Source organism: Myotis myotis, unplaced genomic scaffold (genome assembly GCF_014108235.1).
Source record: "Myotis myotis isolate mMyoMyo1 unplaced genomic scaffold, mMyoMyo1.p scaffold_m19_p_9, whole genome shotgun sequence".
NCBI classification, from domain to species: Eukaryota; Metazoa; Chordata; class Mammalia; order Chiroptera; family Vespertilionidae; genus Myotis; species Myotis myotis.
Window position 1 is genome coordinate 24,695,338 of NW_023416401.1, and position 141,902 is coordinate 24,837,239.

At 49.0% G+C, this 141,902-nt stretch overlaps 3 protein-coding genes, 2 long non-coding RNA genes, 1 other non-coding gene and 2 pseudogenes across 11 annotated transcripts in view; 4 read left to right on the forward strand and 4 right to left on the reverse strand.

The window, feature by feature from the left end:
- Positions 1-1,892: 1,892 nt before the first annotated feature.
- Positions 1,893-66,426, forward strand: PKIG (cAMP-dependent protein kinase inhibitor gamma). 2 transcript variants are annotated; one of them, XM_036322616.1, is made up of 4 exons: positions 1,893-2,004; positions 49,192-49,261; positions 62,752-62,925; positions 65,702-66,426. In XM_036322616.1, the coding sequence occupies exons 3-4, from the start codon at positions 62,775-62,777 to the stop codon at positions 65,779-65,781; spliced, it is 231 nt and encodes a 76-aa protein (XP_036178509.1). In that variant the 5' UTR covers positions 1,893-2,004; positions 49,192-49,261; positions 62,752-62,774; the 3' UTR covers positions 65,782-66,426. The 2 variants fall into 2 exon arrangements, with proteins under 2 accessions (XP_036178509.1, XP_036178508.1); XM_036322615.1 differs by lacking the exon at positions 1,893-2,004 and adding an exon at positions 37,437-37,606.
- LOC118663921 lies at positions 15,434-15,561 on the reverse strand. Its single transcript, XR_004970214.1, has one exon. It is a non-coding gene; the product is annotated as a small nucleolar RNA SNORA11 (small nucleolar RNA).
- Positions 53,098-55,455, reverse strand: LOC118663185. 2 transcript variants are annotated; one of them, XR_004970000.1, is made up of 4 exons: positions 55,133-55,455; positions 54,915-55,007; positions 54,071-54,186; positions 53,098-53,517 (listed from the first exon to the last, which is right to left on the reverse strand). It is a non-coding gene; the product is annotated as an uncharacterized LOC118663185 (long non-coding RNA). The 2 variants fall into 2 exon arrangements; XR_004970001.1 differs by lacking the exon at positions 54,915-55,007.
- A 151-nt stretch (positions 66,427-66,577) lies between the features above and the next one.
- ADA (adenosine deaminase) lies at positions 66,578-92,988 on the reverse strand. Of its 3 annotated transcripts, none has more exons than XM_036322614.1 (12): positions 92,825-92,988; positions 81,726-81,787; positions 76,515-76,637; positions 73,103-73,246; positions 72,231-72,346; positions 70,895-71,022; positions 70,355-70,426; positions 70,177-70,278; positions 69,857-69,921; positions 68,387-68,516; positions 67,462-67,564; positions 66,578-67,121 (listed from the first exon to the last, which is right to left on the reverse strand). In XM_036322614.1, exons 1-12 carry the CDS (start codon positions 92,855-92,857, stop codon positions 67,108-67,110), a joined length of 1,092 nt encoding a protein of 363 aa, XP_036178507.1. In that variant the 5' UTR covers positions 92,858-92,988; the 3' UTR covers positions 66,578-67,107. The 3 variants fall into 3 exon arrangements, with proteins under 3 accessions (XP_036178507.1, XP_036178506.1, XP_036178505.1); XM_036322613.1 differs by having other exon boundaries at positions 66,578-67,124; XM_036322612.1 differs by having other exon boundaries at positions 66,578-67,564.
- On the forward strand, positions 82,346-86,256 carry LOC118663184. The gene is made up of 3 exons (XR_004969999.1): positions 82,346-82,579; positions 84,240-84,319; positions 85,991-86,256. It is a non-coding gene; the product is annotated as an uncharacterized LOC118663184 (long non-coding RNA).
- Positions 88,827-90,212, forward strand: LOC118663182 (annotated as a pseudogene).
- Positions 92,989-97,185: 4,197 nt separating the features above from the next.
- LOC118663231 lies at positions 97,186-115,236 on the reverse strand (annotated as a pseudogene).
- Positions 115,237-141,775: 26,539 nt separating this feature from the next.
- The window catches only part of CCN5 (cellular communication network factor 5), a 12,514-nt gene continuing 12,387 nt past the window's right edge, over positions 141,776-141,902 (forward strand). The window contains exon 1 of one of the 2 annotated variants that reach the window (XM_036323637.1): positions 141,776-141,902. This exon is cut by the window's right edge and continues 212 nt beyond it. The gene's annotated coding sequence lies outside the window, so the exon portion shown is untranslated. The other variant, XM_036323636.1, reaches the window with a different exon arrangement.

Sequence of the window (141,902 nt, forward strand, 5' to 3'; positions counted from 1 at the left end):
TTCTCAATTGCCTTCAGCTCAAAATAATCCTTAGAAAGTGGCATATTTTGGGGGTGGCACATTCGGATCTCCTACATTCCTATATATTGTTTGAAAAGGTAATACATGTGCTTGGTTTTTGAAAATACTACATTAAAGCTCTAGCTGGCTTGGCTCAGTGGATACCCTCACTCTGTCCCACTGACCGACGGCGACCCCAATCAACCGCAGGAGACGCCACTTGATGCAAACGGCATGAGGCTTTATTCCAGCGCGCTGGGGCTCAACCCATACTCACTCACGCAGGAGTAGAGGAGTTGGGCCCCCAGCAAGCAGGAGTAGAGGAGTTGGGCCCCCAGCAAGCGGTCTTTCAGCTATTTATATGCAAAGATCACACATCAGGGAGGGGAGTGGCATGCAGGAGGGGGAGAGGAGAACAAAGAGATTCCAAAGGGGTCTGGTTCGTGTCTTGATAGGGCATTCCTGCCTCGTGTTTTCACAACCTGTTTATCTCAAGGTTGATTGAAGCCCGGTTTACTCAGCCTGCCCTTTGTTGGGGCTATCTCCTGAAACAGCCTTAGGGAGGGCGTCATTCTCTCTGTTCCTATCTCTAGTGGGGGAAGCCTAGGGAGTTGAGATAAAACGGGCAGCTAGGCCTGGCAGCTGGGCCTGTGCAGTTTGTAACATTCTTTTATTCTTTCAGCATCAGTCTGCGGACTGAAGGGGTCCCAAGTTCCATCCCAGTCAAGGGCACATGCCTGGCTCCATCCCCAGTAGGGAGCCTGCAGGAGGCAGCCAATCAATGATTCTCTCTCATCATTGATATTTCTCTCTTCCCCTCTCCCTTCCTCTTTAAAATCAATAAAATATATATTTTTAAAAGAACATACAGTGAAAATGCATTATTTTAAACCACCCCCCCATCTCCCAGATCTCTTTCCACAGTTCATATGTGCATATGCCAGCATTATATATATATATATATGTGTGATCCATCACCCCCTTTCACAAGTCTACATCTAAATTGTATCTACATCTTTATCTTCCTGGGTCTCTCTCTTGCTATAGTAAGCTTTTTTATGGATGCACCATAATTTATTTACTCAATCCCCTACTCATGGGCCTTAAGACTGGTCTTGATACTTTTTTTAAAATATATATATATTTTATTGATTTTTTACAGAGAGGGAGAGGGATAGGGAGTTAGAAACATCGATCAGCTGCCTACTGCATACCCCCCACTGGGGATGTGCCCGCAACCAAGGTACATGCCCTTGACTGGAATTGAACCTGGGACCCTTCAGTCCGCAGGCCGACGCTCTATCCACTGAACCAAACCGGTCAGGGCTGGTCTAGATACTGTTACAAACAATGGAGCAATGATTATCCTTTGGATTCGTGTTCCAGTGTATCTGCATGCTAATTCCAATAAGTACAATCGCTGGTCACAGATTAAATTATTTCCAGTATTGAAATTAAATGTGGTAACCTAATTCTCACCTTGAGCCCAAAGAAACAGGCTTATTATTCGCCACAGCACCGCTTCGGAGATTTAAAAAAAAAAAAAAAAAGGCACCTGCCACCCCGCCCAAGTCAGGTTTCCTGTCTTTATTCCCAGTGCGAGAAGCTTCCACCTGCGGCCGGCCCTCTTCCCTGATGGCCTGCACCACAGGTTACAGGGAGAGAAACTGAGGCACAGGCAGGTCGGAGGCTCCAGTCCTCCCCCGGCCTCGCTGCCCCCTCCCCCAGCATTCCCTTCCTCTCTCTTCCCTGGGGGCCAAATCCCAGCAAGCCGGACCCCACGCCGGATCCTCGCGCTCTGGGGCCCGACGCCCACCCGCTGTCCCCCTCCCCGCCGCGGAAGGACCGGCGAAGCCCCCTGGTCCCCTCCGAGCCGCCGTAGCGCGAGCCGCGGGGATAAGTAGCTCCGGTCGCCAAGGCAACGGGCTCCGCTGCGGGCGCCCAGCAGCCCGGGGGAGGCGCTGCGAGCTGACGGCGCGGCTCGGCGAGGCGGCGGGACGGCAGGTGAGCTGGGGCCGAATGGCAGTGGCGGCCGAACACGCCGCCCCGGTGTCGACTCCGCCGTGGGCGGGGGACCCCCGGGAAGGAGGCTGGGACCGGACCTTTATCTGTTCAGCGGCCGGAGCGGCGTCCCCTCGTGCCCTTTAACCCCGCCGGGCGCGGGTGTGGAGCGCGCTTTGGATGGTTCCTTATATTTTTGGAGCCATTGGTTGGCCTGATCCGAAAGTTTCTTTGAAAACAGAAAGCCCTTTTTATGTGCGGGCCGGGCGTAACTCAGAACTGCAGAGAATGCCTGTCTGTGGGACTCTTCTGGAGCCAGAGGGGACGACTTCTTTGTGTGTCAGTTTTCCCATCTGCGAAATGGGGGCTAATGATAGCACCTGTCTGTACGATTACAAAGTAGATTTATACTGAAAACCCTTGCGGGGAAGTCCTCAGTACTCGGGGGTTTTGTTATCACGACCACAGGCAAACCCCGTTTAATTGAGCTTGGCTTCCTTGCGCTCCACAGGTGTTGCGCTTTTATACAAATTAAAAAGCAAGGCCCCCAGCAGCAAAAAGATTAGGACTGGCTCTGTTGCAGTACTTGCGCTGTTGCTGGGGTCTCGAACCCGAGCCGCAGTGTCTCCGAGGTGTTCCTGCACTGAAACACTGAGCATGTTTCTGTGCGCCGGGGCTGATGGCACGGGGAGAGGAGTGAGTGAGGCATCTCGCCTTCAGGGAACGCCACAGTTTTATGGCGCAAATAAGCATTTGTTGTGATTCCCCTTGTGATTGTGGACACACAGGGGACTATGAATGCGCAGAGAAGGCAGTTAACCCAGATTTCCAGAGATGAGGTTGGGGTGGGTGGTCAAAGGGAGACTCCAAAAGGGCATGACTCCCAAAAGGAGACACGAATATGCCTTTTATTGGTCAGAAGATGAGGCTGTGAGTGCACCATGTTCTAGGCCAGTGATGGCGAACCTTTTGAGCTTGGCGTGTCAGCATTTTGAAAAACCCTAACTTAACTCTGGTGCCGTGTCACATATAGAAATTTTTTGATATTTGCAACCATAGTAAAACAAAGACTTATATATTTTTGATATTTATTTTATATATTTAAATGCCATTTAACAAAGAAAAATCAACCAAAAAAGTGAGTTCGCGTGTCATAGGTTTGCCATCACTGTTCTAGGCAGAGAAAGCAGTGTGTGCAAAGCCCTGGGGAGAGAGTGCAGGCTTGTTGGGAATTTGCAGGGGTTTCAGAGTCAGATTCTGAGAAGTGGAAATGGCCTGGCTAACTAATGTTTGAGAAATAAGAGGTGCTCCTTCTGAAAGACTTTCCTTGTATCTTCTTGCAAGTTTTGAGGAGTTTGGACTTTATCTTGGGGAGCTATCAAAGGATTTTGAGCAGTCGGTTGTGTGTGTCATGAGTGTGTGATGTGTGCATTTGATTGAGATATGGTTTCAGAAAGATCAGGGGTTTTGTTGTTCTCTGTTGGCGTCAGCACTTCTCCAGTCTTTCACACGGCAGCCATTCCTTTGTTTCAAAAATATTTATTGAGCATCTACTACATGCTAGGCATTGTGTAGGTGGCAAGGAATTACGTCCCGGCCCTTGTGGCTTGTATCCCAAACACATTCAAAGGTATATTCGTGGAGAGGAATGCAGTCTAGTACAACTGGAACTTAGTATTGGAAAAGACCCATCAGAGAGAGTAAGTATGAGGCCCAGATCATGTAGGGCCGCTGCATTGCACACTCTTGGAAGAACCATTCACTTAGACAACACCAAGAAGAAATGGCCAGATAAGTAGGAGGAAACCTAGGATTGTGTAGCACTGAAAGCCGAACTTTCATTCTCAGCTTTGCGGGGATTTCAAATTAAGTAAGTTAGACATTGAAGTGTCCTTTGGATAAATAAATATAGAGGTCATTGGGGACTTAATTGAGCAGGTTTGGTGAAATGGTGGGGGCAGAATCTATAAGAGTGGCAACTTCCAAAGGTTCAGTGTAATTTATCAGTGGGATGAAGAGAGTGGGATATGAGAAAGTCAAGACAAAAGTGTAGGCAGCTGAAAGGAGTTTGTGAGGGGGGAGAGAGAGAAGGCTGGAGCGATTGGGGAAACAGGTGAAATCTTTTTAAACACCAGCGACCTGAGCAGATTTAAATGCTGATGGCAAGGAGAAGTGAGGGAGAGGCCGAGGAAATACAGAAGATGAAGGGGAAAATCAGTCTCGCAACTTCCCTGAGGTGAGAGTGGATGAGATCCACAGCACAGATCCTTTAAAAAGAGTCTAATGGCTTCTGCTATTTTTGGAGAAGTGGGAAGCAAGGTGGATGCTGAAAAGAGTGCCACCAGTATCATGCAACAAGAAAAAAATAAAAGGTGTAAATGTGGAAAGTTATATTTTCATTATTGGCAGATAGCAGACATTTATTGAACTAATATTGTGTTAAGTATTTTTCATGCACTAGTCTCAATTAATATGACCTTTACAACAATGCTGCTAGAACACCTCCTTATATTCCCAGCTTATGAATGAAGAAACCAAGGAAAACTGCTTACACAAGGTCACATAGAATTTGAATCCAGGTCTGCCTGAGCCCGGAGCTTTTAGTCTTTATTTATTTATTTATTTATTTATTTAATTGATTTTTTACAGAGAGGAAGGGAGAGGGATAGAGAGTTAGAAACATCGATGAGAGAGAAACATCGATCGGCTGCCTCCTGCACACCCCCTACTGGGGCTGTGCCCACAACCAAGGTACATGCCCTTGATCAGAATCAAACCTGGGACCCTTTGGTTCGCAGGCCAACACTCTATCCACTGAGAAAAACTGGTTGGGGCTGGAGCTTTTAGTCTTAATGACTATCTAGATGACAGGATTGTCTGTCTATGATATGATTATCTGATGAGAAAATTCAACAGAATTAAGTTAAAATAATTAGATAGAGGATTAAGTAAACAAGCAGCTACAAGATAGACAATTGTATTACGCAAACAATAATAGTCCGAAAATGTAATTGTAGGAGAAATACAGTGGCAATATGGAAAATAATACCAGGGATAAACATTAGAATAAATATGCCCAGGCTAGCCAAATAGAACAAGAATTGGCTGGTGGAAGGAGGCAGGGTGAAGGACAGATGTCTGGGTGAAGAGGAGATACTTTTTTCCCTTGGGAAAATCAGGATATTGATATCCAAAAGGGATGTAAAAAACCAGATGTTTGTCATAAGACAGAATGAGAAAATATGCAAAGATGCTGTCTGATGTTTTAATGATATTAAAAAACTGCAAACAGACTGGTTAAATTATGGTGCAGTCATGTAATGGGTACTACTAGCCATTAAAAAAGAATGAAGTGGGAACTGTTACAGGATTCCAGGGCCGGAGGAATAGGGAAACTGAGACGGGAAAGTTAAAACAAGGCCAAACAATGTGGGCAGTTTGCAGTCAGCTTGTAACTAACAAGCCATTATCTTCCCCAGCCAAGGACACAGAGCAAATGGTTAATGAAACCTCCCTAATGAGAGAATGCAGAAAGGGGAAAGGAAAAATAGGGCCATTTTACTCCCTAAGCAGAGAAGCCAGCAGGCTCAAGGCTTAGCAAGATAAAGTTGCCAGGTGCTTTTCATGAATTCTGGGAAGGCCACAACAAAGTAAAAAAAGGGACCTTGAGAATTAATCTGTGCCAAAATAGTCAGCAGAGGAATTCTGAAGCCCACAGGCAGGAGGCTAGATAACCCTTCAAACCCCCACCCAACTTGCTCTTCAGATTAGCTGAGAGCTGGTCTGCGCTTCATTAGCCAGGTGTATAGGTTTGTTTGCTTTGCTTTTTTCAATAAAGATTTATGCTTTAATAAATTGGTTTTTCACAATGCAGTCAAAGTCTAATATAAATTTATTTATAGAGAAAACAAGGATCGAGGTTGGGGGCAGCCCTTTCCCACTGGCTCAGGGGGCTGTCCTGTCAGGTAACACCTCTCTGGTGTCGGTGAGAGGTACCTATAACAGAATTATCTATCATAATAAAAGCATAATATACTAATTAGACCAGACAGCCTAATGACCTTCCGAACGGCCTTCCGGACAAAGCCATGGCTGCGAGGGCCGAGCCCCTTGCATGAATTTCGTGCATTGGGCCTCTAGTGTATATATAAGAGAAAGATGTTTAACATCATATGGCTAGGTATGAAAAGCAGATTACAGTATGTTCCTATTTTTTACTCTTTAGATGTATGCATACATACTTATAGAAAAACAAGTTTGGAAAGATGAGTTCTTCAAAAAAATTTTTATTAAAAAAAAAGAAAAAAATTATTTTATTTTTAATTATAAAAATACCCATAACATAAAATTTATCATCTTACCCATTTTTAAGTGTACAACTGAATAATGTTAAAGATATATTGTTGTGCAATTATATTCATATTGTTGTATAATCTATCTCCTGAACTTTTTCATCTTGCGAAACTGAAACTTTATACCCATTAAACAACAACTTCCTATTCCTGCTCCCTCCCCGCTGCCACCACCCAGTCCCTGGCAACCACCATTCTGTTTTCTGTTTGTATGAACTTGACTACTCTAGATACTTCATATAAGTGGAATCATATGATATTTGTCTTTTTGTGATTGGCTTATTTCATTTAGCATAATGTTTTCACAGTTCATCTATGTTGTAGCATGTGTCAGAATTTCCTTCCTTTTTAAGAATGAATAATATTTCCCTGTCATCCCAATATACCAAGGTTGTGGGTTCAATTCCCAGTCAGGGCACATACAGGAATCAACCAATGAAAAGTAAGTGGAACAAAATTGATGTTTCTCTTTCCCTAAAATCAATAAATAAAAATATTAAAAAAGAATGAATAATATTCCAAAGCATTTTGTATATAGAGTGTATGTATATATACATTTTGTTTATTCATTCCATAGTTGGACATTTGGGTTGCTTCCTGATTTGGGCTTTTGTGATAATGCTGCCATGAACACGAATGTACTAGAAAGATAAATTCTTTATGTCTGTGTCACGAGATCATGGGGAGACTTTTATTCTTACTGCATTACTTTTCTTTTTTTTATTAGCATGAATTGCTTTCATAATCAGAAAAAGCAGTATGGATATATTTACCCTGTTTGAGGAGATGGAGGACTATAGGTTATAAAGAAAAAAATAAATAAATAAAGCCTGCCCTAGATCAGTGGTAGCAGGAATGGGATGGAGGGGCAGATTTGAGAGATATTTCAGGAGAAGCAACAGGATTTGACAACTAAGAGGTAGAGGAGACGGGTGGAGGAACCCTTCCCTCCTATGGTGAGAAGGGGCCATCAGTCCTGGAGTGGGTGGAAAGCCCGAGAGCCACCTGAGCCTTTGTTCAGGAGCTTGGACTTTTTCCTGAAAGCTGAGGGAAGCCATTGAATGGAAGGGAAATGACTTAATCAGAAATGTATTGTAGAGAGTCACTCTGACTCTCCCTCCAACCCATTTTGCAAACTAAAGCCACATTTTGCCAAATTTCCCTTTGTGTCCCTTAGGCTTGAAACCTCCGTTAACTTCCTTTTATTTTGAGATGAAGCATTAGTGCTGAAAGATACATATCTATTCTTCTAAATGCACCTGGAATATTTTAAAGTCCAATTTAGATTACATTGATTTCTAATTATGTTCAGTTTTATCTCAACAGCACAGTCTCCTGTAAGTTTACTTTCTATGTTTAATAGGGGAAATATGAAAGTAAACAAGAAATATAAGTAACTCAAGTTAGAGAACTTCAATTTATTGCAAATATCTTTGACACTTTCCTTTTGAGAGAAAAGGGCCAATACAAAGTAAGCAGTGTCATATTAAGTAGGTATTACAAAACAAAAATTCTTAAGAATCCAAATGAATTCAGCTCATTACCATTTCTCTGCCCACAAACCTACAACCTCTCTCTGCTTCCTGAGTGCCTCAGAGAGAGAGAGAACTGTTTTGCTAACATTTGTAAGAGTTATGCAGTTTTTAAGAGTTGAATTTCCAAATGTCAATCCATGATCTCATTTATTCCTCAAAACAATTCTGTGAGGTAGGGATTATCATTCCCATTTTCAGATGAAAAAATTGAAGATCAGAGGATTCCAGAGATTTCCTAGGTCCTACATTTAATAAACCTTGGACTTTGAATCCAGGTTTTCTTTTTATACCAGAGGTCCAGTGCACAAAATTTGTGCACTGGGGGGGGGTGTCCCTCAGCCCAGCCTGCACCCTCTCCAATCTGGGACCCCTCGGGGGATGTTCCAGGAATTGGGCCTAAACCAGCAGTCGGACATCCCTCTCACAATCCGGGACTGCTGGCTCCCAACTGCTTGCCTGCCTGATTGTCCCCTAACCACTCCCCTGCCAACCTAATCGACACCTAACTGCTCCCATGCCAGCCTGGTCGCCCCCAATTGCCCTCCCTTGCTGGCCATCTTGTGGCAGCCATCTTGTGACCACATGGGGGTGGCCATCTTGTGTGAGGGTGTGATGGTCAATTTGCATATTACCGCTTTATTATATAGGATAGCTTCTTATTATGGAAAATATTAAACACTAGAGGCCCGATGCACAAAATTCATGCACAGTGGACAGGAGGGGGCATCCCTCAGCCTGGCCTGCAACCTCTCCAATCTGGGACCCCTCGGGGAATGTCCGACTGCCTCTCGCAATCCGGAACTGCTGGCTTCTAACAGCTCGCCTGCCTGCCTGCCTGATCGCCCCTAACTGCTCCCCTACCAGCCTGATCGCCCCTAACCTCTTCTGCCTCGCCCCGCACCTGGGACCCAGGATTCCCTCCTCTGGCTGGTTGCAGGTACCTGGGACCTGGGCTTCCCTCCTCTGGCCGGTTGCAGGCACCCAGGACCTGGGTTGGCTTCTCCCGGGCCGGCCGCAGCTGCAGGGGACTGTGGGAGGGCGACTTCACCCAGGCCGCAGCCGCAGACACCTGGGACCACGGGGCAGGCAGCTTGTCCCTCTCCTAGGTCACAGCCGCAAGTGCTGGTGCCTGGGACCGCGAGGTGAGCAGCTTGTCCCTCTCCCAGGCCGCAGGTGCAGCCACTGGTGCCCGGGACCGCGGGGTGGGTGACTTGTCCCTTTCCCAGGCCACAGCCTGGCTGGTCCCCATTCCTCTCTCATGAGCTCATTTGTGCCTGGCTGGTCCCCATTCCTTTCTCCCCAGTGTTGAGTGTCTGAGCTATTACAGTGTGATGGCATGAGGGTGTGATGACCATTTGCATATTAGCTCTTTGTTATATAGGATGTACAAGGCTACAAAGGATATTATAATAAATACCTATACCCAATTCCAGCTTCAACAGTTATCAACATATGGCCAATTTTATTTCATATATACCCCCATACACACCCTCCCTGCCTTAGATTATTTTAACGCAAATCTTAGACATCATATTTCATTCATAAATTCTTCAATATGCATACCTAAGAGATAAGGACTTTTTCTCTATAATCACAATATCATTATCACACCTAAGAAAGATAGACAGTAGTAATTCCAAGATGTTACTTGATATCCCTTTGATATTCAGTTTCTTCAACTATTTCATAAATGTGTGGTTTTTTCCCCTTTGTTTGAATTGGAATCCAAACAAGGTCCACCTGTAACAGCTAATTGATTGTCTTAGTCACTGACTTATAGCAATTTCTCTCTCTCTCTTTTTTTTTTTTCCTATCCTCCTTGCCTTTTATTTGTTGAAAAAATAAATACACTGACCAGCATGGCGCGGTTGAGTGTTGACCTATGAACCAGGAGGTCACATTCAATTCCTGGTCAGGGCACATCAATAGGCAGTAAAATTCTAGTTCTCTTGGTGTTGTGTGATATTAAGATTAATCATTGGATTCAGGTATTGTTTGTATGCTTTATCCAATATAAGTTTCTCACCAGTCTTTTATGGAATGGTTTTAGCAGTTATTCATGACCATTGCCTAAATCTATTACTTCATTAGGAGTTGCAAAATGAATCCAGGCTCTCTGATTTCTTTTGCTGTGCAGATGATTTTTATTTTGATGTAATCCCGTTTGTTTATTTTCTTCTTAGTTTCCTTTGCCCTAGGACAGCAGTTCTCAACCTGTGGGTCGCGACCCCTTTGGCGGTTGAACGACCCTTTCACAGGGGTTGCCTAAGACCATCCTGCATATCAGATATTTACATTACGATTCATAACAGTAGCAACATTACAGTTATGAAGTAGCAATGAAAATAATTTTATGGTTGGGTCACAACATGAGGAACTGTATTTAAAGGGCCAGAAGGTTGAGAACCACTGCCCTAGGAGATGTATCCATAAACATTGCTCCGAGAGATGTCTGAGATTTTGCTGCCCGTAGTTTCTTCTAGAATTTTTATGGTTTCCCGACTTCATTTAAGTCTTTTATCCATTTTGAGTTTATTCTTGTGTATGGTGTAAGTTGGTGGTCTAGTTTCATTTTTTTGCACATACCTGTCCAGTTTTCCCAGCACCATTTATTGAAGTGACTGTCTTGATTCCATTATATGCTCTTGCCTCCTTTGTCAAATATTAATTGAGCATAATGGCTTGTGTCAATTTCTGGGAGTCTCTGTTCTGTTTCATTGGTCTGTATGCCTGTTCTTGTGCCAGTACCAGGCTGTTTTGATTACAGTGGCTTTGTAGTACATTTTGAATGATTCCTCTCTTTAACCAGCTGTTGTTTTTAATGAATTCTGCCATTATTAGTCCTGGTCACATCAGGGAGAGGACGTTTACTTTATTTTTTTTAAAAATTGTTATGTATGGATTACTGTGCATCAATTGACATGAATAATATCACCAAACCCTGTTGTTGAACATATACATGGTTTTTCAGCTTTTTGTGTTGTAAGTGGTGTTATAGTGATTTTCTTTGCAGCTAAATTTTCTCTAATAAGTATGTTTTGATCCTGACTTTTGAGGAATTCTGCCCCTTTTCACCCAGAGGCCAGGATTTCTGTCTGGAGACGATTATAGTACCATATTAGAGGGCATGTGGGCATTCCAGCCCTAATTTTGGTTTTGGGTTTAGCTCCATTTCTTCTTGTGGGCCACTCAACTGAGTTTAGATAATGTTTAGTGCTTATTACACCAAAAAAGTTTGGATTGTCCCAGAGAATCACGTGTAATGGAATTTGTCCTGACGTGATTTCTTTTTCCAATTCACATAGCACTTTGAACTTTTCTTTTTATAGCATTTCTCATAAATAATCCTCCTCTATAATTACTTTTGCACTTGTTTTGGTCTGCTACTAAACCTCTAGCTAGTTGAGGACAGAAACATACATTAGACCAGTGGTTCTCAACCTTCCTGATGCCGCGACCCTTTAATACAGTTCCTCATGTTGTGACCCCCAACCATAAAATTATTTCCGTTGCTACTTCATAACTGTAATTTTGCTACTGTTATGAATCATATGTAAATATCTGATATGCAGGATGTATTTTCATTGTTACAAATTGAACATAATTAAAGCATAGTGATTAATCACAAAAACAATATGTAATTATATATGTGTTTTCCGATGGTCTTAGGCGACCCCTGTGAAAGGGTCGTTCGACCCCCAAAGGGTCGCGACTCACAGGTTGAGAACCACTGCATTAGACCTTTATCCTAACATAATGGGCACTCATTTTATGTTTGTGCAATAATATGACTTTCTTCTCTTATTACATAGCTATCTTCCATAACACTTGCCTTTTTTTCTAAATATTTTTTTAAAAATATATTTTATTGATTTTTTACAGAGAGGAAGGGAGAGAGATAGAGAGTTAGAAACATCGATGAGAGAGAAACATCGATAAGCTGCCTCTTGCACATCTCCTACTGGGGACGTGCCCGCAAGCCAAGTACATGCCCTTGACCCGAATCGAACCTGGGACCTTTCAGTCCGCAGGCCGACGCTCTATCCACTGAGCCAAACCGGTTTCGGCTCTAAATATTTTTTAGAAAAAATAAGTATAAGTATATTTAAAATAAGTATATTTAAAAATAAGTATAAGTATATTTATACTTATATATATTTAAATTTATATATAAGGGAGAGGGAGAGAGAGATAGAAACAGCAATGATGAGAGAGAATCATTGATTGGCTGTCTCCTGCATGCCCCCCCCCCTCCCCCCACCACCACTGGGGAGCGAGCCTGCAACCCGAGCATGTGCATAATTGAACTGTGACCTCCTGGTTCATAGGTTGACGCTCAATCGCTGAGCCACGCCAGCTGGGCCATAACTTCCTTTAAATTCATTGTTAGTGGAGGGTAGTCTTCTAGGCTCTTCAATAGATTAGATGCCACATTAGAGTAAAAAATCTTAAAGTTTTAAAAGGTAATTTTTAAACATAAAATTAGACTAGTATAAAGAAATCCCCATTACCCATCATCCAACTTCAATAATTATCAATACATTAGAGCCAATTTTGATTTGGGATGAGGGTAGAGAAAACGTAAGGACTTTGGGGTGCTCATTTTAATTTGTGGGGAAAGAAGCAGGGATGTATGGTGGCAAGATTGGTCGCCCAAAGACGAACCTGCCTATGTACCTCATGGGGTTGTCGTGAAGGCTACATGAGTTGACATGAATGGGGCAAAGAATAATGCTCAGCACATAGTAAGTGTGACTTAAGTGCCTCACTGCTTCCACCATTACTGTCATTGCCATTACTGCCGCTACTGCATAGCCTGAGGGAGCTAGCTGAGTTTGGTAGCCATGGCACTTACTAACTAACTTGGTGACTTTGGACACCAACATTTCTGAGCTGCAGTTTCTTTATCTGAAGAAATGGGAGTGATAATAGCATCTCATATACCACACTAGGCAATGAAATTATTCATGCACATGTGTTCTGGGGTAATTAGCAGTAAACACAATTTCCCAGAGTGGTGTTCTGGACTGAGGGACGGTGCTTCTGGAGTTTCGGGGAAGCCAGACTTATTCCTTTTATGGACTCTCCTTCTGATGCTTCATATTAGTGGGCCCCAGAGTTCTTTTTCAGCCTAGCAAATAGACATTGTAGTGCAGCAAGCTTCGTTTCCTTTTCAAAATGTTTGTTTCTAAAGCATGGAAATAATTTTGCTTTATATAGCTTGTCCATGTATGTACAAGAAATGAAATACTTATCAACCAAGTTGATAAAGGAACTAAAAATAGTTTTTCTAAGGAACTGTTTGAGGGGATTAGTATTGGAAAAATTTTTGCAGCAGAATCTGTTTCACCATCTTTGAAATATAAACACTGTCTTCACTTGTCTGTATTTTTCTTTACAACACTTTGCTCAACTCCTAATTCAAATAGCTTTCCCAAAGCCAGAATTCCTCTTAAAAAAAGTTTTTAAATGAAGACTAAATTTTAAACACTTTCTTTTCTCCTCAGTACTGTAAAAGAATTCTATTTATGCAGAACATTCATCCAAACCGCACGCATACAAGTCTGTCTGAGATAAGAATTAGTAGATACTGTGGGAAGAAGTGGGCTATCCCTGATGGTTATAATAAATGTCTGCAGTGTTTGTTTGGAAGGACGGTCAGCTGTCACATCTCCTGGGCATGAGAGTTGTATAAATCCAGGCCAGAAAGTCAGTGCCCTAAACTTAAATTCCCAGGAAGATTTTCTCTTTTCAAATGACCACTTGCTATCAGGTTTGACTTTTTAAGTTTGATTCTTGTTGTTTCAGTAGTAAAAATTTGGCCTTTTCATTTGTGATTTATAGCATCTGGTACTTTTATAAACTTCTTCAGTCAAACAAATTAAAGACCCATTCTCATCCTCAAATAACAAAAACAAATAAATACCAAGTGCAGTTTTACCTCAAAAAGAACAATCCTAATGCCATTCGTTGGCCCGAATGACATATGAACTCTTAACTTTCCATAGACTATCCTGTTTAAATGTTTTATTACATAGTCTCTTTTCTTGACTCCCCTTCCCTCCCCCCCGGATTTCAGTATACAGACAGTCCTCGGGTTACGTCGGGCTTGACGTACGTCGTTTTGTGGTTACATCGCCATCTCCCATTTATTTATTAAAAAAATAAAGTTCTGTCATTTCTACGTATGTACGTACATATGTACTTTATGTTTGTTTGTTTTTATTTACCACAAGTAAAGGTCAGGAATTGTTATCTTTCTTTTAAATTTTTTTTACTGTTTCACTTCATTACTGCTGTGTATGTGCTCCATGTGAGTGATGTAGGTGGGTTCCGACTTAGGGCGAAAATTGCGTTACCTCATACTGTAGGAATGGATCTCCGACGTAACCCGAGGGCCTACTGTATTTTGTTAATATTTATTTTCAAAGGATCTAGCACAAAACATATCTTAGTAGTCATCTAGCCGATGTTGTATTAAAAGATATGCTACTTTAGCCCTAGCTGGTTGCTCAGTGGTTAGAGCATTGGCCCATGGACCAAAGAGTTCTTGGGTTCGATTCCCAGCACATACCTCCGTTGCAAGTTCCTCAGCCCTGGTAGGAGCACCTGTGGGAGGCAACTAATCAATGTGTGTCTCTCAGATCAGTGTTTCTCTCTCTCCCCCTCTTCCCTCCCATCCACTCTCTCTCTAGAAATCAATGGAAAAAATATCCTCAGGTGAGGATTTAAAAAGAAGAAGAAAAAGATACACTACTTTTAATTTAAATTGCTATTTAAATATAATTTAAACTTCTAAATTGAGAGAGTTGACAGGAAAAACTTTGGATTTTATTTAATTATGGGAATTTTTTACTTTGATGTGTATTTATGTCTGAGTGAAAAGAAAGAGGTCTAAATGTACTCCTTGATCTTCCTTGTTAATCATTGGAAAGTGAAATTTGGAACTAGTTCTAAGTTTTGAAGGAATTGGGGGATTTTACCCAGTATCTGTACCTTATTTTTTTATGTGCTGGAACTTCAGAATCAATTTTTTTTCTTTAATTTCAGCATGATTGAGTATTTACATATGTGCTTTGCATTTTGTTGGGTATTCTGCATATTTGGTTCATTTAATTCTCACAGAAGCACTGTTAGGTAGATGTGATTTAAATACCTAGTTGCTTAAACTGAAAACCTTCTTCCTTGCTCTCTCTCACTGTCTTATTCACACACAGTTCAGTTTGGTTACATTGCTATAGCAACAAAACACCCCCTTCTCCACGATTCAGCCTGTGAGCCATCAGACAGTAACAGCAGCCTCCTCACAGGTCTCCCTGATTCCTTTCTTGTCCCACAATAAGATTTATGCTTGTATATCTAAAACTAATGCAGTGTTATATGTCAAATATGTCTCAGTAAAACTGAGGTAAGGGGAATGAATACTAAGAGAAACAAAGGTCAGGGTTAAAGGACAAATGATCAAAGGCCTTAGATAGAACTGTATAGTTGTGCTGTCCAATATGTTAGGTAGCCGTTAGCTACCTGTGACTTATTTTTTTTTTAATGTATAGGGCGTAATGTCACAGGAAGGCCATAGTGTTCTGCCACCCGTGAGGAGTAAACCCAAGGTGCTGTTGGATGTGTTGTCCCAGAGAAGCCATTCCTCAGGCGCTCTGCTCTCTCCACACCCCACCTGTGACTTCTGAGCCCTGAAATGTGGCTCTTCTGAATTGAGATGTGTTGTACCACATTAGATTTCAAAGACTTTGTGCAGAGAGAAAGAATATGTCATTAATCATTTTATATTGATTACCTGTTGAAATGATAATGTCTTAGAAATACTGGGTTAAATAAAACACTTAAACTATATAAGCTATATATTAAAGTTTACAAAGGTTTTATGTATGTATACCTATTATGTATGTATGCATGTATGTATGTATATAAATGTTCACACAGCAGCCAGGGTGATTTGAGGGGGGGCTTTTTGAGATAATTGCAGATTCATATGCAGTTGTAGAAAGTAATACAGAGCGATCCATGTTCCCTTCACCCAGTTTCCCTTAATAATAGATCTTATCTCAAATGTCACCGCCTCGGGGCAGCCTTCCCTGACCACTGTAAGGTAGCCTGCTCTCCCCACTTCACTCTCCTGTCCCTTTACTGTTTTCATTTTCTTAATTGAATTTGATACTGTCTGAAATTATCTTACTTAATTTCCCTTTGTCCAGTAGAAGGTGAGCTAACGAGAGTGGGAATCACCTTACTGATTATCTTTGTTACCTACAGAACATGTGACATTTTCTTTTTCTAAGAGTAGGGTATTAAAAACTGTTTCAGCCTGGGTGGTGTTGCTCAGCCGTTGAATGTTGACCTATGCACCAGGAGGTCACAGTTCGATTCCCAGTCAAGACACAGGCTGGGTTTCAGGCTGGATCCCCAGTGGGGGATATGCAGGAGGCAGCCAATGAATGATTCTCATCATTGATGTTTCTGTCTCTCTCCCCCTCTCCCTTCCTCTCTGAAATCTATAAAGATACAAATCTTAAACATTGTTTCCATTTTGGGTTTTAGGAATCTAGTGAAGCTTATATAGTTTAAGTGTTCTATTTCAACATCTGTATTTTTGACATGGTGCCAGAAATTATTTAACCTTTCACTGTGCTCTTTTTATTATTGTTGATATTATTAAATAAGAAAAGATATTATGGATAGAATTATTCTCAGTGTCTATAATTGGAAATGTTTTTGTTTTTATTAAAAACAAATAAGCAAACATAAAAATGTATTGAGAAATCATTTTCCACCTCCCTTTTTTTCCTTTGAAGAAACTAAGGAATAGCCCTGGCCGGGTAGCTCAGTTGGTCAGACATTGTCCTGATACGCTGAATTGTGGGTTTGATCCCCGGTCAAGGCACATACAAGGCAAATTCCCTGTGAGTGCATAAATAAGTGAACAACAAATCCCTGTTTCTTTCTCTTCCTCTCTCTCTCAATCCAAAAGAAATTACAAAATAATTCTATATATAAATTATTAAATCTATTAAAGTTTTTACACGGTTGCTGGATATTAAATCAATATACAATCAAATCAAAATACAAATCAATTATGTTTCTATATACCAGCTGCAAATAGAAAATTAAATTTTAAAAAATACTCTTGACAACAGAATCAAAAATAGAAGGTCCTTATAGAGAAAATCATAAGACTTCATTGAAAGACATTAAAGAACACCCAAATAAAGGGAGAGGTGGATCATGTTGCAGATATTAGAAAACTCACTACTGTAAAGATATCGGTTCTTTACAAAACATGGGGGTGCTGTGCTAGATTAGAGGAGAGTTAAGAAATAAACAGTCAAGTTCAAGGTAGTTTGTTATTGGATCCTATACCCATAAAAAAAAAAAAGAAAAATCTTCCTTTCATTCTTACCCTTCAGCTACCCTTGAGAGACCTACCATTATTTCCAATTTCTCATGCACCCTTCTAGAGATACTCTGTATGTATAAAAGTAAATATGCACAGTGTTTCCTGTTACAAATGTAGTAGTATTAGTATACTGTTCCTGTTGTTCCACATCAGGCTTTTAAAAATAAGTATTTTGGATATTTTTATATCACTAAATAATTATCATTGTCTGTCTAAATTATTGTGCCTACACATACTTCTATGGTTTGGAAGGGTCTTGGTTTATTTAACCTCTCTCTTATTGATAGATATTTATATTATTTCTAACCTTTTGCTGTAATACACTCAGTGAATACACATTTCACACTTGTGAGTATATGCTTTTATGATAAAATCCTAAAAGTGATTTTTCCAAGGCAAGTGATGTGTGAATTTATTTGGTTGCCAAATGATATTATACCAATGTCTGACTACATCACAAATGGATGAAAATTCCTGTTTTCTAACACCAAACAGTGTATTGTCAGACTTTTGATATTATCCAGTGGTAGAGGAAAAATAGAATATCAACTAAAGTTGACTACTTTCCATATATTCAGAATTGTATGTACTTTCTTTTCTGTAAATTCCCTGCTCATATTCTGACCTTATTGTCCCCTTGGGTTATTGGACTTTGTTTTATCAATTTCTAGAAGCTCTTTATAGATTAAGGAATAGGTTATTCATCATATGAAATACATTTTTTCCCAAATTTGACATTTCATTTTTACTTTGCTGATCATTATTTTTGCCATGCAAAATAATTTTATTTACGTATTGTCAAGGTAATCAGTATTTTCTTTAATGACTTCTGTATTTTATATCATATTTGTAAAGGCCTCCCCCATTATGAAGTTATAAAATGTTGTACTCTGAATTTTTCTAGTACTTCTATGGCTTGATTTTTTTTGCATTTAAATTTATAGATCCACCAGGGGTTATTTTCAATGTGAGATTTGACTCTACTTACTAAGCTTACCTTCTCAGCTAGATGGAGAGATTAATTTTGACTGTGGGAAAGAAAAATCTGGCAGAGTCTTGATCATCTTTTAGGGGATAGAATCTCTTAAATCAAAGTAACTGGAATAAGAACCTGACGTCAAAGCTCCCTCTTCCCCACACACAGCAGGTGGGGAAAATGTCAGTTTTAAACTGAGTTCTTTTTCAATATTCCTTTTCATTTCCCCAAACCTACTATTACTACAGTAACATAGGCCTCATGATGTGTTAGGATTTTGATCTTATTTTTGTCCCATTTTGAAGTTGCTAGTTTCTCATGTCATGAAAGGGCACACCTTCATTTCGTTTATAAGCTCTATCTAAATTGTGATGTAGCACGAGTTATAATGAATTTTATGATCATCAGTTTCAGAAGGCTCACCTTTTTGGTTTTGTTTGCCTGATCCCAAGGCCACCTCATCAAATAATCTTACTTATTTATTTTTGTTTTTTGATTAATCCTCACCCAATGGTATTTTTTCCATTGACATTTTTAGAGAGAGTGGAAGGAATGGGGAGAGACAGAGAGAGAGGAACATCGATGTGAGAGAGACACATCAATTGGTTGCCTCCCACACATGCCCTGGCCTGGAGCCAGAGATTGAGCCTGCAACCAAGGTACATGCCCTTGACTGAAATTGAACTTGGGACCCTTCAGTCCAAAGGCAGAAACTCTGTCCACTGAGCCAAACAGGGCCAGTGATCTTTTTCTTTTTTTTTTTAACTTTCTGTGACTCCCCATCTATTTATCTATATATATATATAAAAGCCTAAGCAACTGTTCCACCAGTAGCTATGACACACACTGACCACCAGGGGGCAGACATTCAACACACAGGCATGGAAACATGGAACAGACTGATGAATCTCAGAGGGAAGGGTCGGGGGGGGGGGGGGGGAGGGAAGAGATTAACCAAAGATCTTATATGCAAGCTAGAGGCCAAAACCGGCAGTCCAACATCACCGAGGGGTCCCAGCGGCTGCAGGAGCGGGGCTGCCGGCAAACAAGGGACCGGGGGCCATGGTGGGAGGAGCCAGGCAGGGGTGTGGAGGATGGTCTGAGACCCAACCCTCTGCCCACCGCAGCCTCACAGCCCACAGTTTCTTTCAAGGTGCACAAATTCATGCACTGGGCCCCTAGTTGTATTATAAGGTAGGTTGTGAGCACAGGAGGAAACACACCTTCCTTATCATGACTTCACATTCCTATCATTGTTCTGGACATAAACATACAAAACTTAAAAGCTTTGAAACTGTTCAATCTTATCAATGGAAACAGAATCAGCAAGCATTTTTCTTTATTAGAACTTGTGGTCCCTACTATGCTAATTGGTCTTGGGTGAATGATATTAACTTTGACCTAGAAACTCAAGAAAATATATTAAAACATCATTGTAAAACTACTTATCATTTTAACTAAAGCAAGAGTTTTCATGTGTTTGTGTTTTTTTCTATTCTGTATATTCGTCTTATTTTTGGGTGCGTCCTATTTGCTAGGCATTGTGCTAGGTGCTGGGCTACAGAGTTGAATAAAGAATATACATTCTCCATATGGACAGAAATATAACAAGTATTCATAATGTGCTGTGCTGAGAACTATAATTGAGGTGCTTACTAGGTATTGGTCAGAGTTCTTAGTAGCAAATGACAAAATCCATTCTAGCTGTATAAGCAGAAAAGGTAGCTTATAGAGTCTCCAGGAAGTTGATGGATCTGGGCTTGAATGTTACACAAATTGAAAAAAAAGCAATCAGGGACCATGTTCCATGAGAAGTGCCCAGCCACACTAGGGGGACTGTTTTAGAGAAAACACCACTGCAGCCTTGACTCACTTCTTCAGCACAAATGACATTTGATATTTGACATCAGAAATTAATGCCCTAACACAGCCTTATAGCATGAGCTTGTAATTTTCTTTACTGTCTCTAGGGCGGTTAGGGGCAGTTAACCCAATTCATGATCTTTACGTTCCTTGTGTCCCTCATTGGTCTGCACAGCAACCGCTGAGTTTGCAATAGCTTTGCCTTCAGTATGGACTTTGCTTCAGATGACCATAGATGATTATTTTTAAAACTCTTAACGCTGCATGCCTTTGACTGCTAGCATTCCATCCTCTAATGCAGGGGATTGCGAAACCATGACCTGCAGGCCAAATATGGCCTGCCACTTGTTTTTGTAAATTTATTGTAACACAGCCATGTTAATTTATTTGCACTATTTCTATGGCTGCTCTTGCACTATAGCTATAGGGTTGAACAGTTGTAAGAGGAGCTACCTGCTGTATTAGTTCTTTAAGATAATCATTGCCCTGGCTGGTATGGCTCCGTGGTTAGAGTGTATGGAGGCAGCCAGTCGCTGTGTCTCTCTCACCTCTCTCTCTCTCTCTCTCTCTCTCTCTCTCTCTCTCTCTCTCTCTCTCTCTCTCTCTTCTCCCTTCCTCCCTCACACTCTCTCTGAAAATCAATGAAAAAAATATCCTCTGGTGAGGAGCAAAAGAGAAAAGAAGAATCAGTTACTTGTTCAGTGAGCTACTCTATGTGTAAGTGGGTCCTAAGAGACTAGGACAGGCAGTCAGTGTCCGTATGTTCATTCTGGATGTCTTGCAACTCCCTGAATAATATCATGTCCTCATCAAAGTTCCTTTGGAACATTCCAGTCAAAAACGTCAATTGGTGTGCCAGCGCTTATAACTACATTCAGTGCTCTGAGCCTGTCTTGATTGTTAGAGTCCGAAGAGCCTATTGGCTCTGTTTCTGTAATTAAATATTTCTTTTTTTTTGCTTTTTGCTCTCTTAAAAATGTCCCTTCTAGTCCTCAGCTTCAGATGATGTCTCCATGTCATAGAAGATTCTGTTATTAGAAGTCTAGTAAGCTCTCTGCCATAATGTATGGATAATCTTGAGAAATGGCCAGAAACTAATGGCTGTTGAGGAGTACTTAGAAGATGAGCCTGTCCTGTAAGGTGATTAAATCAGAATCATCCTTGCTGATATTTGCAAATAATGAAGTCACTGGTTGGGTGCGTAAGCATTATAGGGACCATAGTTCAAGTATAACTTTGTTCTTCTCTTGTTTGAACCTGTATAATATACTCAGTCCAGACTGAAGTCATCTGGTCTTATTCCCCATCATACAAGGCAGTAGCCTGGTTCTCCTACCACGGGATCTGAGGGATAGAGAAGTCACAGTGTCATTGTTCCTCAGGATTTTCTTTTTTCACATTCACGCTGAGCTTGTTGGTCAGCTTCCTCTAGTTCCTGCTTTTGTTCTCTTTCTAATTTGTTTACATTTATCTTCAAGTATGTCATCTTTTTTTTTGTTCTCCTACTTGGTACTTTTAAAGACTTATAGAAACATTAAGTACCTACAGTTTTCTTATCTCACTGCCAACAGCCTTTGTCCACCAGTGGTGGGGGAAGGGTCCCCTTTAATCTTTTTCAAGTCAGCTCTCTTAAAGACTGGTCTGCCTCAGGCCTGGAATTTGTTCCTGGCTAAGAATTTTTCTCTGTGGACACAATAGCCTCTTTGCAGCTTTAATAACAGTCTGTTTATTATAAATCATGGCATGGTTGCGTGGTTGCACTTTAGTTTGAAGTTACCTTTGGACTATGGGCTCATAGCCTTAATCTTGATTTAATCTTTCACTATACTAAAATCCACTGGATGTATAATTATCATCAAGTTGCCAGGAGCAATGTGATCAGTCATGGGAAATGAGAAGAAAGCTCTGGGGTCCTTTTTCTGTCATCGTCTCCTCAAAGCTTTTAAAAGAGGGCTCTGGCTAAGCTTGGAGGCTGTTCAGCACACTTCCCTTTGACCGGAGGGTCCTGCTTCATCCTCCCCGGATTCTATCTGGCCTTTCTAAAAATCTTCCTTTTTCTTCCATTTTATTTCCTTTTCTTTTCCTGGGATCTGCTTCTCTCCTTTCTTTCATTATTCTTGCCAGGGCTGACCAGCAGCCCCTGAACAATGCATGAGCAGATTACTCTGACACAGTTTCACTGTGAAAGAGAACTGCCTGTGTGGTTAGCCTTTTATTGTAGCAGCAGTTTGAGATAAAGTTTATCTTTTAGATACAATCAGTAGGGTGAGTCATCTTGGGAGGACACATGTGTTTACATTGTCCTCTAGGCAAGGGCATCCAGGGATTAAGCATGAGGATTCCAGTAAACATCTGGGGGTCTGCACATGCACAGGCTTGTTTGGAATGGTCAAGGAATAATTAGGGGCGCCGCCTTCGACACTCCCCTAAGTGTCCCCTAAGTCGGAATTCTGATAAACAGGGCAGGCGGCCTTCCACACACTTCCCTTTTCTCAGAATGTCCTCCTTATAAGCTTTCCAACCAAGTCTTACGCTTCCCCACATCCTATATAATAAAAGAGAAACATGCAAATTAACCATCCCCCACTACGCTCAAGCCACGCCCACCAGTCAATCAGGAGCGAGTATGCAAATTAACCCAACTAAGATGGCCGAGGCCGGGGAGCTGGAGTGAGCAGGAGGCTTGGGTTGCCCTGGGTGATAGAGGAAGCCAAGTTTCCCACCTGCCCTTGCTGGCCCTCGGCTCTGCTCAAGGCTGCAAAGTTTCAATTATAGAAGATAAATAAATCCCAGGAAAAAAAGTAGAGGCTGGGAGCTTGGGTTGGCGGGGGGTGTGGCCAGCCTGAAAACAACCATCAGCCGCTCACCCAGGCTGGCCATACCCCCATGGGGTGAGGGTCCGGGCTGGGGTGTTTGGCCAGCCTAAAAACAGCCATCAGCCACTTACCCAGGCTGGCCAGGAACCCCAGCGGGACTCCCACCTTGATCCGGGACACCCTTCAGGGCAAACCAGCCGGCCCCACCCATGCACCAGGCCTCTATCCTCTATAATATCCTATATAATAAAAGGGTAATATGCAAATTGACCCTAACAGCAGAATGACTAGTCACTATGACACACACTGACCACCAGGGGGCAGACGCTCAATTCAGGAGCTGCCCCTGGTGGTCAGTGTGCTCCCACGGGGGAGCTCTGCTCAGCCACAAGCCAGGCTGACGGCTGCCAGTACAGCGGTGGTGGTGGGAGCCTCTCCCGCCTCCTCAGCACCACTAAGGATGTCCGACTGCAGCTTAGGCCTGCTCCCCACTGGCAAGTGGACATCCCCCAAGGGCTCCCAGGATGCCAGAGGGATGTCTGACTGCCAGCTTAGGTCCGATCCCCCGGGGAGTGGGCCTAAGCCAGCAGGTGGACATCCCCTGAGGGTGCACAGGCTGGGCTGAGGGACACCCCCCGAGTGCACAAATTTTTGTGCACCAGGCCTCTAGTATTATGCTTTTCCTGATCATTGCTGTCATCAGGTAGCTTGAATATGGTTGTGGTGCCTGAACAGAGCTTAGGGACTTCATTTCCTCCCACTTTCAGGTGTGCCTTCTACAGTGGGAAAGGTCCCAGTGCCCACCCCCTGTGTCAGGCACAAGCTGGCAACACACCTCCTGGGCCAGACCTTGGGAGTAGAGGGCAGGTGCAGGGCCCTGGAGACTATGCTTACAGGGCAGAGTGTGGGTCATGTCTCTCTCCACTGTTTTCAATGGCCAGACAATGTGTTTGATATTTTGAATGTTTCCATTTTTTCACTGTTATAAATCACTGCTATAAATATCTCTCTCACTTATAAGTCAGTGTGTATACATATTTGTGGCACTTGGTATATATCATCCAAAGGAACTTAAAAATAGCTTTTGGTCTTTTTCTTTTTATGGAAGTAATACTATGTTTTTATTATAAAAATAATGCTTTTTAGAAAAATTTAAAATACCAGTAGACTGAAAGAAAATAAAATTATCTTCAGTGTTCCTAATAGTTTGTCATCTTTTTATGCAAAATGCTGTTTTTCCTTTTTCAAATATGAAACCCTACTGTATACATCTTAACATGAAAATGAGACTTTTTTTCATGTCATTAGTAAAAGGTTAAAGTCAGGACTGCGCAGGTAGGCTAAACAGCCATCTCAGAGGGTGAATAAAGAAAACTTGAATTTATTTAAGGAAAAGGGCATGGGGGATGGGGATATCCAAAGGGAAGGGCTACACAGCACTGAGCCAAAGGGTACTGGGTCCATGATGGCAGCAAAAATATACTCAGGACAGTGAAACAAGGGCATAGGACAGTGATGGCGAACGTTTTGAGCTCAGCGTGTCAGCATTTTGAAAAACCCTAACTTAACTCTAGTGCCGTGTCACATATAGAAATTTTTTGATATTTGCAACCACAGTAAAACAAAGACTTATATTTTTGATATTTATTTTATATATTTAAATGCCATTTAACAAAGAAAAATCAACCAAAATAATGAGTTCGCGTGTCACCTCTGACACGCGTGTCATAGGTTCGCCATCACTGGCATAGGAGAAGCAGCAGGAAAGTCTAGGCGGGGCTGCTTTGGCTCACTGAGAAGTCAGAGAAAAGGGGGCCTTGGAGACAGGTTCAGGGAGTGAGCCTGGGAGGAGCTGCCACTGCCCATTGCTCCCCTGGTTGCAAGTCTCATGGGGACTTAGAAGTTAGGGGATACGTGCCTGGGGGAGGGAGAGGGGAGCAATGGCAGGGGCGTGTCCCTGGAGGGAGATGGTCACTGGCTCCTTTGTCCTGAGCATATTTATTTCTCTTTCAGGGTCGTGGTCTCCACTGACTGGTTGGTGCCAGGGCGTGTGGGGTCATTAGTCAGTGTAGCTGTTCCTGAGGTAGCCACTGTGTCACTTGTCTGATTTTGCTGCTTTTCTGAACCTGACATATACCCGAGGCCCAGTTGTTGTCTTTAGGGAGGAAAAGGTCAGGGGGTCTAAACTGTATGACTAGCTAGGGCAGTGGTTCTCAACCTTGGCTGCACATTAGAATCACCTGGGAATCTTTTTAAAAGCCTGATTTCTGGGCCTCATCCTCTGGACATTCTGTTTCTTGGTTATGGGGTGGGGCCACAACATTAGTAACAAAGAAACAGAATTTTCGGAGGATGAGGCCCAGAAATCAGGATTTTTAAAAGATTCCCAGGTGATTCTCATGTGCAGCCGAGGCTGAGAACCACTGGGCTAGGGGAGGAACCTGGGGACACTGCTCTTGTTTTCCCGGTTTGCCCCTTATTAGGCATCGGGCTTTCTGCCCTGGTGAGTGTCTGCATCTGACCTTTGTCCTTGCTCCGCACATGTCTAACAATTAGATATTCTTCTGTAGCATCACTTATCGTGACTATATAATATTCAATTCTGTAGATATATCAGAGTTTCTTAGCCACTTCCTAACTGTGGACTTGTAAGATTGTTTTCAGTTTTTCACTATTCTTAGCAGTGCTGAGGTGAACAACCTTGAGTCAAGTCTTTGCATCCATCTGTAATGATTTCTCTAAGATAACTTCTTAGAGGTGAAAGGACTGGATCGAAGGGTGTGTACACTTGTTTAAATTAGTAAACTACTTTTTAGAACAGTTTTAAGTTCAAGCAAAATGGAGCAGAGAGTTTTCATGTACACATTGTGTGTATGTTTTTTAAAAAGATTTCAATATTGCCCTAGTTGATTTGGCTCAGTGGATAGAGCATTGGCCAGAGGGCCTGAGGGTTCTGGGTTCGATTTCAGTCAAGGACATTTAAACTCAGTTGCAGGCTCAATCCCGAGCCCTGGTAGGGGGAGGGCATGTGGGAAGCAACCAATCGATGTATCTCTTTCATAGCAATGTTTCTCTCTCTTTCTCTGCCACTCCCTACCACTCTCTAAAAATCAATGAAAAAATAGGTGAGGATTAACAAAAGTAAATAAAAAGATTTCCATATGAAATATCAAATTGCCTTATAGGAATGTTAAGGCATTTTCCATTTAAACACGTACATTTTTCCATATCTCGGTAACACTGGGTATTAGCATTACAAAGAAATCTCTGATAAGGCACATTTAAAGCAGAATTACTATTCTCATCATCATAAGACTGGATTTCCTTTCTTCTGAAATTTGTATTTATGTTATTCGTCTCATTACTATTTCTTATCATTTGAGGGATTTGAGGAGAAGGATTTTGGGAAATTTAGTCCATCTATTGGCTGAAATGGGAATGAAATGGCCCCATATGAAATGTCAGTCTTAATCCACTTACTTTGTAATTCTGTAAAAGATGAAGAAATTAGCACACCTCCACTTCTCCTTCTACCTCCCTGCATTTAAATGCAATGGACGCTATTATTTTCTTTAGTTTACAAATGAAATACCAGAATTCAGAGAGGGTAAGTGATTTGCCTAAGATCACACAGCTAGTAAGTGGGAGATGGAGCCAGGATTTGTCCTGAAGTACATCTGCATTCACACCATGCTTTAACAGAGCCATATTAACATGGTCTCTCCACTTTCTATCTCCTAGCCTTCCTGTTTCTCTCATTACTGACGTTTTCCCTGTGAATTTAGGAAAAGATAGGTCTGTCTTTATTCTGATTTTTGGCTGCAGGACTTACAGGCTATAAATGACCCTAGGCAAGTCACTTTGCCCTTCTTACCTTCCACTTATTTTTTTATGAAATGGTAATGTAAGCACTTACAAAGAGAAAATGTATAGCAGAAGAAATGAGACAATCTATGGGAAAGAGCCCCATGCAATGCAAGTAGCAGACATGGTTATCATTTCATAGCTCAATAAATATTTGCTGATCTAACAATGCAGACCAGCAATGTGGATTGCAGGTTCCTGTAAGCATTAGAAGTTTTTTTAAAGACCATCCTTTTAGTTTTTTAATTCTTTTTTCTTAAAGTAGCATAAAAGAAAATCCATGGTTACGGTTTATTAAAGAAAAGAGCTCTGGTTTTTGTTTTGATTTGTTTGAGATATTTTTATGCAGACTAGAGGACCAGGCTGGAGGCCCCGGGTGGGGTGGGGGGCTGGAGGGGTCAATGGGGGGGGGGGGGGGGACATATGTGATACTTTCAACAATAAAGAATTATTTTTTAAAAAATTATGATTAAGCCCTGGCTGGTTTGGCTCAGTGGATGGAGCGTCGGCCTGCAAACTGAGGTGTCCCAGGTTTGATTCCTGTCAAGGGCACGTGCTGCCCAGGTTGAGGGCTCAATCCCCAGTGGGGGGCTTGCAGGAGGCAGCCGATCAATGATTCTCTCTCATCATTGATGTTTCTATCTCTCTCTCCCTCTTCCTTTCTCTCTGAAATCAATAAAAATATATTTAAACACACACACACACTTAAAAAAAATATATATATATATGATTAATTGTCTGGCTTGTGTGCTCAATGGTTGAGTGTCAACCTATGAACCAGGAGGTCAGGGTTCAGTCCCCTTTCAGGGCACATGCCCAGTTTGCGGGCTCCGTCCCCAGTAAGGCGGTTGGGGGGGGGGGGGCGGTGCAGGAGGCAGCCGATCAATGATTCTCTCTCATCATTGATGTTTCTATCTCTTCCTCTCCCTTCCTATCTCTGAAATCAATTTAAAAAAATGTAAAAACCAAAACTATGGTTAATATAGCATTGACAAGTTGACCTGCAAAATTTTTCTAAAATAATTTACATTTCCACTGTGTATAGACATGTTTCCTTTCTTTACGCTCACTAGCACGTTCCTCCTGAAAGTGCCCTTACTGAAAGCTTATCTTAGAGACCTTTTTGTTTGTCTTCTGATAGGCTCCCTTAGCAGAGGGGAAAGAAACAAGTTAGTCCCTTCTGCTCCCTCTTCCTAAATTAACCGTCCAGCATCACCCTTCACACTGTAAACCTTTCTTCTCACTTACTGCCCTTTTTCTCTGTGCTGGTACCTGTCTGCGTTGTGTGACAGGACTGAAAGCCACCAACAATTTAGCCAATATAGTACGTGATGATTAACAGTCAGTTTTCCCCTTTGGAATTAATGCCTGGCTCGGGAGATGGCTGATCAGCATTGCTTTTGCTGTAAAAACAAGGCAGCTTTTAGAGATAGGCTGTTTTTTCCAAACACATTTGTTGGCAAAGGTATATGTAACACCTTCTTCGAGTTACAACTGTGCAGAAGGCTCTGCACATCTTTTCCTTACAGGCAAACCTCTCCTGTTGGGAATGCAGGGGGGGGGGGGGGGGGGGGGGATTGCTGATCATGGAACACTACAACTGCTTCTGCCCCAGAATTGGTCGGTAATAAGACATCTTTTATTTGTTTGGAATGTGTATGCGATTATATATTGTTTGTGGATCTGCTCTTAAACCTTTTTATCCTCCTATGTAAACCGTGTCATAAGAAACATTCTCTTTGTAAGTCTTGAGCAGGGCTCAGTGTCATACCAACAGTGTACTACATGTTAAAATAGAGACCTCATTCAGGTGCTTTTTGCATTTCAGTTGTATTTTTTTTTTATAGAATACACATATATTAGAATTTAATATCTGATTCACGCCTTAAAAAAAATGATACTATGTAGTTTAAACTTATAGACAAATGAATTAAAGTCAGTTGTTCTTGCCCTGGCCAGATAGCTTGGTTGGAAAGGTTGTGGGTTCGATTCCTGGTCAGGGCACATACCTAGGTGTTTCAGGTTTGACCCCCCACTCAGGGTGGATACGGGAGGCAACCAATTGATGTTTCTCTCACATTGGTGTTTCCCACTCTCTCTCCCTTCCTCTCTCTCTAAAATTAATAAAAACATATCCTTGAGTGAGGATTTAAAAACAAAAGTTAGTTCCTCTTAAAATGTCGTTTCTTTTTATAATCTTTTAAAATTCATCAACTTAAATTAAACACCCTGAGGGCAACAAGTGTTAGGGAGTGGGTCTGGGGGTGGTGTGGGGAGGCGATGTGTTCGGTGAGTGTCCAGGAGCAAAGCACTGCTCACTTGAAGCTCAGAGATTTGTCATCCAAATATGTGCCGATTGCTGGTGCTGGAAATAGTTTGAACTTAAGTAAACAGCTTCTTCCCCCAGTTGCTGCTTGGCCATTGTTCTGCTGCCAGAAGAGCCCGGGAGCAGCATCTCACACCAGGCTCGTGGCACTTGTGCCCAGCTCTGGGGCTGCTTCTCTGCCAAGCAGAGCCGTTAGCTTACCTGTCAGCTTGAGAGGACCCAGGCGCTTCAGTTCCCCACTTTTGGCTTCACGCCTACAGTCTGTTCTACAGCTTTACAAACTTGCCTCTGCTCTAGAGGCACACTGATCTAAGATTCCTGTCAACGATAAAAAGCCTTGGGCCACATGGCCTTGACTGAAGTAGATTTAGGAGATAGACATTCTCTTTTCAGGGCAGAAGCACCCACGGCTCATCCCTTTCTTTTGGAGCCAAGAAGAGTGGCCCTGGCTCTGGGAACTGCTGCAGGCTGCCGTGCTAGCAGCTGATCTGTGTTATGCCAGGCAGGCAGCTGACATTTGAGCAACTGAGGACATTCCATGGGTTATTACTCTCTTCCTTTGGAGAAAATACAAAACTCTTGCTTTGGCAGCATTCATTTAGTGACTCTTACGTCAAATGTCCATGAGGAGGATGAATAACTTGACATTTTATTCTCAAGGGGATAGATGATAAGGGATGAAGAAAGTACTACTGGATTCTTAGGCACATTATCTAACTTTTCTTAGCTTTAGTTTTTTCATATGTTAAGTGAGGATAATCTTGTCTCTCCTGTTTCGTGGAGTTGATGAGGAAGTTGATGTAAAAGTATGCATCTGGACTGTACCCAACCAGTGGGATGTAAGGAGAGGTAAGGTGGTGGAAAGAGTCTCCCAAGCCTGGCCTACTTGGTGACCTTAAGCAAATGGCTAATGTCTCTCAGCCTCAATCTTTTCATCTGTAAAATGGGAATAGCAATACCTGTCTTGCAGGAGTGTTACAAAGATTAGAAATAACAAACATAAAAGCAATGACAAATGGTAGACATAGTCAAGTGGCAATAATAGTTATTATTACATTTAATGTGGAGCTATTCACACTGGGTAGTTTAGGATTCTTCACCTGGAGAAACCGGTTCAGTTTGTAGGGGTCAGGATTAGCAAAAGACCCTGCTAAAAACTGACAGGCATAACTGATGATAATAGGTAATATTTTTAAAAAGTAAAAGTAATGCATGCACATCATTTAAAGTCCAGATATGCATCATTATTCTGCTTAACCCTTACCCTGAGGGAGCCATTTTAATTTTTTTGTTTGTTAATCCTCACCTGAGGATATTTTTCCATTGATTTTTAGGGAGAGTTATAAGGGTGGGGGAGAGACAGAGAGAAAATATTAATGTGAGAGAGACACATCGATTGGTTGCCTCCTGCACTCGCCCTGACCAGGGCTGGAGATCAAACCTGCAACCTAGGTACTTGCCCTTGACCGGAATTAACCCAAGACCCTTTAGTCCGCAGGTCGACACTCTATTCACTGGGCCAAACCGGCTAGGGCTAATTTTTTTTTGCTTTTAATTCTTTTGGTGGTTACCTCCATTTAAATCACCTCCATTTCTTTTTAAAAATTAATTCTCTTTGTTGTCCAAATGGTACATGCACATAGTTTTGCTTCATTCTTTTAAAAATCAAATATCATTAAAAACTTACACTAAAAATCAGCTATTCCCTACCCTCACCCCTCCAGTCCCCTCTCTCCTGTTCTGTTCCCAAGAGCATATACTTTTGATTCTATTAGCTGTTTGTGCTAGTATTTTTAACATATCCTAAATATATGCTTATATAGCTGTATCTTTTTTAAACATTTTTTATTGAGGAAATTTTCAAACACATAAAAAATTAAAGAGAATAATATAATGAACCTTCATGAACCACTCATTACCCAGCTCCAAGAATCAAGACCAGTTTTATTTCATTTATGACTACAGCTATTCTCCCCCTATTACTAGATATCATGTCATTTTATCAATAACTACTTTAGCAGGTATCTCAGAGAATAAGAGTGCGCGCGCACACACACACACACACACGCTGCCATAATCACCTATCACATAATTAATAATCGCTTATTATTAGCAAAGATCTCTAATTAACTCTTAAGTATTTTTTTGTTGTTGTTCAAATCAGATCCAAACCAGGACCACACACCACCATACTGCTCTTCTTTATTCACCAGATTTAGGTGTTACCTGTTGACCAGCACGCGAGGCTTTAGCTTTTCTATAACCACCACAGGCTCATACATACTTCTCATGCTGCTTCTCCTTACCCTCTTCTCCCAGGATCACACTGGGAATGAAAATCTGTGTTATGGGGCGGCAAACATTATTTACTGCTGAGCCAGTCACATTCTAATTATTTTTCCTTTCTGTTTGACTACGTGTCCTGGACTTCATAATAAGGATTTTTTTGTTCCTTATTGCCAAGGCTTTCCATACTTTCCTGTAGACTTTCAATACAGTTTTCAGCAAACCTATCAAGCAGCCCATCAGTTCTGTTTCCCTGGAACCTCCCACCTTCCTCCTGTGGTCAGACTGGCACTCTCTAGGCCTGTGAGTCAGCCAAGGTCCAGAGCTGCCCTCATCATCATCCTTGACATTCCTGTCACCTCATTTGTTAGATCCCTGTTTTTCAAATCTCCTTAGTTTAAACCCTCATTTAGGCAAAGTATGTTCTCCAGGAGTTTTCTGAGAAAAGAGTGAATGAGAAAAAATTTTCTAAGTCCTTGCATGTCTGAAAATGCTTTTATTGCTTAGCTGAGTATAAATTCTAGGTTCCAAATGGTTTTCCTTTAGACCAGCGGTTCTCAACCTGTGGGTCGCGGCCCCTTTGGGGGTCGAACGACCCTTTCACAGGGGTCACCTAAGACCATCGGAAAACACATATATAATTACATATTGTTTTTGTGATTAATCACTGCTTTAATTATGTTCAATTTGTAACAATGAAAATATATCCTGCATATCGGATATTTACATTAAGATTCATAACAGTAACAAAATTACAGTTATGAAGTAGCAACGAAAATAATTTTATGGTTGGGGTCACCACAACATGAGGAACTGTATTAAAGGGTCGCGGCATCAGGAAGGTTGAGAACCACTGCTTTAGACCCTTTCCCCAGAAAGCATTGCTCCTTGAGCTCAGGCACCCAGTGTTGCTGGTAAGCAGTTTGAGAGCATCTGATTCTTTGCTTTTGAAACAGTCTGTTTGCCTCTCTAGAAACTTTTAGGATTTTTTCCATTTTGAATTCTAGACGATTAGGAGACTGTGTCTAGCTACGGTCTCTGTTCATCTTTCTCAGCACTCTTTAAACTGTTCAGTGGGAAGATGCAGTCTTCCTTCAGCTTTGAGAATTTTTCCTCATGACTTCTTAGATAATTTCCTATTGTACTTTTCCCCCTTTCTATTCTTTTTCTGGAATTCCTGTTTAGTCTGATGGTGAACTTCCTGGATTATTGTTCTATAGAGAGATCCTTTTTTATTCTGTGAATATTTTCTCTATCTTTTGAAAGATTTCCTTCCTTTTCTTATTTTCCAGTCCTTATACTGAATTGTTCATTTCAGTATTCATATTATTAATTTCCAAGAGCCCAGTATTATCAGTTTATTTCATTTTTTATGGACACAGTATCTTCAGAATCTCTCTGAAGACATAAGAATTTTTTTTAAGCTTCTCATTTGTCCGAATTTCCTTTTTCATTATAGGGACCATTTTCTCTTTATTGTTTTCCTCGGTTGCCTCCTATACATGCCCCTACTGGTAGTCGAACCCATAACCTTTTAGTGCACAGGACGACGGACCAATCAACCGAGCCACCTGGCCAGGGCACATGATACTTTTTTAATTCATGTTATTGCTCCCTTTACCTCAAGCCTGGACTACCCAAGATTGGGTGTGGATGTGTGTGTGTGTGTGTGTGTGTGTGTGCGCACGCACACGCGCGCACTTAGAAAATATTTACTGAGTTTCCTTTTCTGTACCAGTGGACAAGGGAGACATGTTGTTGCTCTCACGGAGTTTACAGCTTAGCAGGTAAAACAGATAACATATACTTACAATCACGTGTTAAGGGTTATGAGAGGAGAAAGAGAGAGTGCCGTAGGACCGATACAGAAGCGGGAGCTAACTTGGCTCAGAAGGAAGTGACATTTAATCTGACATCTGATGGCTGAGTAGGATTTCTACGCACAGTGGCAAGGGAGCGCCTGGGATCAATAGAAGGACTTCCTACTGTTAGAGCACCAGGCTCTGCAGAGTCAGGAAGCCTGCCTTCTCTGCACTTGGCATCCCGCGTCATGAACAGGAGGTGATCACATGCCCTTCTCAGTTTTAAACATAACAAGGCTAAGATTGTTTAAAATTTACTCAAGAGTGAAGATCCATCTGTCCCAGAACTGCCCCAATCAAAACCTGTCTTTAGCTGGTGGGAAGCGGATCATAAGAAAGCTGAAAAGGGCAGGGAGTGGCAGTGTGGTATCCCGAAAACCCCTCCCGGTTGTCGAGATGCATGCTCAGGCTTCCCTTCTCCTGCCAGCTGTTCATCGGACTTCAGAGGTAACCTGAGGGGGACAAGGAAGTGGAGCCTCAGAACATGGAACCCTGCAGAAAGCAGCCAGGGCACTCCCAAACCAACCAACAAAATGGAACATTTCTTCGTCACCTTTTGTGGGGCTGACGACTCCCTCTCCTCCCCACCCCCGCCCCCCACCCCCGCGCCCCAAATGACTTAAGTGCCTGATTTCAAAACATTGTTTTGAGTCTAGGTGTGATTCTTTCTGTGCCTGTACCCCAGGAGAATAACTGGTTATTTCTGAGTGGTAGGATGATGGGTGATTTTCCTCCCTTTTTTCTGTTCTTCTATATTTTGCTATTTTTTATAATCAATTATGATTATATTAGAGTATTATCTGGCATATGGTAAACATTTGATAAAAGTGTTTATGGATTTTTTATTTTAATAAGTGACTCATAGTATGTACAAAATGCTCATAAATTAGGCACGGATCTTTTCCTTAAGAAGCTCAAATTATAGCAGAGGAATAAGATCTGCCCAGAAATAAATATGCCTCAAAAGAGAAGAGGAGAAGTTTCTTAAGAAACAGATAAAGTACTAAGGAAATTCAGAGGAGGGAGAAACTCCTTCCAGACAAGGGGCGAGGGGGTGAGAATTAAGGGCAGTTCTGTGCTATGAGGCAGCCAAAGTTTCCTTTGTCCTCCAGTGGAGCCGATCGTGCTGGCTGTGAGTCAGGGACTTAAAAATACAGCATGGGCTCTGTCACTTACCCAGTGAACCTTTGTAGGCTGGTCAGTCTCTGCACACGTCAGTTTCCACATTTGTAAGATGAGAATATTAATAATACCTCCTGCACCTGATTGTGGGGAGGATGACATAAAGTGGTATTTATAGAGAGCTCAGCACCAGGCATGGCCCCGAAGTACATCTGCCGTTGTCAGAAGACAAAATGAGTGAGCTGCTGGTTCACGGTCCTCTGCATGGGTTCTGTCACAGGTGTACAGCGCCTCTGTAAGGACAGTGTTACCAAATACATGTTATAGAAAGAAACTATCTTTGTTTTTATGAATGGGCTCCTTACTATTATATTCATTCAAGTAACAAAACCTGCTTCAAAGCACTGAGGGTGATGTCAGTAAGCTGACCTGTCAAGAGCCCATCCTCGTTTCCTGACACCACTCGGGCTTCTGGACTAAAGGCACAGCCAGACACTGGCCCTGCCTCCAGGCCCTCCCGGCTGAGTGCTGCTGCTGAGAGCATTCCAGGTGCTCTCGGCAGACTTTTCGTTCTGTGCGCATCCCGATGTTCTAAGAAACACTGGGCCCTTTTTCTGGCTTCCCAGCATTCTTGACCTGATTCATTTATTGTCACATCATCCTCAGGGCAGAGGACGGTGAAACTGAGTCAGAATTAGAAAATAATGTCTTTACAATTAAGATGCTACAGCTTCTTTTTGCAAGTATTTTTTAACTTGTAGTGTGTGTCAGGCACGTATCCACTTAAGAATTTTGCAGGGTAAGTGTGATTTTAATTCTTGTTTTACAGTGGGAAACCAAGGCACATACACAGCTAGGTCAAGGTCATACACAGCGAGGAACAGGAAACCCAGGTCTCTGAGCCATTACCGGCTGCTTCCCTGGGGTACCAGGCTGGTCCTCTTCTTATCCCACTGCAGTCTCATACCAGCTGTGGGAAAGCCTTCAGGTTGGCAAACTCCAAGGTGGGGCAAAGTAGGTTTACAGTTGTGAATACATGAAACAGTTTACTCCTGTATTATTTATTAATTACTGTATTATTTTCCATTCAAATGACTGTAAACTTACTTTTGCCCCACCCTATATGTAGCCTGCTGGCTTGGCCTTTTTTTGATGAGCATCAGAATTTTCTGAGAACTAATTAAAATTCTGGTTAAGTTACAAACGACCACAGCCTTACCCACACCTATAAATAGCTTCTTCTTTACCAATAGAGCTCCAACCCCAACTTCCCATCCAAGTAGCTTTAAGACAAATCAGATCTGCCTCTTTGGGGGAGAGGCGATTGAAGCCCAGTCTTGCTTCCAGGCCACACAGTATTTTGGTAGTAAAACAAGTAAGCACCACCTCTTACTTAGTGGCCCCAAATGTTTTCTTTAAGCAAAAGATTGCCCAGCTGACCCCGGGAAAACTCTCCCTCCCACACCTTGCCCATTTGTTTTAATAAGCTTCGCTCATTTTTCTAAGAAGAGATGATCCCAGTTAGAAATAAGGGCCAGACTCGGTGAAATAACCATTTTGAGAAGTAGCATTGGCATGTGTGCTGGCCTCATTAAGACTCATTTTCCAAGTCTGGCCCTTTCATCTTGAGCTGTGTGACCCCAGGCATGTCACTTCTCTGTGTTTCATTTTCCTGTTCAGGAAAAGGGGTGAATAGTGTAGCCCCTGGGTACCTCATTCTCATAAAATGAGAATCAAATGAGGCTATGTACTACAGCAATGAGCGCTGCCATCTGTCAACACTTAGTATGTGTCAAAAACTTACAGTTCCATTACATGTTATTTAATTCTCACAGTCCTAAAATGGAGGCCCTAGCATTCCATTTTATAGTAAACAAACAAACAAACAAACAAAAACCACCCTCAAGTCGCACAGGACTCAGATCCATGTCTCTGGCTCCTAAATTGATGCTGACAATCACTATACATGTCATTGCTTTCCGCTGCACGCTGAAGCAGAGAGGCTTAAATGTCTTCCCCACCAAGCACTGTACAAATGCACGCAGTTATTATCTCTTGTAGCCGCTGCTGTTCCATGCCAGTCCCTAAGGATAGTTAAATTCTCTTCTTTATCTTATCTTCCAGTTTATGCTGCCTCTTTCAGTGTCCCCCAGGATTTGTTTAGTGAATTCTTTCGGGTTTTCTCCCAGAGAAACAGTTCTGCTAAATAAAGGGGGTAGGAGCCAGGCTGAGCCTGACCTCTTGAACCCTGACTATCCTGGGTTCTTCCCTCCCTCAAGCGTGGAGTTAGTCAGCTTGTGGTAAAATCCCTTTGTACTTGTTAAGCTCCTCAGTCACTGAATTGCAGAAGGGGAAGACATCAAAGCCGTTTTATTGATGGGGAAACTGAGTTCCAGAGAGAGGGGTGACTGACTTAAGGTTCTTCATTCAGTTGGGTGGGTGACTAAGATCAGAATCCAGTTCCTCAAGTTAAGACCAGCGCTCTCAAGCCTTGCATGTGGGCGCGTGTCATTCCCCGAAGTGAAGGAAAGCTCACGCACGCATGCACGGTGCCCAGCGTGCACCTAGAAAACTTCGGGGATATTAAGCAACTTGAAAAACTGAGCAGGAAAAAAGAGATGGGGGTGGGCTGAGAAGCAGATCTCCACCCTAACCTGGTGTATTATATACCAAAGACATTAGTTAAAATACTGCAGAGCAAACTAGGCGGCCCACAGTGACCGAGAGGCAGAGGGATTTGCCGGGAGCCCTGCAGTGAGTGGATAGGAAGCCTTTTGTCAGTAAGGCTCCAGTGTTGAAAATTGAAGGAAGGATGTTAGGCAAATGTGACGAAGGCTCGGGATGTAGTTACAGCCCCCTGGCTCCTTGTCCAAAGGAAATGGATCTCTCTGTGGACGGAGAGGTGGAAACTGAGCTGGGGAGCTGAGTGGTTGACATCATCAGGCTGAGCGTTGAATTACAACAAATGGGGACTTACTTGGCCGGAGACGTGGGAAACACCCACTGAACCCTCGAAGTGCCTTTTATTTAGCAGACACAGGGAAGAGGGAAAGGGTAAGAGAGAATCCTGCCTGGTCTGCTCAAAAGGGAGGTTTATCCTCAACAGGGAGGCGTTTTGAATCCTGGTTTCTTAAATTCTACCTGCACCTCTGACTGAGGACCCCTGGACTTTGAAGAAACTCTTTGCTCTCGTGAGTAGAACTTCATTCTCCACCGCCGGGAGAAGCAGAGCTTGCAGGCAGAGCTCTCTGGAGAGCTTGCTTTTGTTGGTCACAAAGTGTCTATTTTTATATTATGATATATTATTGCTCTGAAAATTACGGCTTTGTCTGAAACTGCTTAGGACTAGAGTCTGAGCCTCAGGTCTCACAGATGGGCTCCATTCAAATGCTGTTTTACTTTTTACCCCAGAACGTTGGCAGAGTATCTAGAGCTTTAAAAGCAGCTCCTTGCGTCAAATAAAGGTGAAGAAATCCTCCCTAAGAAATTGGGGTTTGTAAAACTTTTATATTTTTTTTCTGATTGCAAAGATAGTACAGAAATTTTTAAACAATGCAGTGAGAAATGTCTCTCAAAGTGAAAATTTTCTACAGTATTTTCCTCATATAGTGGAGACTTACCCTTAGACATAAGATGGATATTTTAAACTTAAGATACAGGTCTGATTAGATTTTGTGAAGTTATCTCATCACATATACCCCAGTGCTGCCGTGGCCGTGTGGGCAACACCAAGATGGGAATAAGCTTTGGAAATCTTTAACTTCGGCTTTGTGATCTCTCTATTGCTTCCTTTTAGAAATTTGCTATTTATGCCTAGAAAAGAATCAGAACTTGTAAGCCCAGGGGCATTTTATTTGTCTGGTCTGTTTTCAGGATTTTTAATCCTGAACCCGGAGGGTGCCTGAGTAGAGGGTTCTCACATGGCTTGTAGCTGCTGTGTGTCACCACCTCCCCCCCTTGCAAGTAAAAGTAGTTGAAGAATCGCAGTTAAGGAGAAAACAAAGAACCACCCTCTATTAGAAGGGCCACCGAGAGGACTGTGTGTCCCTGGGCAAGTGTGTCCCGGCTTCAGTTTCCTCGTTTGTATGTAAATGAGGGGGCAAATCTAGATGATCGCTGTAGTCCCAAGTTCAGCTTGTAATGAGCCATCAATGTTCCTTTCCCCTTTGAGGAGAGCCCTTAGCGCTTGAGAAGCAAAGTGCCCTTGGTTGTCCGGGCCCCAGAGTGCCCGCAGACTGGTGCCTCTAAGAGAGTTAAAAAGAGGACACAAAACAGGCAACATTAAGTTATTTCCGAGTTTTTGTAGTTTTGTCAGGTTTGGTGTTCCTGAAGAAAGAGAAAGTTTCAGTGTGCGGATGTGTGTGCATGCTCACACACGGGGGGAGGAGAGGGACTTAGCATGACGGAGCAACCCCTAAGTGCCACGCTCCATGTTCTGCTCATCCCTCCATCACATGAGGTGGTCAGATCATTCCCTGGCTCTACTGACTGCGGTGTCTCCACTGTATGTTCCCATGTTATCCTGAACTCTTTCCACGGGTTGTGCTTACAGAATCACTGGCATGACTTCAGGTCACTGTGTTTCTGCTAGACCGTCTGCACCCTCTCTCTAGGTTACAGAAGAGACTATGTCTCTGCACCCCACTTCCTGGTGGAGAGCCTGGCACATGGCACAGAGGAGACAGCGACCGAATTTTAACTAAAAGCCCACACTAGGTCCCAGCTTGGCAAGAGAGAAGGAGGGAACAGGGGAAATCCTTTACTTGCTCCCTTCCCTTCATTTCACCTCGGCACAGCCTCCACTGCCACCGGGACTGGACAGAGGGAGCAAAGCACAAAGACAAGCAAAGGCAGGTGTCACGTCTTGGATTGTGAATCTCCTAGGCTCCAGGTCTTGGTGATTCAGGGATTTTTATGTTTAAGGCCATCATAGACCCTAGCCCTCAGGAAGGCGTGGCATTTAAAAACTGTTTGCATTAATTAAGATCTGGGTTTCCAGTAGGATTCTCAAAGCCCCTCAGCCCTTGAAATTGGACTGTTGCTGCCATGGAACTCCCCGGAGCATGGGCAGCCCCCCAGGATCTCGAGCCTTTGGATAATTTGTAAAGTAACCTCTCCTCCTAAGGAGGTGATGAGGAGATAGTACTCTGGAAGTAAGTGCCCACGTGGTCCTTGTGGTTCCTGCCTGGGGTGGGGGAGTGGACGTGTGGCGGGATGCCTCAAAGCCCGCGCTCCAGGCCTTCCGGACGAGGTGGCTTTAGTTTCTTGTTCTGTGCTGTCAGCACTGTCTTCAGTGTGCTCATCCTCAGATAGTCCACCTGCCCCACAGTACGTTTAGGGCATCTCAGGAGAGGAGGTACATTGTGGAAGAGACTATTATGTCCCAAGTTCTTGCTTGGCTTTTATATCTCCCTGAAATACATGTCACACACAGGGCTGGGCATCTTGCAAACAGGGTGAAGCAAAAGTAGATTTACAGTTATTCATGTGGAAAATAATACAATCTTTTTTATTAGAAAGAGAAAGGGTGGGAGAGAGGGAGAGAAACATCTATTTGTTGTTCCACATATTCACACGCATTCAGTGGTTGATTATTGTATGTGCCCTGATCTAGGATTGAACCCGAAACCTTGGGGTATCGGGAGGATGCTCTCACCAACTGAGCTGCCTGGCCAGGGCTACAATAATTAATAAATAATAACACAAGAATAAGCTCTGTGTTTCACATATTAACAACTGTAAACCTACTTGGCCGCACCCTGTGTTTCGATTCCTTTCAGTCTTCACAGCAATGATGTGAAGCAGAGGTTATTTTCATTTTACGCATAGAAGAGTCACAGAGGTGAAGTCACTTGCCCTGGGTCTCTCAGCTAACAGCGAACAGGTAATAAATAGCTGCATTTCCCAGGAGAGCTGGCCCTCCTGAGGCCTGGATTCCCACTGCACTGCGCTGGCTTTCCTGTATCACCTGAATCTCAGCTTCTCCATCATGAAATGAAGCGTGAAGCAGAGTCAGAAGTCAGAGTGGTTTGGGTTTTTATTTTTATTTGAATTTGAATGTCTTAGGTGGGTGTGTTCTCTCATTTATTACCACCTGTGCCGTTCCCTGCCCCGTCTATTGCACTCTCTGGTCTCCAGCCTGTCCCTTGGCACCCATGGGCATTCGCCTTTTCCACTCCTGGACTGGTTGGTGTCCACCGTTCCTGTCACGTTAGACAACTTATGGTTCAAGGAGAAACTGGCGAGGGTGGCAGTAAGAGCTCTACCCTCACCCCCTCCTCACTGAGACCTCCTCTCACAGAGCCTGCTTCTCTTCTGTAAAGTCGGGGTCACCATATACCTGTCTCAAAGGGTACCCTGAGGATGAAATAGGACAGAGCTAGTATGAACTTAATTGGTACACAGATACACGCTCGGGATTAGCTGCTGTATGGTTTCCAGAGATCATGTTAGCCAGTGTATACAGGCACCTGTCCCCTCTGTCAGCGGGTGGCATTTGTCTGAGGAATTTGAAGTCATCTTCGACCTCAGCGTTGTTGAAACCCCCTGTGATGAGCCCTGGAGCTGCCACTTTGGCCTTTCAAACCCAGCCTCCGCACTACTTCCTGTCACCCAGTCAGGTGCTGAGCCAAGCGCAGAAGTGGGCGCTGTCCTAGGACCAGGCGACCTGGCCCAGCCTCTTAAGGAAGAAGCTGGTGGCAGGTGCTACTTTCGGAGTGTGACAGAAGCCAAGCTGCCCAATTAACTCTGCTGTTTTGACGAGGAGCCAGAGGTGATTCCTAAGTGGAGACAGACATGGAAAATCCAAAGTTCTTGGAAACAAATCACCCACCATGACTCAAAGCTGAGCTCACTGCCTCCTGGAAGTCGCACACGTCTTAGGAAGACTTGGAGTGTCTGCTCCTTCGGGGAGAGGCTTCTTTGGAAGCTGCGGTCAGCTGGGATGCGGAATGATTCCCAGTTGCACACTTAAGTGCATCCGCTCTTACTGGAGGAAGCCAGCATTCCTGACTTTATTTGAAAGGAGTCCCTTTAATCTTCCAAGATCGGAAGTAACAAAGCTCTCAGAGAGGGGGCCCCAGAAGGGTGGCCGCAGAAGCTCACTCGTCTAGGGATTTAAATTTCCTGCCCTTGCCTTCTGTTGGCTCTTTCAAAAAACACACCAGCCAATCTCCTTTTGCTCTCCTCTCCCGCTTGTAGTTACCACCCTTGGGTTCAGGGGGAAGGGCAGCTCTGCAGGTTGACTGGTACATTCTGCCTGTGTCGCTCACATCCTCACCATCTGGTTTATTTCCTCCTCATCCACCATCTTCCTTCCCCGCCAGGGCTATTACCCTAAACTGCCTGATCCCATCTAACACCTCACCATTGTGTTTAGAACTTCATAGATGTGGTCTCTGACATTCAATAAACTATACTGAGGGCCAGCTAGTACTAAGCACGAGGCCAGGGCAACAGGCTGATTAGGAGACAGCCTCTGTTCTCGTGGAGCTCTTAGTGCATCAGGGAATACGGGCAGGTGAATGAATCATTGCAGGATGGAGGTCCTGGCCTCCAGCTGGGTTGGTTACTCCCAAGCTTTCCCTCCATTTCCTGACTCTCGGAGCTTTGCCAGCATTGCATTACGGAGAAGAGAGAGCTGCCCCTGTTGCAGCTTTTACTCCAGGCACCTTCCTGTCCCACAAGGCTTCAGACAAAGAAAGGCAGTATTCACAAAATGCTGTCCCCGCCCCCCGTCCCCCACCCCTCAAACACACACTGAGAACCCTAAATCTGCAGTCCCAAGTTTAGCGAGGAAACGGGTGGTGATTTTGTAGTCTAAAATCACCACTGGATTTTCTGTTGGTTCCTTTTTATAGCATTTATTGTGTGTGTTTGCTTTTTCAGATTACAAAATTAGAACATGTTCATGGAAGGAAAGCTAGACAGTTCAGAAAAACACCTAAATCATCACCCACTGATTTCACCTCTCTGATATTTTGTTTTGTTAATCCTCACCTGAGGATATTTCTTCCATTGCTTTTCAGAGAATGTGGAAGGGAGTGGGGGGGGGGGGGGTGGGAAAGAGAGAGTGAGAGGAGAGAGAGACATTGATGTGAGAGAGACACATTGACTGGTTGCCTCCCAACAACTCTGCCAGTTATGTCGTGCCCTTGACTGGGAACTGAACCCTTCAGGGCGTGGGCTGATGCTCTCATCTCTGGTTTTTTAATAAGGTGTGGCGAGGTCAGAGGGCATGAACTTTTTAAATTTTTTTTATTTTTAAATATATTTTATTGATTTTTTTTTACAGAGAGGAAGGGAGAGGGATAGAGAGCCAGAAACATCAATGAGAGAGAAACATCAATCAGCTGCCTCCTGCACACCTCCTACCGGGATGTGCCTACAACCAAGGTACATGCCCTTGACCAGAATCGAACCTGGGACCCTTGAGTCCGCAAGCTGACGCTCTATCCACTGAACTAAACCGGTCAAGGCAGGACATGAACTTGTTTAGATCTGATACAAATTTCCAGTTGGCACCAGAAAGCTTCTACCTATATACGCTCCCATTAGCATGCTGTTCCCTCCCCTCCTCTCACCCTCACACTACCACTGTACCTCAAGTTTAGTTCTGATTTTAATTTCTCCCTGGGCAGAGTCGGTTTGCCTGTCTCTAAGGTGCTCACGTTTTTAGGTGCTCAGACCCTTGGGTAGGAGGAACCAGTGTCTATGGTTAGTTAGGGGTTGCAGCCTTCATGTGTACTTTCCTGAATAGGCATGGACTCATTCACCTTTGTGTTAGGCATTATGCAAGGTGCTCTGGGGAATACCTATGTAAGTAAGACTTATAAGTAGCTCAGAGGCCAATAGGTAAAGAAGTCTCGGATAACTCTAACACATGTGATTACTAGAGGCCTGCAGGATTGAGCTGAAACTGGCCCTCCGACATCCCCCGAAGGGTCCTGTGCCAGAAGCCGGTCCATCCTTGCTGCTTGACACAGTCGCTGCAGGGAAGAAACATCTGCACAGCATATGTTTCAAGGGACCTGGCATATATGGCATACTGTTTTTAATATGTTTGTTCACCTTCTTGGCGCTATGTGTTTTAACCAAGGTCACCTCTCCGAGAAAGGTTGTTTCCCCAGGTAGGGATTTTCCCCTGAAGTTAGGGAGGGAATAAAACCCCTTAACTAAATGCCAGCCGGGTAGTTAATCACTTTAACTACGAACAATCACCCTTAAGCTACATAATCTTTACTCCCTGGAATGGAGATAAGAAACGCCCTAACCTTTGTAATAGAAAGTGACAGGATTAAAATCAACTGGTATAAATACAGATGTAACAAGACAATAAAACACAGAACTTGGCTGGAGATCCTGGCTAGAGATCCTGGCTAGGCTGCTGATCAACTGAACGCTATCTCCATGTCATTCCTTCTTCACCGACTCCGTCCACACCTTTGGGGACCCCTGGACCTGCTGGGGTTGGACCCCAACAGTCCTGGATTGTGAGAGGATGCAGGCCAGGCTGAGGGACCCCACCAGTGCATGATCAGGGGATGGTGAGGGGTGTGGGAGGTTGGCCAGCTGGGGAGGGACCACAGGAGGGCCCCAGGGCGTGTCTGGCCCATCTCGCTCAGTCCCCATCAGCTGGACCCCAGCAGCAAGCTAACCTACCAGTCAAAGTATCTGCCCCCTGGTGGTCAGTGCATGTCATAGCAACTGGTCAACCGGTCGACTGCCCCCTGGTGGTCAGTGCACATCAAAGCAAGCGGTTGAGCAGACTTAGCATATTACGCTTTGGTTGGATGGAAACTTAGCATATTAGGCTTTTATTATATAGGATGTCCCTCCCCCAAGAGAGGGACAGTGCTGTGCCTGAGAAGGTAGAGGGACGATAGCATTTGAGATGAACCTTCAACTCTCTTCAATAAATTTTCATATGTTTATCCAGTATCTGTTGAGCATCTAATATCTGCCAGGCACTGGGCAAGTTGATAGGTGAACAGTGTTACATAAAACAGGCCTGGTCCTTCCTCACATGAAGCTCACAAGGACAGGCAGTGGTGTTATGAAATGAACAGTGTGAGTGATGGATGAGGAGGAGAGTATAGTCGGGGCAGGCTGGCTTGAAGAGGTGGTGTTTAAACCAAAATGAGGAGTCAGTTATGCCAAGAGCTAAGGCGGGCGGTGGGGGAAGAGGGGAGCTATAGAATGGGAAAGAATAATCCAGGCAGAGAGGTCCACATGCGAAAGGGTCCAAAGCAGGAAAGCATGTGGGATGTTGGGGAAACTGAAAGGAGGCTAATGCATAGAGGGAAAGAGAAGGTAGCAGTGGGTGAAGGGGAGGTTAGGAGAGGGTTAAGAGATTTGGGAAGGGGTCCTCGTGATGCCGGGGCTTTTCCTTCCCTTATTCAGCAGCTGTATTCCAGTGTATAAGCAAAGGTTCCCTCTAACATGGCATGGAGTATTACTCCTACTTTAGAATTTTTTCATAAGGGGCAGGAAGAATCTGTCCCTCCCAAGATCCTGTTTTTATTCATTGGCTTGCCTGTGGTTCCTCCTTCTGTCTGACACATCAAACTTGAGTTCCTGCTGGACTTGGGGTTTGGAGACCTGAATTTGTATTGCAGCTTTGTTACAACTGCTGTATGCTCAAAAGATCCATAACTTGTCTGGGCCTCATTTTTGCCTGTATATGGGAATGAAACTGATCTGATCCCAGGGTCGTTGTAAAGATCAAGTAGGATATCTTAAAGTGCTTTGTAAGTCATGAAGTGCTTTAGAAATGTGAGGTATCTTTATTTGTTCAAGGAAATATTTATTACCAATGACATCAAATAACAAGTTAAAAGCAGAGCATTCTACCAGGGAAGGCAAAGTGTACCTTCCAGATAACTGAAACGGCAGATAGAAGATGCTATTCTTCTTTTTTCTTGTACTGGGCTAACCCATTTCCTCTCCTTCCTCCTTCCATCAAAAATGGTTTGCAAAACAATCCATTTCACTTCTCTAAATTCCAGGACCCATCTGATATGGAGCCTTGTGAGCAGAGTTGCTGCAGTTTTCAGGGCTTGGTTCCCAGCAGACCGTACACTCCCAGGAGTGTATTTAATTGGGTTTGGGGGAGGAAGGCAATCAAGGACACTGAGCCACTGAAAACAGTCACCAGCACAGAACCAGCCCACACACTGCCTACACAGGGCAGTTTCAAGGCTAAAGTTTTAGGCTTTCCTTTGGATTAAAAAGAAGTGGGTTTTATACAAGCACAGATTTTTTTATGTATTTATTGATTTGAGAGAGAGAGAAAAGTCAGGTTTTTATTCCACTTATTTATGCATTCAGTGGTTGATTCTTGTATGTGCCCTGACTGGGGATCGAACCTGCAACCTTGGAGTAGTGGGATGACACGCTAACCAACTGCGCTACTGGCCAGGGCAATAAGAGGCATAAATGCTTAGGAAATAAAGTACACATTCCACCCCCCCCCCGCCCCCAGGGAGTTTTTTTTTAATTGTTCTATTTTGACCAAAAAAAAAAAAAAAGTGATAATAAGTACAGTTAACTATTCCATGTATAGATAAATGGGGAGAAGATTAAAAATGGCGGCAGAGTAAGTGGATGCTGCACGGACATGCTCCTAGGAACGAACTGGTATTACAACTACTAGTAAAATACAGAAAAACTTCCTGAATAATCAACGGGAAACTTGCAGGAGAGAACCCTGACAGCTGAGGACTGAAAGTGGAGACCGCATAGAGACTGGTTTATTGCATGTAACATTATTATATTTAAAATTGTTTTTCTTGAAAATAAAAAAAATCAGAAGAAAAAAAAGATAAATGGATAGTGTATAACATAGTTTACTAGTGTTCTTTCTCTGCTCTCATATGTTTCTTTTTTATTATTTTTATTTTCTTCATTATTTTCCCCTAAAGTAATGAATGTGCTCATTGTAACTAATCAAGCAACTGGAAGATGTATAAAGAAAGAGTTATTCTCTCTCCTCCCTCTAGTCCCCATTTCCATCGTTTGAAATAACCAGTGTCATCAATCTGGTGTTTTTCAGTCCTTACCTTCTTCAAGCTCCTATATAAGTGGATATAGGGTGTGTCTGTGTGTATTTGTCAGAATGGGATCATACTTTTATTATTTTACAATTTATTTGTCTAATACATTACAGGTAGGTATAACTCCAAGTCACTCTTGTAATTATTCAGGGCTATAGATCTGGAGGTATTACAATATATTCAGCCATTCATCTTTGACAGATATTCAAGTTCTTGCCCATTATTTTTTTTCCTACTAGAATATTGTTTCATTAAATGTCTTCACATACAAATCCTCTACTGGTGCTTTTACTTTTACAGGTTACATTTTCAAAAATAATATTTCTGAATCAAAGGGTATATGTTTTAATATTTTAATAGATAATACTATCCTACTTTACAAAGAGGTCTTAATTTACATTCTCCCCAGAAATATATGAGTAGTACTTCCATTTCCCTAAATCTCTTTTTTAAATATATTATTATTGATTTCAGAGAGGAAGGTAGAGGGAGAGATAGAAATATCAATGATGAGAGAGAATCATTGATCAGCTGCCTCTTGTACGTCCCCTACTGGGGACCAAGCCCATAACCCAGGCATGTGCCCTGACCAGAATTAAACATTGACCTCCTGGTTCATAGGTCGAACCTCAATCACTGAGCAACACCGGCCAGGCCGTTTCCTAAATCTTTACCAATATTAGATATTCGTTCCCTTCTTCTCTCCCACCCTCCTCTTCCTTCCCTCCCTCCATCTCTATTGTTTTATTTTGTGACCAAGCTGATGGGGGTGGCAGGGGATGGTGTCTTATAGATTTTTACTTTGTATATTCCTTACTACTAGTGAGATTAAACCTTGCTTCATGTTAATTGGCCATTTCACTTTCTTCTGAGTTTCCTTCACCCCATTTTTCCTGGGAATTGTTAGCTGTTTTCTCAAGTTATAGGAGTTGTTTATATATTTATATATCAAGGATTCTATGTGTGTTGCAAATATTTTTTCCTAATCTATTATGTTGATTAATTTTTTTCACTAAATTTATAGAAAATTTTAACTTTTTTATTGTAAAATATCTATTTTTGATTTTTCTCTTCATAGTGTCTAGATTTTTCACCTTGTTTAAGAGTAGTTTCTACACCTTAAAGTTATATAAATAATTTCTTAAATGTCCTTCTAATACTTATATGGTTTTAATTTAATTCTGAACCTTTAATACCTTTAAAATTTATGTTTATACATAGTGTGAAGTAGCAGTTAAGCTTTGTCTTGGATATGCCAATATCATTTACTAAATAAACCATCTTTTCTCTTTTGCATTGAAATCCCATCCTTTATTGTGTCTATTTCTGGAATTGCTAGTTTGGTTCACAGATGTTTTTACCTGTTCTTATGTTAATACCATGTCTTTTTATTATAATGTTTTTATAGTAAATTTTTATTTTCTCATAAAATCCCCTAAATATTTATTTTTTATAATTTTATTTCCTACTTCTTGGCTAATTTTTCTTGGATATTTATTATTCCCATATGAACTTCAAAGTAATTTTATCCATTCCCTCCCCGTTAATTCCAAAACCCCCCATTAATATTGTTATTGAAATTTTAATTAACATTATGCCGTAATTTTGGAAGGATTGGCATTTCTTAATAATTAGTCTTTTCTACCCAGAAGCATGCTAGCTGGTTTGGAATATATTCATCCTATTTGTATATTTTGTTATTTTACCTTTAAAATCTCAGTAGGCATCATGAATATTTTGTTTAAAGTAAAACAGTATTTCTGTGTTTGTCCTGTATAATCAAGAACCTTATAAAGTTTTAATTCTTCTCTTCATCTTCAATGTTATTCCTATAAAATATGTACTACTGTCAAATATTGTCAAATTTGTTTTTATCTCCTCATTAGCTGCATTTTACTTAATCAGTACTTCCTTCAATTTACCAATACAATTACTAATTTCTTTGCTCACTATTGATTCTAAAATCTCACTTATTTTGTGTTCAGTTTCTTTCTGTTGGAGAATGTTCTTGAGTCTCTGAATGGTAAACTTGCTCAGTCTTTGTCTAGAAATGTCTTTTGCCTTCACTCTTGCTATTTTTAAATTGTGGATAGTCTGCATGTATAATGATCATGAAAGTTGTGCATGCCTCTTTTAAAGTTTTCAGTCAAAACAGAAATTGTTAATGTAAAAAGTGAAAGTCTTTCATCCCCCCCCCCGCCTCCCCCCCAGTTTTTGAGTCTCAGAGAGAACTACCGTTTATAGTTTGCTCTTCGCTTTTTTCTGTGTAGATACAAAAAAAAAGTGTATGTACACAAATGCTGTACTTTTTTAAGGCACAGTCATGTTCATACTTTCATTAAAAAGCAATAATATATACCATCTTATACTACTTTTTAACAATACAGCATGTACTTCTTTCCATGTCAGTACAACAAAATCTCCCTCACTCTTTGGAATGACTTTATAGTTTCTCATTGTATGGGTATGCCATTATTTAACTTTTCTTATTAACAATTACGTTGTTTCCTCTTTTTTTGCTTTTCCATATTATGTTTTACTGCATGTATTTTCATTCATGTGACCCTCTCTATAGTATAAATTCCCAGGTGTTTGACCCAAAGGGTGTGCATATTTAACATGTTGTTAGATATTGTTCGCTTATCTTCCCAAAAGATTCTTTCCGTTTATAACCCTGGAGTATGATGGGCTCTAATTATTATTTTTTTCTTCTGGTTCCTTAGAATTTCCACACTGATTTGTCAACATTGGAAAATCTGAAGAGATGCAAGCAGGAAGCAGAAACTAAACCAGGTGGGTAGTCATATTGTTCACACCACTCTACTGTGGCACCACGAGTGTTTGCCTGAAAACCTTTATTTCTGTTTGAAGAAAGAGAAGATGGACGCTCCAAATGAAATTAGACAGGAATTTTGGCCCCATGAAGAAAAGGCAGGATGGCCCTTGTCAGAAGTTATATGACATCACACTGCAGTTTCACAGTGACGATTCCATTTACAGACAGTTTCTGTATAGCATCGGGAAGAGCAATTGCTTCTGGTGGCTTAAAAGAAAATGGTTTCTTCAGCTGTCTGCTTAAGCGGATGGAATCATACACAGGAGTTTTTACAAATGTGGGTATGATGTCAACTTTCCTGTCTACCAGCTGTTTGCTGTGAAGCTATTTTCACAAAGACAAGGGCACACTATTGTGATTTTAATGCTGTGATAGAGGAGCAAAAGCAAGCAAAACCCAGGCCAAAGAAACAAGCACTGTCCGCTGGACTGTTGAAGAGAGATGGCTCAGGTGCCCTCCAGTTGGAAGCAAAATGCAATTCATAGAACAGAGTGGCCTGAAGTATGGCCACCTTGGGTCAGTGTTTATATTGCTATGGCATCTAAACATTTCTGGCGTAGGTTAATAGTTTTTTACCAGCTTGTGACCCATGCTTCATCCACTTCCCCTACACCCCTACCTGCACATCCCCTTTTAGCGCCATCTCCTTGCAGTTAGAGGAGAATCTCCAGCCTTTGTTTCTCTGTTCAAGTCCTAGTAGTCCCGGGAGTGTGGGGGATTTCCAGCTCCTTTGAATTCCCCTTCATGGCCTAGCCATCCTCCCTCACCTCTCCCAAGAGTCCCCTTCTCCGGCTGGCAGCTGCCCTGGAGCTGGAACTCCCCAGCTACTTATCAGCAAGGCTTCTGGGCCTGGCCATACAGTAGCTTCCCAAACCACCAGGCTTGCGTCCTGTTCTGACTCAGTGCCCCTGGGAATCCCCTGGATGCAGATGTTTGTGGTAATTAGGATGTGGCAGTCTGTCCCAGGACTGTTTATCTGGCCAGGGCCGGTTTAGGAGGGCAAGCCTGCAAAGGGCCTGCTGTTTCAGCTGCTGTGGGAACGTCGGAGGCTAGAGCCACCTAACCTTGAGAGTGCTTGGGTTGTATGAAGTCTAGAGCTGGGCTTTTTAACCAGGGCTTTCTGGTTGGCTTCTGGGATTTTGGAGCCCCTTGTAACCTTGGGTACAACTTTGTATGTACCCATGCCTGCACACGTGCACACACACACACACACACACACACACACACACCCTTTTCTGAGCAGAATGTCCATTGCTTTCCTCAGATTCTCAGGTGTGTCTGTGACCTCTGAATTGTAAGGACCATTGGTCTAGAGAGAGTGTAAAGTGTTGTGGGCCACTGTGTATCCTTGGGCACCAGCCTGTCAGATACCAGGGTCATGTGAGACCTAACCAGGCCTTTAGGCTTTTCTCTTTAGGGTGAACTGGTATTACTAAAACTCAGAGCCACCCCATGGATGTTCCAAAGTCCAGTCATGAAATTGTACCCCCAGCCCCTGTTTTATTTCACCAAACACACTGAGTATACTGAACATGCTGTGTGGATTTTCAGGCTTAGGGTCCATAGCTCACAAGGCAGCTAACTGACAACATCAAGAAAAGTATTAGTAGCTAAAATTCAATCTGGGTTACCATTTCCAAGGACAGAATTAAATGCTTTATGCACATTATCTTATGTAATCCTCACAGCCCTCCATTGAGATTGGTTCTGTTATTTTGCATATGGAGAAACTGAGGCATAGAGAGATCTAGTAATTTTGCAGAGATCACACAGCCAATAAGTGATCACACGGACTTCAGTAAGTGATACATGACCAGAGCACATGAATTTAACCACCAAGCTTAAACTAAAATTAAAAGGCCTTGTTAGAAGAAAATAAATAAGCAGACAAAACATGGGGCTGTTTAGTGTAGGTCAAACAGCCCTGTATGTTATAATACTGAAAGCATTGCTGTGTTATACCAGATTTTAAAAACTATGCTCTCAGCAGTGATCTTAAATCATTAAGGAAAGGTTAGGGGGAGCCCTAACCGGTTTGGCTCAGTGGATAGAGCGTCGGCCTGTGGACTGAAGGGTCCCAGGTTTGATTTCGGTCAAGGGCATGTACCTTAGTTGTGGGCACATCCCCAGTAGGAGGTGTGCAGGAGGCAGCTTATCGATGTTTCTCTCTCATCGATGTTTCTAACCCTTTATCCCTCTCTGTAAAAAATCAATAAAATATATTAAAAAGAAAAAGAAAAAGAAAAGGTTAGGGGGTGGTAGAAGAGGGCCAAAGGGAGGATAAATGGTGATAGAAAGAGACTTGACATTGGGTGGTGAACACACGATGCAATATACAGATGATGTATTATAGAACTGTACACTTGAAACCTGTATAATTTCATTAACCAATGTCACCCCAATTAATACAATAGGAAAAAGAAAATGTTAGCAAGTAGTACCTTAATGCATTAGTGCAGCCGTGGGCAAACTAAGGCCCGCGGGCCAGATCCGGCCCGTTTGAAATGAATAAAACTGAAAAAAAAAAAGACCGTACCCTTTTATGTAATGATGTTTACTTTGAATTTATATTAGTTCACACAAACACTCCATCCATGCTTTTGTTCCGGCCCTCCGGTCCAGTTTAAGAACCCATTGTGGCCCTCGAGTCAAAAAGTTTGCCCACCCCTGCATTAGTGCAATACATGAGAAGAATTTCTATCCATTATAATTCAAATGAGTTTTTATAGCTTTATTATGATATAATTCACATACCATACAATTCATCCATTTAAAGTGTACTATTCAGTGGCCTTTAGTATATTCACAGAGTTCTGTATCCATTACCATAATCAATGTAAGAACACTTTCATTACCCCAAAGAGAAACCCCACACCCTTTACTTATCACCCTCCCAGCCCCCCAATTCTTCCCAGTCCTACTCAACCACTAATCTACTTTCTCCATATAACATTTGATTCTTAAAAGAGTAACAGTGTGGGAATCTTGGTGATCTGGAGTGAGTCATTCCCTGAAGATTAATTACACAAATGAAATTTGACTCAATGTCTTACAAATGGTTTTATTAGCTAAGAAGCTACAAGCTCAAATTTGAGTTGATGTAGGCAAGAGACAAGTTTTTTTTCTGAGTAATTCCACTTACCAGCCTCACCTGTCAAATAGGCTTTTCTCAGTTCCTGTCTGTAAAAGGGTGATGGCTTTGTGGGCACACATTTGTCCATTGGCCTCTGAACCAGTGGTGGTTCAGCACGGGATCTTTTTTGTTATCTGAATCGCAGGCTTGGTTTCTCTCTGCCTTGCTGTAGTTGTTGATGAGAAGGGCACTCATATAGAAGCATGTCACTGAAATTCAGGAGGCAGCACGCACAGAATCCTGTCAGCACACTCTCTCGAGCTGTTTCATGTTGGCAGATTCTGTGTATATCTCTCTTGACTCATTCATTCGATCATTCTTTTGAGAAGCATTTATTAGGTCTGTGCAGCAAGCACTGTGGTAGGTGCTGAGTAAATCACTCTGAAAGTCCGTCTTCCCCATTATTATACTACTAGAGACCTGGTGCACAAAATTCGTGCACAGGTGTGGTCCCTAGGCCTGGCCGGCGATAGAAGCGCGAGCATCTAACGTGGAAAGGCAGGTCCTGGCTAACCCCTGGGCCCTGGGCAGCACCTGGGGCCGTGGGCCCCCACACGCCCTCCTCCGCCTGAGTCATGGCACCCAAGTCATGGCGGAGATGCGGTGAGTGCAGCTGGACACTGCAGGCCAGGGTGCAGCACTGGCCTCTGGGCTGCCCAGTGGCGTAGCAAGGAAGCTGGGCGGGCAGCGGGCTCTCTCCCGGCCAGCTTTGCAGACCAGCTCCTGCACAAACCCACAAGGAGCCCAACTGGCCCCTGCAGTCCTGGCGGCTGCAGCCCAGCTCACCTGGAAGACACCGTGCCAGTGTGGGATGGGCTCCTCGCAGGCATCCGGCACCTGAGTGCGGGGGCTTCCCCGGCACTCAAGCCCTGGCATCCCCGGAGAGGGTAGCAGGGGGAGTGAGTGAGCTCGGGCGGACACCCAGCATTTTCACTGCACCTCCATCCCCGCCCCCCCTGCCCCCCATCCCCAGGTAGCCAGCGAGAGGTCGCAGCATGTCACCGATGCCTGCCATGTTCCACGCCACCTCCTGGTGGTCAGCGCACGTCATGGGAAGTGGTCGAACTCCCGGTCAAATGACTGCCCAAGGGGGAAATTTGCATATTAGGCTTTTATTATATAGGATGTGACCTTCTTTGAACCAGGTGGGGATTGCCATTTGAGATGAGAAAAGCCAGAGGCAGGGAGTTTGATAACAGAACAGTTCTCTGATGGGGATGAGACAGCTGCTGTATCATCCACATCAGGGCAGAGCCATCACCGGAATGTGCCATCCTAAAGACTGTGCACTGAATCAGGAAGGAGGAAATGCAGATTCAAGTCCTGATTCAGTCACTAGGAGAACCTTGGGTGACTCATGCCACTTCTCTGAGCCATGGGCTCTCTGTTGGGAGGGTTCAATAATGCAGTGCCTCTAAAAACACCGTCAGTGTCATTGCTGGGAAGAGTCGTACTTGTAAGGACTGAATGAATGACTGAAGTAATGAAGGAACATGCTGGGAGTCTCAGTGCTAGAGTAAATGCTAGCAGCTCAGATGACTAGGAGGAGACAGATGTGAATGAGAACAAAGGAGAAACCTCCCTGCTTCTCCCAGTCAGTCCCCTCCTGCCACTTTAGCCCCTTTATGCTCACCTTTTTCTAGGGGTTCCACATCCTCTGCTTCCCTGAGCCAAAGAGAGGTGCCACCTTTGAGGCCTTGAATCTAGGAGCCAGCCAGTCTTGGATGTGAATCCAGGGTCCAGTATGTCCTAGTTACGTGTAAAAGGGATTTAATGACACTGGGCTACTTGAAGCATAACTAAGATGATATATGGAAAACACTTGTTACCATGTCTGATGCACAGTCTATACAACCCCTAAATGGCAGCCATTTTTATTTTGTTAATTATCATTGTTATTTTTTTTGTCAGGAGCCAGGACTCAGATAGTTATTTTAATCACTGGCTTGAGAGGGTGGATGTTCTTAAGTTCTTATTTTGTCTGTTTATTTGTTCATTAATTCATTCATATGAATTTATTTATTCTGCATCTTCTGTGTCAGGAACTGTGCTGGGGATACAGGGACAAATAAGGAGAGCCAGGGTACCTGCTCTTCTTGGGACCAGCCGGGCCCGGCCGATGTGAACAAATGCCTCAGTACCTGGGTCATGCCTGGCTCATGGGACACTTCAGTATGCATTTGCTGACTATTGAGTGAGTTACAATGCAGTGATGATTAGGAAGGAGAAGTCAAAGTGCTGCAAGTGGCAGAACAAGGCGGTCTTATCTCTTCTGGGTCAGAGAAGAAGGGGTTCAGGCTGAGGGACCTCTGCCCTTGGCCATAGGAGTTACACAGGATACTTGGGCTGGGGCTGGCAGCCCCAGGAGGACTCATTGCCGGAGGTGACGGGTGGAGGACTGGAATACCGAACCCAGGGGCTGGGAATCTTGTATACAGTGTGTTAGTGTGGGCTCCCTAACTACACCAGGAACTTACCCTCAAGGGCACATTGGTGCTTTGCCATTTTCGTATCCACGGCATCTAGTCCCAAGCCCAGTACACACTGAGTGATCAGTTAAATTGTGTTGCCTGAATGAATGGAGGAATTCATTAGCCTTATGGAGATATAAGATCTTTCATCCTCCACAGTAGGTGTGGGGCATGCTTTCTATGGCGCTCTGGAGAAACGAGAGGCCACCCAGCCCTGGACGTACCGTTAGAGCTCACTCTGTTCTCCATTCCCACGGAGCACGTCACTTCCAGTGCCTGGTGGTCTAAAACAACAGCAGTCATTTATCGTCTCTCATGGTTTCTGTGGGCAGGAATTTGGCAACAGCTTGGCTGGACAATCCTGGCTTGGCTCTCATGCAGTCGCAGTTAGACGGTGGCTGGTGCTGGAGCAGCCAGGGGCCAGCCCAGCTGGGGGCTGCTAGCCTCGGCTCTCTCTGTGCTCTCAGGACTCTCCATGTGTTCCCCTTGTGGGGTTGGTTTGGGCTTCCTCACAGCATGGCAGCCTCAGATTTCCTAGATGCAGCTCAGAGCTCCAACGAGAAGTGTCCCAAGAGAGAGCCAGATGGAAGCTGTGTCACCATTTCTAACCTCATCTTGGAAGTCACATGACGTCACTTCTGTTGCATTCTCTTAGAAGCAGTCACCATGGCCAGCTCATTCAGAGTCACCTCTTGATAGGAGGAATGTCAGAGAATTTGAGACATGCTTCAGAGCAACCATAGAGATGCCCGTTTCCCCCTGCATTCCACACTCAAACCCCCGAGGCCTGAGGGAAGAACCTCGCCAGAGGGGCCAGCCTGGCATGAGCAGAGCTGGGGTCAGTCCAGTCCCGGACTCTGGCTGGCCTGCTTGGAAATGACCTCACTTTCCCGTCCTGCCCTCCCTCCACACTGGGATGGGAACTGCCAGTGATTGGGAACCAAGTTTGATATGTAAACAGCGGGAGACCAGGGAGACCCAGCATGGTCTCCAAGCAGTAATTCAGCTGGACCCTTCTGCCTCTTTCCAGAGAAGCACAGACTTTCAGGGATTGAAGAGTTAGTATCACTGTTCCAACCCCCAGGCCTGCCCAGGGTGAAATGTAGCTGCCAGGATGGTAAGAGTTGTACAGTTTGTACCTGAAAATAACTTTACCATTGCTGTGAAGTCAGATAACAGAAATTAGAATGGTGGCAGAATTCAAAGAGTCATCAACCCAACGTCACTAAAAAGGTTCTAAAGGTTTTTGCCTCTGGCTGAACATTCTGAACAGAATTTTGCTTAAGCCAGGGTAAAATACACGTGGGTGTATGTTTCCATCAGCATTATTGAATGTTTTCCTGGGATTTTCATTGCTTTCTTGCTCTTCCTTCAGAAATGCCTTATTATGAGGTTGGGGATAGAGGAGATCGAAGGGGAGAAAAGAGAGTAGACACTTTTAAAAGACCCTTACTGTGTAGCAAGTATGATTAACTCATCTCCATGCCTCCAAGCCTATAGTACAGGCTCCACCCTGTCCACACTCCGTGGATGTGTGACCTTGGGCAAGCTACTTAACATCAGCTTCCTCTTCTGTAGAACATGAATAATGCTTCCTCTTCTTAGAGTCGCTGCAAAATTAAATGGGATAATGCCTCCAAGATGCTTAGCACAGTCTGGCATGCAGTAAGGGCTCCATACACGCTGGCTCTGGCCAATGCCAACCACCTTTCAGGGCAGTTGTAACACCCCCATGTTATAGAAGAGGAACATGCAGTCGGGTGTCACTCAGCTGTGGGGTCAGAAGCTGAGGTGACCCCACAGTCCTTGCTGTGTCCACTGCACCACGCAGGAGGCCAGCCAGGCCTCGACATGCACTAGTGGTGGGCAGAGGAACTCAGGAGCCTTCACTCCCTGCAGGGCCCCGTGTCTGGGTCCTAGAGCAGGAAAGTTTGTAACGTCGGGGCCCGGAATCCACTTAGGAGGCTCTGAAAAGAGCAGAGTGACAGAGAATGTTCCAGGCAGAGAGAACAGTCTCATGGAGAACCTGAGGTCAAAAAGAGTCAGCTGGTTTGAGGAATTAAGACGGAGGCCAGTGTGGTCAGAGCAAAATGGGCCAGAAGAGAGTGGAGATGAGACAAAAGGTCACAGAGGAAGGCAGGGCCAGATCCATGCAGTTTCAGGGGCTGGTGTAGAGGTTGGCTTTTGCCAGATGTGGCATGAAAGAGCATCAAAGGTTGAATGAAGCAGGGGAATTGCAGGACCTGGTGCCTGACCTGAGGACAGCACCCTGGCTGCTTGTGGAGAGAGTAGACCTTGGGTGAAGACCAAGTGGGAAACAGGGACTCGACGAGGGTGCTGGTGGGAGACGGTGGAGACCAGGAGGTGCACGCGGAGTGGAGAGGTGGGCAGACTCAGGCTCTGTGTGGGGTGGAAGAGACAGGACCCGGTGACAGGCTGTACACAGTGGAGGAGGAGGAGGAATCCAGGATGGCTCCAGATTTCCAGCATGAGCAGTGTGGACAGATGTGCCCTCACAGAGCTGGGGAAGCTGGGCGGAGCAGGCTGTGACTTGCCATGTGAAGTTTGAGATGCTGGTGAGATAGTGGAGGACACGGAGAACATGCTAACTAGGCAGTTAAATTCAGGAATCTTGAGCTCTTAAAACAGGCTGGGGGCTATTTGGGGATGTCAACACATGCTATTTAGGGAAAAGTTAAGAACCCCAGGGAGTAAATAAACGGAGCAGAGGACCCAGGCCTGGTCCCAGGGCCTCTAACACAAAGGTCCCTAATGGAGGAGGCACTTGTGTGGAGGCCCAGAGGATGTGGTGTCCCGAAGCCCCTGGAGGACAGAGTGGGGGACCTTCCAGCACCCTGCCCTCCTCTCACGGAGTGGGCTCCCACCGCCTGTCTCTCCACTGCCTGCCCTGGGGCTGTTGGGCTGGCCCTCCGGAGGTCAAGGCCCTGCCTGCCTGCCTCCAAAGGAAACCTCACCAAGGGGCTGCGCTTGGAAGGGGCAGTAGGCACTGCCCTGGCAGGACGGCTCCTCTGGTGATTTCACACTGGATGTGCCCCTAAGGCATTAGCTGCATGCCCTGCCCTTTGCCAGGTTCTCGGAATGTGCTTCGTTTGGGGCCCTTTTCTGTTCGCCTCAGTGCCCCTCTGGTTCTGGCTGCCCTTCACAGAGAGAGGCCGCTTCCCTTTGAGTCTGAGGAATGCCAGCTCCGTGGGCCCTGGTGTTTCCGTCAGCTTTGCACAGCCCTTCCCTCGGAGAACTTTGGAGAGCATTTGCCCCACCCTCAGGAGGCCTCTCCCACGGGACCAAGTCCCACTCTGCGCTCTGCGTCCTCCACAAAACGTCCGCTTTCTTTTTGTATGGTCTCTGCAAATATTTAATTTTTAAAAAGAAAAAACAGGAAATGACCTTTGTGGTATATTTGGAAAACAATTTGGAGCTGTAATGGAATCTGCTGTGCACTGAGGACTCAGAGCTGCAGACTTGGAACAGACTGGGTAGCTTTTGGCAGAGTCCGGAGCCTCTTCAGTTTACAAAGCTGGGGGAGAACGAAAAACTAAGGGAGAAGGTGGCTTCCTTTGGGGAAACCTCCACCAGAGCAAGCACCTTTCGGAGCCACAGCCTCTAACCCTGGGCCACGCGGGAGAGTCCGAGAACCTGAGTAGAAGGCTCCTCTCTTTTGAAGGGGCAGTCAGGGTCAGTCAAATGCCTCACAAGCATCCAGACCCCAGGAAGGCACCAACACCCGAGGGCGAGGAGGAGGGAAGGGGGATCACTCTTACCACCCATTAGGGCTCGAGCTAAGATAGATCTTGGATCACCGCAGGCCAGATTGTCGTTAGCTCTGCCTGGATCACCCTCCATCCAACTTTATTATAGATTTCAGCCCAGGGTCACCCCCCCAAGGAGGCCTCCCCTGACCATATGATCTTTAACTGAACCTTCCACACACAGAGAACACTGTTCTCTTCTTCCCGGCACTTACCACAATCTGTGACGGTAGATTCATTTCCCTGGTCAGTGCCTTTTTCTCTTTTCATTATAAATGTCTTTTTAGGCTTCAATGTATACTCCATACCTGGCACAGTGCCTGCAGGGCATGTAGAAGGTGCTCAGAAAACAGTGAATGAATGGATGAATGAATGAATGAATGAATGAATGAATGAATGAATGAATGGCATGTCAGGACTAAAGAGACTTAGAGATTATATCTCAACCTGGAAGCTGGGAGAGAGGAAGGGACTCCACAAGAGTCACCCTCCTGCATGGAGAATGAGCCAGATCTTGGCCACCATTATGATGCAGGGCTGCACACCCTGTGGCCCTTTCTACCCTCGAATCTAGAATATCACTCATTCATCAAATATTCATTGAGCTTCACCTACGTGGTAGGCCTCTCAGATATAGTGGCACACATGCCAGCCAAGTCACCACTTTGTAGAACTTACATTTCACTCAGCACCATAAAGCACAAAAGAAGGAAGTATATAGGTTTTGGCCTTATATGTACCATTAAACAGTAAAAACAAAGGAGTTTTACTGATATCACCCAACAAAAATGGACCATTCTCTTGCTTTATTGATTGATATGATCAGTGCCCGGTGGCTTCAAGGTGATCTGGAATTGTTTTCAGGATGTATTTGTAAATTAAAAAACAATGGAAAACAATTTTCTGTTTTAAATAAGGAAAAAAGAAGGAAAGAAGGGAGGGGTGGAATGAGGGAACGTGTGTATTGCAGAGTATCTCTAGGAGGACACAAGACAATGCTTGCCTGGGGAGGGTGCCTGTGAGAAGCCACCATAAATTATTATAAGCTGACTTAGTAAACACACTGACTTCGTGGCTCAAGGATCTGGGAAAAAGTCGAGATTTCTTGATGCCTTTTGTCAAGTCCCTCCCCGAGAAGTCCTGACAGTTTACACTCCTATGAACAGCCTGAGAATGACCAACTCAGAGGACTCTTTACTTCCACATTTGCTGCTGACTTTGAAGAACAGAGTGAGGGAAGAATACAAATGTTGAAGAGAAACAAACAGTGTGCTTGCACTGCGAGCCAGAGAGCCCCCAGACACAAAGCCCAGACCCATCCTGGGAACCGCTGTTCCCAGGGGATGCAGTCGGGCAGCCAGAGCTTGTCGGCTTGGGTGGTGTTTCCAGGACTGGGCTTTGACCTTGGCACACTTCCCTCTCCAGCCAGGAGGGTCAGCCAGGCAGAGGCGGCAGCTAGAGCCCAGGGGGTCTGTTCCTTTTAGCTGGAGCCTGTACCTCCGTCCCAGAGTCGGTTCCTAGCGGTACCAGGCAAGAACGTCAGCACAGCCGCCTACAGTGGACAGAGCCTTTGGCCATAGTCCGGAGGCGTCGCCTTATCGTCCCGTCCCCACAGATAGGAAAAGAGGGGTAGTGGGAAGGCAGACAGACCGGTTCACATTTAATTTGAGGAGTATTATTGAATGTCAGTTTTGTGCTGGTCGAGAATCCGAGGATGGAGCAGCCAGAGCCTGTGGCTTAGCTGCCAGGATGAGGCTTTTCAGTCTGGTGTGGCGAAAATCCAAATCCAAATCCTTACTATCCGGGAGCCAGCCCTCCAGTTGGAGGGACGAGCTCAGACTGCAGGGCATGGGGAGATGGTGTGGCTGCACAGTTCTGTTCCTTCCTGTGGGCAACAGGCATGTCGGGAGGAAGAGGCTGGGCCTATGAGCTAGAGGGGCCCAACTGGGATCTTTCTGAGTCGTGGTTACACATTTACCTCACTGACCTCAGGGAGCTGTTGGGACAGTTAAGTGAGGTATGGGAAACAGGAGGACTTGGTAAATATTACCTTTACTTATTGTTAGAATTATCATCTTCATTCTGTTATTACTGCTGTGCAACAGGCCATTCCCCTGTTGTGAAGCTTTGGGCAGTTTACCCAGAGGGCGAGTGCAGGGCTGAAACTGGTGACCTGCAGAAGGAACCACCCCTGGGACTTCGGAGAGGTTTTCCTTGTTTGTTTCTTGCTGAGGAGGAGCCAAAGCACTACTAGGGCAATCTCTCTCTCAAGGCAGCCAAGGCCAGGCTGGGCGCGCCCTCTGCTGGAGCTTGGGGGGATTACCTTAGACAGAATGCAGCCCCACCTTTAACAGATGGGGTAACAGGCAGAACCAGGTTCACCGCACAGGGTCGCTCTCTTTCTCCTACTACTGGACACCTCCTGTCTCCCATGCCTAATCTTCGAGTGCCCCAGTTTATGCAGGTGTCTCTTCTGAACTGGGTATTGTGATGTGGTTCTAGGCAGCCCTCCTCTCTCTGTCCCTCTGTCCTCCTCCCTTTACCTTCCATCGCCTTCTGTCTCACACACACACACATTCCCCAGAGCACTTACCGAGCCCCACCCTGGGCACTTTGGGGCACATCTGCCAATATCACTTACCTTCTGAAAGCATTACACAATAACTTGAACGGATAAAAGCTTCTACCTTTACACAAATATTGTCTTAGACAAGGAAGTTCCCCTTAGTCCCAAAGAATCACACGACACGTTTTTTGGGTTTTTTTCCTGCTCGTATCTGCTGTCTTTCCGCACAGAAACTGGGTTTTATTTTAGGTGTTGTTTTGCAACCTACATTTTGCAGTTAGCAAGGGTTCTGAGATAAACTGTTATGTCAGTACTGGTCCATCTGGTGTGTTTCTTTTTGTGAATACTTTATAAGTCATGTAATGCTAGCTTCCTGCTGCACATTCAGGTGGCCCCCAAGGTTCGCCATTACTGACCACATGCGGTAAACACCTTCACCCTACAGAACATGGGCATTTTTCACATGATAGCGATACTTGTTGGTAAGGGTGCAGATAAATGGACAATCTGATGTGCTGCTCGTGGGAATATAAATAAGAACAGTAATGAATTTATAAGTTTTTTCCCCTCATTGTTTTTGTCATTACCAGTTGATTCTTGAACAATGTGGGTTTGAACTGTGTGGGTCCATTTACACGCCGGTTTTTTTCAATTGACCCACACGTTTCGGACCTGCATTTTTCAGGGTCAGCTGGCAGCTGGGAACCTGACTGTGCAGAGGCTGACTTAAGTTATATGTGGATTATTGACTGCACGGACAGTTGGCACCCCTAACTGTCCCACTGTACGTTCGGGAAGGCAACTTGGAAATGTGTAAAAGCAATGTTTTAAAATTATTTCATCCTTCCATTTAGCCCAGCAATTCTAGGAATAAACTCTAAGGATTTACATAAAGACCTAGTAGTGTCTGAATGGTGTGAAATTGGAAAGTACCTCCATGTTCTTTTCTAGGGGACAGATCAAATCATGGTACAATGACGTGTTCCAAAGAGTAGGCTATAAAATACAATGTATAGTATGAGCCCCACATAATTTTCCAAATGTATATGGCTCTTTATATGTATGGTTCTCCTCTCTCTCTAGGCTATATAACTAACCACCAGGGGGTTAGCCACCATCTCTGTGGCCTTAACTTCTGATCTCCTACCTTTCCTCCCCATGTCATACCCCATCTCTCTTTGACCTACTCTGCCTTTCCCCTTGAAGGGCTCACAAGCATCTCAGAGTTAATACGGTCAAACAGAACTCTGTCGGAACGCAGTCCCTGATACCACCCAGCCCTGTGGCTGCCACCTCATGCCCAAGCTCAGTGCCCCTCCTCTCAGGAAACCACACTTCTGTCCACCTACTTTCTCATCTCAGGAAGCTCTCTTCCCCATCAATCAAACACCGGGTCCTGTTGATGCACCCTCCAAACTACATCTTTGTCAAGACATTGGTGTTGGAGACCGAGCTGTGTCTCCCTGCAGATGCACCCGGACTCACTGCCCTCCTGCCCTTGTCCCCACAGGCCTGAAGAACAATGCGACAGGCATGATGGAGGTCGAGTCCTCCTACTCGGACTTCATCTCCTGTGACCGGACAGGGCGTCGGAATGCAGTCCCTGACATCCAAGGAGACTCGGAGGCCGTGAGCGTGAGGAAGCTGGCTGGAGACATGGGCGAGCTGGCACTGGAGGGGGCAGGTCAGAACCCTCCAGCACTTTTGCACGTCTCCCTGTTTCTGCTGCTAGACAGCCGCCACCCAGCCCTGTGGCTGCCACCTCATGCCCAAGCTCAGATACCAGGTGCTCAAAGGGGCTTTCTCTGACAGCTCTCATTGGCCCTCCCTGGTCACATGACTCCTCAGCACTCTGACGAGGTCTCCTGGGTTTAAATATGAGCTCCAGGAGAGCAAGGGCCTCTGTTCCGCTGGCAAGAGCAGGTGTTTGGCAACCACAGGCTGAGTGAATAAGTGGAGGAAACCGCATCTGCTATCCCCTCTGTGATGCTCCTCCCCACCATCTCCCTCCCTTCTTCCCCTCCTCCTTCCCCTATGAGTACAGAACAGAGAAGACTTTGTGGGGGCATGGACCAACCCTGCCATGTTATTTAATCTGGACAAATATGTGCAGAGAAGTGGGTAGCTTGCTCAGGGTCACCAGCAAGTTCACAGAATGAGAACCTGGTTTCTTTCCCCCAGCACCCACACCCCTTCTCTGTTCTGTCAGCCCCCCCTTATGTGGCCCTCACTCCCTACCCAGGCACGAGCTCCACCCATCACCCTGCTCGCCTCAGCTCATCCTTCTCCCTTGGTGCTTCTGGTCCAGCCAGAGGAACGTACTCTGTTTCTTAAAAGCCCCTTATGGGCTGAACACCAGGCTTCCCCTGTCCAGTCCTCCCTGCCTTCCCCTGCCCTGGCTTTTCTCCTCTTTCTCAGAAACCCAGCTGCCCTGACCGCACCCCCTCTGAGGCCGGGGAAGGCACATCCTCTCTCTGCCTCTAATCGCGCGCAGCACAGTGCCCCTTCTCCAGGCTGTGAGCTCCTCCCACACAAGATCTTTGTCTTGTGCCCTCGGTGCCTGGCAGCATTTGGAACATGGTAGAGGTGCCTAGTCAATGGCTGTTCACTGTCCAGCTATTGACCAGCTGCCGCCTGGGCATGCTGCCAGGGCTTCTGTATCCTCAGCTCTGGTGAGCTGTTTCAGTCTCCTTCTACCTCTGCAGTTGCAGCCACTCGTCATGGGCCCAGGCCCTTCTACAACCTGTTTCCCCATCCAATCCAAACTCTCTGAAGTGTCTCCCAGCGGGTGCCTTTTCCTTCCAGGGTGACTGGCATTAAAAAGGACCTGAGAGAGGAACAGTGCTCACTTCAAGGAAGTGAAGCACTCAGGGTGGAGTGCAGGCCAGACTGGCCGAGGAGCCCTGCTTGGAGCAGGTTCCGCAGGCAGGCCCTCCGTGCTGTCCAGCACTTACCGAGGGAGCAGCAATCCAGAGAATCTGATCCCGCTGCTCAGATGTTTGCTTAAAGCTTCCAGGAGATTGATGCACAGCAGGCTGTGTGCAGACCTGTCTTCCCTGGTATTTCCTTACGTGAGGAGCACAAACCTTTCCTTCCTTGGCCTTACAATGAGAAACAACAGACAAGGCCTGAGGAAACGAGTACACTGCCTGGCCGTGGGTAACGGTGACGCCTCTTCAAATGGTGCTCTGAGACGGGCCCCAGAAGTCCCGAGGGTGCTGGTTGGAGCGGAACGTGCCAGGAGAGCCGGGACTGGCACAGAGGAAGCATTGCCATTGGCTGAGACATTCCCCTGTGTCAAATGGTCACGTGCAGGCCCAGCACTCCCCTTCATGACAGGGAGAGGTGTCATCATCCTCACTTTATGATCAGGAAGCAGAGGCCCAGAGGTTAAATGTTGTTCATGATTCCACAGCAAGGAAATGGCAGAGCAGAGATTACTATGGAATCTAACAAGATGCTTTCTACCTGCTGGGGCAGGAGGCTCAGGGCCAAATAAGGCATCGCAAGCTGGGAAATTTGCCCAAAGTGCCATCTAAATTGTCAGGCCTCTGGAGAGGGCAGAAGGGCCCTCCGGGACCAAGCCTTTGCCATGAGCACCACCAGGATAGGAGGTAGCCTGGCAGAGAGACAGATGTCCACATTCTGCCTGCACCACTTGCTCCTACTAACACCTGCTTCCCAAGACTCCTGCAAGGGCACAGTGAGGCAGTGTCGATGGTGACAGGCCTTTACAAACCCCAGCGATGCTGTTGGCAGGAGGTGAATTTCCTGGAAGGGACACTGGCTCCCTCCATCACTGATCTCAGGCAAATCAGTTCACCTCTCTGAGCCTGTTTCTCACCGGTATCAAGCCCCGAATCATACCCCAGGCTGCTGGGTGGGTTGCATGGAGCTTGGCACAGGGTGGTGGTTCTGTCATGGGAAAGGCTTAGCCTGAGGATGCAAAGACAGAGGCCAGAGAGGGAGGTTCGGCTGGTCTGGTGAGGACACCGCAGAATGGAACAGTCATAGGCTCCACCCCTAACCCTGATGCAGGCCATACCCTGGTACTCTCCTGAGCTGGCCTAGTCTGATGCCTTTTCCTCAGGCCCTTTTCTGTCTTCTAAGAACTACCATTCGCTGAGCACCTGTTACTTGCTGGGACCTCCCATTTGCCCTCTCCTCCTAGAGAACCTGCACAGCCCTTGACCCTCAGCAGCCCTTCGCCTGTTGCTTTTAGCATCCATCCATGATCCTGGCCTTTGATTGATTTAATGATGCTAGTAATGTCACAGGCATTTTCTTTGTAAGCACTGAAATGTTAGAGACAAGGCTCCCGTTCCCTTTGGCTGCCACCACCTCTCAGCCAGCTCCTGTCCGGCACCCAGGGCTCACCCACTGTTACCGTTTTGGCCGGGTCCTCCCCTGTCACCCGTGCTTTACGTTTGTGTATATGTTCCTCTTCCTCTTCTCTCCAGAAGGACAGGCGGAGGCAGGTGCCCCAGACAAGGAGGCTAGCAACCAGCCTGAGAGCAGTGACGGGACCACCTCATCTTGAGTCTGACCTTGTCCAAGGAGGCTGGAAGAGAGACCTGCTGTCCCCACCTGGGCAGGGAGTCCTGGCGCTGGCCCGGCAGCCTCTTCTGAGCCCCGTGTTCCAGGCAAGCAAGGTCAGACCGAGGCGCCCCAGAGGCCCTCCCCCTGGGCAGGCCCTCTGCCCACACCCACAGGCTCCACGCTACCACCGCCTCACCGTGCCCAGGTACACTTTTAAGACACTCTGACCACAGGATGTTACTTTTCATGGGGCACTGAGACTCGGACTGGGTCCTGCTCACCTGGGTGAGCAGCCCACCCAAGGCAGCTCCTCTCCTAGGCGACCTGGGCAGCGACCATGTCCCAGTTCTGCCCCTTCTCCAAAACCAACCGTCCAGGTCAAGACCTTCTGATCTGATCCCTTTTTAAAAAACACTTTAAAAAAATTGTAAACCTTTTTCAGCAGAGAGGGAAGGAGCTGACAATCAATCCACTTTTTTGTGAAAGCCGTTTTAATCCAAATTCCACGCGTCTGCGGTTCCCTCCTGGAGCTTTACAGATCCAGTTTTAGGGAAGGGATTTCTGTGCTCTGATCAACTCTGTCCTTCCTTTCTACCAAGATGAACAACGCCTGGGACCCAGGAAATAAATGCTGGTGATTTGTGTGGCTGGTTTACGATGATTATTTCTCCGTTAAACAGCACAAGCAGGAGCTAGGCCCGTCCACATTGGCTGCGATCCGTTGCTGCCCCAGCTCCCACAGAAAGAAAACACTGAGCAGATGCTGGTGGCCGAGGAATCTTCTTCCCTCGCCCTCTCTCACCCGTCCAGCTTCAGGAGCTCAAAGGGAAGGTTTTCCCTTAAAACCTAGAACAGGAGGGACTGAGAGTTCAGGGAGCCTGTAAGCAGACAACTCCTCGAGAGAAGCCTGGCTGCTTCGGGAGGGCAGGTGTGGGCCCCTCCCCCCAGCATGGGAGCTCTGGCTTCCCAGTCACAGTCCCCGCTGGGCTCTTGGGCCCTGCCACTGGGCAGGCTGCCCTAGACGCTCCTTTCTCTCTCACCCCACCCAGTCGTCCTGCCCAAGACCATGCATCACGTGCTGCACAACTCCAGCCGTTGGCTTCTTTTATTGAGCACCAGCTTTTCAGCATAAATCACCAGAGGAGGGAGTTGACCATGCCACGCTGTGTGTGGGTACAGCAGGGGCACACAGGCTTCCGGTAGCATCAGTAGCTGACTATGGAAATCATGGTCTTCCCAGGGAAGTAAAGGTGGGTGTTGCTCGACCCCCCAGAGCTATGAAATCTCCATCCACAGGGTGCGGCTCGGAGCAGTGGCAGTGATGCCTTCATGGTTGCTGCCCTGCTGGCCGGGTCAGAGAAGCAGAAAGATTAGGCAAATCCCAGTACCCAGGGCATAAAGAATCACAGAGCATTAGAGCCAGAAAACGCCTTGCCAAGGCCACACAGGAAGGAGCAGAACAGAGCTAAGACCTTCAGAAAGTCTCCCCCTCCGGCCAGCCTCAGGACAGCATTACACAGAACGTAGGCCGGGTGGTGAAAGGCTGCCCCAGCCAGGACCTGTGCCCAGGCGCCATTACAAGTCCTTGGTGCTACCCAAGAGAGGATGTCTCGCCGGGGCCCCACAGAAAGCTAAACGAGCCAGGCAGGTCCGTGGCCCAGAAGCGCAGACAGGAGCATACCTGCAGGGGCCGCAGGTGGCATCCCGTAGGCTTTATAGAGCAGGTCCAGTAGCTCCCTCTTTTCATCTTCTGGGAGGAAACTGGACTTTGCCGCATTGATATTCTGGAAGAGTCCGAATGGCAGACAGCATGAACCAGCGAGTGTGGAAGGGATCCCGTGGTAATCTAGTGATAGTCCACGCTCTTCACTGAATGAGGGCGGTTGATTAAGCTCGGAGAGGAAGGGACTTGTCCCAGGGCAGGTCAGTCACTGCCAGAGCAGAAACCGTGCGGCTCTGTGATCTCAAAGTGGCACTCCAGCCCAGCCAACGTGGCTCAGTGGTTGAGCATCAACCTATGAACCAGGAGGTCATGGTTCGATTCCTTGTCAGGGCACATGCCTAGGTTGTAGGCTCAATCCCCAGTGTGGGACATGCAGGAGGCAACCAATTAATGATTCTCTCATATCACTGATGTTTCTCTCCCTCTCCTTCTCTAAAATCAATAAAAATATATTTAAAAAAAAATTTTTAAGTGGCACTCCATGATACAGTAATGTGAGAACAAAGTTGGAGAAACTTTGAGAGGCAGGGTGGGATGTAGGGGACCAAAGAGATAGTCATGCAGAGACAGGTTTGGGAAATTGTACCATCTAAAATCAAGAGCTTAACCCTGGGATCTATGAACGGCTTGAAAGTGCAGAATTTTATAGCTGACCACACATTTTTTGGGAGAGGGTAGATGGCTTTCATCAGAGTCTTCGAGGGCAAGCAAAGAATAAAACACCTGGTCCCAGGTCAATACGGTGGAAGGCATCTAACTCTAGGTCTGGCTTGGCTTGGCCTATTGAGGTAAACCCACTCCTCATCCTCAGAGGTTCCAGGCCCTGCAGGCCTCACAGTCCCGGGGCCCAGAGTCAAGGCCGACCGGGCCCACACCCACTCACCAGTCTCTTAAACTCCTCTTCGGTAAAGCCCATCTTCTGTTTGGTCAGCTGGTAATCGGTGTCCAGGGTAGACTTGAAGATGAGCGGGTCATCCGTGTTTAGCGAGTAGTTAGCCTGGTCCCTTTTGAATCTAGATGTGGGGGAAGAGCCTCCCTTTACTCTCTTGTGAACAGTCACTGCATATCGACCCGACACCCTCCTCGAGCCTCACATCATCGTTACACACACCTGGAAGATCTCAGGCAGAGGAAGAAACCAATTCAGAGAACGTGGGTGATTTGTGCAAGGCCACATAACTAGGAACTCAAGACAAGCCATCTGATCAAGCCAGAGCCAGGCAACGGCAGAAGAGGGGGCCAGCTAGAATGGTGGGTTGGGGAGACACACAGCACCCCCCTCCAGCTACCACCCTTCACAGCCAACGTTCTGGGAGAGCTGTCAGTGCCCTAGCCCTAGCCTAACCCTATGTGTCCTCAATCCTCCTGGGCTCTGCTTCTCAAGGAACTTCATGGCACGGTCCCTGCCCACAGTCTCCTTAAGTCTAGTGGACTTTCAGCTCTTACTGCACCTGACTTGTGCAGAATTCTACACTGTTGACTGTTCATGGAACCTTTTCCCTCGAGTTCTCAGACACCACACGTTGGCTTTCCTCCCACCTGTCCCATAACTGTCACTTCATCCTGGGTTCTCTCTCAGGCCCTCTTCCTCCTCATCTCCGTAGGCCATCACTTCTCCCTTCCACGCCCCCCCCCCCCCCCCGGTCTGGGTAGATGGCTCTTGAATTTTTCCCATGTGCCTCCAAGAACCTCCCCGGATGAGCCACAGGAAGTGCACACTCCTCTTCCCCAAAGCTGAGCTCAGCACCCCCTTTAATCAACATCGGGGCCCATACTCCTTCCCTTCACAAAAGCTTGGCAGACAGACCGGTGCTGGCCTGACCGTGATCACCCCGAGTTCTTGCCGTCCTCATCTGGGTCAGGGCAGGTGGCTTTGCCCTCCCAAGGCCTGATGCCACCCCCAGGGCTTAGTCAAAGGACAGCCTGAAGACGGGCCACGGCTGTGGGGTGGACTGTGGGGTGGGAGCAGTGTAGGATGGGACAGGCCTCGGGGAAGCTTCAGGATGGTGCTTGTGGGGATGCCCAGAGGAGCCAAGAGAGCCCACGTGAGCAGGAGGCACTCATCCTCCCGACCCTCGGAGGCAGGGTCTCGAGTGCCAGTTTCTCATGGGGCAGCAGGACATCTGGTATAGCTCAGTGCTGCAGGGCCCCAGCCCTGCTAGGTAGTCAGGTTACAGCACATCGAGCTTTGGAGTCCTCGTTTGTAAGACTAGGATGGTAAACCTGCTTCCCAAGGATTCAGACAGATTTTGTAGCAGGAGACCCAGCACAGCCAGTGCCCAGTCCCTGCATTTCTGCCACCCTGAGCTCTCCTGGTGCAAGACTGAACCGGGCCCAGGGGAGCGAGCCTCACCGAACGACTGGATGCTCCGTGTCCGGGTTCCAGGAGCCCGTGAGGTAGTTGGACCAGGGGCAGACCTGGAGGAGCAAGCAGGCGTGCGGCTGGCATAGACATCCCGGGCCGCTTGGCCCACGCCCCCACGCCCCCACGCCCCCCCGCCCAGGGCCTGGAGCCACCTATTCCGGCCATGGTCACACTGGCCTCCCTGTTGCCGACTTCCATGAGCTGTCGGTCCCAGTCTTCCTACACCACCTGGCAGCTTGAGTGCCCACTCCTTTGGCTCCCAGGCCCCTCCTAGCTCCCCACCTCTGCACCCCCCAACCCCCAGGCACCTCAAAGTGCATGTTGTTCTCTAGCAGCCTTTTGTAAAGGGCCTCATCGTCCACGGTGTGGTAGCCATGGCCAACCCTCTCTGTCTTGAGATTGTCCACAGCCTGCAGGGAAGCAGATGGGAGTCCAGTGAGGGGAGGCGGGCATAGGGGGAGGGCCCGCAGCCGCCAGTTGCCTCACCTCTTTCACCCTCTCTGCAGTGCCAGCCTCCCCGGCGTGGACGGTGCGGTGGATGCCGTTCCTCACAGCCTCCTGGAAGGACAGGAGCCAGGTCATAGGTGCCTCGGGGAGGGCCCCGGGGAAGCCCCCCGCAGGCTCAGGAAAGTAAGGAACACGACCAAGGTCAGACAGCTGGGACGTGGGAAGCCAGGCTCTGAACCCGGGCAGTGATGGTCCTGAGCCCCACTCGCAACCCGGCACCTCACTCCTTCCACAGGAGGCTGAGCCGTCTGCCCCACACAGGCCCAGCGAAGAGACCGTCTCGCCCAAGGTCACAGCAAATCACAGGCAGAAAGACGCCCAACAGCAAGTGGGGTCTTTTCTTTACACCAAATTCACACCCCAGAGCCCCCAGGCCCAACTAAGACGCTTGGGAACCCAGGAGACCTCGCGCTGCGCAGTCCGTGTGAGTCCGTGTGACATCTCCCTCCTGTGGGCAGAGCCCAGCTGCTTCTCCCAGAGCCTCCGGGCCAGTCTCCCCCTTCCTCCCCCGGGACCCACCTCGTAGGCCTGCACATGTCCAGGGAAGAGGCTGCTGTCTGCGATGGTCTCATCCCCAGCCAGATCGATGCCCACCACGGTCTGATGCTGGTACTTCTTACACAGCGCCACCACCTCGGCGGACCAGCCTGTGGGCGAGATGTCCCCCGGCCTCTGTCACAGCCGCCACCAGGGAGCGATCCTTCCAGAACGCCTGCTTGCTCCCCATCCCACTCACCCTCCACCCGAGGCCAGCACATGACAGAGGGCCCGGGGTCCCGTCTTCAGATCCTGACGGCCACAGCTAACCACATGGCCTCAGCAAACGGCTCCACCCTGTGCCTCCGTCTCCTCTCAGAGGGACAGCACCAGCGATGGCGCAGGGTCTCGGCTGCAAGGCGGTGCCGAGATGCTGTGTGTGGCACTGAGGGCAGGGCCGGGGCTCAGTACACGACCCATGGCCGTTCTCTCTGTCCCCACAACAGCCCTCAAGGTGGGCTCATCCCCACTTGGACCAGGAGAGGGAGTCCACACAGTTTAAATCTAACACATGACCCACTGGCATTACTAACCATATTGCTAAGGAGCTGTGGACTCTGAACCGGCAAACTCATCATTAAGCGTTTTAAAATGAATGAAAAATCACAGGCTTTGGAACCAGGTGGCCCTGGGTCCAAATGAGAGCCTTTTGCCTCCTGATCGAAGAGCAAGAGGCTTCCCCGCTCTGTCTGTTTCCTCATCTGTCAAATGGGGTAAACAGCGGCAGTTCCCACAGGCGGCTGCAGGGACTGCAGGGAATACAGGTAAGTCGCTATGTGCGGGTGGGCCTGGCAGGCTGGCAGTAACGCTGCTGTGGTCCTCACTACTGCTCGGTGGACTGTGTGTGCCCGAGGTCAGGGAGGTGATGGGACTTGCCCAAGGTCATACAGTGGGGCTCTGCACCTTGGAAGTTCCTGGAGGTTTGATCAGTGTCAGTCACAAGGGAGACCCCTCAGGTCCCAGAGGTCAGACCTACTCACAGGTCCTGTGGCCTGGCCCACAGGGTCTCAAGGGTGAACTATGGGCTGATCAGAGCCTGGCTTAGATTGTTTTCTGTTGTTCAGGCTCCTTGGTTTTGAACCGCCTGCAGGTCAGGTGGCTGTGTTCCTGGTCTCCCCAGGGAGAAAAGTCTGCTGCCAGAAGCCTGGAGCCTTCCCAGGAGGACTCTGACGGCTTCAGGAAGCCCTAAGGTGCAGCTGCTGGGCTCGGGATACCAGGTGGCAGGGGCGCAGAGCAGACCAGTGCAAGTCCCAGCACCGGCCGGGAGGTTGGGGCTGGTAAGATGCGCAGCCCAGGGCAGGGCCGAGGTGACACTCACTAGGCTCATGGCGCATGCAGCAGAGGATGGACCGCACCTTCACCCCGAAGTCTCGCTCTCCCTCCTGCAGGCCCTGGTTCACTAGGGACACCACCTCATCTGGGGTGATGTCCCCTCTGTGTGGAGAGAGGAGTAGGGATGGGTCTGGGACAAAGGAAGGTCTGAAGGGACAGCCCTGGGACTGGGTTAGAGGAGGGGAGAGGGATGGGGGAAGTAGGGGGAAGGGAGGCGGAATCTTCCAGGAGAAGCCCCTTCCTCACCAGCCCACTGCCTCTGAGGAAACACTGAGGGAGCCGGCCCAAGCCCAGCACACCCCCCTCCGGCTTCCTTAGAACTGCTGGGCAATTCCAGACCTGGAGGATGTGTGTGTGTGTAGGGGGGGCGGGGGGGCGGCGCTCAGACACTCACAGCCCTGCCCCCAGATGGGGAGCAGTGCTGAGCTCACCCGGTCTGAGTCCCACTTGTTCACTTGTGTCAGAGTCATGGCTAGAAGGGGCAGGGTGGTTGGGTGATAGCACTTCTAGAGCCCTGGGTCCAGGCAAGGGGCAGGAATGGGCCAGACTCGCTTCAGACGGGGTCAGAGCAGGACCTGGAAGTCACTGGATTAGTGACTGCAGGCCTGTGTCTAGGATTAGGGTGACAAGATGCCAAACGCTTTCTCCCAAAGTTAAAACATGAGCCCAGGGAGGGATGGGAACCCTGTCTCTCAGGACAGAGTTGAGCCCCTCTTTCCAAGGCCGCAGACCAGATCGGGGGGGGGGGGGGGGGAGCCGGCAAGATCAAAGTCTCGTTGGGCCAGGGCCTCCCAACAGTGTGTCCCTCGGGCCCCAGGTTGGGCCGCCCTGCCCCAGCCCCTCCGCGCGGTCACTCACTTGGGCTGGTTCCAGGGCATCGGCTCCACCTTGTAGTTGGCCAGCAGGTGTGGGCTGTAACGCACCTCCACGTACACCACGCCCTCCTTGGCCTTCATCTCAACGAACTCATAGGCGATCCTTTTGATGGCCTCCCGGCAACCCCTGGAAGGGAAGGGACAGCCCTCTCCAGTGTCCCTTCAGAGCTCCAGGAGCAAGACTGGCCCCAACCCTTGGCAGATCAGACCCACTTCTGGCCCCGATCCTTATCCTCCAGTGCCAAGCCTGGGCCTCCGCTGGAGAAGATCCTGGAAGCACGGCCAGTCCTGTCAGCTCAGCTTCCAAACTGCCAGTTCTCGCCCCCTTCACCCTGGTCTCACCCGCGTCTAACTGGGCTCCACACTCCCTGTGCCTTTCCTCACAGCAGGCAGAGCGGATCTTCTACAGATCAGAGCCCGTGCTCTGCTCTGCACCCAAGGGCTCCGTCGTGTGGGATGAAATCCCCTGCCAGCTTGTTCCCACATCTGGGCCTTCGTGTCTGCAGCTCCCAGCCTCCATGGGCTTCCACCACATTGTCCTGTGCTCGCTCCCCCTCTCCACTCAGGCCCCAGCCCCAGCCTCACCTCCTCAGAGAGCCTCCCCACCCACCTCATCTTAAAACGGCCCCCTGGCATTCTCCGCCCCTTCCCCTGAACTTTCCTTTCTCCATGGCCCTTATTACCACCGACATTACAGGTCTCCCATGGCTTGTTAGCCAGTTTCCATCTCCCCTACTAGAATGCAGTCGCCATGGGCAAGGACTCCTCCATCTGTCTTGACACTGCTATGATCCCGCAGCCGAGGACAGAGTGGCCACTCGATGTTTGCTGAGTGATGGAGGTAGGCCAGCAGGGAAGAGAAATGAGAGAGAAGGACACACACAGGCCACAAGAGCAAAAATAGACAAGTGGGACTGCATCACACTGAAAGCTGCCCGCAGAGGAAACTCAGCAGGGAAAAGAGGAGCTACGGAATGGGAGAAAGGGTGTGCCAACCAGAAACCTGCTAAGGGACTAACAGCCAAAAAACATAAATTCTGTAGCCCGGCTGGCGTGGCTCAGGGGCTGTGTGTCAGTCTATGAATCAGGAGGTCATGGGTTGATTCCCGGTCAGGGCACAAGCCCGGGTTGTGGGCTCAGTCCCCAGTGTGGGGTGTGCAGGAGGCAGCCAATCAATGATTCCCTTTCATCACTGATGTTTCTAGCTCTCTCTCCCTTTCTTCTCTGAAATCAGTAAAAGTATATTCTAAAAAAGAGAGAGAGAAAAGGACGCAGATGGACAAATCTGGAGGGAACTCTGGGATGAGGGAGATACCTGGGACTCAGACTGGAACCCTGGTTCCCACACCTACCAGCTGCGTGACCCCAGTTAGTCCCCTTCTCTGACATCCATCAAAGGGTTATTGTGAGGACAAATGAGTTAAAACTCACCTGAGCCAGTGCTTGGAACAGACAGACAAATGCTCAGTGTTTTAGCTGTTATTTCTGAATGTGGGCTCCAGAAGCAAGGCGCAAGCTAACCTGCCAGGGCCACTATGAGTGTGATCAGATGACAGGGGACCTGCCGTAGCCGGGAGTTCCCACCAGGAAGCATGAAAGGGAGCGGGTACTAGAAAGCAGACTGTGAGAGCGGCTGCTTCCAGGGGAGGGTCATGGAAGGACCTGCGCTTTGGAGAGCCAGGAGGATGGGCAGCTGCTGTGGGAAATCCCTGGGGGCGGGGCCAGCCCTGGGGAGGGGGCGGGGCCAGCCTTGGGGAGGGAGCCGGCCTCCTGGGGAGAGGCTCCTTATCTCCCCCATGGCTGGGGGCTCCTTCCACACTGCACTGAGGGCAGGGGATACAGCAAACCAGGTAGACAAAATCCCTGCCCTCACAGAGCCCACAGCCTAGCAAGAGGACAGGGAAGGAAAGAAGTAAAATATAAAATATATCCTAGGTGAGACGGTGGAAAGTTTTATGGGTACACATAAAGCAGGGGCAGGGGCAAGGACTGCAGTTTTCAGTGTTCCAGGCAGAGGGAACAGCAATGGCAGGGGACCTGAGGTCCGGGGTGAGGTCTGCCCGAGGTGCCACAGGAGCCAATGAGGCTGGAGAGGGGGGCCAAGCGGCGAGTGACAGGCACTGAGGGCTTCCGTCTGACCCCTGTGCGTGCTGCAAGGGGGTGGAAAGTCAGTCTCGAGGGCCATGGCCCCAAACAGCCAGGCAGCTCTGCAGGAGGTGCCGTCTAGCAGCCTGGGTGGGCTGGGCCTTCAGGGAGCTGGCCAGAGAGACAGGAGCTGCCTCCGTGGCACAGGGGAGGTGCCCAGGCCTGCTCATACGTTCTGGGGTGGCAGCAGGTGCCTCGGGGAGGTGGTATGTGTCTGCCCACCGGAGGCGAGGATGGGGGCAGTCAGTGCCTTCCGGGCTGAGCCCAAAGGCTTCCCGCAAGAAGTCGGCCACCTTGCCACACATCTTCCTTCCCTGCCCGTACCTGTTTGGCCACTTACCCAGCCAGTGCCTCTGTTCTGCCTCACACACCTTCGCTGATCCTCCACCGCCAGTGCTTGGCCCACCCTCCAAGCCTTTCCTCAGGCCTAGCCCTCTGGACAATATCACACCCTCTCTATCCCAAGGCCAGGTCCATACTTCCTCCTCCAGGCAGCCCTTCCTGACTGCCCCCAGCCCCCTCATCTCTCCGAGTTCCTGCAGCACCAACTGGCAAAGCTGATTCTCACCTGCCTTGAGAAGCTCTGCCTCTTGCCAGGAAGCTCAAGGTGGCACTGAGGCGAGACTCTGGGCTTTATCCCCTGCCAGCTGTGGGGTCCTGGGCAAGCCCTTCACTTCCCTGAGCCTTCTTTCCCCGTTCTGGAAACGAGTAACTTTACATAGCGGAAGACTACAGGAAGTCTAGTTCTGTGAGCTGTGCAAACATTATGTTCATCTATGGGAGAGTCTGCTAGGAGGAAAATGGAAGGCATGCAACGTGACATAAAAGCACCAGTGCCTGTCAGTGAAGGTGGCGGCTGTCTCCATCGTGAGGGGGAGTGTAAGGACAGCCCTGTGTCCAGCCCAAACTCCAACCCTGGGAGGCGGACGGGATCACAAGGCCACTGTGTGAATGAGGGGACTGAGGCCCAGAGGGAATGTGCCCAACATCATGTCATGAGACTGAGACAAGGATCTGTGTTCCTAACCCCCACACTGTGTCACTTCTCTACTGAATGTCAGTCCATCACACCCACTTTCCAGAAAGGAAAACCAAAGCCCAAAGGCATGGAGACAGTCAAGCAAGTATACACAATGGTGAACAGCAGAGCTGGGGTCTCCACCCCATGGGCTGAGGGGCAGGCCTGGGGCTGGCAGCCCGTCCTGGGCACAGGATGGACACTGACCAGGGCCCGAGGGTGGGGGACTCACGCGATGGCAGGCATGTAGTAGTCGAACTTGGCCAGGAAGCCCGGGAGGGTGAGTGGCTTGTCCATGCCAATGATGTTCTTCAGCTCCTCAACTGTGTCAGCAGGGAGAGCAACCCCCCTCTTCCTGGGGACAAAACATGAGGGTGACGGACTGCCCCTGGGGAGGACCTGACCGACTCCCCAGGGGCCACAGCTGGAAACCTGAGATCTTCTCCATCCAACTCCACCCATTGGACAGATGGGAAAACTGAGGCCCAGGGCATGCAGAACCAGGATCACAGTCCCTCCAGCACCTCCTGTCCCCAAGGCCATGATTAGCCAGATTTCAAGGGGCGGGGGCACCTGGGGTTAAAGTCTGTTTGTGTGCATGGACAAGTGCCTGGGGACAGGGAAGGTGCTAGGGCAGCAAGCCCACAACTTTGCCTCAGCCCAAGAGTGGGTACAGCCAACTGGCCCTCTGCCAACTCAGGGGTTATCAGGGGCAATAACTACAGGGCAAGCACTGGCCCTGCCTCTGCTCTCTGGCAGACCAACTTATCAGAGAGGCTTGCGGGCCCAGTGTGCTGGGAGAGGGCCGGAGGGCTGGCTGTCGACCTCAGAGGCCTTCCTCTCCCAGCCCACAGCCCCCACACAGGGGCACGGCCACCCTTCAGTAAGGCCTTGCTGAGAACAGCCTCCTTGTCTCATCAGCATCTCTGCCTCCCCAGCCAGGGTAGGGGGCGGGGAGTTCGGGCTGGGTTGGCCCCCACCTTCTGCATGCACCACCCCCTCTGCTCATCCTGGCTCTGACCCGACTCACGGGTCACCCAGGACAGCAGTTTTCCCACTTTTAAGATAAAAGAGACAACACCAGACACTCAAGAAACGCTTCTACCATGAGGGACAAAAGAGACAAAAGGAGCTCTGAGGAAACTGAAAATGCAGAAAACAAAAGAAAACTTGAACCTAAAATGCAAATCCTCAAGGAGATGAAAGGACAGAACATGGTTGGAACAGGAATGTCGCTTTTTAAGAGGGGACATTTCGAGAGTAAGAAAGAGCTGCTGGACATTGAAAAGAACATGGCGGCAGCCACTGGGATGAAACGAAGGGGATGGAAAATAAAGGTGAGAAAATTCTCCAGCGAGGAGAACAAAAAAAAAAAAAAAAGAAAGAAAAAAAAGCAAACGGTAAAGAAAATTAGATGATTGAATCAGAAGGTTCAAGCATCCAGTTACCCATAAAGCAAGATGATAGGAGGAAGAAATTGCCAAAGAAATGGAAGTTTGACTGAACATGCTTACGTCCTTTCATGGCTTCTGTTATTCAAATATCAAAATGTTTTCCTGTGGGGAGCGGCTAGTGTTTGGATGGGTTCAAGCCTTGGACTGATGAGAGGGCACAGTCCTCTCACGGCCACATGCAAGTCCCAGCTTGGAGGGCAGAGCCCTCCCTGCACAATTATAGCCAACAGCTGTCGTCGTAAGCTTGAACCTATGGTCCGAACACGTGGCCCCACATGGCTGAGTGATGTGGGCTTGATAGAGTTCAGGTGCATGTAGTTGAGTAGGATTGAAACCCATAAGACTGTTGTAAACACCTTGACCGCACCCTTACTTTGCCTCGTGGAATCTGGCTATAAAAGACACGGCTTGTAGTCCATGGCGCTGTCGCTAGCTCTCCATCAGAGAGGCCAGCGTCCCACCCAGACCCAGCTTTCTTCTCTTGTCTGTCTTTTCTCCATCCTTCACCGCCCCCTCTCAGGCTCACCGAACCTGGCTGAGCTGGCACGGCACATAAGGCACCCAACATGGAGCTGAGTATGCCATGGTCGTGCCGGCTTGCCACATTTTCCTACCTAAATACCTGTTTCTTAAGCCCCTAAATATGCCCTCCTCCCCTTCGGGTGGCTCCAGTCCCTCTGAGTGTCCAGTGGGACACTCACCCTGGTGCCCGCCACCAGCCCGCCAGCCAGCCCAGCGCGTCTCCTCACTGGCCCGCGTCCCTGCAAGACTCCGGGGCAGACGGTACCTCTGCTGCTGTCCTGACACCGAGTCCGGGGCTCCGTGCCCACTGAGCTTCTGCCCCTGTGGCCAGCCTGCCCCAAAGTCACCCTCGTGAGCCGCCCCCAGGACCCAGGCCGCCTGCGCCAGCTGTTAAACACTGTGCTTAGAATCTCTTCCTGGGAGCTGGTGGGTGAAGGCAGAGGAGGTGGCGCCGAGGCTCTGGCTCCCGTGTTGGCGGATGCAGGGGCCACATTTGCCTTGGACCCCGCCGCTTCCTGTTGGGGCGCTGCCTCCTGACCATTCTCTTCCAGCTCGCCTGTCATGGATTAATGCCGGGGGTCTTGATCCGGCATCTAGAAGGGTTCAGCAATCTGGAGAAGGGCTGTGTGTAACTTAATAAAGAGTCCAGAGACGAAATATAATTTTGAAGGGCATTTGGGGGTCAGAGGAGCGTAGCTAAAAGGAACTAATATGTTTTTCATCTCAGGACCCCTTGCTTTTTAGTAACACAATTTGTCCTAAGGCGAGGTAGAGATATAAGCTTCAAAGGGTAGGGTTTGGTACAGAGTCCATTGTCAGATTGGAAGAATTTGCCTACGGCTGTTCAGGTGTTTGGCCAGTAGGAGGCAATAACATGTAGATTAAGATGCCCTGAGCTGTCTGGCAGCAAGCAATCATCCCTTTTCAGGTTTGGGGAAATGCCCTTGCCTCTCCGGATGATTCAGCCCTTGCTGACAGGCTGGAATTGGCTTCCGGCAGTCTTCCCACCACCCTGGAGCCTGGCCACGGAGCCTGGCTCAGATGGAGGATGGACCCAGCTTTGGAGTTCGAAGCCCATGCCCCCCTGTATGTGCCACCCCACCCCAGGCAGGGGCTGTCCCCTCTGAGGACTTCCATGTCCTTGTCAGTAAAACTCAGACAGTGTTTTCTCTGCAGGTACAGAGACGCACACACGGGGCTATTTCTGTGCCCTGGGTATCACGCATGCTCTGAAGCCAGATGGCCGGGGTTTGCATCCCAGCTCTGCTGTAAAGGCTGTGTGACCTGGGGCCCGGGACCCCCCTCTCTGTGTTCACTGGTCTGGTATGTGTGAGACACCGGCTATGGAATAACCAAGGAGCAGAGGTCAGAGCTCCCTCGGCTTTGGAGCACCGTAAGGGCCATGCAGACTCGCGTGACCTGAGCAAGGGGGGGAGGGACCGTGAGGGTTTGAGCAGGAGAGCTGATCAGACCATGTTGTAAGACAGCTGTCCTGACTACGGTGCTGTGAGGACGGTGGAGGGGTGAGGCCAGAGTGGACCCCTGGAGGCCAGTCCTGAGGCCATTGCGATAGTCTAAGTGAGGGACTGGCGGCGGCTCAGACGAGGGTGGTGACAGGGAAGAGAGGACAGCCAGGTTGGGACTGGGCCTTAGAGAATGAGTGGATGGGTCTCAAAGGAGCCTGAGAAAGAGTCAGGAGATGGACTCGCAGGAAGAAGAAATGGGTGAAAACAAAATCAATGGAGGCCTCAGTCAGAGGGAGAAAGGGGCCATGGGATTTGGCCTGGGGGTAGGTCACAAGCCAGGCACTCCCCCCCTCCTCTATCTCTTCCTCTTCTCAGCCCTGGCCTACCCCCACCAGGGAGTCCTCCGGGGCTGCCCTGCTGGAGCCTGCCCAACTCCCTGGTCCCCCTGCCTGCTAACCTCGAGATCAAACTCCACCTGGCACCCCACCCCTCTCCAGGGCCAGGGCTGCTCCGAGACAGCGGGCGACATGGGAAATGGCAAGTCCAGCCAGTCACCCAACACCAGCGGCTCCCTTCCCTCCACCCCACCCTGGCATCTCGCCTCCTGGCTGCGATATTGAGTGCTCTATGACCCCTTAATGAGCACCCCGATTAGATCCCATCTTGGCCTCCGATACCCCACCCCAACGGCCTCATCAGGGCCCTGTGGCAAGGGCTGGTGCTCAACACAGTCAAAGGACAGGCAGAGATAAGCCGAGGGCTTGACCCCATTAGCAGAGCCATTGATTGTGATTAATGACACGGACCTCATTAAGGGCCTTTGCTGGAGCCCTGAGCTAAGTGTGTTCCCTGCTGTATCTGACCTACACCCCTGGTGGCAGGGTTCGGGCAGGGGCGGGGCCTGGTCACAGCTGTGCTTACTAGACAAGTTTCTTCAGCTATCATGACTCGGTTTCCTCTGTATCTGTAATATAGGGAAAATATAACCCCTTCACCAGTCGTCCTGAGGAATCTGGACGTTGTTGGCAGGCAGTAAATGAACTCACTTACACAGTTAAATATCGAGATCAATAGCCGCTCCCTAGAGCAGGATCGCTGATGTGGGGCAGACGGAGGGGAATGTCCCCGCAGAGCTGGCTGGGGAGTTAGGAGTGACGCCCCGAGAGTCAGGGCTGACTCCTGGAGCAGCAGCTCTCCTCCGTGGAGCACTGAGGGCCTGTTCTTACCCTCACCCCACATAGGCCAAGGGCACAGCGAGGAAACTGTGTCTGGACTTGATTCCAGATCCACTGGCCTTCAAAGTCCCTGTGCTCATAGGTGCTGGAACCAACAGAGGGGCCACCATGGGCCCTTGAGGTGTGGGGAGGGAGGGGCAGACCTCCCTCACTGGGGGGCGGGGGCACAGGGACCCTTCGGCCCACCAGCATCCAGGAGAGCTGCGGCAGGAGGTGGTGTTCTCACTTGGAAGATGCGGAGAGTTGGGACCAGAGAGGGAGTCACTTCACGTCTCCCTGTAGATTATTTCCATGGTGATGTAGGGAAAAGCTCTGGGGGTCAGCTAGCTGACCCCATAAACTCTTGGCTCTACCATTTACTTGCTGTGTGGCCTTGGGCAACTGCCTTTACCTCTCTGAACCTGCTCCCCCCTCGGTGAGATGGGGATAGGATAGCCTCCTCCTCTGGGTGTCACCTGCCCGGTTCTCTGCCAAGACACAGTGACTGGTTCAGCCCTGGGAACTGCTTCCGTGTGTGTGTGTGTGTGTGTGTGCGTGTGCGTCCCCGTGTGTCCATGTGAGTCCGTGTGTAAGGTGGCACATGCTCCCCTTGGCTCATCTGGAAACAGGAAGACAAAAAGCAAAGGCACTGAAGGCAGAAGACACGGGCTGCGGGTCTCCAGCTCAGAGACCCTTCTGGCTGGGGGCCGGCTGGTTCCACAGGGAGACCCTGGGATGCTCTAGAGTCCTCAGACCGGGGAGGAAGGCCTCGCTTCCGTGGACTTACCTGCCGTAGTATAAGATCGTTTCGGGCTTAATGGAGCCATCCAGGTGGACGTGCAATTCTACCTGCAAGGGGCAAAGGGAAGAGAGAGAGAACACACCCCATGAGTGCCGGGAGGACCTTCAGGGTCAGTGCTCACATTCACCACGGTGACCATCAGTCACTACTCACCGCTCCCGTACACACAGGTCACTAACGTCTACACACACCATCTTGATTACCCTCATCTGTGCGGTGGGTTTCTCGCTCTCTTTCATGCTGAGAACACGGAGGTTCAGAGAGGTTAAGTAACTTGTCCACTGCTACACAGCAAGCCAGTGATGGAAGCAGGAACCCAACCCAGGCCTGTGCGCTTACCACAGCCAATTAAGGGACAGAATCAGAATTCTAACCTGAGCCCAATCCCTACACATCAGGACAGCCATGGTCCTGTAGGAGCCACTGAGCCCAGCCACACAGGCAGGTCCTGCTCTCAGACAACACACTAAGCAAACTCCAACTTTCACACGAAGGGCTGACCACAGACTTCCTGGACTAGCGAACCACATGACGCATTTCAGAAATCTGGCTCCATGTTCAAAAGCAGGTGCTGCTCAAGCACAGCTTCTCAGGGATCGGTATGAAAGCAGCACCAGGTCTTTCCAGGACTCTAGAAGCGAACGCCAGATACTCGGCCATCTGGGTGATCGGCGCCTACACGCATGACCCCACAGGAAACGCTCTGCACACGAAGCCAGGAGTTTAAGGACAGGGGCTGGGACACAGCCTCAGGCTCGACCCCAGCTCTGCCCCTTCTTCTGCTGTGTGACTCAGACAACACTCAGTGGCTGTGACTGCCTCCCTGGCCAAGACCACTGGTAAGGACCCAAAACGACAGTGTCGGTGGGTCTGCCCGGCCCTTGGAGCAGCCCCCGCCTCTGGGTATCTCAGGGGCTGTGGGCAGCGGCACAGCAGCGCTGAGGACAGCAGGAAAGCGCCTTGGCATCTGCTGTTCCAGGCCCCGGAGGACACTGTTCCTGCGCCCGGGGATCCGAAAACTCACTGACGTCTCCACCAGGGTGGGGCCTTTTCTGGAACTTAGGGACAGGGACGTGGACAAGCAAGTGGCTGCCTTGGCTGGGGAGGCGGCGGAGGGCATCGGGAAACACACACACACACACACACACACACACACACACACACACACACACACACACACACACACGCTTCCTGCTGCAGAGGAACCCCGCCCAGGCCTAGGGGAGGCCGGGGCTCAGAGCTGCCAGGCCCGCCTTTCAGCTGGATGTCGATCATCAGAGCTCTCAGAGGTCACCCAGCAGCACGGGGCCCAGCAGCACCCACACCCCGCTCGGCGCGCACTGAGCTGCTGCTTCCCTGACTAACGGGGCTCAGTGCCCACTCAGCCAAATGCTTACCAGGTTCCCCCAAAATGCTCAGCACTGGGAGCACTGACGCCTCCAGTCCAGGGACCTGCCGACCAACTGTGTGACTTTGGACAGGGGACCCCACCTCTCTGAGCCTCCATTTTCTTATCCTTAAGCCTTCCCACGTGGTGAGGACCCAGCTAGAGAGGCAGGGTCGCCTTGTGGTTAGAGCTGGAATCCCAGCTCCTCTACTTGCTCCCTGGGTGCCCTGGGGTTCCCACCAGCCCAACAGGGAAGGTAACAGGCCTCCCTCCTGCTGGGGGAGGGTTAACCATGGTAATGCACGCAGTGCGCTTAGCACAGAGCAAACGCTAAACAATCCTCAGTACGAGGCCTTCATTCCCCAGGCGTTCGAGGCCCTGCTGGGTGTGGGAGGGGAGCGGTAAGCTAAAGGGACGCCCCTGTGACGCTTACAGCCCGGCCAGGGAAAGACACGAGGCGTCACATCGATAGAGGTCCAACCAAAGCCATGGCAACCCGTTGGGAAGCAAAAACACAGTCCCGTGAAACAGCCAACACAAGAAAGAACCTCGCCCAGCCAGCAGGCCAGCAATGGCTTCCTGGAGAAAGCAGATCTTGGGCTAAGATCTGAGGGATGAAGAACCAAGTGAGGAGGGAGATGGGAACAGCACTTCAGGCAGAGAGAACAGCCCTGACACAGGCGGTGCCGTGAGGAGAACGTGGTGTAGGGGTGCGGAGGGAGGAGGGGTTTGGGACTGGAGAGGCTGCTGGCCGCCCGGCCCCAGAAGAGCAGAAACGTGTCCCTGGGACCGAGGATGCAGGGCCCAGGCCCAGGAGGAGGGGTTCCCCATCCTGCTGGCCTCAGGAGCTCGGGGAGGCTTCGGAAACTTACAGGTGCCAGTGCCCACGCAAGTCAATTCCAGCACCACCCTTGGGGCGGGCCCGGGCACAGGGGTTTGCTTTTTTAACATAAGGCCAAGATCCAGGCGCACTGCCCTCCAGCAACCATTCCAGAGGCCGGAGGGTGCAGAATCCACACTGGAGCAGGGCGAGCAAGAAGCAGAGGTAAGGAAATGGAGACAATTTAGGGGGATGCGAACTGAAACACGAAAGACTTGCATTTCTTTTCCAGGCGGAAATGACGTGGGCATGTTTAAACGAGGATGGAGGAGACTGGAGTCGAGAGAAAAGAGTTGCACGAGGTTCGAAAAGGTAGGAGAGGTTAGAAGGCGAAACCAGAGCGCCTCCGAGTCCCGGGCAGCAGCGAGTCTGGGGACTGCCCCGGTGCCGTTGCCCCTCGCGGGTGGGTGGGCCTGCGCGGCTACTTCTGCCCACGCACTTGCATGCCGCTTGGCTCCCGCACAGCATGGACATGCCCATCTGCCCGCGTCCCTGCATGGCTGTGATGGGCATGTCGTATGAGCAAGAATGGACACCTCTGGCCCGGCCAGCGTGGCTCAGTGGTTGAGCGTCGACCTATGAACCAGGAGGTCAAGGTTGGATTCCGGGTCAGGGCACATGCCCAGGTTGCAGGCTCAGTCCCCAGGGTGGGGCATGCAGGAGGCAGCTGATCAATGATTCTCTCTCATCATTGATGTTTCTCTCTCTCCCTCTCCCGTCCTCTCTGAAATCAATAAAAATATATAATTTATTTATTTATTTATTTTTTTAATATATTTTATTGATTTTTCACAGAGAGGAAGGGAGGGAGATAGAGAGTCAGAAACATCGATGAGAGAGAAACATCGACCAGCCGCCTCCTGCACATCCCCCACCGGGGATGTGCCCGCAACCCAGGTACATGCCCTTGACCGGAATCGAACCTGGGACTCTCCAGTCCGCAGGCCGACGCTCTATCCACTGAGCCAAACCGGTTTCGGCGTATAATTTAAAAAAAAAAAAAATGGACACCTCTGCCGCCTTCCCCTGGGGATGTTGGTTCCGCGGCAGACCGGAGTCTGTCCTGCCTGAGCAGACATACATACCTTTCAGGACTCACTGCACCAACAGTGGTGGGAAATGAACCAAATGCATGAGGAAAAGAAAAACACAAGGGGGTCAGGGGAGGGTCGGGGGGGGGGGCGGTAACTCAAAGTGTTTAGAAAAGATCACTTTGTGTGGGGGGGACGGGGGTGAATAGGGGAATCAGTGGTGGGAGGGGGAGAAGGAAGGACAGAGAGCTGTTCCAGACAGAGGGAACTGCATGTGCTAAGCAATCAGGGAACGAATTGGTTCAAGTGCAGAGAATGTTGGTGGTGAGAGATGAAGCCAGAGAAAGTCAGGGGGTGGAAGGCAGGGAGACTCACTGATGTTTCAAAAGGGGGCTGATCTTTTAAAAGCGTTTTCTGCTCCTGTGTGGTGAGCAGGTTGGCGGGAGGCAGAATGGAAGACAGAGCTGGCTCAGGACCCAGATGGGAGATGAGCAGTAACCAGAATCCCTACAGCATCACACAGTGGGTGCTCGGGAAGCACGAGCTACTGGCACAGTGTGCGTGGCGGGAAGGTCGCAGAGAGCCGACAGGAGGCGAGCGTGCCCCTGGGAGAGAGCAGGCAGAGCCCAGCTGCTCACCGTGCCCACGGGTGCCACCTCCTTGTGGGGGAAGCAGAGGCAGAAGCCACCTTGTTGAGCAGCCCAAGCTCAGGCAGGCCTCCTGTTGAACTTTCTGGAAAACTGTAACTCGCCATGGAGAAGTGTCACCCACCCAGATGACAATGGGGTGCAAGCTCCGAGACTGCAATGGGGACCCTGCTCCACTGAGCCCACTCAGGGAAAAGGGGCAGCAGGGGCTTCTGGCTTATCTGCCAGGTGCTGGGCCGTCTACAGGCATGACCTTATTTCATCCTCACAACCAGGAAGGTTGGGACGTCACTCCTGTCTTACAGATGGGGAAACCGAGGCTCAAAGAAGTCTCTACGGACACAGTCAGTCAGTGATGGAATCAGGATTTGAACCCAGGTCTGAGTCTTGAGCTCCCACAGGCCTCGCCTCAGGTATAAATAATGCAGCAGTAATAGCAGCAGCTGCCTATTAGCACACCCTTCCTCTCCTTTCATCGTAGCCCCTCGGCAGGGGCGCACAGGAGCCCCATCGGGACTTGCAAAGCTCAACTTGGAGAAATGCAGTGGCCTGCCCAGGGTCACACCGATCTATGATGGCAGAGCTGGGCTGGAACCCAAGTCTCTCCAACTCTAAGCCCAAGTCCCGCCAGGGCCACACCACCTCCCTGGCACTGCGCCAGGCCTCCTGGGGAGGAACCACATGCCCCTTCCCCCGCACCTGCTCTCCGCAAGGCTGACTCACAAGCAGAACTGCAGGAAATCCTCCCAGATCTGAGCAGGACGCATACCCAGTAACCAACAAATATTTACTGTCGGGCACCTGGGGAAGCACGCCGAGCCCCCTCAGGAGATGCCAGCCACACCGGCGAGGCGCGGGGCGGTGCACTCACTTGCCCAGGCTCAGCCGAGGTGGCAGTGGCAGAGCCAGGACGAGGACCCAGGTCTTGGGTGGGTGGGCGGGGCTGTCCCTCCAGGGCCTTCTCCAATCACTGTACTTTCCCTCAGGGTTTCCCAGGCCCCCAAACACATCACTGTTTTGTTTCCCATCCCCGATTTTAAAATTCTCTTACCATGTCTCTTCCCCCCACTATTAGTTCCCTGAAAGCAGAGACTTTGTGTCCTCATGCTGTACCCTTGGTGCCAGGACAGTGCTGGCCACAGCGGACAGTGCTCAGCCGGTGCTGAACAACCAGGGATGGCTTCCTCATCTCCCTGTCCTAGGCCAGCAGAGCTGTGTCCTCTCCCTGCCTGGAGAAGGGGCTGACCTACCCCCTTGGCCTGGCAGAGAATGTAGACAGGACAGAGTAGCCAGGATTGCCTGACCAGACCCCTGAATCTGGCACTACAGTCAGAACCTGGACAAGCCACTGTGCCCACTGCAGGGCAGACATCCCTCCCTTCCTAGCCCTGCTCTTGGCAATGAGCTGGGCAGTGCCAGGGGTCAGTGCCACCACAGCCTCTCGGCTGACTTTTGGGGTAAGATGAGGAGACAGAGCAGCCCTGGGGCTGACATGGTTTTTCAGTGACACCTCCTCCAGGATGTCCTCTGTGCTCAGCCAGTCTGGGCTCCTGAAGCTCTGAGGTGCAGAGGGGAAGGGGCAGAGCAGTCCCTCGGTGCCTCCTACTAACTGGGAGCCTGAAAGAGCTTCATTGCTCCTGTGAGCTTCCCCAGATGTTTCATGGAAGGTAAGGTGTGTCTTTGGCCAGGGGGGCATCCCGTGGGGCCACAGCCTTGGAATGCAGCAGAGTCATCCTCATTTTATAGGCGAGAAAAGGGAGGCTTGGAGAGATTAGGAATTTGCCTTAGGTCACAGATTAATGAGTGCACAGCCAGGAAGTCACAGCCACCCCCCTTCACCCTGCATATCAGCGCTGAGTCAGCGCTGGTATAATCTGAACTGAATGGTTAATAATATGATGAGGATGGTGGATGATCAATTAGCAGCTAGCATGCCATGTCCCAGTCCCCAGCCCCCACCCCTGCCGCCCTGGCAGCCAGGCCTGTACTTGGTATTTTATGCAGGTGGATAAAACTGACTCCCATTTTAACATGGGTAAACTGAGGCACGAAGAAGCAACTCACTCAAACTCCCACAATGGGTAAGGGGGGGTGGGTGCGGGGGGGAACAGCACTCAGACCCAGGCAGCCTGGCCCAGCTGCTACCCAAGTTTAAACTCCTCACTGGTCTCCCTCTATGGTCAAAGGCCCCCGGAGGCCACTTCCTCTCAATCTTACAGCCCTAGGGCCTCAGAACCCTAAAGGGTAGGGGTCAGCCAGCCCCCAACACTCTGGGCACATACAGATTCGAACCTCACTTTGGCCTACTCTTCTCCCCTGTTCAAAGCCAGGCCACGGTCCTTCCCTTCCCTGCTGTGGGGACACTCCCTAGGACAGTGGTTGGCAACCCGAGGCTCGTGAGCCACATGCGGCTCTTTGGCCGCTTGAGTGTGGCTCTTCCACAAAATACCACGTGCGGGCGCGCATGTACAGTGCGATTGAAACTTCATGGCCCATGCGCAGAAGTCGGTTTTCGGCCTGGGCGAGTCTATTTTGAAGAAGTGGTGTTAGAAGAAGTCGGGGGTGTCGACGGTCGGGCGACTGGAGACGCGGCGCGGGGGAGGACAAATATCAATGGTACTTAAACTATATAGGTAGGTTAGTAACAATGTACCTACCTATATAGTTTAAGTTTAAAAAATTTGGCTCTCAAAAGAGATTTCAATCTGTACTGTTGATATTTGGCTCTGTTGACTAATGAGTTTGCTGACCACGGCCCTAGAACAAATGGGCAGGGGGACAGCTTTCTCCCAGGTCAAGCTCTGAGCTCAGCTCTGGAATCCGGAGGCTGGCGGCCTCCCCTGCCTCGCTGTGCCCGACGCCGCACTTCCCTCCCTCCTCCTGGCTTCCTCCTCGGTCAGAGACTTCGGTGAAACCCAATCTCTGCTCCCCTCCCTCGGACTGCCAGAAGCAGCAGGTCAGGCGGGCTCTTCCCAGGGGCACCTTTATTTAACAGGTGGCTTCGTAACCGAAAGCACTGAAAGCCCAGAGCAGCGCCGGCGGCGGTGGGCTCTGTGGCAGGAGACGGAGACGGGGCCGATGGAGGCTTCCCAGAGGCCACAGCGGCCCCCCTGCAGCCCCAGGAGGAACACGCTCCAACCAGCGGGTCAATTTCCCCCAAGAGCCCCATGGCCTTGGTGTTATCAGCCCATTTTAGAGAAGGAAGCTGGGGTTCAGGAAACTGTCAAGACAGGGATCCCACCCCAATCAATCTGAAGTCCAAGGTCACCCTAAGTCTAACTCCTCCCCCACAGACTGGGGATGGCAGGTGGATAAAGCGGATATCAGCATCTACCTCAGTTTCAGGTAGCACCCCCCACCCGCCCGCTTTCTGGCTGTGACTTTGGCTAGTTCCTTCCCCCCTGAGGCTCAATTTCCTCATATGTAAACGAAGAGACTAATAGGCCCTCCTGCAGGAAAGCTGTTGTGAGTACTAAATGAGTCAATACAAGCAAACATGCAAATCAGAACAGTGCCTGATTCGGAGTAAACGTTCAAATAAGAGAAAGAAAAAAAAAGTGCTTAGGTCTAGATTTAGCCCCAATCCTCCTCTTCCTCAAAAAGGAACAGTTAGAGACTGCTGTTCCAACGTGGCTGCTCGCTCAGCTCTCAGATTTTGAGTAGCCTTGGGCAAGCCGCTCACCTCTCCAGGCCTCAGCCTCGTCGTCTACAAATGGGGGTGAAACATCTGCCTCCGTGGACAGAGCAGCATAAGAGGAGGTGGCCCGGATGGACAAACTGAAGCTGAAGGAGGTGCCTAGCGGGCCAGACACCGAGGACCAGGGCGGCCTGGCCGAGGTGGCGGGCGGGGGGGGGGGGGGGGGGGGCACCTTCCTTAAGCTGGGATGCCAGAACAGAAAGCTCCGTTGCGTGTCTTGTTACAGGAATTCTCTGCTCACTCCCGGCCACTCTTCTCTCTGGCTGCCGAGGAAGGGACTAGACCTTTGCCATGGTTTACACCTTTGTTAACACCGCATCCACTGGGAGCCTTCCTCATGGGACCAATGGAGCAGCTGCAGAGAACGTTCGAGCCCTTGGGTTTGATGGTAACCATCACGGTGCCGTTGTGATTTGCGCTCACCTGTGTTCTGCCTTTTGGTGGCTTAACAAGGGGCTTGCCCTCATCTTCTGCATTTGGCAGTCTTAGGCCTGACGTGGTACCTTTCCTTCATACTATTTGCAAGGGATGCTGTGAAGTGCTTTCCTGCGTCTTGCAGAACACGCGACCAGTTTTGCAAAGCCTTGGGAGACACTGTGGGTGGGTCCCTTCCAGCCCTCTTGCTCACAGACATGTTCCTTTCCTCTGACCGCAACGGGTCCATGGGACCCAAACATTTACACAATAGGGGGGTGGTCGATATCTTCCAGAGAGGAGTCTTTCTCATCACCCCTTTCCTCCTTGGGTGTTGTTCCCCTGAATTCTCATAAATAAAAACCGCATTAAGCAGCAAAAAGAAGAAAAAGAGAATATCTGCCTTGTCAAGTTGTCCAGAGGATTCTGAGAGATAAACCATGGAAGGTACCAGAACCCACACTTAAATGACAAATGTTATTATCATTAAAATACCAGGCATGTGATCAGCAGTGCCCTCCCTGACCAAGAACTCCCGAGTGCCTGGCATTTTCCAGCCTTGCCCCGAGGAAACAGATGAGGGCCTCCCCCCACCCCCCTTTGTACCTCCTCCAACCTCCTCCAGTGTCCAACGGTGGCTCAGGAAGCATTTGTTGGAATGACATAATCAACCCAGGTGGGCAGCTGCCTAGGGTCTTGCTACCTAAAGTGTGGTCCGTGGACCATCCGGATTAGCACCACCTGGGAGCTTGTCAGAGTGTCGCATCTCGGTCCCACCCTAGACTCCTTCATGGGACTGGGAAGCCAGCCCCCTAGCTCGGCTGATAGGCTTTTCCTAACCCAGTTCATCTCTGTGCCTCTGCCTCTTCGTCTAGACCAGTGGTTCTCAACCTCGGCTGCACATTAGAATCACCTGGGAATCTTTTTAAAAGCCTGATTTCTGGGCCTCATCCTCCGGAAATTGTTTCTTTGTTATGGGGTGGGGCCACAACATTAGTAACAAAGAAACAGAATTTCCGGAGGATGAGGCCAAGAAATCAGGATTTTAAAAAGATTCCCAGGTGATTCTAATGTGCAGCCAAGGTTGAGAACCACTGGTCTATACAGTCTGAATGTTATCAAGAATCAGGTGGTGTGAGTACACTGTAACATTTGGAAAGCACTGCTCTGCTCTGGCTGCGTAAACGGGCCGGGCCCTGGGCCTCACCTGGAGGCAGGCCTGAGCAGTCAGAGAGAGGCCTGCACCTGGGCCACTGGCACCTCCACCCGCCAAAGGCTTCTGCAGAGGCTGCTCCGGAGAGCTAGTCAGGGCCACAGGACTGTGAGGCCAGCCTCTAGCTTGGCTACTGTGATTTTCCTAACCCAGTTAACCTCTGGGCCAGTTTCTCCATCTATAAAATGGGGTGACACCAGCTACGTCTCAGAGTCACTGTTAGAATCAGAGGAGTTAGTGCAGGCAACATGCTCAGAAGGGGCCTGGCACAGCAAAAAGCAACCCAATTGAAGCACCAGTTGCTAATGCTCGTAGTTAAGCACCTGCCCCACCCAGGGTGAGTGGCTGAGACTCACGCTCCTGCTTCCCCTGCCCGCTCAGGCGCGTTCCCTCCTCGCGAGTAAACGTGTATCACCGTGGGTGACCTCTGGATCCCACTACAAGCCGGTGGGGCCCACTTCCTAGGTGTGGAAACTGAGGCCCAGAGAGGGGAAATGACCTGCCAGCTTGAATCAGAGGAGAGGATTGGGCGAGGCAAAAATTAGGAATAGCAATCGTCGCTCCAACACGGGGCTGTTGAAAGTGTTGCAAGGATCAGATTGGTGCATATAGCAAGTATCTACAGCAGCGTTACCTTTCATTTATCTCCGTAACTCCCACTTCACTCCCAGCCAAGGGGCTTTGCCTACTGCCTTGGGATTCATTTCAGGTAAGGTGGTTCCCCAGCCCAAAGGTAGAGGGAATCCAAGAACAGGTAAGGCAAAACAAAACAAAACAAAAACACAGCCTTCAAAGGAAAGAACCGCTAAGGATGGGGCATGGGCATTCATACACGGTGTGAAGGAGGCATGGGGGCGGGGGGGGGGGGGGGGGAGTGCTTCCCCAGAACTTGGAACACCTGGAAGGATGTAGCTGAGCACCTGCCCTGTGGCGAGGGCAGTGGGGGTGGGGGCGCTAGGCCTTGCTTCCTCGAGTCCCCTCTTCCTTCCCCTCTCCTCTGTGCACACACGCAGGATTCTTACCCACACTTCTGTGACCTCTGCCACCATCACATACACCTGTTTCTCAGACGGGTCAGTGAAGCAGACTGAAACTCACACCTCCCCCTGCCCCGCCGTCTCAGATCCCACTAGCTGCTGATTCACTCCGCTGGGCGGCCTTTTGTGCAGCTCCCCTCCCTGGATGGATCTCAGTGCTCTGAAGCCCACCAAGTGGGCCTGGACTCCCCCTGACCCCACCATTCCCAAGACACCACAGCTGGTGGGAGGAGGGACAAGAAAGTTATCCTTTGGGGCCAGTGGCTCTCGGGTCTTACCAGAGCCCAAAGCCTAAGGCCCACCCGAATCCTCTGCCCCCACCTCTGGCATGGTCAGTTCTTCCCGTGGGTACATCCACAAGCAGACTCCTTGGAGTGGACAAAACCATCAGTGTTAGAGTATAAAGCTGTTTACACTCACAGAGCGCTCTCTATTGCACCAGACCCAACACCACCTATGGTTGTAGACAGCACGCCCCAGGCCCCATTTTACAGATGAGGTTCAGAGAGAATGCCCATTTGACAGATGGTAAAACTGAGACCCAAAGGAGGCAAGTCAGCAGCAGAAGCAGAACTCGGAGGCCAGCCAGGGATGCCTCCAGGTTCAGGACCCTCACTTCCTCATTGTCTCTCACTAATTAGCCCAGAGGCAGAGGAGGGCCTGAGCTGAGGGAAGAAAGCACCCGCAGGGGCCGCTGATCGCGCTCTGTGGACGCCCCTAAGCCCTCCAGCCAGACAAGGCGCCAGAACCCGGACCCCGAGCCCCGGCCCGCGCTCACTTTGGGCTTGTCGAAGGCGGGTGTCTGGGTCATGGTGCCAAGCGTGCGCCCCGCGCTGCTCCTTCCTCCGCTGGATCCCCGCGGTCGAGGGCTGAATAGGAGGCCGGTTCGTGTCCCCCGGGGCCCCCGCAGCAAGCGCGGCCCGCCTCGCCCTTCTTAACGGAGCCGGATCCGCCCCGCCCCCACCCCGCCCCGGCCCCGCCCCCGGCCCGCTCCAGGCCCCGCCCCGCCTCGCTGTCCCCAGCTGTGCTTTTCCTGGAATTCAGGCCCAGCAATGGGAACAAACACAGGGCCCCTCAGCGCCTTGCCCCCCGCCCCCCCACCAAACACTGGCCCTGGGACTTGGGGTTGCAGCCACCTGTGGGCTCAGGCTCCAGCCTCCAGGCCCGGCTCTGCTGCCTGGGTACAGAGTGCCAGGCCGAGCTGGCATCTGGGAGCCCGTGAGCATCACAAACCTTGTGGGGCTTGCCCTCTACCCGGGCTAGACCCACGCTCATCACGAAATCACACAAGTGTGTAATTAGGGAGCTGTAATGGGGACCACCCGTGGCCTGCAGGTCGGGGGAGGCTTGTCTGAGGACCTGAAGGAGGGTGCCAGGTGAAGGGAGCTGGAGTGGAAGAGGGAAGCGGAGAATGTTCACACTGTGCCCCGCTGTAATGACAAAAACATGGGAACACCCCAAAGGCCCGTCCACAGCGAGGGGGCAAACAACCTCTGGAATACTCACGCCACGGAATAGAACGCAGCAGTGAAATGGAATGAACTTCAGTAGCAAACAGCACCACCTCGATCTAAGGAACAGTGTGGAGTGAAAAAGTCGCACAAAACTACATGGGCCATGATGTAACTCATAGAATGTATAATAAAAGCAAAACCAAAAATATGCATGTTTAGACACATGTATTTGGGAGAAAATGGTTTAAATCAAGGGAAAGAGAAACTGAAGAAGAGTGGTTATCACAACTCAGGAGAGGGGAGGAGCATACAGGTACCTTCAGGTTACTGGTCATGTTCCAGTGCTTGGGTGGGATGGTGGTTTCATTTCATTTCATTATCTATACTAATAAAAGGGTAATATGCTGATTAGACCAGGAGACCTTCCGGACATCCTTCCAGACAAAGCCATGGTGACGGGGCCGAGGCAGAGGTGGTTAGGGGTGATCAGGCCAGGAGGGGAGGGCAGTTGGGGGTGAGCAGGCTGGGAGGGGGGCTCTTGGGGGAGAACAGGCCAGCAGTGGGGGGCAGTTGGGGGCAAGCAGGCCGGCAGGCAGGTGAGTGGTTAGGAGCCAGCGGTCCCGGATTGCGAGAGGGATGTCCCACTGCCGGTTTAGGCGTGATCCCCCGACATCCCCCAAGGGGTCCCAGATTGGAGAGAGTGCAGGCCAGGCTGAGGGACACCCCACCCCCGTGCACAAAATTTGTACACAGGACCACTAGTATTATAAATAAACTGATAACAAATAAGGAGAAAAGAGAGGGCAGGAGAGTGGAGGACAAGCGGCTAGAAAATCCGGTGAGAACTAGGTCACTATGGGACAGAGTGAGGCCTTTCCCCAGAGCCTGCTGTGGAGGGTTTTAAATGGAGGCAAGACAGGATCAAACTTTTATTTGGAAACAATAGTCTCAAAGTGTGGCCGGGAATCATCAGATCGATGTCACCAGGGAGCCGACTACACCTGCTGACTCTCAGACCCTCCCCACACCTACTGAGCTGGAATCGATCTTTTAACACGATTCCCAAGTGGCTGGGCTGCTGTGGCACCGGAAAGGGACCGCCAGAGTGGGTCTGCCTCGGGCACGTGTGTGTTGTGGGCTTCATGTGGGAAACACTTCACAACACGAGTCCAGGGGATTTTGAGGAGACAGTGAAAGAAAGGAAGGGCTTGGGGTAGAAGCAGCAGCAGGAGAGAACCTAGGGGTGCTCTGCGTTGGCCTAGAAACATTCTAGGGAAGAAGTGAGTCCAGGCGGGCTGCTCTGGCTCATTGAAAAGTCAGAGAGAAGGGGCCTAGGAGACTGGCTCAGGGGTGAGCCCGGGACGAGCTGCCGCTGCCCTTTGCTCCCCTGGTTGTGAGACCCTCAGAGTTGAGGAGAGAACAGGAAAGATGCATGCCTGAAATGAAGAAAGGCATGGTGTGCTCCAGAGAGAGCCCTCGCTGGGTCTTTGTCTTGAGGGGTCTTATCTGTTTTCTAAAGACGAGGATTTTAGGGGAGCCCTTAGGGGAGGATCTAATAGAATATTCATCAGCTTTATGCCCATGTGCCAAATGAGATTTATTCCCTTAACTTCATCTGTCCGTGGGTGTGGTTGGCACGAATGGCGTTTATTGGATTTCTGTTATCTGTCTCCCTGAGCAGGCTGATTTGAGCTACTTAGCCTCTGGTTGGGGAGAAGGGTAAACCATTTACTATTGTGTCCTTGGTTGGGGAAGATAGGCCTTCACTGGGCGGCTGTACACCGATTCTTCCGGCACACTGCGGAAACCAGAGTGTTTTGCTAAGACCCCTCCTGGCTCTCTGTGCTACTCAGGATAAACCATACAGCTCTACTCACTGAGACATGCCTGGAGCAGGTACTCTGAGAAGCCCTTTAATAAGCACCATTTCATTTCATCTTTACCGCAATATCGTGAGTAGGAAAGTAGGAAGTGATCTCATTTTACAGGCGAGAACACTAAAGCTCCGAGAAAAGAGCAGTCTGCTTGGTACCTGTGCTGCAAGTGGCAGCTGGGATTTGCATTTGAACCTGACTCTAGAACAGGGTGGGCAACCCCTGGCACGCCAGTAACTTTTGCTGGCACGTGAAACCCTCTCTTATAATCTTCCATTTACAATTTTTTTTCTTAATATGGACTTTTTTATTTTTCAGATAAATTCAGTGTAGGTGCATCTTAGGTAAATAAATAATTTTACATAACAAGTTATCTTAAAGACCATAGACATGGATTGACGAGAGAGGGGAAGAGCGATTTATATGCCTCTGCCTTAACTCTCCCTGCCTTCCTAGACTCTCCCATGCTCCCAGAGAGAATGTTCGAGAGGCCCCAGTGGAAGCGGCTGTACACCGATTCTTCCGGCACACTGTGGAAACCAGAGTGTTTTGCTAAGACCTCACACCCTGGCCAACCTGGATGACGTGCTGGTCCATTCAAGGTGACACACGTTCTTTGCTTTTCCTTCCACTGTGACAGGGAGTCTAATCTTCCTCCTGTTCTACCTGGGCTGGAAGAGCAACTTGTTTGCCTGATAGACTGCGGTGAACCTGACATTTCTGGACTTTGAGTCTAGGTCATAAGAAGCCTTGCCGCTTCCACATGCAGTCCACATGCAGTCCCTCCCTGGGCTGCCCAGCTGAGCGCGGCCCTCCCGCCGCCCCCACCAAGAGACCAGACACGTTAGCGAAGGCATGTTGGACCAGAACAGCAGCCGCCTGACCCCACCCCACATTCCTGACCTGCAGATATAATGTAATAGAACGGCTGTTAATTGAAGTCATTAAGTCTTGGGATAGGCGTTAAGCAGCAGTAGATAATAGGAGTGCTGGTTAATATCCCCCATCCCCGCCCCAATCACAGTGGAACCTCATTACTCCAACGTCTCCCACCTTGAACACTTCGCTTCTCAACCTGACAACCCTTTCATGCTGATGCCGTATGATCAGTCACCCATCTCTCAGGTGACAAACAAAGGAGAGAACCGCGAGTATGACTCAGTTTACCACTGCTAAAATCTCAGGATATGTGCTGTGAATATTTTTGTGTTTTTTTGCTTTTGCTGCTGCTTATAATTATTGTTAAGTTTTCACTTTGTACTGAACATTTCCTTTCCTTTTTGTTAAATTTTCATTTCATGTCCTTTTTGTTTTTACGTGTTTATTTATAGATTAAACAGTACAATAGGCATGTACTGTATATGTGAAAGGTTGAAACAGGGGGCCTGGAATGGAACGGATTCATTCGATTTACATTATTTTAATGGGAAAAAATTATTCAGTTTTCGAACAGAATTAAGTTCGAGAAATGGGGTTCTACTGTACTTTTGTTAAAATTGCCTGAAACTTCTGTGGGTACAGAAACCACAAGCTGATAAGCAGAGAAAAGGAAAGAGGACGAAGCAACTGAAAGCTTGGGGCCAGTTCCCCTCCCGCCATGGGCCTCTTCCCCAAACAGCTTCCCCCGGAGGCTGCTGGGAAGTTTGCTGCCTGGGTGTGCGTGGCAGTGACTCCTACCCCACATGCCTGGGCTGGCCTTCACAGACCCTCAGCTGCAAGCACTTGAACACATAAAGAAACAAGATGAAGACACAGAAAACCCCAGATCCCAGATGGGCAATGATGTGGGGAGACACCCTGCAAGGGGGACCTCAGTAGCCTGCAGGGGGGTATTCCAGGGCCTTCCCTGGGCTTGGGCAGTTGCCGGCTCTGTCAGCACTGGGCCTTGTGGGAAGCACTTGGGGTCATATACCTGCCAGCCCAGGCCAGAGACTTGGCTCTTCTGGTTGGCACCCTGCGTGTAGCCCATCTGCAGAGACAGGAGGAGTTGTCACAGTTGTTGGTCCCCAGCTTGGCGTCACAAATGTGTCCCTGGGTCCTGGGAGCCATCGTGCCCACCTGCTGGCACACTTGTTGGTGCCCATTTGCAGGCTGAGGATGCATGGCCCATGGGTGGCAGGCTATGGTTCTTGGGTCACGCAGATGTCTTCTCGTGCCATATGCTGTCTTCCTGACCGGCTGGCACACTTTTGGTGCCCATCTGGAGCCCAGTGACGCACTGGCCCGCCTTCATGGTGGCGTCATCGGAGTTCCATCGCTGCTTCTCCGAGTACTTGATGCCGATGTCCACGCCACTCTGCAGAGCCAGACGAGACACCTGCACCTGCTGCACGTTTCCACTCTCAAGGTCCTGAGCTTGAACAGGTCCACGGAGTTCGTGCCGGAGCTGACCGTGGTCTAGATGAAGTTGGAGAGGTTTACTAGCTGGTGCCAGGTTGCATGGAGCGGTTGATCGAGGGGGCTGAGCTGGGCGGGAGCTTACTCACGAGTGTGCATAGGATCATTCCATCCTTCAGACCCTTCCAGAAGTTGGGACCCACAGACAGGCCCGTGAGTCCCTCCATCCAGCTGCAGAGCTCCGCCTCCTCCTGCGGGTCCTGTTTGGACAGGAGCCAGTTCTTGACCTCGCCGAAAGCCCGTAGGAGAACCCCTTGTTGAACTGCATGGAGCTCAACTACAATGTGATGACTTGGCATGTGTGTGCATTGCGGAAGGATTTCCCCATCGAGTTAACACACCCATCACCTCACTTATTTACCTCTTTTGGGAGGGGGTACAAACACTGCAGTTCTGCTCTTAGCACATTTTAATTATACAATAGTGTTATCAACCAACTATACTAGTCACCATGTTGTACGTGAGATCCCCAGATCTTACCCATTTGACAACCGTAAGTAAGTCCTTTATTCAACTCTCCTCAATTACGCAGTTCGAGTGCGTCACCTGGTTCCTGCCAGGACCCTGGGTGACACAGGCTGGTCTTGAACTTCTCCACACCAGTACACAATGGGCCAGTATCTACAGAGTTGGAGGAGGAATGGAGAGAGATGCTTTTCAATGCATCACCCACACAGCATTATTCACATGTGAAGACGGGAGAGATACATTCTCAAATTCTAACACAGGAATTCTAACTCTCACATAATCCTTCCTTAAAAAAAAAAATCTAGTGTCATCATCTTCTGTGTATCGGAGAGTCATGTCCCTTGTCTAACCGTGCCAGTCAGTAGATGGTCTTCAAAGATAAGACAGGGTCCGATGATCCCTGATCTCCAGTCCTGACCCAGGCCTGGTGGAGAGCAGGAGCTTGTTATGTGTTGTTGGGATGAAGGATGTCATTGGGCAATTCAGCTCCTGAGATAGATGGGAAGCCTTCACCTGAGCGTGACCTGTGTCCAGTCCTGTGCAGGGCTCAGGCTGCATTGGGTCAAGGGAGGGCAAGTCAATGCATAAGGAAAAGGATTTTAAGACACAGGCAAATTATTCCGTCCCCACCTCGCACACGCATACAGAGTATATGTCACAGTAACAGCTACTACTGTTCAAGTTGGTCGCCAGGAGAAGGGATTTGCATGACCTCTTCTAGTCCTCCCAGCAGCCCTGCGAGGCACCATGATCAGCCCCATTCCCTGGTGAAGAAACCAAGGCTCAAGTGGTCACGGCTAGTGAGAGATGAAGCAGGAATGCGGGTGTGAATAAGCCAGACCTCAGCGCCTGTACGCTTGACCTCTGTCAGTATCCAGGAGAAAGCACGGAAGGTCGGACAGTGGCCAGGTCTGCGGGCAGAGCCCTGGGCAGGCACGCGCCCCTGAGTTTGCACCACCTAAAGGTGGGTCACTTCATTCACTCAGCACACAGCTCCCGAGGCTGGCCCTGCACCAGGCACGGAGGGTGTGGAGAAAACCCCCGCTCTCCAGTTGGTTTGCTCCCGGTGCAGCAGGGAGTCAGCGCCACCGATGTGCCACAATATGACAAAGGTCAGCAAGTATGTCTTCCTCCTTGTTCTGTTGTTTTCTTCTGCAAACCTCCTGGCAAGTGGTTGGGAAATCAAGGGTTGCAAACGCAAATGCTGACAGAGTAAGCATGGAATGCAGACAGTTTGGAGTCTGTGACCTGGGACAAGTTCTCTGAGCCTCAAATTCCTCATCTGTTAAGCGGGGATAACACATATAATACCAAGCTCATAGGTTAACACATAGACATGCCTAATTCATAGGATAACTCACATATATACCTAACTCATAGGATAATCCACATATATACCTAGCTTAGGGATAACCCACATCCATACCTAGCTCATGGGGTAACCTATATAGGTGTATGTGGTCCAGATTTTGCCCCTGGCCCTGTGGGCTCCAGAATAACTAAGGTCTCTGCTGATTCTGATCTTCTAGGATAACTGAGTAGAAGGGAGAGATGTCAAATTTATCAGACAGGCCTAGGATCAGTTGCACACAACACAAAATCCTATCTAATAAAAGACAAAAAGGGTAATTAACCGTACCTCCGCTATACTTCCCATTGGCTAATCAGGGTGATATGCAAATTAACTGCCAACCAAGATGGCGGCCGGCAGCCACGCAGCTGAAGTGATCAGGAGGCTTTTTTGCTCCAGTGATGGAGGAAGCCAAGGTTCCTTGCCTGCCGCTGCCCGACTCTGAGCTCTGAAAGCAACTAAGTTTCAATTATAGAAGCTAAACAAACCCCAGATACCTGCTTTCAGCCGGCTGCGGCCTCAGAGCTGGGAGCACCAGTGACGGCAACAATGTTTCAATTATAGAAGGTAAATAAATCCCAGAATAAAAAAAAAAGAAAAAAAGGAGAGGCTGGGAGCTTCAGCCCTTGCCAGCCTGAAAATGGCCCTCAGCCCCTCACCCAGACTGGCCAGGCACCCCAGTGGGGACCCCCACCCTGATCCGGGGCACCCTTCAGGGCAAACCAGCCGCCCCCCACCCATGCACCAGGCCTCTATCCTATATAACAAAAGGGTAATATGCAAACTGACCCTAACAGCAGAAAGACTGGGAATGACTGGTCAACATGACACACACTGACCACCAGGGGGCAGACACTCAATGCAGGAGCTTCCCATGGTGGTCAGTGCGCTCCCATATGGGGGAGCTCTGCTCAGCCACAAGCCAGGCTGATGGCTGCCAGTACAGTGGTGGTGGTGGGAGCCTCTCCTGCCTCCTCAGCAGTGCTAAGGATGTCTGACTGCAGCTTAGGTCTGCTCCCCACTGGCAAGTGGACATCCCCCGAGGGCTGCGGGGCTGCCAGAGGGATGTCTGATTGCCAGTTTAGGCCCAATCCCCCGGGGAGCAGGCCCAAGCCAGCAGGTGGTCATCCCCTGAAGGGTCACAGACTGCAAGAGGGCACAAGCCAGGCTGAGGGACCCCTCCCCACAAGTGCACAAATTTTTGTGCACTGGGCCTCCAGTCCTATATAATAAAACCCTAATATACAAATTGACCGCATGGCAGAACTGTGATGCACACTGACCACCAGGGGGCGGATGCTCAAAGCAAGAGCTGTCCCCTGTTGGTCAGTGCGCTCCCACAGGGTGAGCACTGCTCAGCCAGAAGCCCGGGTCATGGCTGGCAGTGCAGTGGCAGTGGCGGGGACCTCTCCCACCTCCACTGCAGGCGGGCAGTAAGGAGCGAGGGGTCCCGGACTGCGAGAGCCCCAGACTATGAGAGGCATGTCTGATTGCCGGCTTAGGCCTGATCCCACCCCCAACCCCACCCCGTGCACGAATCTTGTGCACTGGGCCTCTAGTCCTAAAATAATAGTAGCAAAAAAAGAAGAAGAAGAAGAAGAAGAAGAAGAAGAAGAAGAAGAAGAAGAAGAAGAAGAAGAAGGAGAAAGAAGTTTATTTCTCTGTCATGCAAAAGAAGTCCAGAGGTGGGCAATGTATGGCTGGTATAGCAACTCCATAAATATGGTTCCTTCCATCTCTCTGCTCTGCCATTCCTCATATATGTCCCTTACCCTCACTGCACAGTATGGCTGCTGGAGCACTGGCCATCACAGCAACTTCCCAGAGAGCAGAGTAGAAGAAGAAGAGCTTTCTCCTCCCCCCATCCCCCTCCTCCTCCTCCTCCTCTTCCTTTTTAGCTTTTTTCTTTTAAAGATACTTCCCAATTTCCTCACAACAAATTCCACTTATATAGTCACATGGCCACACCTAATTACGAAGGAGACTGGAAAATGCCTTGAGGCTGGAAAGCAAGGGAGCTAGCTTTTTTTTTTTTTTTTTTCTTTTTAGCTAGATAGAGGAAGTGGATAGTAGACATTGGAAGTCAACTAGCCATTTCTGCCACATCAAAGATGTGGCTTGTGAGAAGGGTGTGTGGATGGTGGAGGGATGTCACAGGCAGCCAGACTCTGCCATTCACCTCTCTTCTGCCTCAAAACTTTCTGACTAAGAAATGAAGAGAACAAGACAGAAAGATGCCATCTGAATATAACAATGATAGCAACAACTTCCTAAGGACCTGTCTATTCCGGGCCCTGAGCTGAGCCATGGGTGAATGTTATCTTCGATTTCCATCTTCCGGCCTCCTGCGTGAGTGAGCCACTGCAGTGGTGGGGAGGGTCATGTCCTGCCTGTGCCAGCTGTTCCCCGATAGGTAACCAACCAGCCCTTCCATTTTCAGTCCTGCCTCGAACTCAGTCTTGGGAGGTTCCTGGCCTCTCCAATCCCTGAGTCTTTCTAAGGATCTTACATTGTGGATCTGATGGCTCCCCTTGAACATTCAGGTTTCAATTTATTGGGTTTCTTTCTTTAAAAACAAAAAAAATGTATTGATTTCAGAGAGAAAGGGAGAGGGAGGAGAGACAGAAACATCAATGATGAGAGAGAATCATTTATCGGCTGCCACCTGCAGGTCCCACTGGGGATTCAACCTGCAGCCTGAGCATGTGCCCTGACCGGAATCGAACCAGGAATCGAACCATGACCTCCTGGTTCATAGGTCAATGCTCAACCACTGAGCAACACTGGCTGGGCAATTTCTTGTTTGTTTGTTTTTTTAATTTTATTTTCTTGTTTAAAGTATTACAAATAGTAGTACATATGTCTCCTTTTTTTCCCCATTGACCTTCCCCTGGCCGCCCTCCTCCCCCACACACACATGCCCTTACCTCCCCCCCGCAGTGTCTTGTGTCCATTGGTTATGCTTATATGCATGCATATAAGTCCTTCGATTGATCTCTTACCCCCTCCAACACTCCCCAGCCTTCCCGCTGTAATTTGACAGTCTGTTCGATGCTTCTCTGCCTCTGTATCTATCTTTTTGCTCATCAGGTTATAATGTTCTTTATTATCCATAAATGAGTGAGATCATGTGGTGTTTTTCTTTCACTTCCTGGCTTATTTCACTTAGCATAATGCTCTCCAGTTCCATCCATGCTGTTGCAAATGGTAAGAATTCCTTCTTTTTTTATAGAAGCATAGTATTCCATTGTGTAGATGTACCATAGTTTTCTAATCCACTCATCTGCTGATGGGCACTTAGGCTGTTTCCAAATCTTAGCTATTGTAAATTGTGCTGCTATGAACATAGGGGTGCATATATCCTTTCTGATTGGTGTTTCTGTTTTCTTGGGATATATTCCTAGATGTGGTATTACTGGGTCAAATGGGAGTTCCATTTTTAACTTTTTGAGGAAACACCATACTGTTTCCCACAGTGGCTGCACCAGTTTGCATTCCCACCAGCAGTGAAGGAGGGTTCCTTTTTCTCCGCATCCTTGCCAGCACTTGTCATTTGTTGATTTGTTGATGATAGCCATTCTGACAGGTGTGAGGTGGTACCTCATTGTTGTTTTGATTGGCATCTCTCGCATGATTAGTGACTTTGAGCATGTTTTCATATGTCTCTTGGCCTTCCTTATGTCCTCTTTCAGAAAGTGTCTACTTAGGTCCTTTGCCCATTTTTTTATTGGGTTGTTTATCTTCCTTTTGTTAAGTTGTATGAGTTCCCTGTAAAAGTTGGAGATTAAACCCTTATCGGAGATAACAGTGGCAAATATGTTTTCCCATGCAGTGGGCTTTCTTGTTGTTTTGTTGATGGTTTCTTTTGCTGTGCAGAAGCTTTTAATTTTGATGTAGACTCATTTATTTTCTCTTTAGTCTCTCTTGCCCTAGGATCTGTGACTGTAATGATATTGCTATGACATACGTCTGCAATTTTGCTGCCTGTGGAGTCTTGTAGGGTTTTTATGGTTTCCTTTCTTACATTCAAGTCCTTTAAGCCATTTTGAGTTTGTTTTTGTGTATGGTATAAGTTGGTGATCTAGTTTCTTTTTTTGCATGTATCTGACCAAATTTCCCAGCACCATTTATTAAAGAGGCTGCTTTGACTCCATTGTATGCTCTTGCCTCCTTTGTCAAATATTAATTGAGTATAATGGCTTGGGTCATTTTCTGGGTCCTCTATTCTGTTCCATTGGTCTATATGTCTGTTCTTGTGCCAGTACCAGGTAGTTTTGAGAACTGTGGCTTGGTAATATAGTTTGATGTCTGGTATTGAATTTCTTGGGTTTTTTAAATCAGTCCCCATTCACCATCTGCTTTCCAGCTTTCAGAATTTGGTTGACTACTTTTATATGCTGTTATTTCTTCACATATTCTCTTTGTCCCGGTAGATAGATGTGCATGTTAAAAAATGCCTTTATATCATTTTATTGGAATCTCAGAGAACAGTGGAGATAAATAAGTGTGTTTGGGCCATGTTAAACAAGCAGCCTCCCACCTGGGTTCTTGACGGGGGGGGGGGGGGGGGGGAGGGGGGCGGTTGGGGGAGCCCTCAGCGTTTATGTGGATTGTACGGCATTCCCATCCTGACCCCTCCTTCCTCACCATCTCAGGAGCCCCTGGGACCCTCAGCACACGGGCTGTGCCTCCCTCTGGGAGCCCAGGCATGTTTCTCTCCCGCCTCCTCGGCCCAGCCCTGCCTCAGGGTTCTTTGCACCCAGACAGGACTGGGCAGGCCTGTGGCAGGTGAATATGAGTTCCTGGTGAGGATCATTCCTGAGAAGTCAGGTCTCCTGTGTGGGGCCTTGAGTTAAAATTTCAAGTTGAGGATGAGAGCCAGACATTTCTAACTTGGAATATCAGAGTCAATTTCTCTGCATGGGGCTATTCAACCGTGTTTACAATGGAGTCCAAAGTCAACACGCAAGGGCAAAGCCTCATGGGGTTGGTCGCTCTTGTCCTTGCAAACCCCTCCAGCAGGTTGGGCACAGACACACGGCCGCTCGGTGAAAGCGACACAGCCAGCATCTCCTCCCGTGTCTTGGTCAGGTGCCTGCAGGAGATCCTGACGCTGAGAAGCCGTGCTGTGCGAACTATGTGCTTCTTCAGATCCCGGATCCCGGTCCTCAGTGGGCTGGGCGCTCACGATGCTCAGGGGAGAGGCACATGGTCCCGTTTCCAGGCTGCCTGCCCTCCCGGGGTGGGGGGGTGGGGGTGAGGAGCTTGCTGGGGTGCAGGACTTCCCATGACAAAACTGTTGTGGGCGGCGGGAGCAGCTCCAGGGGTTCAGCAACCTCGGTTCTCGAGTTCTGGCTGGGAAAGAATTCAGGGCCAAGACTCAAACTTTAAGAGAACTTTTATTTAGAAAATCACAGAAGAGGATGAAGTAATTCATAGAAGAAATGGACTTAGGAAAGAAGTGGCAGAGGCAAAGGAAGGGCCCTTGGAGCTTCGAAGTGAGGAAGGTAAAGGTGACTCCCCTGGGGGGATGAGAAGGGGAATGGAAAGGTGCTGGGCCCTCTGTCCTAAGGGTTTTTAAGGCGGAGATTTTAGGAGAGGGCCCAGGGGAAGATCTTAATAGAATACTCTGCCACTTCCCAGGTGTGTCCTTTCGAGTTTAAGTCTCCACTGATTGGTTGGCCGGTGCCAGGGCAGAGGGTCATTAGCCAATGTGGCTGGTCCTGAGTCAGCCTTGGGCTTGCTTGTCTGGTTTTGCTGCTTTTCTGGGCTTGGAGCTGAAATACTACTGAGGCCTAGGTGTTATCTCTAGGGAGGAAAAGTTAGGGGGTCCATGACCAGCTAGGGGGGAAAGGGCATCCTGGGGGTGAGGTCTCACCTTACCATTGTCCTTTGCTAGGCACCCAGGGCTTTCTTGCCTGCTCATGTCTGTCTAACTGCCTTTCCACAAAGCCAGGATAGTTCCCGTCAAACCAGGCTGGTCACCCTAGGAGAGGGCCTGTCACAACAGGCTGGCTTCTAACATACCCTCCTGGGCATATCCATGTTGCAAAGGCAGCTTAAAATGATATTTCTGTGCTGTTTAACCCCTACCCTACCACCCCCACCTCGCTTAGCAAGGTGCCTGGGCCTGAACCCCAGCTCCAACACCCACCAGCCGGAAGGAAGTCACTTCACCTCCTTCTGCCTCTGTTTCCTTATCTATAAAATGGGAGGACGAATAAGAAGTTGTACCCCATAGGTTTATTGTAAGAACCGAGTGAGTTAACAGATGTAAAGTACTTAGAATATATTCAGGCTATGATCCCTTACCTAAAACCCCGATGTCTTGGGATCCCTCATGAGCTGTGGGATTTTGAGAGTTTGGGGGTTTTAGAAAGCAAATGCCATAGCCTATATAATAAAAGGCTAATATGCAAATCAACCAAACGGTGGAATAGCTGGTCACTATGATACGCACTGACCACCAGGGGGCAGACGCGCAATGCAGGAGCTGCCCCCTGGTGGTCAGTGCACTCCCACAGGGGGCATGCTGCTCAGCCAGAAGCCAGGCTCACATCTGGCGAGCGCAGCAGCAGTGGTGGGAGCCTCTCCTGCCTCCGCAACAACGCTATGGATGTCCGACTGCTGGCTTAGACCCGCTCCCCGTGGACATCCCCTGAGGGCTCCTGGACTGCAAGAGGGTGCAGGCCGGGCTGAGGGCCGCCCCACCCACCAAGTGCATGAATTTCGTGCATTGGGCCTCTAGTGTTAAATAACAGCAGTGAGGACTGGGTTAGCCTCCCAGTAACTAGACTCATTCATATTTATGCAGAGATTAATGTCTGAATATTCATACATCTGTTCAAGTTAGGTTTTGGCCACCAAAGGAGTTCCAGTGCTAAACTGAGATTATTTTGTCCAGAATGTTTTGGCCTCAAGTGCGGGGCAGTGTGTGGACGTGTGTGAGGGTTGGCTGTTTGTTGGGGGCCAGATGTAAGCTGGCAAGGTCCTTGCACCTGTAGGGGCTAGCAAGGCTGGGACCCTTACCCACACAATTTCTCCAGACTTGTTTGGATGGCGGTTATCAGTACAATGAGAGCAACATTTGTAGAATGAGAACAGCCTTTCATAGCTTACCAAGAAGTCTGTAACTATTTACTGAGATATGCTGTACTGAGAACTTGTCCTTCTGCTGTGTCTCTCCCTTAGAGATTAAGAGGAACAAAGAATACATTCCTCTTGACAGACCTCCTATTCAGTGTGTTGTGTATAAATAGGATTGTATAGCTAATAAACTCGCTTCAGTTCATCGAGCGAACTGGGGTCCTCCCGACCCCGCTTTCCTGTCTTTCTTTCTTTTCTCAATTCCCACCTCCCTGCCTCAGCCCGGCTCAACGCTGTCAGGCTGGCCCTGACAGCTGTTATTGTCATTTCTTGCACAGGGATTCACTCCTGGGAGAGTTACGTTTGTTGAAGCTGCGGGCGGTAAACAAGGGAGGGTTAGGACAGAAGCAGCAGCAGGAGAGTCTAGGCGGGGCTGCTTTGGCTCACTGGGAAGTCAGAGAAAAGGGGGCCTTGGAGACAGGTTCAGGGGGTGAGCCCGGGACGAGCTGCTGCTGCCCATTGCTCCCCTGGTTGCACATCTTGTGGGGACCCCTAGAGTTTAGGAGATGCAGGCCTGGGTGTGCTTCTGGGAGGTAGAAGCACCTGGAATCATTTCTTTTTTTTTTTTAAAAAAATATGTTTTTATTATTGATTTTAGAAAGAGAAGAAGGGGGGAACATCTATGTGAGAGGGTCACATTGATTGGCTGCCTCCTGCACACCCCCTCCTGGGGATCGAGTGCTGACCTGGAATCGAGCTGGTGACCTCTCGGTGCAAGGGACAGAGCTCAACCAACCGGGCCACGCTGGCCAGGGCTGGAATCACTTCTTAAGGACAACTCAGAACTTTGGTGCCCAAGGCCCCTGTGGTTTCGGGGAATTCTCTTTCAGCACCAACAGCTCTGAACAGCCTTTGAAGACTAAGGAGACAGTCTCCTGTCTTTCTCTGCACAGGCCTTTCAGTTTAGTGACATCTTCCTGTCCCTTTCGATGTGGTGCTGGTGGGGGAGGGATGCAGGTGGGGGAGGTCATGGCTGGGAGTGGTTGGGAGAGGGGTGATTGCAAAACCAAGAGTTCCTCCTAGTACCAGCTGGGGAGCCAGCAGCCCCCAGTGGGTGAGTGGGACATAAGCTCTGGAGAAGGTTGAGCAAGCCCTGTTCCTGGTAAAGTTGGTATGGGTTCCAGGTAGTGGTCTGGGTGTGTAGTGGTCAAGCGGAATGAAGTTAACTAGAAGAGGACGTTCTGCCAAGAAAAGGCGGGAGCCTGCAAGCAGGCCGCGTCAGAACAAAGTCTTGCACGCAAGACTTATTGTTCAGAGGCAGAACTTTCCTTGAGGTGATAAACAGTCCATGAGAGCATGGAAAGCCAGGGAGGGTGCACTGCTGCAGGTGGAAATAGTCTTTGTATAACATAGGAAATTAATAGTGTAATGTATAACTTAGCCTTGATGAGCTCATAAGCATGCTTATTAATCATTGTCACTTGCTGTACTCTATTGTTGTTTGCTGTGCTCACTTCAATAAAAGCCAGAAGGCATCAGAGGGTCTTTGCTGCATGCCTGAGCGAGCGGTAGCCCTCTGCTCTACTTCATCCTACACGCCAAGCTTGCCTCAGTGTCTCTGTTCACAAAGAACATCAACAAATGGCGCCCGAACAGGGACCCGAAGGTAAGAAATTGGGAACGGGTAGGACCGAAAGGGATTTGCCAGCGCAGAGTACACGGAACTTTCGGCAATAGAGACAGAGTCATGGGGAATAGCCCGTCAATGCAGAGTCAATATATAGCTGTCTTGAGATCGTTGTTAAAGAGCTCAGGGGTAAAAGTGAAGGATGAGGCTTTTAAATTGCAACCCCCTGAGCCGCTCCCGGTAGAGGTCACTGAACCGAGGGAGTCAAGAAAAGGACAGAAAACTAGCGGGCAAAATGAAGTAGGCGGTTATGAAAGAATAACCTCAGTCAGCGATTCAGAGCTGGATGATTCATCTTCTGCTGGTTCGGAAGATGATCGTTGCCCTCGCCTAAGTTAAGGAAAAGACGGGTGACGAGAAGGGACACAGAGATGAAGGAGCTTTTAGGGAGTTTAAAAGAATTATTACTTACAGTAGTAGAAGAAAAGAAAGAGAATAAAAGTCCTCAGGAGTTGGCTGTGCCACCGCCAAAAAGTGAAAGTAAAACGGCACTAGCCATTAATCCAGCGTTAGCGGCTGAGCCTCCACTCAGGACACAAAGAGCTGCTAATGCTCAATACCCTCAAGGGTTATATATATTATTAATTATAATATTATTATATATAATTATGTTATTAATTTTTATATGTTAATTAATATATAATTAATTTATACAGGTTATAAATTAATTCCATATAACTAGAATGCTATAGCTAAGGCAGTATTAGCTCCAGGGCAGTATCTGCAATGTAAATCCTGGTGGTGGGAAGAAGCCAGGAGAGTGGCGATGATTAACGCCCAACAAAATCCACCTGGATGCAATTTTGACCAGTTAACAGGAACTGGGACACATAGTAGCTTACAGCAACAGGTGCTGTTAGAGGATGCTGTTATGGCACAGATTAAAGCTTGTTGCTTAGAGGCTTAGTCAAAAATGGAGGAGGCCGGCACCCCGGCCCAATCATTTTCTAAAGTTATACTAATAATACTAATACAATAATAATAATTAATATAATAATAATATTAAAATCTTATATAAATAATTAATAATAATAATAATTTTCTTGCTGATGCATTAAAAACTGCAATTCCCATCCTGTTAAATGCTATGGATGTGGGAAAGTGGGACATATGAAAAAGGATTGTCTGAAGGCAAGGGTCCCACAAGGGAAGGCTAAACATGCTCCCAGAGTTATTGATGCAGATTATAAAGGAGAAATATTAGTTATAATGTCTGCTTCTAGTATCTACACTAATAAAAGAGAAACATGGTAATTGGCGTACAACCGCTACCCTTCCCAATGGCTAATCAGCGAGATATGCAAATTAACTGCCAGCCAAGATGGCGGCCGGCAGCCAGGCAGCTTAAAACTAACATGAGGCTTGCTTGCTTCAGCGACGGAGGACTCCAATGTTCCCCGCTGGCCGCTGCAGGCCTCTGAGCCTGCAGTTTCAAACATTGTAACAAATATAGATGCTAAACAAAACCCCAGAAACCAGCTTTCAGCTGGCTGGGATCTCAGAGCTGGAGTTGATACAGAGTTTCGAGAACCGAAACAAACCAGATACCTGCTTTCAGGAGCGGAGGCCTAAGAGCTGGAGCCTCAGAGCTAAAGCTGGCCCAGAATAAAAAAGAAAAAAAGAAAAAAAGGAGCAGTTGGGAGCTTCAGTCCCAGCCTGAAAACAGCCCTCAGCCCCTCACCCAGACTGGCCAGGCACCCCAGTGGGGACCCCCACCCTGATCCAGGACACCCTTCAGGGCAAATCAGCCAGCCCCCACCCGTGCACCAGGCCTCTATTCTATATAGTAAAAGGGTAATATGCCTCCCAGCACTGGGATCAGCGGAGCTGAGAGGCCTCCCGGCACCGGGATCGGTGTGACAGGGGCAGCGCCCAAACCCCCTGATTGCCCTGCGGCTCTGTGTGTGACAGGGGGCGGGGCCACAACCTCCCTATCGGCCCTGCTCTGTTGGTGACAGGTGAAGGCATCCCAACCCCCTGATTGGCCCTGCTCTGTGCGTGACAGGGGGCGGTGCCCCAACCCCCCAATTGGCCCTACCTTGAGCGTGACTGAGCGTGGCATCGCAACCTCCCAATCCGCCCTGCTCTGTGCGTGACAGGGGGCGGTGCCCCAACCCCCCAATTGGCCCTACCCTGAGCGTGACTGAGGGTGGCATCGCAACCTCCCAATCCGCCCTGCTCTGTGCATGAAAGGGGGCGGCGCCCCAACTCCCCAATCGGCCCTGCTCTGAGCCCAACCAGGGGCTGCACCTAGGGATTGGGCCTGCCCTCTGCCACCCGGGAGCAGGCCTAAGCCAGCAGGTCGTTATCTCCCGAGGGGTCCCAGACTGTGAGAGGGCACAGGCCGGGCTGAGCCCCCCCCCCCCCCCCCGAGTGCACAAATTTTTGTGCACCGGGCCTCTAGTTATAAATATAAAGGCTGGAGAAAAAAATAGCACAGTTATTATTACTTCCCTATAAACAAATAGGGCATACGGCACCAGTTAAGCGAACTGGGGGATTTAGTAGGAAAAAAGGTTTTTTAGCATACAGTCTTAGGAGGCCAAAGACCTCAATTTTTACAGTAATGTTCCTGGAGGGAATAAAAATTATCAGCCTGGTAGATTCTGGGGCTGATGTAGCTACAGTTTTTACTTTGCACTGGCCTCAATCTTGGCCGGTGCACAAGGTGAATACAACTTTTACAGGTTGTAAACCTCACTGAAATTTTACAAAGCTCGAATGTACTTAAATGTCAGGGGCCTAAAGGACAAAAGGGCAAAATACAGCCATATATTGCCTCCATTGCACTATCTTTATGGGGAAGAGATCTTTTACAACAATAGGGGGCTACAATTACTATATCTTCTTTACAGAAAAGTCATAGACAAATGATTTGTCAAGCTGGTGCTGGCGTCACTGGCGCCAGTTTACAGGATCAAAATTTATAGAGGGGGCCACTTCAAAGCGCTTCACCCTACCATTAAAATGAAAAACAACTAAACCAGTATAGGAAGAGCAACAGCCCCTAACAAGAGAGAAGTTGGAAGTGCTCCAAATTATTATCAAAAAAACAAATACAACTAGGGCGTATAGAAGCCAGCTCTAGTCCGTGGAATTCTCCTGTCTTTGTTATAAAGAAAAAATCAGGTAAATGGGGGAATGTTAACTGATTTAAGACGGATTAATGAGATTATTGAGCCTATGGGACCTTTACAACCTGGAATTCCAAATCCAGCATTAAAGCCTTTGCTGTAATAGGCAAACCCCGAGCCATTAAAACTAACAATGGCTCAGCATATTTATCAAGTAAGTGTCAACATTTTTTTCAACAGTTTAATATTAAACATATTACAGGAATTCTTGAAAACAGTACAGGTCAAGCAATTATTGAGTGAAAAAACCGAACCCTTAAGAAAATGCTGCAAAAACAAAAAGGGGGAGAGGAGCTGGTATCAGGCCAGACTCCCCGACGAAGATTATTAAGAGCTCTATTTACTCTAAATTCTTTATATTTGAATACAGATGCAGTGTCAGCTACTGAAATACATTGGGGACATAAAAAGGAGGTCCCGGTAGAACAGCCTGTCATGTACGAAGATGTCACTACTAATCAGTGGTGCCCGGCTACCGTTTTAAGGTGGGGTCGAGGCTATGCTTATGTTTCCACAGGAACTAAGAAGTCCTGGGTTCCTGATAAAAGAATAAAGTTGCGGCATGGCGAGCAAGAGGAAGCGGGACGAGGAAGGACTGGAAGACCGGTTTGCGCAGCTAACCATGCAGGGACGACAATTCGCGTGCTGTTGCCTCGCACCCGAAACACTCCTCCACCCACGTGGGAACAGGTGAAGCGTCTATGCCAGGAAGGAGAACATCTTGTGACTGGCCATGGAAGGCCCTATAACTAATGACTCTAATTGGATGCCTGGACTTTCTTTTGAAGATTGTGGGCCTTTGAAACCAGTTGCCAGAATACCCGTGTGTCTGGGCCGAGGGAATATCTTGTTTTAATTGTACTTTGTTAACCTGTGTAAATAACTCTGTACCTTTTAATCACAGTAGAGAGAGCTTGTATCTATTGCGAGCCAGAACAGAAGTATGGTTACCTGTACAGATAGGTCGACGATGGCAGGAAAGTTCTCTAGCTAGAGCTCTCCAAGCCATTGCGGAAGGAATATTGAAGAGGTCAAAAAGGTTTATTGGCATGCTGATCGCTGTAATTCTTGGATTAATTGCTATAACAGCAACTGCAGCCACAGCTGGGGTGGCATTGCAGCGATCAGTCCAAACTGCCGCTTTTGTTCAAGATTGGCATAGAGATTCAGAACAGTTATGGAGTTCTCAACGGCAAATTGATAGTGAAATCAATGAACAATTAGCCGATCTTGAACAATCAGTAGCTTATTAGGGGACCACACTGTGAGCCTGCAAAGGCGATTACAGTTAAAGTGCGTGCTTTCGGAGCCCTCCAGGAAAGGCACGGTGGCTGCTGGAGTTCAGGAGTCAGAGTGGCTATGAGAGGGGAGGAGGCAGCCCAGGCACAGCGAAAGGGCTCATCTCCCATCTCAAACCTGCGTCCACACCTCAGACCTCCCTCCAGCCCTCCCACAGGGACCGTCCTGGTGCAGTGACCTCATCATGGGATTATCTTGCAAGTACATTTCTTTCAGGATTTGATTGTCTGGGAGGGGAAATTGGTTCCTGTTTTTTTTGTGTGTGCTTTTTTTTTCAGCTGAATTTTGCAATCAAGGACATGGGCCCTTTCCCAAGAGGGAGAATGAGGAGGAGGACTAGGGCCAGCCTTGCCCTGCAGGCACACAGGTGTGCCTTGGGGAGGGAGCCTTAGGTTGCCTGTTGGGCATTTCTAAGAACTGTGGAACCCAAGAGAAGGTATGGCCTCCCTGCTCCTTTGCTGTTTACCCCTTCACCATTGGGGTACCCCTTCTTCTTCTTCTTTTTTTTCTTTTTTTAAGAATAGAAAACCAACATCACTGGGCAGCCCCCTGCTGGGTCCCTCAACAGGGAGATGCTAGGAGAAGGCCTGAGGGAGCGATAAAGAGTCCTGACCATGAACTCTTGCTGCTCAAGCCAGATAAAGGGCAAGGAGGAGCCCAGATCCCGGGCCCCACAGATCTGCCCAGCTGACCTGTCCACCAGCTTCAGGCCCCTTCAAGGAAGCAGCAAAAGCACCTGAGGTACCAGATGTAGGGCTCAAACCCTCCACTTCTCAGGCAGAAGCGCAGAGCTTTGAGTTCCCTCTCAATTGTGTCCTCATCTATGATAGGGAAGTAAACTCACAGGGCTATTGTGAAAGTCAAGTGAGATTAACATGTACTTGGCCCCGGAGCCCATGTCTCCAATAAATGATGTTGTATATTTGCATTGTTGTCTTGGGTCTCTATTTTTATTTTATTTTATTTTTATTAGTAGAGGCCTGGTGCACGAATTCATGCACCAATGGGGTCCCTCAGCCTGGCCTGTGGAATCAGGCTGAAACCAGCTCTCTGACATCCCAAGGGGTCCTGGATTGCGAGAGGGCAGAGGCCAGGCTGAGGGACCCCACTGGTGCATGACTGGAGAGGGGACCAGAGAGGTTGGCCAGCTGGGGAGGGACCACGGGAGGACTCCAGGGCATGTCTGGCCCTTCTCACTCAGTCTGCCCCCTGGTGGTCAGTGCACATCATAGCGAGCAGTTGAGCAGCCTTAGCATATCATTAGCATATTGGGCTTTGATTAGTTGAACAGATGACCGGACAACTGGATACTTAGCATATTAGGCTTTTTAAAAAAAATTTATTTTTTATTTTTTAAATTGTTTTGTTTTGTTTTTGTTTTTTAATATATTTTATTGACTTTTTACAGAGAGGAAGGGAGAGGAATAGAGAGTTAGAAACATCAATGAGAGAGAAACATCCATCAGCTGCCTCCTGCACACCCCCTACTGGGGATGTGCCTGCAACCCAGGTACATGCCCTTGACCAGAATCGAACCTGAGACCCTTCAGTCCGCAGGCTGACACTCTATCCACTGAGCCAAACCGGTTAGGGCTAGGCTTTTATTATATAGGATTATTTTGTTAGTTGTCACCCAAGGATATTTTTCCATTGATTTTTACAGAAAGTGGAAGGGGTGGGGAGGACACATTGATTGGCTACCTTCCCGCACACACCTACAACCGAGGTACATGCCCTTGACCAGAATTGAACTTGGGACCCTTCATTTGCTCTAACCACTGAGCCAAACCAGTTAGGGCTCTATTCTTTTTAAAAAATTATTCTAACAACTTTAGTGAGATAAAATTCACATGCCATATGAGTTATCCATCTAAAGAGTGATTTTTCAACTGGTATGCTGCAGGAGTTTTTAAAACATGCAATACCTGACTATTTAGTCAGAGGCCCTGATCTCTTTTCCTTTAGATTGTCAAATTTTAAAAAAGACAACAGCTAACACAACAATAGCATCCAGTGTGAACGCCCTGTCTTGAACCATATATATAGGTCATAATAGAATTGCATCTTATTGCTCATGTTGCATAATAAGGTTATGTCTGATTGGTTAATTCTTGGAACCCCCCCCAAAAAACACCCCTTTATATATTAGTATATAGGCTCCTGATTTTTAAAAATTGATTTCAGAGAGGAAGAGAGAGGGTGAGAAAGATAGAAACAACAATGATGAGAGAGAATCATGGATTGGCTGCCTCCTGCACACCCCCCACAGGGAATCAAACTGCAACCTCTTGGTTCATAGGTCAGTGCTCAACCACTGAGCCATACTTGCCAGGCTAGGCACCTGATTTTTAAAAAACTCACTTTGGAGCAAAAAGGGTAGGTAATTACTATTATTATTTTTAAAATAAATCAATCAAAATTATACCTACTCTTTTGTCATATCGGCAAAACATACATTATTTTGGTGTGCCGCAGAATTTTAGTAATTAGTTTATGTGTGCCATGAGATGAAAAAGGTTGAAAATCCCTCATCTAAAGTATACAAGTTTTTACTAGGTTTATCAATTTTGGAACTTTCTCATCATCCCCCCAAAAACATCTGTACCCATTAGTAGTCATTCACTGGCCTCTCGCCAATCTCCCCTGCCCAGCACATGGTGATTGCCTATTCACTTCTGTCTCTATGGACTTGCCTATTCTGGACAATCCATGGAATGGAATAAAATCAAATTGGAAATCATACAAAGTCGTTTGTAACTGGCTCGTTTCACTTTATATGATTTCAAAGTCCATCCATGTTGTGGCAGGAATTAGTACTTATTCCTTTTTATTGCCAAGTGATATTACATTGTGTTGACACACCACTTTTAATATATTCGTTCATCAATCGGTGGGCATTTGGGTTGTTTCCACCTTTTGGTTCTTATGAATAAGCTGCTGTGAACATTTGTGTATAGACATATATTTTGGTTTTTCTTGGGTCTATGTCTAGGAGCGGAACTGCTGGATCACATGGGAACTCTAATTTTAGCCTTTGAGGAACTGCCAGACTGTTTTCCAAAGCCTCTGCACCACTTTACCATCCCATCAGCAATGCATGAGGGCTCCCATTTCTCCACATCCTCACCAGCACTTGGGGTTGTCTGCAGAGTATTTCACTACAGTTTTGAGTTGCATTGCCTTGATGTCTAATGTCATCTTTTTCAATGGAATCACTTTATATCCAGGAACAGATAAATGCTGGGACACCCAATTCCCAATATGAAAACATTAATTTGTCCCAAAGAAAGAAGAGAACCTCACATTTCGTAAAGTGACTTTTCCACAAGCAAATTAACTATTTCCCAGTTTGGGGGCATCGAGAAGTTTCCAATCTTCTAACGTCTCTAATAATTATAAACTGGTTGTCACATGGAAAATGCCCATGATAAGGGAACAAAAGCAGGATAAAAAGATGCTCAGTTTAGTCATCTAAGGTGAAGAAAATATATTTGTTAGCCCATCCAACTGTGTTTCGAGCACCACCCTGTGCTAAGCCCTTCCTAGCTTACTTATGGACAAAGTCTGGAAGGAGTCTGGATGGGGTGACAGATACCCCATCCTTCCTACCTCTGTGTCTCAAATTCTCTGGATCGTTGTTATGTTGCCTTGGCAATGATAAAACCAAGGGGAAGGAGGGAAAATTATTGATGTAAGGATGACAGAAGAAACTTTGCTTGAGCCAAATCCTCAAAGCTATCATTTCATGGAATCTCCACACAACCTCTGGGTGGGCAGTAATAATAACAGCTAATATTATGGCACGTAGAGTGTGTCTGGCACTGTTCCACCAGTAAGATACTATTATTGCCCCCATTTTACAGATGAGGAAACTGAGGCTAGGTGAGGCGATGCCCTTCTGTTTTAGCGGTCTGTCTTTCCATGTTACTCACACACGTGCAGAGCTATATATTACACTCAGGTCCACATCTGCACCCTTGGACACACATATGTGCACTCACATACAGGACCGCTCACTTCCACACATGCACGAGATCACGTGTGCCCACATGGACTACATGCAGATATATACCCATGTGCACACAGGCCATTTACTTTAGAACGTACATGTAGGAAAGCGGTGCAGATAAAGGGGAAAAGTCCAACTCTTGCCTCTTCCCTGCACCTTCAAAGCACCATTGGTTGCTGGCAGGTGTGTATAGGACTGGGTGAGGCATGGACAGGTTAGGCTCAAAGGGCAGGGATGACCTTGCACTAAAACCTCAGGGCCACCCACTAACTTCCAAATGGGGCAACAGCAACTAAGGAACCTCATCTGCTGGGCATACCCCCAGCCAGAGGCCTGAACTGAGCACCCACAGCATGCCCAACTCTGTGCCAGGGGCACCAGGGGCTGTTCAAAAGAAGGCATGACCCAGGTCATCCAGGGGCCCCCAGGGGGGTGAGAAGAGAAGATTCACATCCTGTGGCCTCTCGAGGAGGCAGAATGGCATACTGGTCAACAGCAAGTGTTTTAGTGACAGACAGATTAGAATCCTGATTCTACCATTTAGTCTGTGTGATCTGGGCAAGTTAGTTACTTGATTGGTGCCTCAGTTTTCCCATCTGTAAAATGGGGGAAGTTCTAACACCTACCTCTTAGGGTTACTGCTTAACAAGTACTACATAAGTATGTGTTTGTAAAATAAGCTGCTTTAGGCCAAGGGGGTGTGGGAAAGTGGGGAGGAGGGACAAGCACCGAGTAGAAAGAACTTTCTCAGGACCCTGGTCCTGCATCCCACTCGCTGGATCACCTTGGACAAGTCACACAGTCTCTCTGAACCTCAGTTCCTCATTTGTAGACTTTGTACAAATCATTCTTAATCACTTCAGAAGTATCTATTGAGGACCTACTATGTGCCAGCCATTGTCCCAGGCATGGAGAATACAGCGGCGAGTAAGTCAATGGCCCCTGCTTGCAGGGAGCCCAGGGTCAGAGGAAGGATGGAATTATGCATCTGGTACATGGTAGGTGCCCAATTAATGCTCCTCTATTTGTTCCTTGTATTCTATCACCCAGAATACCACCACCCCTAATAAAACTACTGGCTTCATTGTTGCCAATCTCATAAGCCAGTGCAGGGCCTGGCTCATGGTAAGATGCTCAGCAACACATTTTGACTAATCAGTACGTTACATTTTCGATCAGCAGAAAAAAGCTAATTGCACTTTAGCATACTCACGCGGTGGAAAGCAACACAAGCAATCGTGGCCACCCTTCTGCACCCAGGGGCTTTCCCCTTCTTGGGGACCAGTAACATTTCCCACTGAGGCTCAGAGAGGTCAAGTCGCTTACCAAAGGTCACACAGACAGAAATGCAAAGAGCTAGCTCCAGGAGTCAGCTCTTTTATTCACTCTTTCGGGCTGTGGGACGCACCCGGGGGTGAACAGTGGGGCTTTGGCACGATGACCTGGCTGTTTCTATCCATCGCAGCCTGCCCTCACCCTTGACTGCCAGGCCCAGGAACAAAGGATACCTACCAGGCTCTTGGCTTGCCTTGTTGGGGTCTCTTTTGAGTCCCAGCCACCCCTCATTCTTACCCTGGGAACCTTGGGAGCCTGCTTCTCTCCAGGGGGCAAAGCACTAGAGGTCGTTTGTGATGTCCGGTGCCCTCTAGCGGGCAAAAAGAGAAGACCCTCTAGTCTAGATCCTGGGGGATCTGGGAGCCAGGATCGGAGTCAGCTGCTCCCACTGCTAATGAGGTTGCCCCCCACGAGCTCTTACACGTGCAGGCACGTTTACACCTGCTCTGGTGTAATTCCCGCCAAACGCCTGTCAGGGTAGGAATCGTTGTGACCACTCAACAAACACAATCTGGGGGACCTGGGGAAACGACCTTCCATGGCGGAGCCAGGAGTCAGCCCCTGCCGCTCAGAGGAGGAAGCCAGCATCCTCAGGAAGGCCTCCTGCGCAGGAGCCGGCCTGCACGCTGGGCGCAGAGGTGGACTGGCCCTGAGGCTGATGAAGCTCAGGGCGCTTCCCTTGCACGTCCCCGTCCTAGACCTGGTGGGACTCTCAATGCAATCACGTGGGCACATGTTTTATGAAATCTACAAAGTAAGACATTTTCGTTGCAGTGGTTAAGATCACCGTCTCTACTTCAGTGTCTAGGACAATGTCTTCAGAGAGTGGGGGACGGATATGTACTAACAAATAAACGATGTGTTTAATAAACGTGTTAAATGAAAGGTGATAGATGAGAGCGTGAAGGGGCAGGTAGGGCAATCCCAGGAAGGGCAGGACTTGGGGAGCGCCCCCCACAGACACAGACGGGGGGGCCATTCTCAGGCCAGGGGTGGTCCTGACTGCCAGGGTGAGAAACCGGGGCTTGGTTGGCAGGCCCTGGGGAGCTACGGGAGGTTTTAGGTCAGAGGAAGGATTCGAGCGTAACTGTCAATTAAGCAAGAGTTGAATGTCGATCAGAGGACAGGGCTCAGATAAAGCCGTCCTCACCGAGCTCCGCCACGGAGCTGGTGCTCAGGTGATGTGATCACAGGGGTGCGCTCCATTGGGGTGCCCTTTGGGGAGAAATGATGACTTCAGAAGGCCCCTGCCAGGGTGTCTGCAGGTCCCTGGAAGGGAGAGTCCGGGCTCGGAGGGTCCAAATGCCGCGGTGGGTACTCAGCCTGGATTCGCTCAACACTCTTGTGTGCCCAGCCCACTGTGGGGACAGGTTGGGGCCCTGCCCAGGCGAGGCAGGGGTCACACAGGTGTGGGGGTCCTAGCACTGCAGCACGTCCCAGTCCCTTGCTGTGAAGTGACGTGCCTAGTCCACAGAAGAGGAAGTTGAAGCTGGCTAGGCAGTGGTGGACCCATGCAAACCCAGCTGCCTCCTTTGCTAGGCTCCCAGCCAGCCGTTCCCTCTCTTCCCTGGGTCCGGAACACCCCAGCTACCATTTATTTAGCACTTGTTTTGTGCTACGACCACTGTTAAGCACCTTCGTGTCTTGTCCTCATTATTTCTCCAGCAACCCCGTGAGTGAGAGGAATGGCGACTATTTTTATTTTACAGATGAGGGCGTGGAGAGCCCAGAGAGGTGGAGTTACTTACCTGAGGTCACAGAGCAGTAAGTGGTAGAAGTGAGATTAAACCCAGACGCCACAGGCTCCCTGAGTCCCCAGCTGTCCAGCCTCCTCTTCTGGCCCAAGTCCTAGTGGAGAAGCTCAGCCTGGCCAGCAGAGGGAGGTATGGCTTCAAAGGTAAAGTCCTGCTTCCCAGGGCTCGGGCCAACAGCAGGCTCCCACTCCGGCATGATTTGAACTATCTGGCCTCAGTCCCAGGTCCTGGTGGAGTTGGGGCCCATGGAGAGATGTGCAGAGAAATAGTAAACACAGCCCTCAAGTGAGGCGAGCCGATGGCTCACAGAGGAGGAAACGCAATGGCCTTTAGCATATAAAAGGCACTCACTCCTCGTAAGGACCTGTGTCAAACGCACAGCGAGCAGGCACTTTGTAATCCCTCACACGGGCAGTGAGATGGGCGAGGGCGAGGGCAGGGGTCCTGGCATTGCTGGGGGGCTTAAATCGTGTGGCATTAGCACCTGTGGACGGCCACCTGGTGATACCTATCAGCATTACAAGCACACAGGCTTGCAACAGAAACGCATAGTCCACTCATCAAAGGCCTGTGCGAGGCCTGATCTATGTGACACGAAAGCCCCAAGCCACATGTGGCTACTGAGCACCTGCGATGTGCTGTCAGTGTGAAACACACCCGACTGTGTTAGTGGGGGGAAAAAAGCAAAATAACTCCTTAATAACCTTTTCCTATTGATGATGTGTTGAAATAATATTTTTGATTGATTCGGTTACATAATTGTAAAAGTTAATTCCACCTGTCTTTTTATGTTTTAAATGTGTCTGCTAGAAAAATTTAAATTACACATGTGGCTTGATTTGCGGCTCGTATGATATTTTTTATGGTGGTAACACACACAACCTCAACTTGGTCATGTTAACCATGTCTAACTCTACAGAGCCGTGGCATTAAGTCCACCCACTTCGCTGTGCCGCCACCACGCTCATCTCCAGAACTTCTTCCTCACCCCAAACGGAGGGTCTGTACCCATCCAACCAGAGCCCCACCCCCTCCTTCTCCCGGGCCCTGCTAACCACCTTCCACTCTGTCTCTTGTCATGCTCAGGCTGCCAAAAAGCCCCGCTTCCCTCGCCAGGGAGGCTGGGAAATGCAGACTAGCTGTGTGTCCAGGAAGCAGAGGAAAGGGCTGCCAGTCTCTGCCACTCTGGCCCCGTCCCCTGCTGATACCTATGGAGGCACACACCTACTGTGCGCTCAGCCCACAGGGCGGCTCAGTGAGAGCAAGGACCTTGGGGCAGAGGCCCTGATTCACTGCTCACTTGCACTTTCCAGGCTCTCTTCTGTAAAATGGGGATGTTAACAACAATCACTTCTTCCTGCTGATGTGGTGGTGGTGGTTGACGCGTCTGACTTCGTAAAGAAATGGGTGACACTGTCCCTGCCCTCAGAGTGTTAATAACTGGGGGAAACAAGAACTTAAGACATGTGCCTCACCCCAGGGAGACTGTAAGGGTTGTGTTAACTGGGCAGGGGCAGCGATCAGAGGGGCTGCCCCAGGAGAGGGCCTGTGGGTGAGCTTGGCAGCTGCTGAGCAGAATCAGAACAGACCCGGGAGCTAGTGTGGCACGGCTGGGAGGAGAAACAGCACGTGCAAAGGTGTGGGTTGCAGGGTCCTGTACCCCAGTATTTAAAGCAGAAATTCCCACAGGGTGGGCTGTTGGCTGAGCTGGGAGCAGACACACACTTACACGCATGTTCCTTGGCAAAATGGATTTGAAAAAGAAAAGAAAAAGAATGAGAGATTGGCCCTGGCCAGTGTGGCTCAGTGACTCCTGAACCAGGAGGTGAAGGTTTAATTCCGGGTCGAGGCACATGCCCGGTTGCAGGTTCAGTCCTTGGTGAGGGGCATGCAGGAGGCAGATGATCAATGTTCTCTCTCTCACTCTCCCTTCCTCTCTCTGAAAGCAATAAAAACATTTTTTTTCATAATAATAAAGAAGGAACTCTTACCTTTAAAAAAAAGAATGAGAGATTGAAAACGGTTTATTGGGGAGAAAAGTAGTTCAGGCTCGAGGCAACCATCCCTGCAGCCTCTGGCTCCCTCCCCACCCGTTCCCGGCCCTGATGCAAGGCTGGCTGGGAGAAGGTACTTCTCTGGGGGCAGAAGGTGTGTATTTCTTTAAGCTGAGGGCCTGCTGGCTTGAGATGAAAGCCTACCCCATTCTTGCCTGGGTGCCAAATCTACGTGAGGCTTAAATATGCCACAGCCTTGACGCCCACCATGCCTTAGCCATGCTAATGTTTACCACGCTCCTTGAATTCTCCCCTCAAGATACATTCTGTTATTGACCCCATTTTCCAGATAAATCAACTGAGGATCAGAGAGGTTGATAAATCAACTGTGGCTTGCCCACGGCCACACAGCCAGGCAAGGGTGAATCTGACTGATTTCATTGCCTTATCCTGGGTCTGGGGTGTAGACAGAGCAGGCAGAGGTTTAGGACGGCAAAGAAGAATGTTCCAGAGGGAATGAGGTTGAGTGAAAGGCCATATGGCACAGTGGTTACCTGCTTGGCTCAGGAGTCAGACTTTGGGGTTGTTTGTTACAGCAGCATGACCTAGCTTGTCCTGATTGATACGAAACATGAAAAACTAAGCTACATGTCCTTAAAAAGGTTACGGCTTACCACCTTCCTTTTAGAAGTGGCATTTAAATTTTTTTTAATTTTGGAAAAATACACATAACATAAAGTTTGCCATCTTAACATTTTTAAACGTGCAGTTCAGTGGCATTAGGACATTCACATCACTGTGTACCATCACCATCATCCATCCACAGAACTCTTTTTATCTTGCTGAACGGAAACCCTGTGCCATTAAACAGCTCTGTAGCCCCTCCCCAGCCCCTGACAAGCACCCTCCCACTTCCCGTGCCTGTGACTGGGGCTGCCCCAGGTCCCTCTCATAATGGAATCACACGCACTTGTTCTTTTGCACCCGGCTTATTTCACTCAGCGCAATGTCCTCGAGGTGCATCCATGTTGTAGCGTGTGCCAGACTTCCCTTCCTTTTCAGACTGAATAATATTCCATGGACACATAGAAGCACCACATGTTGCTTATCCTGTCATCCACCCATGGACACAGGCTGCTTTCACCTTTGGGTTGCCGTGAATGTGAGTGTGCGCATACCCAGGGCGGCATTTTTGAACGAAGTCGTTGGAGGGAGAGGCCCTGCCCAAGAAGCCAGGACCCGGGGCTCCAGGCGGGACCACCCACTCCTGTGCAGTGTTGGGCACACCACTTTCTGCACCTGATCCGCACTCTCCCCCCGGCCGCTGCCTGCTTCACAGCACAGGGATGAGACCGAGTGGGGTTCGGGTATGAAGCCATGAGGGACTGTTATTGTTATTACTCACTGGGGTGAGGGCAATGATTTCCCAAAGGCGTGAGTCACTCATGGTGAAATTCCAGGCATCCGGAGAGGCAGTTCTGGGCAGCAGAGACCAGATTCCACGCAGAGCAGTGACCCTGACCCCGAGCCCCTGGGGGAGCCACACCCTCTCCCCTGGGCCACTGGCTGATGTGAGGAAGGAGTCAGTGAGTGTCACAGGCATATGGGTCCTTAGGGTAGAGCCTGCGGTCCCGTAGCCTCACACGACTGTCAAGGAGGCTCAGAAAGGGCGATGCACTTGCCCAGGGTCACACAACCAGAGAGCGGCAGAAGCTGGACTGGAATTTGAAACTCTAGACTCCCAGCCCTGCACCCACTGCCTCCCACGTGGCTCCAATTCTAGGAAGAGGGTATCAATATGGGGTGGGAGAATCTGGAAACCCAAATGGCCTCCAGGTGAAATGGAACTGTCCTCTTCGGCATCTCATGGAGACTGACCCAGGAACCTTTCAACTCAGAGCCCTCTATACTTTGCAAAATCTTGAGGCTACTGGTGACAATAACAATTCTCCTATTAACTGAGTGAGCCCTTTGTAAGGTGCAGGCTTAGAGCTGATCATGTCACTGTCTGGTCACATTTCATCTCTCCTATGAGTAGGATCCAGTGTCATCCCCTTTGACAGCCCCAAACCTTAACTCAATGACATTATCAAGGTCACAAAATGAGCAGAGGCCGGAGCTAGATTTGAACCCAGGGCAGGGTGGCTGTGGACTCTGTCTACTGAAGCACAAAGATCTGCCTCTTCTACTGAATTCTGTTACAACTCTGTGAGGTATAGATGGGGGAACCAATTGTGCCCACTGTGCAGGTAGAAAAACTGAGGCTGGGAGCAGGCTGGGGGCATGCTGGCAAGGGGAGGAGTCAGGGCTCGGACCCGCCCTGCCAGGGCAGACTTCTGTCCAATCCTTCTACTCAGGGAAGGAGACAGCTTCTTGGAGATGTGGGATGGAGAGGGGTGCTGACAGAATCTAGATGCGGTCCCCCCTCCATTACTGATAACCAGGGCGACCATCACTTCAGGAGCCCTCACTGGGGTCCAGGTCCTCAGCTTAACACTCTATGTGGCTTATTTCACTTCCTCTTCGCCTGTGTTGAAGGAATTCATTTCCCTCCCCCATTTTGCAGGTAGAAACACTTCGGTGCAGGGAGGTGAGCGCACCTGTCCCGCTGGCCAGGCTGGGAAGTTGTGGAATGGAGATGCTGAAGCCTGGCCTCTTCTCAACCATGCAAATTTCCCTCCCCAAGGAGAGGAGGGAGATGCAGCCTGAACGGGCCTGCCTGCCCAGCAGGCCCCAGGGCCCGGGGCTCCCCAGAGTCCCTGTGCTAGGAGTTCCGGACACATGCTTCTAAGAACTGCAGATTCCCTGAGGGGAGCCACCATATGTTATGAGTCAAGTGTTGCCCGATTGTCTGCTGTCCATAGGATGATACATGGAGTGGTCCAGAGGCTGAGCCAACGAAGGCCCTGGGTGGCCAGCGGGACGGGTGACCACACTGACAGCTGTCTCCCTAAGCCCCATCTTCCTGTGGCCTTAGCTCCAGCTCAAGCCCCAAGCCCATTGCTCAATCCCCTTCCTGCCCTCATCCTTCTCTACAGCTGCCTGTGTTCTGGTATTGAGGGAGGGGGTACAAATGCTCAGGTAGAACCTCTTCCCCAACCCCTAAGCCATTCCAGGTTCTCCAGTCCCCTTGACTGGCGTTTAGGGCTGGGGTGTGTGTTGGTCAGGTTACGTCTTGTTAGCTGCGGTAACAAGTAACTCCAAGATGTCAGTGGCTTTACACCACAGGTGACGGTTCTTCCTCACGTCCCAGTACAAGACGCTGCGGCAGGAGGGTCTTCTCCGGGCAGCTTTTTAGGGACTGAGACTCTGTCTTGTGGCTCTGCCTTCCTTGTCCTCAGAGTCCTCTCCATTCAGCAGGCAGATCGAGAGCAAGAACTGTGGGCAGGAGGCTTTTATAGGTCAGACCCGAAAATGGTGCAATTAATTTTGCTTGCATCCAATGGGCCAGAACTCAGTCATGTGGCCACATCTACCTGCAAAGGAGGCTGGGACCTGCAGCCTAGCTGTGTGCCCAGAGAGGGGACTGGTGAGCACTAGCTGTCCTCCACAAGAAGGTGACCTCGTCTGGCCTAGGAGACAGACAGTCGGCTGGGAGGGTCTGAGCAGGGCTTGCTGAATTGAAAGAGCTGTTCAGGGAGATGGTCCCCTCTCCTTTCCCTCTACATGGTCGTGTGAAGATGTGACGTCTGAAACTGGCAGCCACCTTGAGACCACGAGGTGGCCCAGCCCGAGGGCGACAGCCAGCACACGGAGGATGCCGGCGCGCCATCTGGGTCCTGGATGGCGTCACGGAGCCTCTGAACTAACCGATTCCGGAACCACCCACCTCCAGGTTTCTTGACCACAAAGGCCCTTACAGTTGACGTGAGGAGCGTCAGGGTATTCTGTTGTTTGCAGCCTGAAACCTCGGATTGGCTGGCCCTCAGGAACGGAAGCTGAAAATGGCCGGCGAGCCTACCCTGTGCTATTGGCAGGAGGGGCAGGGGAGGAAGGTGATCGAGGCGACTCCTGCAGGGGACGTGCCCCTGGGTGCCAAGACCTTTCGATGTTGAAAAGCTGTGACTGTCAGAGTCTCCCATCAGTTCGTTTCCTCAGTCCCCACCTAAGACTGCAGGACACTCAGACTCAGAATCGGAGACGGCCTATGTTTCCCCTTGTTTTCTGTTCCCCATCCAGAGACGTAGATCAGGCAACATCTACTGACTCAGGGAAGGGGTGTTTCAGTAAAAGCAGAAAACAAGTTTTTAAGTTCCAAAAGCCCTGTTTTGTTCCAAAATAAACCATTCCGGAAGGGACTTGGGGCATATTAATTCCTAATGAGTCAGAGAAAGGCGTGATTCGATGCTTTCCCTGTTCCCTGCTGTACACATGCGGGCGGTGGCTGCTCCAGCAGCCGGGGCCCCGGGGTCAGGAGACACGGCAGGGCTGTGGCTGATCTCAGGTGCAGCAGGAGTGCCCGAGAAGCAAGGTTTGGGGGTGGTTGTTACTGCACCTAACCTAGCCCACCCTGACGGATGCACATCCCGCTCCCCCCTTCTCTCCTTCCTCCCAAATAACAAGGCTGGGAAGAGAGCCAGAGAACAAGCTATGAGTGAACATATTTTTAATTCTGTGGGTCGATGTGACCCCAAGAGCTTTGAAGAATCCAAAAGTAGAAGGGGGGGGGGCGGCTCAAGAGATGAAACGGTCATACGATGTGTCCAAGCCAGGAGAGCCCAAGACAACCTCACACTTATACAACCACAGGGAAAGCGTGCGTGTGCGTGTGTGCGTATGTGTGTGTGTGTAAACAACCAAACTAATCAAGATGACTTTTCTTCCTAGGAAGTGGAGTACTGTGCTAAAATGAATTCAAAATCGGGTACCTTCTCCGAGCATCTGAATTTTGAACTGAAATTTGTACCTGCCACACGTAATTCTAAGACTTCACAGCCCCAAGGGTCTTGGATTTGGGGCTTTTGCCATGGCTCTTCCCTGGGCAGAAGGTTGGACGTGGACCCTGGGGCCACCCAGGTCCAGAAACCAGGAGATCTGAGCCCTACTTTCAATGTCACTTTCCCAGGGAGGCCTTTCCTGACCACTGGCTTTAAAAGGGAAGCCCCCCATCACCGGGGCATCCGTGACTCCTCTTTGTCTTTCTCCAAAGTACTGAGCATCAACTGATACACTGCAAGCTTTACTCATCTGTGTAGTGTCTACTCCCCGACTTGTAAGTTTGCAAAGGGAGGGAGTCCCTCCCTCCATCCATCCATCCCTCCCTCTCTCCCTCCCTCCTTTCCTCCCTCCCTTCCTTCCTCTCTCCCCTCCCTCTCTTCCCCCTCCCTCTCTCCCCCTTCCTCTCTTCCCTCCCTCTCTCCCCTCTCCCTCTCTCCTTCTTCCTTCCTTCCATTTATAAAATATTTCAAACATACAGAAAAGCATAGAAAACACATAATGAACAACCACTTGCCATTTGCCCGTCTCCTTGATTTAACAACTGTTAACGTTTTATTATACTTGTTTCATTTTTGGGGGGCCAGCATTTTCTAAAGTAAACAATATCCGTCACTATCTTCCTCTTTAAAAACTTGAAGGCAGAGAGTTTTGTGTCTTTTACTCAGTGCCTTGCTGCTCACCGCCTGGAAGTTGGCAGGCTTTCAATAAATAGCCTTTGAATGAATGGATCTCATTGAGTCCTCATGGCAAACCTATGCAGTAGATATTATTCTCCCCATTTCACAGAAGAGGAAACGGAGGCACGCCAAGGTAAAGTAACTGGCCCAAGGCCACACAGCTAGGCGGCGGTGAGAGGGGATCTGATCCGGAGCCCATGCATTTACTGCACTAGGACTCTCTAGGGCCCCTCCTCCATCTTGCCACCTGTCCCATCAGACACCACCCCCAGAGGAGGGCCAGAGCAGGTCACCCCCATCCGGGCAGCAGGGTGGTCTCCATAAAGACTGGGCCCTCTCGCCTGCCCTGGGGTGGAGACAGAACGCCGATTCCCAGACGGGTGACCTTTGGGGTTTGTTATGACTAGAGATTCCTTCTGGGGAACGTGATGGCTGATGCCGGAAGCCTGGGCCCCTAGACTTAACCCCCAGGAATGTAGGGAGAAATGGCCAGACCTCCGCCCTGCAGGCCAGTTCTCCCAGCCGCCTGCGTCAACCAGAGAGGAGGTGGGTCCCGGCAGCCCCTGGGTGCTGGGAGGGGGACGGGGACCTCCCACCCCCCGGCTGGAGGCAGCGCCTCGGAGTGGAAACAGCCCCAGCTTCAAAGTCAGAGACCTGGCGTCTGCTCTTCCTTCCTCGCTGTGTGACATGGGACAGCTGCCCGACCCGGCGAGGCCCCCGTTTCACACCTATCTTAAGCGGGTAATTATTATACCAACCTCAGAGCAGACCTGGGACAGGGTGCAGCCAGCCAGGTGCCCAGGGCACAGCATTTAAGGAGGCGCTGGCTCCCAGGTGGTGTCCCTGCACTTGCAGGAGCCCAAGGTGAGCGCCTGCTTAAATGACCACCCTGACACCTTACTGCGCACCCTAGTCCCAGTCCTGCCCCTCGGGGTGTACTGGGAAGGAAACGAGCTGTTCGTGCAAACACCTTAGCACGGGGCCTGGTGCCTGCTCAGTGCTTACTGTGAGAAACGCGGTCGTTGCTGCTATTGTTCTCGCTGGCTGCTGTTCACACGGAGGCTGGGCCCTGACTCCGGGCCCAACGGCCTCCATCAACCACCCCCCCCCCCCCAACAACCCCGTGCGCACTGCGCCCTTGCCATTCTTTGTCCCCTTCTCACAGTATCTGATGACCATGAACTTCATGACTTCCCTTTTCCTAAAGCTCCTGTTCTCTGTTGCTGCATTAGCACTGCGGTTGCTAATAGTTACCGGGTGCTTCCCCCGAGCCCGGCACTGTGCTGAGCACCACACGCCAGCTCCCATCTAGTCTTGACCTTGACCCTGTGAGGTAGGAACTATGGCTGTGCCCATTTTGCAAATGAGGAGAGTGAGGCACTGAGACATTGAGTAACTTGTCCAAGGATGCGCTGTTAGGGAGGACTGGGTGGGGGGGGGGGGGGGGGCGGGGCGGGCAGACCATGGTGGTCCAACCCGTAACTCACGCGATGGAGCCCAGAACATCGTGCCTCCTGCCTTTTGCTGTCCTTTGCCCAAGGGGTACAGACAGATGGCTCCAGGCAGGGGTCCCAGTGCTCATTTAGGCAGCCTGGCTTCCCTGAGCTGTGTCAGGTCCAGGCACTGGGGACAGGGGGACGGCTTGGTGCCCTCTGCACAGCCCCAGGCCACAGCAAGTGGCCTCAGAGCTCTCCCCAGGCCGCCAGTGGCTTCTGCCCTCAGGCTGAGATATGATGATGCACTCAAATGTATCGGCAGTCGCTCTGAACCAGCGCTGAGCTCCAGGCTTCGCATTCAAGAACTTGATCAGTCTTCATAATAGCCTCTCATTTACTACTGTTTCTAGGTTATGAAGGAGGGAGACCTCAAGGCCAGGGTCACAGGCCACGTATATGGCAGGTCCAAGACCTGGGCTCCCACTTGTCTGAACCCAGGTGGCTGTGAGGGCCTCATGGGCCCCTGAGCCCAGTCACTGCTACCTTCTGGGTCCCTTCCCCCTGCTGGCAGCCGCTGTGGCCAAAATGGGCTGAACCCGAAAGGAGGTCATTGCAGGGGCTGGGGCAAGGGCAGGGGCAGGGGCAGGGGCAGGGTGGGGAGGAAGGCACATGTCTGGGCTCCAAGGATTCTAAGTCTAGCTGCTCCCTGCCCAGGCCCTGCACCCGAACACACACACACACACACACACACACACACACACACACACACACTGCTTTGGACGAAGTAGAAAGCAGGACAGGTAAGCTTTGCTTTGGAGGGAGATAGCTCATCCCCAATAATGACGCTGAGGTTGTTATTCGTTAACATTAGTTTTTTCCCTGCCTCCTACCTCCTTCCTCCGAATGTATCTTCCATCCAGGCCACCAGAGTGGTCGCACATCTGGCCACATGCAGGCTCTGCTCGGACTGCCCAGGGGCTCCCCCGGCACAAGACAGTCTAAACCTTTTCCGGGCAATCAAGGCTGTTTGCAGACGTCCCTCAGCCTTGCCTCCTGTTGCTCCCACCATTCACACACCTCAGCCCTGCACTCCACAGCCTTTGTTGTTCCACAAACAGGTCGTGTTGCAGAGCCTAGTGCAGTGGGCTGCCCTTGCCTCTTTGCCTTCCCCAGGCGGGTCCCTCTGCCTCCGATGGTCTCCTTTCCCCAAGATCCTTCTGGATCTTCTCAGGCTGGGCTGGACACACGCTGAACCCCCAAGCCTGAGGGTGGCTGTGCAAGTAGCTTAGTGTTAAAAACGCAGGCTTTGAACTTGGACAGATGTGGGTTCAATCCCAGCCCTGCCACTTACCAGCAACAGAACCGTGGGCTGGCCCGTGTGAGCCTGTTTGCTTCTCTGAACATAGAAAGAATGAAACAAAGACTCCACTGGGGGTTCTGAGGGACGGAAGGAGGCCACGGCCACGCAGTGCTGGCTGGGAGCCCGCAGCCCCGCTGGGCTCAGGTGCTCAATGCTTGCTCTACGGCCAGGTCTAAACACCCTCTTGGTCTCGGGCTCTAGGCGGGGCTCTGGGGCAGAGCAGAGAAGGAACGCGTGTGGCCCTAGAGACTGGACAGGCAGACGTTCACCAATTAGTTGTCACTGTGACCACAGTTGGGAGGATCACCCCTGACCTCCAGGGTGTGCTGGGAACCTTGACTTTGAAGCTCCCGGGGGCAGAATCTAAACCTACTGTGTCGCCTAAGTTCAGCTCCTCAGTCATGGCCTGGATGCTCAGTTGAAAACATTTCTGTAACAAACACTTAAGACACAGTATGTGATAATGCCTAATTCTACATCCATTACAAATATGACACCATTTAGTCATATCAATATCCCTGTGAGGTGTATGCTAGTGTCCCCATCCCCATTTTGCAGATGGGGAAACTGAGGAACAGAAAGGTTCACCAGATTTCCCCAAGTTGTATAGCCAGTGAGGGACACAGTCAGGACTTGAACCCAGGCCACCTGGCCCCAGACTCCACATGACCCAGTGCCTCTGCTGAGGGATGCCACTTTCCAGGGGTGTCCAGAAAGGGCTTGGTCCTCTGGCCCAGGGAGGCCCAGGCCTGGCATGAAGACCTTGCCCCTCTACAATGTCCCTGGCCTCTGGCCTCCTGGTCTTTCCACCCCCAGGTGGGCCGCGGAGAAAAACAAGGCCCAGCTGCAGCTGTGGATGGCCCTGCCAAGCTGGCACTCGGAAGCCCGGGTGCCTCAGGGGATCGCAGCCCAGCAGCTGGGCCGGCTCTAGGGCCAGCATTTACGTCAACACCCAGTGAGCCAGCCTCTCGTGGTGAGTCCCTGGGCCGCTGGCCTCGTGGGCAGAGGTTTGGCTGACCCTGCAGGTTTCCTCTAGCGCGGCCACTTCCACCCCCTCTGCCTGGCTGGGCTTCCAGGAATGAAGTGTTTTCCTGGGGCTGGTGGGGCTGGGAGGTGGGTCCCTGGCCCACTTGCCCCACTTGGGCTCCTAAAAGCTGGTCTAGGAGCCCCTCACTGCAGCCTGGACAGCCCACGTGCCTGCCCGGTAAACTGCCTCTCAGGGGACCGGGCAAGGGCTCTGAGCCCAGAGGGAGGGTGTGGCTAGAACCTGCCCTGTTGTTCCTTTCTGAGAGGCTGAGGGGTTCGCGAAACAACTGGAGACAGAGCCAGACAGCTTGGCGATGGAAGGGGCCGTCTCAGCTGTGGCCATCACTTCCTCCCCACTCAAAGCGAGTGGCTGCGGGGCCATGGTGGAGACTGAGGAAATACCAATTATGGAGAGTGTACCATCTCCTGAATGCAACTAGGCCCCAGCCGTTTAACCCCCATAGTCACCTTGCTTGGAAACTGAGGCCCAGAGAGGTTCAGTGACTTGCCCAAGATCACACAGTGAGTGACAGAGCCAGGATGTGATTGAGTCTCTCCCTTCTCTTTGACCCGCTTCTGTCTTACTGTCTGGATCCCTTTTCAGGCCATCACCAAAGAGGCAATATAGCACAGTGGGTAAGAGCAGCGATTCAGGGCCCAGCTGCTGGGTTCAAATCCCAGCTCTGCCTCCTTTTGGTCATGTGACTTTAGGCAAGCTATTTAATTTCTTGGTGCCTCTACTTGCCCATCTGCAAAACAAGGATAATAATGATACAGTACTTAGAGGGTTGCTGTCAGGGTTAAATACACACGTGGCACATGGTAAGTCCTCCATGAATGCTAGTTATATCTAGTCTCTCGCCAGCCTTCCCGCCGTACAGCTGAGGAGGCACAGGCCCAGAGATGGAGGCAAAAACCTGCTGGGTCTTGCCTGGGGCAGAGCACAGCGTTAGCCCATCCCTCTCAGGTGCCACTGAGAAGCTGTGATGTGTCTGAGTTGTCACTGGACTCACGGCTTCCTCTAGGGCAGTGATTCTCAACCTTCCTAATGCTGCGACCCTTTAATACAGTTCCTCATGTTGTGGTGACCCCCAACCATAAAATTATTTTCGTTGCTACTTCATAACTGTAATTTTGCTACTGTTATGAATCGTAATGTAAATATCTGATATGCAGGATGTATTTTCATGGTTACAAATTGAACATAATTAAAGCATAGTGATTAATCACAAAAACAATATGTAATTATATATGTGTTTTCCAATGGTCTTAGGCGACCCCTGTGAAAGGGTCGTTCGACCCCCAAAGGGGTCACGACCCACAGGTTGAGAACCGCTGCTCTAGGGGGAGGGAGGCCCTGAAGGTCAGTGTCAGGGCGGAGAGGAGAGGAATGAGTCAACGCTGCGACCTCAGGTCAGTCCCTGCCCCCTGGGTCCCAGTCTTTCCTCCTGAGGGGGGAGGGCATTTGGACTCTTGGACTCAAAGGGGCTCCTTAGGGCCTCGGATGGGAGGGAGCCAGAGCTGCTCCCCCCACCTCCTGCCCGCCTCATCCTGAATAACTTCCTTTGGGCCTTTTTAAATATTAGAGTTTCATATGGGATTTTGTTCTGAACCAGGGTTTGCTGTGTTGAGAGGAGGGCTGTGGGACGGTGAGGAGCATAAACAGGGCTCCCCTCCTCCCACCTGGGACCTGAGGCCCAAGCTGATGACTGGCCAGTGACTCACTCCCTTCTCAGCATTTCCTCCCATGACTGGGAGCCCCACGGGGGCGGCCCCTGAGCAGGGTCCCCTAACCAGCGCCCCCCCAACACACATAGGGACTGGGAACAATTAACTCCCTCCTCAGCCCAGACCAGATGTTCACGTGGGTCTTGGTTTTGCTGACCACATGTGACTCAGGACTCCCTCAGAGCTGGAAGGGTCCCAAGAGGCCACAGGGGGCAACCCCGTCATGTCACAGGGGGGAACTGAGCCCAGAGAGGTGAGGTGACTTGCCTAAGGTCACTCAGGGGTAGAAGGGAAAAGGAAGCTGGCATACGGATGCCTGACCCGGAGCTTTTCTGCATCTCCAGAGAGTCCCTGGATGTCCCAAGGCCTCTACCCTTATCCCACCCCCAACTAACACTGCAGGGCTCTGCAGCCTCATCTCGCCCCACCTTCCACCTGGCTCTGCAGGCTTCATCAGACTCAGCTGCTCCGAGCTCCCCAAGCAGCTCCTGCTCTCCTGCTTCTTCAGTCTTTCTCCTCTCTGTGCCTCTGTTTAGGGGTGTGTGTGTGTTAAGGTTACTGGGTTATTATAACAAATGTATGTACCTTTGAACAGCAAAATAACATTTAGATGCCTATGTCTGTCCCTCTGTTTTAATTGCCTTCTCACCTGGATGACTCCTACTCTTGCTTCAAGACTCAACTCAGATGTCACCTCCTCCAGTAAGACTTCCAAAGCCACCTCTCCCACCTCCCAGGCTGGGTTAGGTCTTCTGTCATCACCATCAGTGCTTGGTACTTGCCGCTAACTGTGAAGTAATCAGCTCTGCCTTTCTCTATCTTTCCCTCTCGTCTGTGAGCTCATTGTGGGAAGAACCCTTATTTTTGATTCTTCATTTAATAGTAGGGCATGGCCCACTGCATTCCGTGTTTGTTGAATGAATGCATGGATGTCTGGATATATGGATGGAATGGGTGGGTGGGTGGATAGGTAGACCAATAGATGAATCAATGAATGGACAAACACAGGATCAATTGTGGATTGATAGACCGATGGATGGATGGATTAGATAGACAATGGCATCTGTAGGAACTCAGATAATGACCGGATATCCTGACCGACAGAGGGGCTCTTGGCTGGGGAGCCAGTAACCTAAGCTGTCATTCGCCTCCATCTCTGCTCAGGTGCCTGGTCCCTCTTGACCAACTGATTGCAACTCAATGGGGTCTCTTGAATTCTGGTAATCAGTCAGACATCAGAGAGTCTATAGGAGCCCGCTCTGCCTTGATTTTCGGGAACTCTGCGTTGCTGGGGGCCCTCCCTCCGTGCTTCCCTCTGGGTCAGAGCTGCCACTCCAGAAATGTCTCCAGGCACAGAAGCAGAGATTCCAAAGCCAAGAGGCCTTAGAAAACATGGCAGTCATCCCTCTCCCATTTATAGATGAGGAAACTGAGGCCAAGCAGGGCCATGGAACTTGCCTAAGAATGTACAGCAATAAATCTGGGATTAGACCTTGGGTCCCCCAACTCATTCACTCATTCATTCATTCATTCATTCATGTGACAAATATGTATCTGGCACCTAACAAATGCCAGGTTCAGTGCCTTTTTCCTGGCACATCAGGTCTGTAAATAATCCCTCATGCCAATTTTGAAGCCTTTTCCATGTCCCATTATGAGTTCCTCCAACTCCCCAGGAGACTTATCTATGCCTCACCAGCTGCACCCAGAAATTAAGAACAAATTCATTGCCAGGAACTTCCAGCTCATACTGGTATGTGCAGCCGTGTGCAGAGTTGATCACATGCGTGTGCTGAGAGCTCTACATTTCACTCTCCCTCAGTGGGGTCCATGCTGGTCCCTGCACACGGAACCTTGCCAGTTCAGACTGAAGCCAAGCGTTAACCCGTTCAAGCCCCACAGGAGTCCTGGGGTGAAAGGGGGAGCTCATCATGGCATCTGGGACCACAGGGCCAGGCGCAGAGCGCTGAGCTCCTGCCCAGACTGGGGAGTGTGTGGAAGAAGAGGCCATAGAGGGGTGCCTGGGGGCTGGATATTTGCAGGCCAGATGAGCAGGCAGCAATCCACCCCCACCATTAGCCCCTCCCAACGTGGCCCAAGGCAGGGCAGGGCAGAGGCGGCCAGTCTTGGAGAGAGGGAGCCTCCTGTTCAGGGGCAAGTCCAGCCGGGGCAAGCCGGGGCCATTCGCTGGGCCCTTCCGTGGCCCTTCCTGATGGGCACGACCTCGCTGACGACGTGGAACAACTCAGGACTTATTGTAGGGGCCAGCATAAGGTTCAGCTGCTCCTAAGAGAAGACCTTCTGAGAACAAAGCAATGAACCAAAGAGGAAAAGAAGAATGTGGAAGAGCAACAGAACCAAAAGCTGTTTCTAGCACAAAATGCATCTGAGACAGCCTCCTCATATAATTGATCAGGACACAAGAGAAAGGATGGAATACAATAAAAGACAGAGTAAAAAAAGAGAAGGACATGGACTTAACAGGGATTAAAAGTAATTTAAATCTATTGCAAACAGTTACATACTTATAAATTAACTTTTATACCAGTAATAATCAGAAAAACTCAAAATAATGGTGGCTTACACAAGAGGTTACACACACATATATTATGTACATAGAGATGATACTATGTTATTATATTCATATCCTTGCACTAGTCTTATGTTATTATAGATATATGTTACTCTTTTTCAATCATGTGAATGAAACCTACAGGTTGAGCCCGGGGTGCGCATGGCAGCTGCCGGTGGCATCAGGAACCCAGGCTCCTCCTTTATTCTCCTCTTCCCTCCTCTGCACATGCGGACCCTCCTCAAGGCACCTCATGGTCCAAGACGGCTGTCAAACTGTGCCATCCCGTCTGCATTACTGACTGGAAGCAGGAGGAAGCAAGGAGCAGCGGCGGTGGGACAAAAGGAAGGCCCTTCTTTTCAAGGAGCCTTCCCAGAATCCGCACACGCTTCTGCTTATATCTCCTTACTAGGACCTGGTCACATGGCCACGCCCCCCTGCACAGCTGCGGGCATTGCCGTCCCAAATAACATCAGGGCTCAGCTGTGGAGGAAGGATATTGGCTGGGGCACCCATCAGGCTCTGCCACAGATCCCGATTCCCAAAAGAGGACAGTGAGGCCCAGAGGGGTGAGGAAACTCACGCGGACCATGAAGCACATAAGTGGCAGACTTAGGGTTTCCACCTGAATGAGTCTGGAGCTTCCCACGCATGGTACAGGTGTCCCCTCTCAATGGCACGCTCGGCCATGGGAGCACTGGCCCTGCTCACTCCTAGCCCTGCGTGGGTCAGGGTATGCTTCGGGTTTCTCTGTCCCCGCCTAGTATTACCCCTGTGAGCTCACTAGCGCCGGGCAGCTTACTCCCCGACCCCTCCGGCACCCAGCACAGGGTGTGGCAGGCTGTGACGTGCAAGGAGCAGGACAAACTGCGTGGCTGGAACGGACTTCATCCTTTCAACTTCATCCACTTTCTCGTGGCGCTTATGCTGTGCCCTGGCCTAGGTGTGTTTCACGAGTTTCGCTTTTCAGATGCATGTCCCAGCTCTGAAAGTGCTTGGCCTGGCCCAGGTCTGATAGAACATGTAGGCCACCTCAAAACAAAGCAAGACAAAGCAACGGAGGGCCAGAGAAGTCAAACTATGTGTCCCAGATCCCAAGACACTTGTGGCAAAGAATATGTCACATGCCCCTTACTCTGGCTCTTCTTCTGGGCACCTCAGAAACACCACATTTTCTAGCCCCCTTGCAGTTAAGTTGAGGACATGTGACTGCTCCTGCCCAATAAAATATAAGCCTAAGGGATGAACGTCACTTCTGGTCTGAGGCGGCGAAGGGCCAGTGTGTCTTCTCCACCCTCCTTCTCCAAGGTGACCTTGAAGACCCCTGGTGGAGACCAGTGATTCACCAACTGTAATGCGCAGCCCAATCACTTGGGGGCCTTATTAAAATGAAGGTCCTGAATCATTTCAAACAAGCAGCCGGGTGGTGCGTGCCTTGGAGCAGACATCTGAGGAGGGAAGGCTCAGGGGGCGTGGCTCCAAGACAGAGAGGACCTGCCCGACCTCAGTGGACCATTCAGGAACAAAAGGAAACCTTCGTTGGGTTAAACCACTGAACTTTGGGGTTTATTTGTGACCCAAGCATAGCCTAATGTACCCCAATGAATACATTAGACTAGGAAGTTGTTAGTCATTCAACCAATATTTACTGAGTTCCTACCATGAACTCATTTTGTGCCCTGGACGCCTTGCTCTTAAGAAAGCACCAACTCTCAGGGTCGTGCAAGTGCGAGGTGGGCACCTGAGAGTGAGAGCGCCTGGCGCTTGGCCCCCTGGGTGCCCTGTGATCCCGCCCAACTCCGGCGCTGTACGTCTGTGGCGGAGCCAGGATTTGAAGCCGGGACCTTTGACTTGAGTCTGAGTTTGTTTCCAGCAACGCAAAGGGCAGCCGTGCTCAGTCTGGGGTCTTACTTGGGGGACAGTAGCAGCAGCCGAAAGATTGATGGGCTCCCGGGACCGGCACATCCCTCTGGTGCCAAACGTGGCGGCTGGGGGCCCGCACCACCTGTAGGCAGTCAGCAAAGTGGCAGTTCCGGCTGCAGTCCTTCCGCACTTCACACCGACGGCCGCGGACCCCCTGACCGGCCACGCGCGGGGCCTCCCACTGTCCACACGCGCCCATCCTCAGTTACTAGAGAGAATAAATTCCCAGCAAAAATCCACACTCAGATGCAGAGGCCGCTCCAGGCTGGCGGCAACACTTCAGCTCACCTCCTGTCCCTCTCCTGGGCAGCGGGCCCTCCTCCGTGCCTCGGTGTCAGCCAGCGAGCGTTTCCTGTTACTGATGTTGTTGGCATCACTGATCAGTGCGCCTCTTTCCTGCTCACACCTCCTTTCTTGCCCGTCTTCTTCCTTGCCCCAAAGAAAGAAGTGCTTCAAAACTGTTCCTCCCAGGAGAAGCGAATGAATAGCGACAGAAGTCAGAAGTACTGTACTTCTTGGGGGGCAGAAGTACACTCTTAGAAGGGGCATGAGGAACCTTCCTGAAATGTACCTCAATCTGGGTGGTGGTTACATCATTGGTGTGTACATATGTGAAGAGTCGTCCAGCTGTACACTTTTTAAATATATATATATTGATTTCAGAGAGGAAGGGAGAGAGATAGAAACATCAATGATGAGGGAGAATCATGGATTGGCTGCCTCCTGCATGTCCCCTGCTGGGGGCGGAATCGAGCCCGCAACCCAAGCATGTGCCCTTGGCCAGAATTGAACCTGGGACCCTTTCGTCCACAGGCTGACGCTCTAGCCACTGAGCCAAACCAGCTAGGGCTGTACACTTAATATGAATGCACATTAAGCCCTTCAATTTATAGAGATGCCACAGAGAGCTTTATAAGCAAAATAAATGACAACAACAAAAACCACAAGGAAAGTTAGGAGTCATAGGAACCTGTGCTGAAAATCTGGCTGTTTTCTAGCTGTGTGACCTTAAGTGAGTTGCCTAACCTCTCTGAACTTCACCTTTCTTATTGAGGTGTGGACTGTGAGGATTAGAAACATCACTTTAAAAAAAAAAAGTACTTGGCACAGGGCTGGCTCCCACTGGGTGCTCAATTCATAATCATTTTCATTATTATAACCAGTGGCCCCACAAGGACAGGATATGGGGTGCTCTTCCCTGCATGCAGGCAATAAGAGGGCACACTGTCAACAGAAAACTTAAAGATAAAGTTGAGGTGAAGCCAGTCTGCCTTCTGTTAGCACCAAGCACTGGCAAACCTCAGTAATGTCAGTCATGAAGTATTCTGTCCCCAAAATATCTTTTTTCCCCCTAAGTTCTCAACAATTGGTATGGTAACTGTTGAATATTATTAATATACTAGAAGCCTGGTGCACAAAAATTTGTGCACTGGCAGGTGGGGGGTCCCTTAGCCCAACCTGTGCCCTCTCACAGGCTGGGACCCGTCAGGAGATAACCACCTGCTGGCTTAGGCCTGCTCCCCTGGTGGCAGATGGCACGCCCGATTCTGCGGTGCCTGCCCCGTCTCCCCCGGTCGCACATGGCAAGCCTGGATCCCGCACTGGGGTGGGCGGCGGCTCTGGATCGCGCTGCCGCCAGCCCCAAGCAGGATGGCGCAGCGGGATCTGCCTGCAGTATGCAAATTAGCCGCCATCTTTGTTGGCGATTAATTTGCATATCGTGCTGATTAGCCAATGTGAGGCATAGCGAAGGTACGGTCAATTACCATGTTTGTCTATTATTAGATAGGATACGTAAGCTTGGAATGAGCACATTTTCATTTCTGGTCCTTTAATAAACATATTCTACATGGACGTTCACTTGGAGAATTTCTAGAATAGCTGTCCCCAACGCACATGGACTCAGGATCACACATTCTTCGGGAAAGTTCCTAACAGTTTGGAACTTGCTCTTGCTGCAGGGAAGTTCCTGTCTCCCCCCGCCACAGTGTCACATATTTCTGCATCTCAACAGCAGGTCCAAGAAACAACGCCTGCAGAGTGATGGTGAAGACGAACCTACGGGTTTTTCAATCCTGACATTCTGTGTGGCTATTTGGTGTGCTGGTCGGTGCTTAAAATTTAAAACAGGGGAAGGGTGGCCTGTGGAGGATAATGACTGGGTTTGGTAAGTGCAGATTTTAGTTCACACATGAAATATATTTGTTTCATCTCATGATTATTACTGAAAATAGTTTTTTCCTATAAAGTGGGGTGTTAAAAAATAAAATAAACATGCCTGACTAATATATAAGAATTTATCAGTCAATCAATCAATCCATCCGTGTATCTCTCCTTCCCTCCAAGTCTGTGGAAACCCCATCTACCCTTGGCCACTTCCTCTAGCCATAAGTGATCAAAACCTGCATTTTCATCTTCGTCCTTGTGAACTCTGAGAAAAAAAAGACATCTACGAAGGAGGGCTCCTGGTGACCAACTGGCTCAAACAAACAAACAAACAAACAAACCCAGAGCCTAGCAGCCATTTCTGCATGGGGGTCTCTCAGGCAAACTGCATTTCACAGAGAAGCCTGTCCTGGACTGCCCAGCTCTCCACTGTGTCTCTGCCCTCTGAGCCAGCCCTTATAAAGGAGTCCCTGGAATCCTATTTCAACCAGTAGAACAGAGGCTTTCCCCATCCAATCAGAACTGCACAGCTCCAGCCAATCAGAGGGGCTCTATTCTGACCAATCAGGACAGTGTCTTTTGGACCAATCAAACTGTGAGGATCTGAGTACTCATTTGCATGAGGATGGACTAATCAGGGACCCTGGGCAGGGACTCCTGTCCATATAAGCCAGCTCCCTTCTGGTTCAGAGAGCGTATGTTCCCTTTCTACCAAAGACTGAAGCTTGCATCTCCCTGGCTGAGCTGGAGCACTGAAGACGTCTCACCAGAGCAGTGCAGACTGAGTACACCAGCAAGAAGCAGAACAGAGCAGACCCTCATGCAGAGCTGAGCTGTCTAGCTGTGGCACAGTTGAGCTTTTTACACTGAATAAAGTTTCCTTCTTCACTGCATCCCAAATTGGGCATTCCTGTTGGCACTGAATTGGCATCAACGACCATCAGTTGACATCCTCCATCCCCATCATCTCCTTCCCTTATGGCTGCATACAGGAGGGTATCGCCCATCTGCTGAAAATCCCTCAGTCTCACACTGATATCAAGTCACTCTTCTTCCTCACCAGCAGCCCATTCTGGAACCCTCTGCTGTCCAGCTCCCTCCCTTTGAGGTTTGGGGCACTGGTGGAGATTTGGGGGGTCAAAGGCTTCCCCAGCCACTCCTTGACATCACCTCTATTATCTTTGTCAAAGTCTACAGTCAAAGCTCATGTCTTTACATCCCCAACCCCCCAGTGGCTGGACTGGTGTCCCCAAAATACCCAGGGCTTAAATTGGGGTCTCTTACTCCTCACATTACACCACTCCCCTCCTCATAGTAAGCCCCAGTCCACTCCTCACAGTCAGCCCCAGTCACCCCAGGCACCTTGGACTCCTAGACTAGGCAATGCTATCATGCTCTCTCCCACCATTAGGCTTATGCATGAGCTGGTCCCTCCGCCTGGAATATTCTGACCTCTCTGACTCCATCTTTTATTTTTAATATATTTTTATTGATTTCAGAGAGGAAGGGAGAGAGAGAGAAACATCAATGATGAGAGAGAATCATTGATTGGTTGCCTCCTGCATGCCCCCCACTGGGGATCAAGCCCTCAACCTGGGCACGTGCCCTGACCGGGAATCTAATCTTGACCTCCTGGTTCCTTGGCTCTCTGAAAAGGCACTTCTTCAGAAAGCTGTCCTTCACCTTCACTCTCAATAAGGACCCCTCCTCAGTGTGCCCAGAAATTCCACCTGTTTTCTCACTGTCATCTCCTGCGCTGGGCTTTGGCCCAAAGTCTGTATTCTGTATCCAGTCCCTGCAGAGGGGCCCTCAGAGATGGCTGAGCTACATGAAATGGATTTGGTTCTTCCAGATCAGCTGGTAGTGCCCAGCAAGCGCGGGCACGCAATAGGTCCAGCCTGTGTGGGCTCATCCACCGCGGCCGCCTGCCAGAGCCCAGGAAGCAGCCCTGGGGAGGCCCCTTGTTGCCAAAAGCAAACAGGCCGCCAGGGAAGTTTTGCTCTGGGTCACACCCGCCTCTGGGTGGCTGGCTGCCAATCCTCCTGCCAGAAACCGCAGGCCCTCCGAAGCCGCCCAGAGATCGGGCCACAGGGCTTTGGAGGACTTGGGTCAGCTCTGCTAAGGGGGTGTCTGCCCAGCGCTTCCTGGATCCACAGCCCCCCGGGGTTGGGCAGGGGGTCTGGGCAGG

What these genes read in the sequence shown, in the direction of transcription:
- PKIG (XM_036322616.1), top strand. Translation starts at nt 62,775, where the DNA reads ATGATGGAGGTCGAGTCCTCCTACTCGGACTTCATCTCCTGTGACCGG. An exon ending in GCTGGCACTGGAGGGGGCAG is followed by an intron (nt 62,926 to 65,701) that starts GTCAGAACCCTC and finishes TCTTCTCTCCAG; the next exon opens with AAGGACAGGCGGAGGCAGGT.
- ADA (XM_036322612.1), bottom strand. Translation starts at nt 92,857, where the DNA reads ATGACCCAGACACCCGCCTTCGACAAGCCCAAA. An exon ending in ATGCCCTGGAACCAGCCCAA is followed by an intron (nt 72,347 to 73,102) that starts GTGAGTGACCGC and finishes CTCTCCACACAG; the next exon opens with AGGGGACATCACCCCAGATG. An exon ending in AAGAGGAGTTTAAGAGACTG is followed by an intron (nt 67,565 to 68,386) that starts GTGAGTGGGTGT and finishes GGACTCTTCCAG; the next exon opens with AATATCAATGCGGCAAAGTC.